The sequence below is a fragment of the Trifolium pratense genome, linkage group LG2, assembly GCF_020283565.1.
Source record: "Trifolium pratense cultivar HEN17-A07 linkage group LG2, ARS_RC_1.1, whole genome shotgun sequence".
NCBI classification, from domain to species: domain Eukaryota; kingdom Viridiplantae; phylum Streptophyta; class Magnoliopsida; order Fabales; family Fabaceae; genus Trifolium; species Trifolium pratense.
In genome coordinates, this window is record NC_060060.1 from 45399724 (window position 1) to 45543902 (window position 144179).

The following is a 144179-nucleotide window of genomic DNA, read 5'->3' on the forward strand; positions in this document are numbered from 1 at the left end:
TAATCGTCAAAGTTATGAATCGGCATACGTGAAACAGTCAACTATATCAATCAAATTTGTTTTTCTTTTTCTTTTCCGTAATTCAAACACACCTAGAAATTTCTCTTCTATGACCCTCACACACAATTGCACAAAGATATGTTATTGCTAAAGTTGTTGCATCTCGAATTTGACACCAGGTCAGTCCTCATGAATGCTACACCTCACCTATCGTATCTAATTTTATAACATTAGTATCAACTAATTAAACATCATGAATGCAAATGGTAGTTTAATTAGCATTAGCATAGTACTAATTAGGAGTTGAAAATGAAGCCGAGTTAATCAATTTGATCTTGATAGTACCTGGCAAATCAAGAATCACATGGTTACTTCTAAAAAATTAACAATATAAATTATTTAACCCTGCATAAGTATCATGTGTACTATAAAATAAATCATAATTAATATTGTACTTAGTTGTCTCACTTCATTACTAATATCCACATGATTCCGTAAAAAATATAAATTAATATTCACATGAAAAATGCCAGACAAGGCTAATTCAGACTACTCCATAGCTGACCTAGTAACCTATAACAATATTGGCCCTATCTGTCATCAATTGAATTTTAACAATAGACAAATCTTGCTTCTTGAAGCTTCTGCAAAAGAACAAATGATACAAAGTTTTTTTTTTTCTAGTAGTGCCTAGTGACTAGAAATTCCACCTTTAAGGTGGATAAGTGAGATGATCATGATATGAACTTCGTCCCCTACATATATAATGCAATGTCATGTCAATTGAGTTAAGCTCACGAGACATTTGCTAGTAAATCCTAATATGAATATAGTGGTTTATTGTGAATTAATTAATACCTTGTAAAATATTTAAAATTTTAACGATGTTATATATTGTTGTTTAGAATTTCACTTTTTCTTTTTACGCAAGAATTTCACTTTTGAAAGTGCATAAGTGAATATAAAATGTGATGCCCCTATCACGGAAGCTAAGTTCATTGAATTTTTTTTTTTACACAAGAATTTCATCTTTTATTTTCTTCTTTCAAATGATTCATTCTAAGTCGGGGCTCATTAACCATTTAACTCAATTACTTAGTTAATTGCAATTCTCTCTGCTCTCTTCGACTCCATTAGGCACACACATTGCATAGTTACGGGGTACGGTATCGGTACCCGATACAGGTACTGGTACGAAATACAACATTTTTAGAAAAAAAACTAAGATACGGGTACGTCTGTATAATTTTTTTAATATAATTATATAAATAAAATTTCATTGTTTAAATAAATAATTAAACATACAAAAAAATCATACTTTAAAAATAATTCAAATTCTTCGATTGACAACAAAACATCAAAATTAAACAACAATTTTCACAAAAAGAGCAACCTCTAGTTCAAGTACATCGAGTAAAAGATTAACAACTTCAAGAATATCAACATCATTTTAAGTCAAGTCAACTCTTTCAACATCATATTGGTCATTTTAAGCTTAATTTTAATTTTGGTCCCACTATTTTAAAATTTAACTATTTTTTATCTTCCTACCATATTTTTGAACTAAAAAATTGGTGATGTGAAATATTTTAAATAATGTGGTATGTGATCGAATGAATGAAAAATATCAACATCAATAAAATTGTACGAGAATTCCCCTTAAAATTTCATTTAAAGCATCACATTCTATGTAGTAGTTTGTTATTTTTGATAAAATGTTATTTTAATTTCTCTCTATAATTAATATCCTTAAATATTCATCATCACATTCGATGTACTTCTCTTTGCAAGGCAGGTTTTTTTTTGTATTAACCCTCTAGTTTTTAAGGGATGGGAGCTCCAGTAATATAGTGTTCGGACGTGAAATAAGTAAAGTCCAGTAAAAAAAATCAAACTCATGTTCTTTTGAATGATTCGTCCTAAGAAAACTTATTAATCACTTGAGTCTAATATGTTGATTTGCAAGCTAGAGGTTTTTTCTTTACTAACAGTAATATAACTAGATAGAAGCAATTTTTTCTAAAACACGGTAAGTGAAAAAAAAAATGGGGGTAAAGAAACAGATTGTTGGATTAAGATTTAGTAGGAATTAGCTTTGAGGAAAAGTTTGGTGGATTGTTGTATAATCAAAGGATGTCTCTTAATTACAATATAAGTCACCTCTCAATTGAAATTTAACAAGGTTTGGAAACTTCGTCTCTAACATCCTTTTGATTGAGATTTTTATGTTAAAACCTCACTTAAAAAGGAACAGAAGTACTGGTAATAAATATTACCATTTACTCTAAGAAATGGTGACATCTGTTTCAGATTCCATATAACTTCAAAAAGAACAATTGGGCTAAAGTATTGCATGAGAAACAATTCTTAAATAAATTTATTTACCCCGCGACTGAATTCTGAATTATTTGATTACTTTCTCTTGAGAAAAAGATGGTTAATATAAAAATAAAATAATTGCCCTTAATTCTAAAGGCAAGTTGCTTCGTTGCTTAATATAGTGATATTGTTGACACTAATGAGATAAAGGAAAAGATAAAAAACAGAAGTGGCATATCATTACTAAACTGGAGACCAAGACACATTTCCCTTTTCAATTACACCATGTGTTTGTCTTGTCTCTCTTCTTCAAAATCAAACCTCACTTAGTGGCATAGACATGTGGGGATAAATCATTGAACCAATGGGTTTAAAATTAAATTGGAAAAATAATTACTGAAATTGAATTATTTTCTCCTTGTCATTATTCATTTAGATTAATAAGATATAAAATGTCATAGTCAATGGTCCAAACAAAACTATGGTATAATATGTCAATGGTCCAAACAAAACTATGGTATAATAATATGGACTCGTTTTCAACAGTCTCAAAACCACTCGTCTAAGGGCCTGTTTGGTGCGCAGAATAGCATAGTGACAGGATATGATATAAAACAGGATAAGGATAAGATATGATAACAGCAGGATAACAGTTATACTCAGTTATCATATCTTATGTTTGATGCACACAAGATAACAAACATGATAACTATTATATTTTGTTTTTAATACATACTTGCTTATAATAATATGATAAGATATATAACATATTTAATTGACAAAATTACTCTTGTAAAACAATTGTTATTTTTTTAAAATTATTTTGTAATACTTTGAATTTTATAAATAAAAAATATAAATAAGTAATCAAATAACTTTATATAATTTAAAATAAAAATCATGAGAAAATAATCAAGTTTAATTTTTATATGAATCATGATCAAATAAATAACTCAATAATATATACATGTTAGATAAGCCAAATAAATATATGATATATCTCATACGTAAATAATAAAACTACTATTGCAAAAGAATTATATTTAATTTTTTATAAAATTTAAATTAATATCCCTATTTGTCAATTTTTTGATAATCATTTTACTTTAAAATATTGTAATTTTAGTAAAATTTTGATTTTTTAGAATATATAAATTACAAAATTACCCCTGTGAAAATTTTTCAAACTCTTCAAGACTTTTTACTTTCATCATCATTATACTGATTTTCTTCTTCTTCTTTACCTATCAAATATATTTTTTTGCAAAAAAATATTTTAACAAATTCTACATCTTTTTTACAAAGTTTTGATTAATTATAACGGCAAACAAATTTTTTTCGTCACCCATTCATCTGCTTCTATTTTCCATCAATGGTGGTGGTGGTGATAACCTTTTTATTGGTGATTAGAAACATATACGTAAAAATGTACCAAAAAAAAAAAGAAACATATACGTAAAAAAAAATGTAAGGTTTTTTTTTTTTTTTTTTTAAATCTTTGGATTCCCAAAAAAATATAATTTCTTTTATTAAAATTTATTGATTCTTTTAAAATTTTTCTAATATACCCCAATATATAAAGTGTTATGAAATCTTGATTGTAAAAAAGTTTTTTTGAAAAAATCTCTCAAAATCCATTCAAATCATGTGTTAAAAATCTTGATAGTAAAAAAGTCTTTATAATTTTTTTTTTTAAATCTCACAAAATAAATATAGTCCAACAAAATCTCATAAAATCATCAAAATTTTTTTTGCCAAAATTGTCTCATAAAATCTCAATCTAATACACTCTCCTTATATCATTCGCAGAAGCTACGCTTCAACTGGAATCGCTTTTACAGAACAAGAATCAATTTTGAAACAGACATCCAAACAACTTTCTAACAGATGTGAATAATGTTTGACACTAAAAACATGCGTTTTAGTCTCCCCAAGGCGGAACCAAACATACACTAAATTGAATTTGGGGCGAAAAACCCTAATTTGGTGAGGTTTACGCTGAAGCTCTGTGTTTTGTTGGTGTGAAAACTGAAAACACTGTTAAAATCTCACTTTTCTTATTACCTTCTTAAGGGAGGCGATTACCCTAAATTAAAAACTCGGTTTGTTTCGTCTCAAAACTCTGAGAGTTGATACACAGAGACATTCGATCAAATGTCGCTTTTAAGGTTCAGGTTTGGTTCTTCTTCTTCTTCTTCTTCTATTCCCACTTTTATTATTCCCTTCTTCTTAAGGAGATTATACTCTCACTCTACATTCATTCCCAATCATGATATTGCTGTTAAAAATGCTGTTTCCTCATTCCATTACATGCTCCGTAAGAATCCTACCCCATGCATTGTTCAATTTAACAAGATTTTAACTTCCCTTGTTAAGACTAAAAACCATTACACCACTGCTATTTCCCTTTATCGTCAAATGGAATTCAAGGGGATTACCCCTAACTTAATTACTTTCAATATATTGATAAACTGTTATTGTCACCTAAGTCATCAAATTACTTTTTCCTTTTCTGTATTGGGAAAGATTCTCAAGTTGGGTTATCAACCAGATACTATAACCTTCACCACTCTTATTAAAGGTCTATGTCTTAGTGGCCATGTTCAGAAAGCATTGCACTTTCATTACCATCTTCTGGCAAACGGATTTCAGTTGAATCATGTTAGTTATGGGACTTTGATTAATGGCTTGTGTAAAACGGGGGAAACTAGAGCCGCCCTACAAATGTTGAGACAAATTGAAGGGAAATTGGTCAACACCGACGTGGTAATGCATAACATAATCATTGATAGTTTGTGTAGAGATAAATTTGTAACCGATGCTTATGAGTTATATTCTGAAATGAGCACAAAGAGAATTTCTCCTAATGTTGTCACTTTCAATTCTCTAATCAATGGATTTTGTATTGTTGGTCAACTGAAAGAAGCATTTGCTTTGTTTGATGAAATGGTATTAAAAAACATCACCCCAGATGTATATACTTTTAGTACATTGATTGATGCATTTTGCAAGGAAGGAAATGTGAAACAAGCTAACAATGTGTTGGCTATGATGATGAAAGAAGGTATAAAACCAAATGTTGTTACTTATAATGCTTTAATGGACGTGTATTGCTTAGTTAATCAAGTGAACGATGCCCTAAATATATTCAACACTTTGGCCGATAAGGGAGTGACTCCTAATGTTCGGAGCTACAATATCATGATTAATGGATTATGCAAGATAAAAATGATGGATGAAGCCATGAATCTCTTTGAAGAAATGCAAAGCAAGAAGATTGAACCTAATACAGTAACTTACAGTACTCTTATCGATGGTTTGTTCAAATCGGGGAAAATCTCTCTTGCATTGGAGCTTGTTGATGAGATGCATGGTATAGGTCAACCTGCCGATGTAATCACGTACAATTCTTTATTACATGCTTTGTGCAAAAATCATCAACTTGACAAGGCAATTGGATTTGTTGATAAAATTAAAGGCGAAGGTATTCAGCCAAATGTTTGCACATACAATATACTAATTGATGGACTATGCAAAGGTGGAAGACTTAAGAACGCTCAAGTGATTTTTCAGGAGCTTTTGACTAAAGGCTATAATGTAACTGTTTGGACGTATAATGTTATGATAAATGGGCTTTGTAAGGAGGGCTTGTTTGATCAAGCACTTGCATTATTATCAAGAATGGAAGACAATGGTTGCATTCCTGATGTTGTAAGTTATGAAACGATTATTGATTCTCTCTTTCAAAAAGGTGAGAGAGATAGGGCAGATAAACTTGTACATGAAATGATTTCTAAAGGTCTCTACTATAAGAGTAAAACGCAGTAAGTTGTTTTGGGTAGGAGAGGAGGAATGAGGATAATGGTATCATTCCTGATGCCGTAACTTACGACTCAGTGCTATGTTGTAAGAGTGCATTTGGCTTCAGCCTGTTATGCTGAGATGATACTCCAAATTTCTGCAGGAGTCAAATATTTTAGGAGCAGGTTTTGATTTTTTGGAGACTAGGATTGACCATCCCCTTGGAAGCATTTTAGGGGCCTGTTTCGGTATCTTGTATTTTATACTACATTTTTATTTTTTTTGTACGCCTTGTGCTTTTTAATATATTCTTTTCAGCATTGAGAAAAAAAAAATAGCAAACTCGTGCAATTGTAGTTGTTATTGTGTTGGTTTATTGGTTATGCGATTTTTCTTTTCTTGTCCTACCTTTATGTTGTTTCCATTGTATTGAACCAACTTCTATTACCCTATATGAGCTTGAAATTTGCAGTGAAGACTTTACTACTTGTGAATTAACAACTTTTTTATGTTAGGTAGTGATATAAAGGTTCCTTTGTCCTTCCCTATTCACCTAGGCTTGAAGTTGAACATGTTAAATTAACTGATCTATATAATTTAATCTGTAAAAGTTATTTGTAATTGGTGATTTTTTGTCATTTATGATTTTTGTTGGTCACTGTTTGTGTGTGTTTTTTATTTATTTATATCAATGAGGGCTGAAGCCAGACTGTTTGTGTGATTTTTGTTATAGTTCTCTCTGTATTTGCATTCGTATTACATCAATGTCATTTAAGATTTAGAGTCTTGTCATTATATTTTCGTTAGGATTTAATGAATATGCGTTGACAGTGTATAGATTTTTCACACTCTTAATCTAAGCTCATTCCTTTTCTTTTTAAATTCTGTAATAGGGTAGGAAAGGTTCTGGAAAATATTCTGTTTGAATCAACAATTGCCATGGTTCTGGAGTATCCGCTTACTCTGTTACAGCTGTAAGGCCAATTAGAGTTCATTTGGATTAGCTTATTTTTGAGCTTATGCAATTTTTATGTATTATTATAAGTTTGTCAAGATAGTTTATGATAAATTAGTTTATAAAAATACAATTTTTACTAGTGTGAACTTATAAAATAGCATAAAACCTAATTTATATTACATAAGATGTTTGCATAAGCTCAAAAATAAGCTAATCCAAATGGGCCCTTAGTTCTTTTCCTTGTCTCAATGCTACCATTCCTCAGCGTGAGTAGAGTGTGTTAAGAGTAGGTCTGAAAATAATTTTATAAGTGGGTGTTAGGACTGTTCATGGTTCCATTCAGACAGAAAACTAAACCGAACCATAACAATGTTTCAGAAGAACCGAACCGAAATGCTATAGTCTTCTCCGAACCGAACTGAACTGGATTAATGGTTCGGTGAACCGGTTCTTAGTTTCGAACTGAACTAAACTGTTGTCATACAGTTTTTTCCCGAACCATTTTTTTGGGTGAACCGAACTGTGTTTAAGAAATCCTTATGTTGCTAGTAATAATATAACATCATATTTAAAGCTTTACCACAAGATGTATTCTGGCCTTCTATGATGCTTGAATTACATTTGGACTGTAACTCTATTCTATTTTAGTTGACTGAAAGTTTTTCATGCAAATGTTATCACAAAGCTGCCATATTCTGTGTTTTTGGTATGTTATGAAGACTTGTTCTCTCCATATGCAAGTTTTGGGTATGTTATGAAGACTGATTTACTAACTCTTCCTTTGTACAAACCGAATTTTCCAAGATCCGTGATTGACAATACTGATAATGAAAAGTAATAACCTGACTTACCTATGATGGCCTGTGGTTTGTTACTGGAACTTTCTGTCTTGAAGTTTATATGTGTCTACTTGGGATTGTTGACCTTCGTTCTGTTGTCATTGGCTTACCTAAAGATCTATGATCTATCCAGGGACATGGCTTCCATTAGAGTTTTTTACTTTGAGAAATGTGGTAAGATGTAGTTTGCTTACCAAATAATCAATAATTCTTACAAGGGGATTGAACCGAATGGGAGCTAAGAGCCCTCCCTCGTGCGTGGCCTTCACGCATCAATTCGGCTGCAAGTTGCTGCGTGGCCTTCACGCCCGCGTCGCCTCTCCTCAGGTCTCCTTCGTTCCCTTTTCGTTCTGTAAGCTTTTCGCGTTCTCCTTTTGGGTTCGTCTGGATTCGGCGGAAAGGTTTGTGCAGAAAACTTTCGATTTCTATCTCCTTTTCAATTTCCTTTTTGATCTCCTTTTCAATTTCCTTTTCGATTTCCTTTGTCTCCTTTTTGATATATATGGATGGGTTTGGGTTTCATTTTCATTCATGCGCTTTCTCTCTCTCTCTCTCTCTCTCTCTCTCTCTCTCTCTCTTTGTTGTTTGTTTTGGGGTTGTCTCAGATGGCTGGTAGGTTTGTCTCAGACTGGTTGCAAGGATTTGGGAGGTAACTGGTTATCTGAGTTCGTCTTGATTCCAAGGTTTATTTTCTTGCTTTATTTATTGATGATTTTTTATTTATTGTTCGGTTTTGGGATTGTGGTTGATTCATGTGTTTTCCTGTTGGCTTGATCATGATTTTGTTGTTCCATTTTTTGTACTATGCAGTGCCGGGAAGAACTTCTTGGCGTTTCAAGGTCAGGGTTACAAGGATTTGGGAGGTGACTGGTTATCTGAGGGAATGGTTCTTCTTGATGCTAAGGTTTGTTTCTTGTTTTATTGTTGATTTATGGTTTATTTATTGTTGATTTTTGTGTTTGTTTGTTATGCTGTGTTGTGTGGGATTTTTGTTATTCTTTTTGCTTTGTTGTGGTGGTGATTTCGTTTTTTACATATTGTTTGAGATTTTTGTTATTCGATCTTTTTTGTTTGTTGTGGTGATGATTTCGTTTTTCAAATTCTAGGGTGGAAAAATTCACACTACTGTTCGGAAGCAGCTGCTATACCTGTTTCAGAGGAAGTTGGAGGAAAGACTTGTCTATGTTTTGTTTGTGGTTGATGCCAAGGTGTGTATTGTTTTTACAATTTTTATCCTTATTTATTCTTTCTCCTTCTCATTAGATTTTGTGTGTTTTGGTTGTTTGGTCGTTTAATTGAAGGGTTTATTTGTGATTTTTATTTCTTTTGCAGGATTTGATTTTAATTCTTTGTTTCATTTCAAGGTTTGAATTTATTTCTTGTTTTATTTGTTATTCTATTTTGTATATTTTGTATCTTGTTTCTTTTTCATCTAACAATGGAGTTATTTCATTGATTTAAATCAAAATTTGATTCAACCCTTTGTTTAGTTACATGTTGTATTGTATTTGCTGTTTGTGAACTCAACGTGTTTGTTTTTTTTTATCACGATACATGATGTGGTTTCAGCACCAAGATTTGCTTCTATGTGTTTGTCATTAATGGATATTTTCCATTCGTTTTTGTGTATGTTGATTCTTTGCAGCTTCCATGGTTAAAGTTACACTATAGACCATCTGGTACCATTCTTGCTTTTGATTGTTTGCTCTAAATCTCCAGGTACGTCACGTCGTTTGGGTTATTCATTCATTCTTCAATCTGATAGAAAATCATGAAATTTATCAGAGTATTTATGTTTGTATTTCGTATACCTTGAACTTATGGGACCGAGTCTCGATGACGTCCTTTACTACTGTAGTGGCAAGTTTTCGCTAAAATCGGTTTTGATGTTGGCTGATCAGATGGTAATCATTCATTCATTTCATGACTTGTTACATATTTATAGCAGGAACACATATCATATAAGTGCTTATGTATATGCTATTTTTATAAAGAAAGATAAAATAAACTCAAACTGTTTTCATATAAGCTGTTTTCGACTGAAAACAGCTTGTGGACATGTAATAAGCTGTTTTCACAAGCTCTTCCAAATAGCCACAGAAATACTTATGTCAGTAGATAAACTAAAATAAGTTGATCCATACATAGAATAAGCCTTTTTTATTTCTCTGAATACAGCTTATGAGGATAGAGTTTCTACATTCGAAGGGATTACTGCACAACGATATCAAACCAGATAATTTCCTCATGGGTCTTGGGAAGAAAGCAACTCAGGTAGCTAGCTTAATTAGTATATTTTTTCCTATGTATAATTCCTCTTTATACTTCCAATTTTTAATATATGATAATTTATGAAATATGTTACCCTCGCAGGTTTGTATGATTGATTTTGGACTTTCAAAAGGATATATGGATCCTATCAGTTACAGGCATATCCCTTACAGGTATAAGAATTTTCTGTTTCAACTTTTCTGTTGCGAGTCTTTTCTCTTGATGAAAATTAAATTCATTTACATAATAACATGTTAATGAATTAAATTCATTTTGAATTTTGGATTCATTTTTAGTGTCTTATGCCTTAATGTTTTGTTTTACTTTGATAAATTCATCCAGAGAGAACAAAAACTTAACAGGAACAGCGTGTTCTGCAAGTTGCAATACTCATAAAGGAATTGGTGAGTACTTAAAGAATTTCGCCTTCTTTATATGTAACCAACAATTTTCTCTCTAAATTTTGGTTTTACTTCTTCAGAGCAAAGTCGCAGAGATGATTTGGAGTCTCTTGGCTATGTTCTTTTGTACTTTTTAAGAGGAAGACGTCTCACCCTAATGATTGTACTGTCACCACTTTTTGTGACTATCAGTTGCTCCGAGTTTCTTTAGGTAAATGTAGGGCTTAACTATATGGTTCTTGCATTTTAGCCTTCCTTGGCAGGGTCTGCAAGCTGCCACCAGAATGCAAAAATATGAAAAATTTTACGACATGAAGTTCTCAACTCGTGTTGAGGTATGCGCATCTTGTTTCCCCTTGTTACATACTCGCTCCGGAATTGAACATAAGTGAAAAAGTACATCTAAAATAGTTTCGTGACTACAAACTTCTTGTTCTTAGGTACTTTGCAAGTCATATCCCGTGGAGTTTGCGTCTTACTTTCATTATTGCCGCTCCTTGTCATTTGATCAACGACCAGATTATGGATATTTGAAGCGCCTGTTTCGTGAATTGTTCACTTCTAAAGGTATTAACTGAATGTTTATCATGCACAAGTAATGATTTGTTTAAGATGTCAATTTGCATAAACGTTGGTTGATTAATTTTGTCTGATTGCCATTAAATGTCATTGTATCATTGTTTGCATAGTTAAGATTAAAGCTGGTCCAAGTCCCGGGCAATTTGGTCTGTGAAGTTGATAATTCTCGATATCATTGGTCCTTCCGAGACAGTTTTATTGGACTAAATTGACTGTTCCAGAAGGTCTTCATACGGTCGAGGGTTTTAATTTCATTAATTTCAGAGACTGAAGTGTCTGATTCCTACAATTTCAAATACTAAACCGATACGTAATTCAATTCTTATATATACGTCATCTAATAATGCAATTGAATCTTGTTTGGCAGGATATGAGGCTGACTATTTATATGACTGGATGATTTTAAAATATCAGGAGATTCAACAGGGAAAGGAACATAATCTATCAATTGTGCGTGATTCCTTAATTTGCCGAGTTTGAATTTCCATTTTGAAAGTTTGTGAAGATTAGTAAACTTAGTTAGGATCATTGTATAAAGTGTACCTTACACTTATTGTAATCAACTTTTCTCATTGTATCAATTCGAAATAATCAATCTTTCTCTCAATTAGTTTTTCTCTTTGTTGAGCTCTATTATGCTTTGTGAATTTTTGTTTCTGCGTGTTGAAATTGTTATATGGAATCTTGTTTTGAGTACTAAACCTATTTTTCCTTGATCTAACAATTTCATGAAATTTTTTACAATGTTCATGCCATAACTTGACGGTTAAGATGCATCATAGAAACTACTGCATCTTACACTGGAGGTAAAACGATATAAGATAATGCATTATCTTATATTCACAAACTTTATTTTATTTTTTTATTTTGCTTTATACGAATAACGGGCTACATGTGTCCCATATGCGCTAGCCCGTATTTTAAAATGAATTTTATGATCGGGCAAAAAGCCATAAAAAATAATCGGGCTAATATTTTAAGGTTCAAACTCTATATATATTCGGGTTTGGCAAGACAACCAAACAAGTTAGTCCATTTTAACAGCTCTACCTCAAAAAACAAAAATTGTGTATTTTTTAAATAAGAAATTGTGTATTTTCTTTATTATAGTTGCAAAATAAATTATAGGCAATAATTATTAAAAAAATATTGTGTATTCTCTTTACTATGTGTCTCTTAAATATGATTAGTCAATAAGGATGAAAATTTGACCCATCCACAGTTGGCACCCGGAAAAAATACCCGCAATGGGTAGAGTAAAACCCGCATTTGGATACCAGCATTGGTATGAGTAATTACCCATAAAAATGAGCGGGTATGGGTGCAGGAATGTATATATCAATTTATTTTATATCCCACCACATACCCACATAATATATATCTATTTATTTTATTTATATTATTATATAATAATATATGTATATCAATTTTAAAAAATAAAACTCTATTAAACCTTATACATTTTTAATAAAAATGTTTATTTATAAGATAATGCAAACTCAATGTGAATATATCAACAAATATATGAATTTTAGCATGAGGTTGGTAATGATTTTGTTTATAATTTTCATTAGTCGACATTAAAATCTCTTAATTTTTTTTTAATTCTCTTAAAATTATGTGATATTTTATAATTGATCGATGAATTTTTCGTAAAAATGCGGGTAGCGGGTACGATATGGATACTTATGTACCCATAGGGTATGTGCACAGGTACAAAGGTTGTTACCCAAGCAGGTATGAGAATGGATACATGTATTTTTTCAACGCGCGGGTATGAGAATAAATATCATAATACTCTTACCATACCTTACCCATTGGCATCCCTAATAATCAAAATATTTATCATAAAATAATTATACATAAATATTTTCAATGATACATCATAATTTTAGTCTAAGTTTTAATCTCTCAAAATTCTTATCATTGATATTATAAAAATTTAATTTTAAATTTAATCCACCCGTAACAAAACTCTGATGTATTAAGAAAATATGAATGCATCTCTGACATACAATGAAATGATTCAATCCTTTAACTTAGATTTCAAAGAGTAGCAAACATATATACTTTGCTTAAATTTATTTTTCAATTTACACTTATAAAAACACGAACATAAATTCACTTTTAATTAAAATTACTTTTACAAAAATTAATTTAACCAAAATCTAGTTTAGTCATTTTGCCTTTATCTCACAAACAACACAACAATGAAATGAAAGTAAATAATTTAAGGGTTGATACCAGCTTAAAATACTTTTTTTTTATTTTTATAATCAATTGAAATGGGTTGAAACCCTAAATTGAAGAAGCTCCGTTTGTTGGTCTCAAAACTCTCTCTGATAGACATTCCTATCCTCAATCATCGCTCAAATGTCATTCTTAAGGTTCACCTTTCGATCTTCTTCTTCTTCTTCCATTTCTTACTTAAGGCGATTTTACTCTCACTCTCCATTTCATGTTAATAATGATGTTGATAATGCTGTTTCTTCATTCCATAGCATGCTTCGTATGAATCCAACCCCATCCATTGTTCAATTTGGCAAGATTTTAACTTATCTTGTTAAGACGAAACATTACCCCACTGCTATTTCACTTTCTAACCAATTGGAATTTAATGGAATTATGCCTGATATTGTTACTTTCAATATATTGAGCAGTTGTTACTGCCACGTCGGTCATATGACTTTTGCCTTTTCTCTATTGGCTAAGATTCTCAAGTTGGGTTATCAGCCTGATGTCATAACCTTAAATACTCTTATCAAAGGTCTGTGTTTCAACGGTAAGGTCAAGGAAGCACTGCATTTTCACGACCATGTGGTTGCACATGGATTTCACCTCAACCAAGTTAGCTACGGGACCTTGATCAATGGACTCTGTAAAATTGGAGAAACAAGGGCTGCCTTGCAAGTTCTAAGACAAATTGAAGGGAAATTGGTCAAACCTAATGTGGTAATATACACCACAATTATGGATAGTTTGTGTAAAGATAAGCTTTTGAGAGATGCTAAGGATTTATATTCTGAAATGATTGCAAAGAATATTTCTCCTAATGTTTTCACTTACACTTCTCTAATATATGGATTTTGCATTGTTGGTCAATTAAAAGAAGCAATTGGACTTTTAAATGAAATGTTTGTATTCAGAAAACTCAATGGAGATGTTTATATCTTTAATATATTGCTCGATGCTTTATGCAAGGAAGGAAATGTCAAAGAAGCTAAAAATGTGTTAGCTGTTATGGTGAAACAAGGTATCAAACCAGATGTTGTTACTTATACTTCATTACTAGATGGGTATTGCCTAGTTAATGAAGTCAACAAGGCCAAAGTTATATTCAACACTATGGTTCAAAGAGGAGTGATTCCTAATGTTTGTTGCTATACTGTCATGATTAATGGGTTGTGTAAGATTAAAATGATGGATGAAGCCATGAATCTTTTCAAAGAAATGCAAAACAAGAAGATTATTCCTGATACAGTGACTTACAATTCTCTTATTGATGGTTTGTGCAAATCAGGGAGAATCTCTCATGCTTGGGAGCTTCTTGATGAGATGCATGATAGAGGTCAACCTGCTGATGTAATCACTTACAATTCCTTATTACATGCTCTATGTAAAAACCATCATGTTGATAAGGCAATTGCATTGGTCAAGAAAATTAAAGACAAAGGCATTCAACCAGATATGTACACATACAATATACTCATGGATGGACTTTGCAAACAAGGGAGATTTCTGGACGCACAAGTGATTTTTAATGATCTTTTGATTAAAGGCTACAATGTTACAGTCTCCACATATAATATTATGATCCATGGTCTTTGTTCTGAGGGCTTGTTTGATGATGCTGAGTCCCTACTGTTAAAAATGGAAGACAATGGCTGTGTTCCTAATGCTATAACTTATGAAATAATTATCCGTGCTCTCTTTGAAAATGATGAGAATGATAAGGCATTGAAACTTTTACATGAAATGATTGGTAGTGGTCTAATGTAAGAGGAGAACCAGTTTGAGTAAAAGTTTCAATTGGTTCTAATGCAGGAATGGATATACACGAGCTCAGTATTTTGAGGATATGATACTTCTCAGTCCTCACTCAGCTTAAGGATTCTTGATTAGCATCAGCAAAGTCTTTTTTTAATCAACTTGTTGTTTTTCCTGTTCTACTATTGTTTCAATTAGTCCAATTTCCGTTGTAAATTTATACTTGTTGAACATCTGCTGTTCTTTCAATTTTCCCCATATTTTGCTTGTTTATTCTTCATTGAAACGACCAAGCTGTGCAAATCATATTTCATCGTCTCCCAGTCAAATGTACTAGTTATCTCACGAGTCATCAATGCTAAACATGTAAGTACTTGCTTTCATATATTGATTTGACACTTTATGTATTTGTATCTTTCTCTTTTGGATGAGCTCTTCCTTTTCTTTTACGTTTTGGGGGATTTATATCATTACTTTTTTGCCACTTCAGAACATAAATAATAATTTTGGAAGCTTCGGGGTATAAAAAGAATAAACACTAGGTTAACCTTTGGGCTAGCTTTACCTCTTTCAACTATTTATTGTATGTAAAATATGTTTTACAATTATTTCAATGTAACACATTGGATTCTATTGTGTTGCATTCTGTCGTGTTCACATGATTGTTGATGTTTCTACAGCTGCACGGATTATTTCTCGTGAATTCTGTTATATTCAGTAACTAATTGTTTTTCAATTACATTAGTTGCTAGTTACTTTAGTGATGTAACTAATAACACAACACTAGTTCTCTGTATCTAAACCTCAGAACATTAAATTTATAAATTGCAATTCAAATTATACTTGCTTCTCTCATTTCTATCTACTCTATTAATTTGGCCATCTCCTTACCGCCACACTCTGAACCATCACCTTCTGGTGGACATCAGTACTTAATCCACCAGCATGATCCTAATGCTGGCTGTGTAGTTAGACCCGCTTCTTCTCTTAGACGGAAACACATAAGCCGGGTGGCAAATACGGTTGGCATGATGATATGTTGATTGGTGCACATTTGTCTTTTAATAGACTTGGTGTATGTTCGAAATCACAACAGGAGACTTACGACCGCATGACAATTATGTAATTAATATGATTTATTTATTTTGTTGGTAGTTATATTTACAAAAGAAAAGGTGGACTACTCGATGGCCTCACTATAACTTTGATATTAATCACAATACATGTGTTGCTGTTATGATCATTTCGATATTATAATGACATTAATGGTTGATTCTTTTTGGCACAGTAATCCTTTATCTTTGCAATGTACTGTCAACCAGTTTCATGGTTGTTATCAGAATGTATCCAACTCGAGTATCATAAGCAGTGGTGGTGAAGTTAAAGCGTGTTGGTCTGTTGTTAAGCTTCAGAGGTATCGGTGTGAGTAGGTAGTTTTCTCGTCATAGTGGCAGACTATCTATGCAGGAAAAACGAGATTACAAAGGTGTTTTCTCATAGAGGAAAGTTTTGAGTGTTGGTGCTGAATTTCATCGAGTGGCAGTAGCAGCAAGGGTAAGTAGAGGCTTTTCGAAGGCAAGATGTGAAGGTATTGTGGGAGACAACTTGGATAGTGGGTTTTGAAACTTAGTAATTCCACAAGTGTTGTTACATTGATAGATTGGTTGATGAATTTTTAGTTTTGGATTTTGCAAGAGTGCATTTGGCTCCAGCCTATTATGCTGAGATAGATTGTTCTCTGTATTGCATTTGTATTACATCGATGTCATTTAAGATTTACAGTCTTGTCGTTATATTATAGTTAGGATTTAATGGATGTGTGTTGACAGTGTAATGTGTAAAGATTTTTCACACTCTTAATCTAAGCTCGTTACTTTTCTTTATAAACCTTTATAGGTAGGAAAGGTTTTGGAAAGCATTGTGTCTGAAATGTATTAGTTAGTTGAGTTTGCATAAGGTAGATGTACCTTGAAATTAAAATGGTAAGAGTGGTAGAAAATCATGAAATTTATCAGAGTATTTATGTTTGTATTTCGTATACCTTGAACTTATGGGACCGAGTCTCGATGACGTCCTTTACTACTGTAGTGGCAAGTTTTCGCTAAAATCGGTTTTGATGTTGGCTGATCAGATGGTAATCATTCATTCATTTCATGACTTGTTACATATTTATAGCAGGAACACATATCATATAAGTGCTTATGTATATGCTATTTTTATAAAGAAAGATAAAATAAACTCAAACTGTTTTCATATAAGCTGTTTTCGACTGAAAACAGCTTGTGGACATGTAATAAGCTGTTTTCACAAGCTCTTCCAAATAGCCACAGAAATACTTATGTCAGTAGATAAACTAAAATAAGTTGATCCATACATAGAATAAGCCTTTTTTATTTCTCTGAATACAGCTTACGAGGATAGAGTTTCTACATTCGAAGGGATTACTGCACAACGATATCAAACCAGATAATTTCCTCATGGGTCTTGGGAAGAAAGCAACTCAGGTAGCTAGCTTAATTAGTATATTTTTTCCTATGTATAATTCCTCTTTATACTTCCAATTTTTAATATATGATAATTTATGAAATATGTTACCCTCGCAGGTTTGTATGATTGATTTTGGACTTTCAAAAGGATATATGGATCCTATCAGTTACAGGCATATCCCTTACAGGTATAAGAATTTTCTGTTTCAACTTTTCTGTTGCGAGTCTTTTCTCTTGATGAAAATTAAATTCATTTACATAATAACATGTTAATGAATTAAATTCATTTTGAATTTTGGATTCATTTTTAGTGTCTTATGCCTTAATGTTTTGTTTTACTTTGATAAATTCATCCAGAGAGAACAAAAACTTAACAGGAACAGCGTGTTATGCAAGTTGCAATACTCATAAAGGAATTGGTGAGTACTTAAAGAATTTCGCCTTCTTTATATGTAACCAACAATTTTCTCTCTAAATTTTGGTTTTACTTCTTCAGAGCAAAGTCGCAGAGATGATTTGGAGTCTCTTGGCTATGTTCTTTTGTACTTTTTAAGAGGAAGACGTCTCACCCTAATGATTGTACTGTCACCACTTTTTGTGACTATCAGTTGCTCCGAGTTTCTTTAGGTAAATGTAGGGCTTAACTATATGGTTCTTGCATTTTAGCCTTCCTTGGCAGGGTCTGCAAGCTGCCACCAGAATGCAAAAATATGAAAAATTTTACGACATGAAGTTCTCAACTCGTGTTGAGGTATGCACATCTTGTTTCCCCTTGTTACATACTCGCTCCGGAATTGAACATAAGTGAAAAAGTACATCTAAAATAGTTTCGTGACTACAAACTTCTTGTTCTTAGGTACTTTGCAAGTCATATCCCGTGGAGTTTGCGTCTTACTTTCATTATTGCCGCTCCTTGTCATTTGATCAACGACCAAATTATGGATATTTGAAGCGCCTGTTTCGTGAATTGTTCACTTCTAAAGGTATTAACTGAATGTTTATCATGCACAAGTAATGACTTGTTTAAGATGTCAATTTGCATAAACGTTGGTTGATTAATTTTGTCTGATTGCCATTAAATGTCGTTGTATCATTGTTTGCATAGTTAAGATTAAAGCTGGTCCAAGTCCCGGGCAATTTGGTCTGTGGAGTTGATAATTCTCGATATCATTGGTCCTTCCGAGACAGTTTTATTGGACTAAATTGACTGTTCCAGAAGGTCTTCATACGGTCGAGGGTTTTAATTTCATTAATTTCAGAGACTGAAGTGTCTGATTCCTACAATTTCAAATACTAAACCGATACGTAATTCAATTCTTATATATACGTCATCTAATAATGCAATTGAATCTTGTTTGGCAGGATATGAGGCTGACTATTTATATGACTGGACGATTTTAAAATATCAGGAGATTCAACAGGGAAAGGAACATAATCTATCAATTGTGCGTGATTCCTTAATTTGCCGAGTTTGAATTTCCATTTTGAAAGTTTGTGAAGATTAGTAAACTTAGTTAGGATCATTGTATAAAGTGTACCTTACACTTATTGTAATCAACTTTTCTCATTGTATCAATTCGAAATAATCAATCTTTCTCTCAATTAGTTTTTCTCTTTGTTGAGCTCTATTATGCTTTGTGAATTTTTGTTTCTGCGTGTTGAAATTGTTATATGGAATCTTGTTTTGAGTACTAAACCTATTTTTCCTTGATCTAACAATTTCATGAAATTTTTTACAATGTTCATGCCATAACTTGAGGGTTAAGATGCATCATAAAAACTACTGCATCTTACACTGGAGGTAAAACGATATAAGATAATGCATTATCTTATATTCACAAACTTTATTTTTTTTTTATTTTGCTTTATACGAATAACGGGCTACATGTGTCCCATATGCGCTAGCCCGTATTTTAAACTGAATTTTATGATCGGGCAAAAAGCCATAAAAAATAATCGGGCTAATATTTTAAGGTTCAAACTCTATATATATTCGGGTTTGGCAAGACAACCAAACAAGTTAGTCCATTTTAACAGCTCTACCTCAAAAAACAAAAATTGTGTATTTTTTAAATAAGAAATTGTGTATTTTCTTTATTATAGTTGCAAAATAAATTATAGGCAATAATTATTAAAAAATATTGTGTATTCTCTTTACTACGTGTCTCTTAAATATGATTAGTCAATAAGGATGAAAATTTGACCCATCCACAGTGGGCACCCGGACAAAATACCCGCAACGGGTAGAGTAAAACCCGCATTTGGATACGAGCATTGGTATGAGTAATTACCCATAAAAATGAGCGAGTATGGGTGCAGGTATGTATATCAATTTATTTTATATCCCACCACATACCCACATAATATATATCTATTTATTTTATTTATATTATTATATAATAATATATGTATATCAATTTTAAAAAATAAAACTCTATTAAACCTTATCCATTTTTAATAAAAATGTTTATTTATAAGATAATGCAAACTCAATGTGAATATATCAACAAATATATGAATTTTAGCATGAGGTTGGTAATGATTTTGTTTATAATTTTCATTAGCCGACATTAAAATCGCTTAATTTTTTTTTAATTCTCTTAAAATTATGTGATATTTTATAATTGATCGATGAATTTTTCGTAAAAATGCGGGTAGCGGGTACGATATGGATACTTATGTACCCAAGCGGGTATGAGAATGGATACATGTATTTTTTCAACGTGCGGGTATGAGAATAAGTATCATAGTACTCTTACCATACCTTACCCATTGTCATCCCTAATAATCAAAATATTTATCATAAAATAATTATACAGAAATATTTTCAATGATACATCATAATTTTAATCTAAGTTTTAATCTCCCAAAATTCTTATCATTGATATTATAAAAATTTAATTTTAAATTTAATCCACCCGTGCGAAGCACGAGTAACACCCTAGTACAATAACAAAACTCTGATGTATAAAGAAAATATGAATGCATCTCTAACATACGATGGAATGATTCAATCCTTCAACTTAGATTTCAAAGAGTAGCAAACATATATACTTTGCTTAAATTTATTTTTCAATTTACACTTATAAAAACACGAACGTAAATTCACTTTTAATCAAAATTACTTTTACAAAAATTAATTTAACCAAAATCTAGTTTAGTCATTTTGCCTTTGATCTCACAAACAACACAACAATGAAATGAAAGTAAATAATTTAAGGGTGATACCAGCTTAAAATACTTTTTTTTTTGTACATCCAACTTAAAATACTCATTAATTAAGGAATTTAAAGATGGAATTTTACGTCAATTATTTTTTTTTTTTAATTTTTAGAAATTCAATTTTCAATGTGTTTATTGGACATTGAACATATATAGTTTAATATAATTTCAATTTTTTTATAATAGTCTAGTGACTAGGATTTTTTCTTTTCAAATGTGAATAAATGGAGTCTTCGATGTTCGAATTCAGTTAAATTTAACCGTGTATATATACTCTACATCATCGCTAAATTGAAGAAAACTAGTATCCGGACCCGTGCCAAGCACGGATAAAAAATATATTTATAAAAGAGTTAAAAGAAATTTTTCATCTCTATAAATATTTAAAATTTTACTTTTAGTCCCTGTATTCTTTTTAGCATATTTTAGTCCTTTAAATATTTTTTGTCATATTTTGTTTTTAAGTCAACTCATATGCACTCTTTGTATTTCTAAAATTGATAATCAATTGAAATGGGTTGAAACCCTAAATTGAAGAAGCTCCGTTTGTTGGTCTCAAAACTCTCTCTGATAGACATTCCTCTCCTCAATCATCGCTCAAATGTCATTCTTAAGGTTCACCTTTCGATCTTCTTCTTCTTCTTTTTTTGTTTCCTTCTTAAGGCGATTATACTCTCACTCTCCATTTCATGTTAATAATAATAATGCTGATGATGCTATTTCCTCATTCAACCGCATGCTTCGTATGAATCCAACCCCATCCATTGTTGAATTTTGCAAGATTTTAGCTTCCCTTGTTAAGATGAAACATTACCCCACTGCTATTTCACTTTCTCACCAATTGGAATTTAATGGAATTAGGCCAGATATTGTTACTTTCAACATCTTGATCAATTGTTACTGCCACGTTCCTCAAATGTCTTTTGCATTTTCTATATTAGCTAAGATTCTCAAGTTGGGTTATCAGCCCAATGTCATAACCTTAAATACTCTTATCAATGGTCTGTGTTTCAACGGTAAGGTCAAGGAAGCACTGCATTTTCACGACCATGTGATTGCACATGGATTTCACCTCAACCAAGTTAGCTACGGGACCTTGATCAATGGACTGTGTAAAATTGGAGAAACAAGGGCTGCCTTGCAAGTTCTAAGACAAATTGAAGGGAAATTGGTCAAACCTGATGCAATGATGTACACCACAATTATTGACAGTTTGTGTAAAGATAAGTTTATAAGAGATGCTTACGATTTATATTCTGAAATGATTGCAAAGAATATTTCTCCTGATGTTTTCACTTACACTTCTCTAATATATGGATTTTGCATTGTTGGTCAGTTGAAAGAAGCATTTGATTTGTTCCATGAAATGCCATTGAAAAACATCAACCCAGGTGTTTATACTTTTACTACACTGGTCGATGCTCTATGTAAAGAAGGAAAGGTGAAACAAGCTAAAAATGTGATAGCTGTGATGATGAAAGCAGGCGTGGAACCTAATGTTGCTACATACAGTTCATTAATGGATGGGTATTGCCTAATCAATGAAGTGAATAAGGCCAAAGTTATATTCAACACTATGGCCCAAAGACGAGTGATACCTAACGTTCATTGCTACACTGTGTTGATTAATGGGCTGTGTAAAATTAAAATGATGGATGAAGCCATAAATCTATTTAAAGAAATGCAAGACAAGAAGATTATTCCTAATACAGTGACTTACAATTCTCTTATTGATGGTTTGTGCAAATCAGGGAGAATCTCTCATGCTTGGGAGCTTCTTGTTGAGATGCAAGATAGGGGTCAACCTGCCAATGTAATCACTTACAATTCTTTATTACATGCTTTATGTAAAAACCATCATGTTGATAAGGCAATTGCATTGGTCAAGAAAATTAAAGACAAAGGCATTCAACCAGATATGCACACATACAATATACTCATGGATGGACTTTGCAAACAAGGGAGATTTCTGGACGCACAAGTGATTTTTAATGATCTTTTGATTAAAGGCTACAATGTTACAGTCCCCACATATAATATTATGATCCATGGTCTTTGTTCTGAGGGCTTGTTTGATGATGCTGAGTCCCTACTGTTAAAAATGGAAGACAATGGCTGTGTTCCTAATGCTATAACTTATGAAATAATTATCCGTGCTCTCTTTGAAAATGATGAGAATGATAAGGCATTGAAACTTTTACATGAAATGATTGGCAGTGGTCTAATGTAAGAGGAGAACCAGTTTGAGTAAAAGTTTCAATTGGTTCTAATGCAGGAATGGATATACACGAGCTCAGTATTTTGAGGATATGATACTTCTCAGTCCTCACTCAGCTTAAGGATTCTTGGTTAGCATCAGCAAAGTCTTTTTTTTAATCAACTTGTTGTTTTTCCTGTTCTACTATTGTTTCAATTAGTCCAATTTCCGTTGTAAATTTATACTTGTTGAACATCTGCTGTTCTTTCAATTTTCCCCATATTTTGCTTGTTTATTCTTCATTGATACGACCAAGCTGTGCAAATCATATTCCATCGTCTCCCAGTCAAATGTACTAGTTATCTCACGAGTCATCAATGCTAAACATGTAAGTACTTGCTTTCATATATTGATTTGACACTTTATGTTTTTGTATCTTTCTCTTTTGGATGAGCTCTTCCTTTTCTTTTACGTTTTGAGGGATTTATATCATTACTTTTTTGCCACTTCAGAACATAAATAATAATTTTGGAAGCTTCGGGGTATAAAAAGAATAAATACTAGGTTAACCTTTCGGCTAGCTTTACGTCTTTCAACTATTTAATGTATGTAAAATATGTTTTACAATTATTTCAATGTAACACGTTGGATTCTATTGTGTTGCATTCTGTCGTGTTCACATGATTGTTGATGTTTCTACAGCTGCACGGATTATTTCTCATAAATTCTGTTATATTCAGTAACTAATTGTTTTTCAATTACATTAGTTGCTAGTTACTTTAGTGATGTAACTAATAACACAACACTAGTTCTTTAAATTGGGTTTTTTGTAACCGATTTAAAATGTCTGATTTAAAATGTGTATTTTCCAGTAGTGAGTGCATTTGGCTTCAGCCTGTTATGCTGAGACGATACTGCAAATTTATGCAGGTGGCAAGCATTTTAGAACTTGATGATCTATCTAGTACCTACTGTGATTGTTTTGAAGTACATATTGTGTTTAATCTGGTTTGTTGCGCTCTATCGGACCACTCAAGTTACGCTCTAGATGTTCATTCCTGAGTGTGGGTGGAGTGTGTTAAGAGTCTCATGTTATATAATATAAGGTCTGAAAATAATTTTATAATTGGGCTAGGACTGTTCAGTTCAGATAGATAACTAAACCGAACCATAACAATGGTTCAGAAGAACTGAACCGAAATGCTATAGTCTTCCTCCGAACCGAACTGAACCGGATTAATGGTTCGGTGAACCAGTTCTTAATTTCGAACCGAACTGTTGTCATACAATTTTTTTTCCAAACCAAACTGTTATTTTTTGGGTGAACTGAACTGTGTTTAAGACGTCCTTATGTTGCTAGTAATAATGTAACATCATATTTAAAGCTTTACCACAAGATGTATTCTGGCCTTCTATGATTCTTGAATTTCATTTGGACTGTAACTCTATTCTATTTTAGCCGACTGTGAAGTTTATCATGCAAATATATTCACAAAGCTGCCATATTCTGTGAGCTCAGGTTCTCTCCATATGCAAGATAGGGGTATGTTTACTAACTCTTCCTTTGTTTCAGGCTCAAAGGGATGAAATAATACTATGTTATTTTAGAATATTTTCTGTCCCTAAATCTAAAAAAATGAGGTGAAAAATATCTGGTTAAAAGTCAATTTTTCTCCTTCTTTCGAATAGACACATCAAATGTCTTGAAGCTAGTTTTAGACCACATGAAGAGACCAATAATGCAAAGTTGTTAAACTGCTGTTATAGTGGCTCTATTGCGTAGCAGAATTTTAATTAATCACTATTGTTCTGCGTTTCGCTATTTAGTACGAAGTGTTGCAAATGCTGGCGTCACAGATTTTTAACAAACCGCTATTTTCCAAGACCCGCGATTGACAACACTGATAATGAAAAGTAATAACCTTACTTACCTATGATGGCCTGTGGTTTGTTACTGGAACTTTCTGTCTTAAAGTTTATATATGTCTACTTGGGAATGTTGGCCTTTCGTTCTGTTGTCATTGGCTTACCTAAAGATCTATCCAAGGACATGACTTCCATTAGAGTTTTTTACTCTGAGAAATGTGGTAATATGTAGTTTGTTTACGAAATAATACAATAACAATTACTCTGATGTATAAAGAAAATATGAATGCATCTCTGACATACGATGGAATGATTCAATCCTTCAACTTAGATTTCAAAGAGTAGCAAACATATATACTTTGCTTAAATTTATTTTTCAATTTACACTTATAAAAACACGAACATAAATTCACTTTTAATTAAAATTAATTTTACAAAAATTAATTTAACCAAAATCTAGTTTAGTCATTTTGCCTTTGATCTCACAAACAACACAACAATGAAATGAAAGTAAATAATTTAAGGGTGATACCAGCTTAAAATACTTTTTTTTTTGTACATCCAACTTAAAATACTCATTAATTAAGGAATTTAAAGATGGAATTTTACGTCAAAAAAAATATTTTTTAAATTTTTAGAAATTCAATTTTCAATGTGTTTATTGGACATTGAACATATATAGTTTAATATAATTTCAATTTTTTTTATCAAATAGTCTAGTGACTAGAATTTTTTCTTTTCAAATGTGAATAAATGGAGTGTTCGATGTTCGAATTTTATTATTAATGTCCCAACAAACTTGGTTATAATGACCAACCGTACTATCTAATTAATTTATTGTACACCTTTTTTTTTTTTTGACAAATACTGTACAGTTTTTCTAAAACATTTTAGTTTTGTAAAATTGTACTACCTTCATCCCTAAATATAAATTTTCATGCAAAAATTTCTTGTGCTTTTTTATAAACTCTCTTTGAACTTCTTTTTTTAATAATGGAATTTTAGGGTGAGGGGATAATGTCCCGGTCAAAGTTAGGAAAGAAGATCTCAGGCTCAAAGAATTAATGCTTACAAAAATATTACATTTACCTCCCTCTAAAACCACTAGTAGGGCTTGAAATAAGAACCTCTCGAATTCAAGACCTATCTTTTTACTGTTAGACTAAGGCTCGGTTTGACAAAAATAGCGGATAACAGATAAGTTAGCTTATAGTTGATGACTGATAGCTTATAGCTGATGATAAGCTAACTGAAGTGTTTGGTAAAATTAGTGGTTCAACTGACTTATAAACATAAAAGACATTATTAATTTAAATAAAATCTCTTATTAAATTTTATTCTTTGAAATTTTATTTTTAATTTATTTTCAATTTCAATTATTATACTTTATAAAAAAATAAATTAAACTTTTAGGTTTTTATACCAAATACCAAAACCAAAATTGCTATAAAAAAGAAGGGTGACGCGATGAATTGATGCAAGTATTTATAACAAATAGGTTTACCTACATATTTGGCCCATTACGTTTATTTTATGTTTCAAATTAGTCTTTTCAGTCAATTTTGTCACATGTGGTAGCCAATTTGTATATGTGGATAGACACATGACACTTTGACACACTGACACGAGTATTGTTCAAACGGTGTTAGTGACAAAACTAACCGAAATGACTAACTTGAAACATAAAATAAACGTAAAAGACGAAATTGATACCTAAAATAAACGTAAGAGATCAAATGTGTTGTTAAGCCTAACAAATATATACTGTAAAGGATAAATTAAAAGTATTAAAATAATGGATAGATATTAGCATAATAGAAATAGGTCGAACCACAAATCCTATCTCAAATGGTGAAAATACCGAAATTGCTAGCCTTGGCCATCATGACCGAGGTTCGAACCCCGGTCACACTACTTCCTATGAGTTTTTAATGGATTTATCATTTCTTATATCAAAAAAGAAAAAGAAAAGAAATAGGTAGAACAAAATAACCTTATTTTGTTTAAAACTGTATTTAATTTAACCAGTCTCTAAACAGTGTATACTCCATTCCAATTGAAAATGAAACCCTAAATTGAAGCTCCGTTTGTTCCTCTCCATCATCGCTCAAATGTCATTCTTAAGGTTCACCTTTCGATCTTCTTCTTCTTCTTCTTCTTCTTCCATTTCTTACTTAAGGCGATTTTACTCTCACTCTCCATTTCATGTTAATAATGATGTTGATAATGCTGTTTCTTCATTCCATAGCATGCTTCGTATGAATCCAACCCCATCCATTGTTGAATTTTGCAAGATTTTAACTTCCCTTGTTAAGATGAAACATTATCCCACTGCTATTTCCCTTTCTAACCAATTACAATTCAATGGAATTATGCCTGATATTGTTACTTTCAATATATTGATCAATTGTTACTGCCACCTTCGTCAAATGTCTTTTGCCTTTTCTCTATTGGCTAAGATTCTCAAGTTGGGTTATCAGCCTGATGTCATAACTTTAACGACTCTTATCAAAGGTTTGTGTTTTAACGGTAAGGTGAAGGAAGCACTGCATTTTCACGACCATGTGGATGCACATGGATTTCACCTCGACCATGTTAGCTACGGGACCTTGATCAATGGATTGTGTAAAAATGGAGAAACAAGGGCTGCCTTGCAAGTTCTAAGACGAATTGAAGGGAAATTGGTCAAGCCTACTGTGGTAATATACAACACAATTATTGATAGTTTGTGTAAAGATAAGCTTTTAATAGATGCTAAGGATTTATATTCTGAAATGATTGCAAAGAATATTTCTCCTGATGTTTTCACTTACACTTCTCTAATATATGGATTTTGCATTGTTGGTCAATTGAAAGAAGCATTTGATTTGTTCCATGAAATGCCATTGAAAAACATCAACCCAAGTGTTTATACTTTTACTACACTGGTCGATGCTCTATGTAAAGAAGGAAAGGTGAAACAAGCTAAAAATGTGATAGCTGTGATGATGAAAGCAGGCGTGGAACCTGATGTTGCTACATACAGTTCATTAATGGATGGGTATTGCCTAATCAATGAAGTGAATAAGGCCAAAGTTATATTCAACAGTATGGCCCAAAGAGGAGTGATGCCCGATGTTAATGGCTATAATGTCGTGATTAATGGGCTGTGTAAAATTAAAATGATGGATGAAGCCATGAATCTCTTCAAAGAAATGCAAAACAAGAAGATTATTCCTGATACAGTAACTTACAGTTCTCTTATTGATGGTTTGTGCAAATCAGGGAGAATCTCTCATGCTTGGGAGCTTCTTGTTGAGATGCAAGATAGGGGTCAACCTGCCAATGTAATCACTTACAATTCTTTATTACATGCTTTATGTAAAAACCATCATGTTGATAAGGCAATTGCATTGGTCAAGAAAATTAAAGACAAAGGCATTCAACCAGATATGCACACATACAATATACTCATGGATGGACTTTGCAAACAAGGGAGATTTCTGGACGCACAAGTGATTTTTAATGATCTTTTGATTAAAGGCTATAAGGTAACAGTTTGGACATATAATATTATGATCAATGGTCTTTGTCTAGAGGGCTTGCTTGATGAAGCTGAGGCCCTGCTGTCAAAAATGGAAGACAATGGATGCATTCCTGATGTTGTAACTTATGAAACAATTATTCACTCATTCTTTGAAAATGATAAGAATGAAATGGCAGAGAAACTTCTACGTGAAATGATTGCTAAAGGTCTATTCTAAGAGAAAGACTAGTTAAGATGATTTCTTGCAACTTATTAGGCTACTTTGAATTTTGATGACAATGGTCTAATCTTTGTTATTCGTTTAAATATTTACTTAATAGTTACATATACAAAGGATGATCGACCACACAATGATCAACATAAAAACACATGAAATCAAATAAAAACTATGTTGATTTTGCTATTATAATGATACAATTGGTTGATGTTATTTTATTCTTGACATTTCTTCCATTATCAAAGTTTTTAAATTTTTTTGGGTGTATAAATGATATTTGGACTCACTTAATGTCTCACTTTTTTTCTTGTTACACTTAGGGTGCGTTTGATTTGCTAAAAAAACAGGGGACTGGACAGGACAACTTTTGTTGTACTCTGTTTGATTTGAAATTTGTTATGGGACTGGACAAATTAGATAGCAAGGGACATGACAAAAACAAGATTTTTTGTCCCTCACTAAACCACGGGACAACTTTTTGTCCACAGTATAAATATAAAAAATACGAAAATACCCATTTTATTTTCGAATATAAAAATATTATCGTCCTATATCTTTCCGGTACAGGTTTGTCCTGCCCTGTATTATCTTGTTCTGTACTGTTCTGTCCAGTTCTTGCTGTTTTACGAATCAAACGCACCCTTAATGTCTCACTTTTACATTTATATTCTCAAAACTATATAATAACAAAGGAAATGAAAAGAATTGAAACGGAGAAGATACTAACCAGGATAAAACTACAACATAAAAGGTAAAAATAAAGGTAACTTGGTTTTTTTTGACAAAAAATAAAAGGTAACTTATGCATTGAAAATATAATATTTCATTTTCAATTAAATTTAACAAGTCTCTAAACAGTGTGTACTCCATTCCAATTGAAAATGAAACCCTAAATTGAAGCTTCGTTTGTTCCTCTCCATCATCGCTCAAATGTCATTCTTAAGGTTCACCTTTCGATCTTCTTCTTCTTCTTCGTCTCCCATTTCTTACTTAAGGCGATTTTACTCTCACTCTCCATTTCATGTTAATAACAATGTTGATAATGCTGTTTCTTCATTCCATAGCATGCTTCGTATGAATCCAACCCCATCCATCGTACAATTTAACAAGATTTTAACTTATCTTGTTAAGACGAAACATTACCCCACTGCTATTTCCCTTTCTAACCAATTACAATTCAATGGAATTATGCCTAATGTTGTTACTTTCAATATATTGATCAATTGTTACTGCCACCTTCGTCAAATGTCTTTTGCCTTTTCTATATTAGCTAAGATTCTCAAGTTGGGTTATCAGCCCAATGTCATAACCTTAAATACTCTTATCAAAGGTCTGTGTTTCAACGATAAGGTGAAAGAAGCTCTGCATTTTCACGACCATGTGCTTGCACATGGATTTCACCTCGATCAAGTTAGCTACGGGACCTTGATCAATGGACTCTGTAAAATTGGGGAAACAAGAGCCGCCTTGCAAGTTCTAAGACAAATTGAAGGGAAATTGGTCAAGCCTAATGTGGTAATATACACCACAATTATTGACAGCCTGTGTAAAGATAAGCTTATAAGAGATGCTTACGATTTATATTCTGAAATGATTGCAAAGAATATTTCTCCTAATGTTTTCACTTACACTTCTCTAATATATGGATTTTGCATTGTTGGTCAATTGAAAGAAGCATTTGGACTTTTAAATGAAATGTTTGTATTCAGAAAACTCAATGGAGATGTTTATATCTTTAATATATTGCTCGATGCTTTATGCAAGGAAGGAAATGTCAAAGAAGCTAAAAATGTGTTAGCTGTTATGGTGAAACAAGGTATCAAACCAGATGTTGTTACTTATACTTCATTACTAGATGGGTATTGCCTAATCAATGAAGTGAATAAGGCCAAAGTTATATTCAACAGTATGGCCCAAAGAGGAGTGATGCCCGATGTTAATGGCTATAATGTCGTGATTAATGGGCTGTGTAAAATTAAAATGATGGATGAAGCCATGAATCTCTTCAAAGAAATGCAAAACAAGAAGATTATTCCTGATACAGTAACTTACAGTTCTCTTATTGATGGTTTGTGCAAATCAGGGAGAATCTCTCATGCTTGGGAGCTTCTTGTTGAGATGCAAGATAGGGGTCAACCTGCCAATGTAATCACTTACAATTCTTTATTACATGCTTTATGTAAAAACCATCATGTTGATAAGGCAATTGCATTGGTCAAGAAAATTAAAGACAAAGGCATTCAACCAGATATGCACACATACAATATACTCATGAATGGACTTTGCAAGGAAGGGAGATTTCTGGACGCACAAGTGATTTTTCATGATCTTTTGATTAAAGGCTATAATGTAACAGTCTGGACATATAATATTATGATCAATGGTCTTTGTAAAGAGGGTTTGTTTGATGATGCTGAGTCCCTACTGTTAAAAATGGAAGACAATGGCTGTGTTCCTAATGCTATAACTTATGAAATAATTATCTGTGTTCTCTTTGAAAATGATGAGAATGATAAGGCCTTGAAACTTTTACATGAAATGATTGCCAGTGGTCTAATGTAAGAGGAGAACCAGTTTGAGTAAAAGTTTCAATTGGTTCTAATGCAGGAATGGATATACACGAGCTCAGTATTTTGAGGATATGATACTTCTCAGTCCTCACTCAGCTTAAGGATTCTTGGTTAGCATCAGCCAAGTCTTTTTTTAATCAACTTGTTGTTTTTCCTGTTCTACTATTGTTTCAATTAGTCCAATTTCCGTTGTAAATTTATACTTGTTGAACATCTGCTGTTCTTTCAATTTTCCCCGTATTTTGCTTGTTTATTCTTCATTGAAACGACCAAGCTGTGCAAATCATATTTCATCGTCTCCCAGTCAAATGTACTAGTTATCTCACGAGTCATCAATGCTAAACATGTAAGTACTTGCTTTCATATATTGATTTGACACTTTATGTATTTGTATCTTTCTCTTTTGGATGAGCTCTTCCTTTTCTTTTACGTTTTGGGGGATTTATATCATTACTTTTTTGCCACTTCAGAACATAAATAATAATTTTGGAAGCTTCGGGGTATAAAAAGAATAAACACTAGGTTAACCTTTCGGCTAGCTTTACCTCTTTCAACTATTTAATGTATGTAAAATATGTTTTACAATTATTTCAATGTAACACATTGGATTCTATTGTGTTGCATTCTGTCGTGTTCACATGATTGTTGATGTTTCTACAGCTGCACGGATTATTTCTCGTGAATTCTGTTATATTCAGTAACTAATTGTTTTTCAATTACATTAGTTGCTAGTTACTTTAGTGATGTAACTAATAACACAACACTAGTTCTCTGTATCTAAACCTCAGAACATTAAATTTATAAATTGCAATTCAAATTATACTTGCTTCTCTCATTTCTATCTACTCAATTAATTTGGCCATCTCCTTACCGCCACACTCTGAACCATCACCTTCTGGTGGACATCAGTACTTAATCCACCAGCATGATCCTAATGCTGGCTGTGTAGTTAGACCCGCTTCTTCTCTTAGACGGAAACACATAAGCCGGGTGGCAAATACGGTTGGCATGATGATATGTTGATTGGTGCACATTTGTCTTTTAATAGACTTGGTGTATGTTCGAAATCACAACAGGAGACTTACGACCGCATGACAATTATGTAATTAATATGATTTATTTATTTTGTTGGTATTTATATTTACAAAAGAAAAGGTGGACTACTCGATGGCCTCACTATAACTTTGATATTAATCACAATACATGTGTTGCTGTTATGATCATTTCGATATTATAATGACATTAATGGTTGATTCTTTTTGGCACAGTAATCCTTTATCTTTGCAATGTACTGTCAACCAGTTTCATGGTTGTTATCAGAATGTATCCAACTCGAGTATCATAAGCAGTGGTGGTGAAGTTAAAGCGTGTTGGTCTGTTGTTAAGCTTCAGAGGTATCGGTGTGAGTAGGTAGTTTTCTCGTCATAGTGGCAGACTATCTATGCAGGAAAAACGAGATTACAAAGGTGTTTTCTCATAGAGGAAAGTTTTGAGTGTTGGTGCTGAATTTCATCGAGTGGCAGTAGCAGCAAGGGTAGAGGCTTTTCGAAGGCAAGATGTGAAGGTATTGTGGGAGACAACTTGGATAGTGGGTTTTGAAACTTAGTAATTCCACAAGTGTTGGTACATTGATAGATTGGTTGATGAATTTTTAGTTTTGGATTTTGCAAGAGTGCATTTGGCTCCAGTTATGCTGAGATAGATTGTTCTCTGTATTGCATTTGTATTACATCGATGTCATTTAAGATTTACAGTCTTGTCGTTATATTATAGTTAGGATTTAATGGATGTGTGTTGACAGTGTAATGTGTAAAGATTTTTCACACTCTTAATCTAAGCTCGTTACTTTTCTTTATAAACCTTTATAGGTAGGAAAGGTTTTGGAAAGCATTGTGTCTGAAATGTATTAGTTAGTTGAGTTTGCATAGGGTAGATGTACCTTGAAATTAAAATGGTAAGAGTGGGAGCTGGCAAATTCAGTTGAGAGAATTGAGTTCAACATTGTGTCTGTTCTAAGGCGTGTCGCTTAGAAATTGGGTCAAAGACTATATAAAAAAGTTGAAAATAGAAATGAATTTCATTTAAGAGTCTTCACAATGTGTCAGTTAGAAGAGGAGGATACTACTAATTTGTTCATTGAATGTCAGTTAGAATTCTCATCAGTTTTGCATAATTTTTTCTTGTATGTTTTTTTGGACTGCCTTGCTGCAAAGCAGAAAGTAGGTACGAGTTTGACAGGTTTTGGTAATATGAAGAGTCTGGCTGTCTAGAAATTAGATGCAATTTGTAGAGAAAAAAAATAATATTAAACTTGCATCCAAATTGGAAACGGCATGGATACGGGCTATCAATCTAATATGAGTTTTGAATGGGGTTTGTCATGTTCCCTCTCACCCTGCAGGGTTCTTGGGATATCAATCTAATTATAGGTCAATTATGATAATTAACAGAGGTGATGATAACTTCTGACAGATGGACCAGCTTGTTTTCAAAGGACATATGGAAGGAGAATATAAGCTAGCATGATTTGATGTTACTACTTATGGTTGTTGGTTGTGCTATAGATTGTTTATGCCTTGCCTTTCTTGTCGTATTTGTGATCTTTGGCTGGTGTTTGTCATCCATGATACAGTTCAAGAAACATTGGTATGTGATACGTTGTCCTGTGTTAGACTTGTATAGATTGGTGTTGTTGAGTTTGGTACAAGTTTTTGTGTCACTGTCATGGGTCTGTTACAATTTCTTATTTTTGTGTTATATTGAATCTGGTATAGGGTGCATGACTCATTGTACTAGCTTAATATTTTTTTATAGGAATTTTATCAACCTTCTCACAATTTAATAGAGGAATTTTATCCGTAGAGAAGATTTCTTAACTGTATTTCACAAACTGTAAGGCTTCAATTGATATTAGTAAGAAAGAAATTGCTCTGCAGCTTTGGCCAGCAAATTTTTGGATCTGTTTGAATTTACGAATTTGACTTAACTATGAAAAAATTGAATGTATTATTGAAATGTCAAGTATCAAAGTGTCTTCACAAGTATCATTCTTTTATACCTTTGTTCAAATCATTTGAAAGTTTGTTCCTGAATGTTTCAGATTCTGAAATTCAGGATTTAGTACCTACCTAAGGGGGAACCTTATTTTTTGGTTCAAGCAGTATCACTAACTTTGACCATTATGTATTTAGCAGAAATGACAGAGCTTGGATTACTTAAAAATAGAATCTTGGCCACCGTTTGTGCAAAGAAAAAAAGTTACATTACATTATAAATCACTTAGATTTGATTCACTAGTGAGGGCTTTAAGTACAATGCATGAGGTACTAAATTCGATGTCATTGGCTACTGTGAAAAAAAAATGGTTACATTATGTTATAGTTTTTAGGGTTAAATAAGTTTTTGTTCCCTATAAATATCTCGAATTTTGTTTTTAGTCCCTATAAAAAATTTCAGCAACTCTTGGTTCTTCAAATATTTTCTATCACAACTTTTGGTTCATACTTTTAATTAAACTTTTGTGTACTTTCACATTTTTCAATGGTTTTATGTATTCATGTTTATAATATTATAAGAACTCCTCCCACAAAAATTTAGAATTTTTTAACGTATGATGAATTATTTATGAATTTTTATGCGAAAAAAACTAAAAAATAATATTTAATTCCTCCCTTGTTAAGAAAATTTAAACTTTTGCATGAGAGATTCATATAATTTATTAAACACGACCGTAGAAAAAAGAATTAAATTAAGTGATATAAATGAGTTGACCGAAAAACATGGACCAAAAATAATGATAGAAAATATTTGAGTGACAAAGTGTTTTTGACCAACCCACAAGAAGGGCGATAACCTCTTAGATCGGCGGATGTTATGGTGTATGGGTGGGTAGGCAGAAAGTATGCATCGGTGGATTTGACTGGAGTTTCTCCACTTGTTGGATTAAGAGCTGAGACTTTTACTGTGGGACAGACACCCCTCAAAGTTGCTTAATGTAAAGTGACCAAACATGAGAAAATATGTTCTGACAATGAATATGCTTTTATACCACTTTTGGCTTCCTCTCACCAGAGGTTGTGAGTCTTCTGGAAGAGTTCAAAATGTTATGAATAACAATGTTGTGTCCCCTAGAGCTATGAATGTTGTTTTTAAGAAAATTGGTTTTGTCATTAAAAAAATGTTAGCGACATAGCTTGTTGCCCGTATGTAATTACCCAATATTTATTTATTCAACTTTAATTATATGGATCGAAAACAAAATTTAGGATATTTATATGGATGTTTAACCCTAGTTTTTACAAACAAAACTCAAATGAAAATAAATGTAAAGGGTAAAATGTGTGTTTTGGTCCTTGTAATGTTAATGAATTTGGGTATTAGTCCCTAAACAAATTTCTTTCAATTTGCCCATGTAATTTCAAATTATTTTCGTTTTAGTCATTAATGTGGCTATGTCACACAAAAACGTTGACATAGTCATAATCTTGTTTCACACATATTAAGAAATTTGTTATAGATAAGGGGCGGGTTCGTCACTTAGTTTGGTTGACAACCACTTGAAATATATGAAAATACATGAATAATACTATCTTCAAAGGAGCCATCCCAGACGCGTCGTCTCTATTAGAGGATATTAAGCTTTTTTCATGGCTATGGTTTTCTTGTCATTATGGCCGTAATGCTTGTATTTCATTTCCTAGTTGGTGTTTAGACCCGGTGTCTTGTATTCAAAGTTCTTGACTTTTTGATGTCAATTGTAAGGGTTTGAGTACCCCTTGTACTCCCTTATAATAATACTCTTTGTTTATAAAAAAATTGTTATTTTTACTAAAGTATCCCTTATAATACATTAAATTTGCATCGAGACTTATAGTAATGTCAAAAAGTGGAACAACTAATTAGGGGTACTTTTGGAATGATAGCATTTAGTAAACTTACTTTTGGTAACTTTTGCTTATATTTGAGGCCAAACTAATTTGTTGACTTTTGCTTATAAATAAAATCGGAGACGGTATATCCAAAATAATTACACATGAATGAAAGGTAGGCGGACAACAAGCTGCGCCCCACTAAACTTTTTTACCTTGCCACCACTACCATTTGAAAACTCATCTCACCTTCTTCAAATAGGGATGGCAACAGGTAGGGTCGGGTGCGAGTTTTACCCTTCCCAAACCCGCTCCCAAAACCATCACTCGAACTCAAAGGCTGTTCGGGTGACAAAACAAAACTCACACCCACACCCACACCTGTTGGGTTCAGATTTTTCTACCAAATCCGAACCCGCAACAAGAACATGCAAAATTAATTACTTGCCCGATCCCGACTCGAACTCGGCCCAAATTCATTGACCTTTTCCCTTTTCATGACAAGATTCCAACATTCAAATATTTTTTTCAACAAAAAACTATAAAATTGTAAATAAAATGTTGTACAACAAATTGAAGCTATGTACTAGAAAATTTATAAAAGTTACAAATTTTATATAAAACATAGAATATTTATACACTTATATATACATAGGGATAATAAGTAATTTAACATCTAACCAGGTGTGATTACGAGTTTCGGGTGCAGGTTTAAATAATCTCAAACCCGAACTTATAGTATGTGGTCCAAATTTAAATGCACATACTGGACACGGGAGAGGATCTGCTCCCTGATATGAGTAATGATAGCCTTGCACTAATAAGAGATTATCGTCGTAATAAAAAATATCGATTCATAGGGACTAATGAGAAACAAAGTAAAATTTTATGGAACAAGAGATAAGATTAGGGCCAAGCATTGGACAAATTTGATTGGGTTTTGGGTCAAAAATTGCTAAACCCTTCTTTTTTACTATACAAAAATTGCTAAACCCTTAAAAACTGCATCATCTGATTCATCTTGATTTGGACCCAATCCAACCGTCTACATCTCTAGTTTGTTTGGGTGTCGGGTCATACGGGTGACCGATAGAGCAAATCAGTTTTAACGAGTTAAATTAAAACTTTGGTACTACATTTAAAATTTCATTGATCAATAAAATTTCATTTTTCAAATAATTTAACACCTAGACAAGACAAAGATAGAAAAACTAGATAAACAAGGTGCAATTAGGGGTAGAGCTGTCAAAAATGGCTCGGACTGATGGGCCTGCCGATTAGCCCACGGGCTTGGACGGATCAGACCTAAAAAAACCTAGCCCAATTGAAACCGGGCCTTTTTGGCCCATGCCCATGTAGCCCAAATGAAAATTGGGCTGGGCCGGGCTAGCCCAGTGGGCTTCGGGACGACACGTTAACAAAAAATTTATGTCATTTTTGTAAAAATAATATCGATTAAAACATAAAAAATTATCATCTAATTGAAAATTTATTATGAAAAATATAGTTAAATGTGTAAACATAATAAAAAGGATCATATTTACCTAAAACTCTTTAGAAAACTTAGTTTATAATTTATTAATTTGATTTTATTTCTTTTATAAGAATCAAACTTGAGTTTAATTGATATTTAGTGCTGATGTAAAAATTATTTACATTTGCATAAAATTATATTTCAATAAAATTGATAATTATGAGGAACTAATACATCAAAATCATGTAAAAAAAGATCGAATAAATGAGAAAAAATAAAATAAAATGGGTCGGGCCAGACCCATTAGCCCACGTGGCCCACACAGGCTGGCCAGACTCATAAATGTGTAGCACAATAATATCCGGGCCGAGCCAGGCTAGCCCATATTGTCTGGCCCACTGGTCGGGGCAGCCTATTTGACAGCTCTAATTAGGGGTGACAATTTTTTTAAATACTTTTTTTTTTTATAATTTAAATACTAAATATTAAAAATTGTTAATTTTTTCAGATTAAAATTAAAATTTCAAAATAGGGAAATTGAACCCTAATTTTCATTTAACCCCAAATTTCTATTTCTATTTCTATTCATTCATTCTCTTTATTCATAGCATTCTCTTCCGCCAACTATTCCCTAAGAATCGCGTTCTCAATAATTTGGCTTAAAAGGTTAGTTTCCATTTATACTGAAGTTTGCATTGCAGATCATGTTTCTTTGTGTTGTTAAATTGGAAAATGCATTCATTCATGGTTTTGTTTCTTAGCTCAAATTGTTCTTGGTTTTTGTTGTTTGAAGGGTTTTGTATTGCGGTGTTGCGAATCTCTCTCTAACACATAAGATCATCAACAATGTCGTTCTCACTCTCAAGGTTAGCTTTACTTCGTTCTAATAATAATATCACAACTTCCACTTTCCTTCATTCCTTCTCATCTAAATCTCGATTCACTCACAATGATATTGATAATGATGTTGATAATGCTGTTTCTTCATTCCATAGCATGCTTCGTATGAATCCAACCCCATCCATTGTTGAATTTTGCAAGATTTTAACTTCCCTTGTTAAGATGAAACATTATCCCACTGCTATTTCCCTTTCTAACCAATTACAATTCAATGGAATTATGCCTGATATTGTTACTTTCAGTATATTGATCAATTGTTACTGCCACGTCGGTCATATGACTTTTGCCTTTTCTCTATTGGCTAAGATTCTCAAGTTGGGTTATCAGCCCAATGTCATAACTTTAACGACTCTTATCAAAGGTTTGTGTTTTAACGGTAAGGTGAAGGAAGCACTGCATTTTCACGACCATGTGGTTGCACATGGATTTCACCTCAACCAAGTTTGCTACGGGACCTTGATCAATGGACTGTGTAAAAATGGAGAAACAAGGGCTGCCTTGCAAGTTCTAAGACGAATCGAAGGGAAATTGGTCAAGCCTGATGCAGTAATGTACAACACAATTATTGATAGTTTGTGTAAAGATAAGCTTTTAATAGATGCTAAGGATTTATATTCTGAAATGATTGTAAAGGGCATTTCTCCTGATGTTATTACTTACACTTCTCTGATATATGGATTTTGCATAGTTGGTCAATTAAAAGAAGCAATTGGACTTTTAAATGAAATGTTTGTATTCAGAAAACTCAATGGAGATGTTTATATCTTTAATATATTGCTCGATGCTTTATGCAAGGAAGGAAATGTCAAAGAAGCTAAAAATGTGTTAGCTGTTATGGTGAAACAAGGTATCAAACCAGATGTTGTTACTTATACTTCATTACTAGATGGGTATTGCCTAGTTAATGAAGTCAACAAGGCCAAAGTTATATTCAACACTATGGTTCAAAGAGGAGTGATTCCTAATGTTCGTTGCTATAATGTCATGATTAATGGGTTGTGTAAGATTAAAATGATGGATGAAGCCATGAACCTCTTAAAAGAAATGCAAAACAAGAAGCTTATTCCTGATGCAGTAACCTACAATTCTCTTATTGATGGTTTGTGCAAATCAGGGAGAATCTCTCATGCTTGGGAGCTTCTTGATGAGATGCAAGATAGGGGTCAACCTGCCAATGTGATCACTTACAGTTCTTTATTACATGCTTTATGTAAAAACCATTATGTTGATAAGGCAATTGCATTGGTCAAGAAAATTAAAGACAAAGGCATTCAACCAGATATGCACACATACAATATACTCATGGATGGACTTTGCAAGGAAGGGAGATTTCTGGACGCACAAGTGATTTTTCATGATCTTTTGATTAAAGGCTATAATGTAACAGTCTGGACATATAATATTATGATCAATGGTCTTTGTAAAGAGGGTTTGTTTGATGATGCTGAGTCCCTACTGTTAAAAATGGAAGACAATGGCTGTGTTCCTAATGCTATAACTTATGAAATAATTATCCGTGCTCTCTTTGAAAATGATGAGAATGATAAGGCCTTGAAACTTTTACATGAAATGATTGCCAGTGGTCGTCTAATGTAAGAGGAGAACCAGTTTGAGTAAAAGTTTCAATTGGTTCTAATGCAGGAATGGATATACACGAGCTCAGTATTTTGAGGATATGATACTTCTCAGTCCTCACTCAGCTTAAGGATTCTTGGTTAGCATCAGCCAAGTCTTTTTTTAATCAACTTGTTTTTCCTGTTCTACTATTGTTTCAATTAGTCCAATTTCCGTTGTAAATTTATACTTGTTGAACATCTGCTGTTCTTTCAATTTTCCCCATATTTTGCTTGTTTATTCTTCATTGAAACGACCAAGCTGTGCAAATCATATTCCATCGTCTCCCAGTCAAATGTACTAGTTATCTCACGAGCCATCAATGCTAAACATGTAAGTACTTGCTTTCATGTAAGTACTTGTTAACATGTGGGCACAAGTTAGCATTTATAAATTGTAGAAAAATAGAAAATATAAGGGTCATGTTAACTTGTGCCCTAAGGGGAATGATTTGTTAGTGATTAGTTTTTACAATTGTAGAAACATTTATGCACACCCCTAGTTGCCATCATAAGATTGAATTTGGCTGATTGGTAAAGCAGCGCATTTGGTGATTATAGTGTCCCGAGTTCGATTATTCGGCTTAACTACACATTTGGTCCTTTTTTAGATTTCAATTTGGTCTCTTACGTTTAAAAAGTATCAATTTGGTTCCTTACGTTTATTTTAAGTTTCAAGTTAGTCCTTTCCGTCAATTTTGTCACACGTGCCAGTCAATTTGCATATGTGGAGTGACACGTGGCACTTGGACACACTGACGCGTATACTGTTCAAACGGTGTTAGTGGCAAAACTAACGGAAATGACTAACTTGAAACCTAAAATAAACGTAAGGGACAAAATTGATACTTTTTAAACGTAAGAGACCAAATTAAAACCTAAAATAAACGTAAGGGACCAAAATGTGTAGTTAAGCCTATAAATTTTCAACATATGTAATATTAGAGAAATCAAATTGTGGGATTCATAGTGATGTTATAATAAGTACAAAAGTTTCAATTGGTTCTAATGCAGGAATGGATATACACGAGCTCAGTATTTTGAGGATATGATACTTCTCAGTCCTCACTCAGCTTAAGGATTCAAATTGTAGCATCAGCCAAGTCTTTTTTTAATCAACTTGTTGTTTTTCCTGTTCTACTATTGTTTCAATTAGTCCAATTTCCGTTGTAAATTTATGCTTGTTGAACATCTGCTGTTCTTTCAATTTTCCCCATATTTTGCTTGTTTATTCTTCATTGAAACGACCAAGCTGTGCAAATCATATTCCATCGTCTCCCAGTCAAATGTACTAGTTATCTCACGAGTCATCAATGCTAAACATGTAAGTACTTGCTTTCATATATTGATTTGACACTTTATGTATTTGTATCTTTCTCTTTTGGATGAGCTCTTCCTTTTCTTTTACGTTTTGGGGGATTTATATCATTACTTTTTTGCCACTTCAGAACATAAATAATAATTTTGGAAGCTTCGGGGTATAAAAAGAATAAACACTAGGTTAACCTTTCGGCTAGCTTTACCTCTTTCAACTATTTAATGTATGTAAAATATGTTTTACAATTATTTCAATGTAACACATTGGATTCTATTGTGTTGCATTCTGTCGTGTTCACATGATTGTTGATGTTTCTACAGCTGCACGGATTATTTCTCGTGAATTCTGTTATATTCAGTAACTAATTGTTTTTCAATTACATTAGTTGCTAGTTACTTTAGTGATGTAACTAATAACACAACACTAGTTCTCTGTATCTAAACCTCAGAACATTAAATTTATAAATTGCAATTCAAATTATACTTGCTTCTCTCATTTCTATCTACTCAATTAATTTGGCCATCTCCTTACCGCCACACTCTGAACCATCACCTTCTGGTGGACATCAGTACTTAATCCACCAGCATGATCCTAATGCTGGCTGTGTAGTTAGACCCGCTTCTTCTCTTAGACGGAAACACATAAGCCGGGTGGCAAATACGGTTGGCATGATGATATGTTGATTGGTGCACATTTGTCTTTTAATAGACTTGGTGTATGTTCGAAATCACAACAGGAGACTTACGACCGCATGACAATTATGTAATTAATATGATTTATTTATTTTGTTGGTAGTTATATCTACAAAAGAAAAGGTGGACTACTCGATGGCCTCACTATAACTTTGATATTAATCACAATACATGTGTTGCTGTTATGATCATTTCGATATTATAATGACATTAATGGTCGATTCTTTTTGGCACAGTAATCCTTTATCTTTGCAATGTACTGTCAACCAGTTTCATGGTTGTTATCAGAATGTATCCAACTCGAGTATCATAAGCAGTGGTGGTGAAGTTAAAGCGTGTTGGTCTGTTGTTAAGCTTCAGAGGTATCGGTGTGAGTAGGTAGTTTTCTCGTCATGGTGGCAGACTATCTATGCAGGAAAAACGAGATTACAAAGGTGTTTTCTCATAGAGGAAAGTTTTGAGTGTTGGTGCTGAATTTCATCGAGTGGCAGTAGCAGCAAGGGTTAGTAGAGGCTTTTCGAAGGCAAGATGTGAAGGTATTGTGGGAGACAACTTGGATAGTGTGTTTTGAAACTTAGTAATTCCACAAGTGTTGGTACATTGATAGATTGGTTGATGAATTTTTAGTTTTGGATTTTGCAAGAGTGCATTTGGCTCCAGCCTGTTATGCTGAGATAGATTGTTCTCTGTATTGCATTTGTATTACATCGATGTCATTTAAGATTTACAGTCTTGTCGTTATATTATAGTTAGGATTTAATGGATGTGTGTTGACAGTGTAATGTGTAAAGATTTTTCACACTCTTAATCTAAGCTCGTTACTTTTCTTTATAAACCTTTATAGGTAGGAAAGGTTTTGGAAAGCATTGTGTCTGAAATGTATTAGTTAGTTGAGTTTGCATAGGGTAGATGTACCTTGAAATTAAAAAGGTAAGAGTGGGAGCTGGCAAATTCAGTTGAGAGAATTGAGTTCAACATTGTGTCTGTTCTAAGGCGTGTCGCTTAGAAATTGGGTCAAAGACTATATAAAAAAGTTGAAAATAGAAATGAATTTCATTTAAGAGTCTTCACAATGTGTCAGTTAGAAGAGGAGGATACTACTAATTTGTTCATTGAATGTCAGTTAGAATTCTCATCAGTTTTGCATAATTTTTTCTTGTATGTTTTTTTGGACTGCCTTGCTGCAAAGCAGAAAGTAGGTACGAGTTTGACAGGTTTTGGTAATATGAACAGTCTGGCTGTCTAGAAATTAGATGCAATTTGTAGAGAAAAAAAATAATATTAAACTTGCATCCAAATTGGAAACGGCATGGATACGGGCTATCAATCTAATATGAGTTTTGAATGGGGTTTGTCATGTTCCCTCTCACCCTGCAGGGTTCTTGGGATATCAATCTAATTATAGGTCAATTATGATAATTAACAGAGGTGATGATAACTTCTGACAGATGGACCAGCTTGTTTTCAAAGGACATATGGAAGGAGAATATAAGCTAGCATGATTTGATGTTACTACTTATGGTTGTTGGTTGTGCTATAGTTTGTTTATGCCTTGTCTTTCTTGTCGTATTTGTGATCTTTGGCTGGTGTTTGTCATCCGTGATACAGTTCAAGAAACATTGGTATGTGATACGTTGTCCTGTGTTAGACTTGTATAGATTTGTGTTGTTGAGTTTGGTACAAGTTTTTGTGTCACTGTCATGGGTCTGTTACAATTTCTTATTTTTGTGCTATATTGAATCTGGTATAGGGTGCATGACTCATTGTACTAGCTTAATATTTTTTTATAGGAATTTTATCAACCTTCTCACAATTTAATAGAGGAATTTTATCCGTAGAGAAGATTTGGATCCAATCCAACCGTCTAAATCTCTAGTTTGTTTGGATGTCGGGTCATACGGGTGACCGATAGAGCAAATCAGTTTTAACGAGTTAAATTAAAACTTTGTTACTGCATTTAAAATTTCATTGATCAATAAATTTTCATTTTTCAAATAATTTAACACCTAGACAAGACAAAAATAGAAAAACTAGATAAAAAAGGTGCAATTAGGGGTAGAGCTGTCAAAAATGGGTCGGGCTGATGGGCCGACCGATTAGCCCACGGGCTTGGGCGGATCAGGCCTCAAAAAACCTAGCCCATTTGAAACCGCTCCTTTTTGGCCCATTCCCATGTAGCCCAATGGGCTTCGGGACGGCCCGTTAACAAAAAATTTATGTCATTTTTGTAAAAATAATATCAATTAAAACATAAAAAATTATCATCTAATTGAAAATTTATTATGAAAAATATAGTTAAATGTGTAAACATAATAAAAAGGATCATATTTACCTAAAACTCTTTAAAAAACTTAGTTTATAATTTATTAATTTGATTTTATTTCTTTTATAAGAATCAAACTTGAGTTTAATTGATATTTAATACTGATGTAAAAATTATTTACACTTGCATAAAATTATATTTCAATAAAATTGATAATTATGAGGAACTAATACATCAAAATCATGTAAAAAAATATCAAATAAATGAGAAAAAATAAAATAAAATGGGTCGGGCCAGACCCATTAGCCCACGTGGCCCACATGGGCTGGCCGGACTCATAAATGTGTAGCGCAATAATATCCGGATCGGGCCAGGCTAGCCCATATATTGTCTGGCCCACTGAGCCGGGGCAGCCTATTTGACAGCTCTAATTAGGGGTGACAATTTTTTTAAATACTTTTTTTTTTTATAATTTAAATACTAAATATTAAAAATTGTTAATTTTAAAATTTCAAAATAGGGAAATTGATCCCTAATTTTCATTTAACCCCAAATTTCAATTTCTATTTCTATTCATTCATTCTCTTTATTCATAGCATTCTCTTCCGCCAACTATTCCCTAAGAATCGCGTTCTCAATAATTTGGCTTAAAAGGTTAGTTTCCATTTATACTGAAGTTTGCATTGCAGATCATGTTTCTTTGTGTTGTTAAATTGGAAAATGCATTCATTCATGGTTTTGTTTCTTAGCTCAAATTGTTCTTGGTTTTTGTTGTTTGAAGGGTTTTGTATTGCGGTGTTGCGAATCTCTCTCTAACACATAAGATCATCAACAATGTCGTTCTCACTCTCACTCTCAAGGTTAGCTTTACTTCGTTCTAATAATAATATCACAACTTCCACTTTCCTTCATTCCTTCTCATCTAAATCTCGATTCACTCACAATGATATTGATAATGATGTTGATAATGCTGTTTCTTCATTCCATAGCATGCTTCGTATGAATCCAACCCCATCCATTGTACAATTTGCCAAGATTTTAACTTATCTTGTTAAGACAGACACCCATTTCTCAACTGTTATTTCACTTTCTCGCCAAATGGAATTCAATGGAATTAAGCCAACTATTGTTACTTTCAATATTTTGATCAATTCTTATTGTCACTTGCGTCAAATCAATTTTGCATTTTCTATATTTGCCAAGATTCTCAAGATCGGTTATCAGCCGAGTACCATAACCTTAAATACACTTGTTAAAGGTCTATGTCTTAGCGGTAAGATTAAGGAAGCTCTGCACTTTCATGACCATGTGATTGCGCTTGGATTTGAGTTGAATCAAGTTAGTTATAGAATATTGATCAATGGGTTATGTAAAACCGGAGAAACAAGAGCAGCCTTGCCGTTGTTGAGACGAATTGAAGGAAAATTGATCAAGATCGATGAGAAAATGTATAGCATAATAATAGATAGTTTGTGCAAAAATAAATTTGTAAAAGATGCCTATGCGTTATATTCTGAAATGATTGCAAAGAAAATTTCTCCCGATGTTGTCACTTTCAGTACCCTAATCTATGGATTTTGTGTTGTTGGTCAATTGAAAGAAGCATTTGGTTTGTTCCATGAAATGGTATTGAAAAACATCAACCCAAATGTTTATACTTTTAATATATTGGTTGATGCATTCTGCAAGGAAGGAAAGATGAAAGAAGCTATGAATTTGTTGGCTATGATGACAAAAGAAGGTATACAATTGAATGTTGTTAGTTATAATACTTTAATGGATGGGTATTGCTTACTTAATCAAGTGAACAAGGCCAAAGATATATTCTATTCTCTAGCTCAAAGGGGAGTGACTCCTGATGTTTGTTCCTATAATGTCATGATTAACGGGCTATGTAAAATTAAAAGGATGGATGAAGCCATAAATCTATTTCAAGAAATGCAAAACAAGAAGATTATTCCTGATAGAGTAACTTACAGTTCTCTTATTGATGGTTTGTGCAAATCAGGGAGAATCTCTCATGCTTGGGAGCTTCTTGAAGAGATGCACGATAGAGGTCAACCTGCCAATATAATCACTTACACTTCTTTATTGCACGCTTTATGTAAAAACCATCATGTTGACAAGGCAATTGCATTGGTCAAGAATATTAAAGACAAAGGCATTCAACCAGATATCCACACATACACTACACTTATCGATGGACTATGCAAAGCAGGAAGACTTAAGAATGCACAGCAGATTTTTCAAGATCTTTTGAATAAAGGCTACAATATAACAGTTTGGACATATAATACTATGATCAATGGTCTTTGTTTGGAGGGCTTATTTGATGAAGCTATGTTCTTGATGTCAAAAATGGAAGACAGTGGTTACAGTCCTAATGCTATAACTTACCAAATAATTATTTATGCTCTCTTTGAGAATGATGAGAATGATAAAGCAGAGAAACTTCTACGTGAAATGATTGCTAGAGGTTTATTGAAATAGAAACTAATGAGTTTTGCATATTTTATCTGTTATGGTAAGGATTTTTTTCATTCATTGGTCACTCTGAATATTTATTCTGTAGAAAGTAGTATTGTTTTTTTGAGTGTTGTGTATTTCTTATGGTAGATGTATATTAATTGGATGACAGCCAATAGTAAATGGTTTGTCTTTAGGTCCATTTAGTAAGAAGGATTTTAATTTAAAAGGTTTGTAAGGACTAATTTGACCGCAAGTGATAACTCACTTTTTTTGACGATTTTAGGCCTTTGATAGGATTGTTACCTATTAATATGGTGGTCAATCTTACTTTGCGTCATTAAAAGTAGATTATTAAGTCATTATTAAGTGATTGAGCTAAACACACCATGTGCTATATTTTGTGGATTTCACGTTATTTTGATGTGAGTTTAGCTTGGTGACATTTAGTGTCATGACAGTCCTGTGAGAGCCTAAATGCAAAGATTTTTGTGCCTTCATATGACGAGCAAAGTCAGGACACCCGAGTTCATACAATCGAGAAATACAGGCAGTCATGGTGCAATCAAAGCATGAGCTAGCCGAATTGATAAGATCAAATGGTGTCTGTTAATGACATGCCAGGCCGCGACACCCATGCGCTAACAGTGTACTATCATAGTACAAACAAAGGAATATGATTTATCCTTTGAGTTACTCTTGGAGGACAAGTAGGGTTAGCCCAAATCCAAAGAGCTGCTATATAAGAATTCATAAACTCTAAAGTTAAGTGGTTGGAAACCCTTAGAAGAAAGATTTGGTAGCCTCCATCTCCAACTTTTTAGTTTTGTCCCAAAACTTTGGTCCTTTTAAACAATTAATGATACTTTACCATATTTTTTTTTTGTTGACAAAGATACTTTACCATTTATATACCCTTACAAAAACTAAATCATTCATTAATGGACTTTCTTCTTAATAAAATAAGGGTAAACATGACTTAACTTATTAATCTTTATTATTTCTTAATCCGCGTTCAAAACTCTAAAATGACCAAAGTTTTGGGACAAAGAGTGTAATAACTCGTACATTAACTAAAACATATATGCCTTATGTCATAGATCAAGTATATCAATCTCTAAATTAAAATCAAAATATATATAATGCAAACATAAAAAAGTATAAATAAATAAAAAACAATACACTATTTAATATATACTCCCGTAATAGAAACTCAAAATAAATAGTAGCATATATAAAGACATATGCATAATAGTAGTATTACATTTTAAATATATAAGCAAACACACCAAATCATACTTTCATGATGATAGCAACATCTACCTGGACAAAAATTAAAATAAAGTATTTGTTAGATCAACCAATGTAAATTAGTATATCTACAAAACAAAAGATTTTATAGATATTCAAAGCATATGAATTAAACCTACTGCTGCAAATATGTTGAATGCAAGTAATTATGGGAGGAAACAAAAATAGTTAAAATGATGAACTATTACCTAATATCATGTGCAAGCACGTTAAAAAAGAACAAAATGAAAAAATAAGAAAGTTGAAGTGGTGAATGTGAATGGAAGATAAAAAAAAAGCATAGGTAAAGAAGAAAATCAATTCTTTCCAAATGACTCGGGTGGTGGAAAGAATTGAAAAAGAAACAAAGAAATAGAAAAATATTTATAATGTCCGCCGGAAAGATAGGTGCTTATATGAAATTAAATTTGTACAACTTTTCATCGCTTAAAAAAAAAACTTTTCATTGGAAACCATTAGATTTCTTGGTAATTAAATTGGGCATATGAAAATGATAATGGTGTATGAATAGATATGAAATGAAAAGACATATGAATGCTTGAGATTAAACGTGGTATATGACAAATCATTAGAAGTAATGTGACATGTGGCTAAATAAAAAAAAAATTACAATTGTTAATTTTTTTATTATTTATTTTTTAAAGAAAATGATTTAAAAGCATTGGTTAATACAATTAGGGTTAAGATTATTGGTATGAGAACTATTTAGGATTTATATATATATATCACTTGACTCATATTCGATATTTAGGATTTGTTATGCCCTGTATGATTTTTATCATATTCGATATTTGAGTATGAGTTAAGCTGGTTTATCTTTGCTCAAACAAGTTTCAAATTAATATAAATGTCAAATTCGATAATGTAGTAATTTTTTGGTAAGAGATAATGAAGACGTACTCCAATAAATTTCAAATTAATATATTTGCTCCTATTGTTTCAATTACCCGTGCGATGCACGGGTTTTATGCGTTGTTTTATACTATAACATAAAAAATTATTGCATGGGTTTTATGCGTTGTTTTATACTATAACATAAAAAAAATTATTTGTATAGGTAGTAAATCTAAAATTGAAAAATAAGTATTATCAAAATAATAGTAACAATATAGAAGTTATCTAAATGTGATATAGATATTAAATATGTGTTTATACATTTAAAAAAAATTATTTATACACTACATTTGAAGTCATCTTGGTATATTCTTCATTAACATTGGTTAGCAATATTTTAATTCATTCTTTAAAATATCTCTAGAAATACCAACATATAATTGATCATTGAAAAACAATTGATGTTGGAACATAAAAAGTTTTTTTTTATTATAAATTTCATTTGAGGATTCTGAGTTGGATAAACTACTTCATTATCAAATCGGTCATTTATATTTATTTGAAACATATTGAGGCAAAGATAAACCAACTTAACCGCGTACTCAAAATTGAATATGATAAAAATCATGAACAACATACAAACCATCAGTAAATTTTATTTTATCTATTTTTTTTTATTAACACTTCAAATTGATTTTTATTTGGATCAACCAAAAGATAATGTGACGATGAATTTGCGTACCAAAATCATCAGTAAATAGTCTTGACAATCGACCAACTAATTATATACACAAAGATTGAACAAAAGATTATTAGCAAAAGCATTACCTATTATGAACCAAAAATAGTAAAATACACAAAAGAATAAAATGAAGAAAAAAAAATTAAAATGAATAGTAACTCAAAAGAATAATAATAATAATAATAATAAATAATAATAATAATAATGATAACATTTAGTACCACACATTAAATGAATGTAAGTGGGTGATATGGCTAAATGAAAGGTTTTCATTGGTTTAAGTGGGTGATGTGGATTAGGATTTAGATAGTCAATTGGACAACTATCTAGGATTTATATATATATATATATATATATATATATATATATGACCCCTTAAAATTTTACCCCTTGAGTTTCTAGTTAATTACAAATATACCATTCTACATTACCCTTTCTTAGCTTTCATAAAATATTTGTCTGTCATTACTACCATTGATTTCTATTTTACTTACTCTTAAGCTTCAAATCTTAATTTAAAGTACTAAAACAATTATTAGGTACTAATTAGTTATTTTAATTTTTCTGGGATATTACAAAAAAGTTACAAAAATATGTTATTTTGCACATGTTTGTTTCTGTGCTGAACAAACTTATAAGGGTGTTTATTAACTGATCTAGTTTTTTTTTTTTGAACAAGTATTAACTGATCTAGTTGAGTTCAAGAGAAAGTAAGGCTTCATAATGGTCCATTAAAGACATATCCGTCAGTCGTTGGAAAAAGAAAAAAAAGTAAGGCTTCATAATGGTCCCTTAAAGAAAAAAAGTTTTGGATTGGTCCCTTAAAGACATATCCGTCAGTCGTTTTGGTCCCTTCCGTCCATTTTTTCCAAAGAAACGTTAACTATTAATAGATGAACCAATATACATTATGGTCTACCGTAGACCTCAATAAAATTTAAAATTTTAACCATTTGATTATTTTGTCAAAATCTTAACCATCGAATCATGTAAAGTATATGGTATCTAAGAGCCGGCCAACCACACCTAACTTTTTCTCCTTTTATTTTCATCTTCTTCCTTATTCTTCTTCATCACCATAGAAGAACTAGTGCCAAAAACCAATAACAAAAAGCAAACGTTTTTCACAATCACCAACCTGCATATTCACATGGTGAGCTTCATCTTCACCATCACCCCCTACTTTTGAATCTCTTCAAAATCTTCAATACCCAGAACTCAAAATCCCTCAATTCATCAACCCTTTTGATTTGATAATTTAGGGTGAATGAAACTTTGATTTTTAAAGCCAACAAAACCATGAAATTAAAAACCACAAACATCAAATCTGGATAAATCTAACATGCTTGGTGACTGAAGCTTTGATTTTTAAAACTATCAAAACCACGGAATTAAAAACCACAAAGATCACATCTGTATGAATCTAATTAATAAACTTGGTGGGAGTGGTTATGTTTTAGATCTAGAACTTGATTTCCTTTTTCCTTGAAGTGAAGAGAAAAAAAATGAATTTAAGATTTTTGCAATTTTGGATTAATTTTTTAGAAATTCTGGGTTTAAAGGATGAAGTTATGAAGAACATGATGAAGGAGTTATGAAGGAATGAGGAAGAAGATGAAGAAATAGAAATAAAAACTAGTTGGTGATGGTGCACTGTTAGTTCCGGTGGACATGCAAAATCTAATGGTTTCTTTCTTTTCAAAAAGATCTGATGGTTAAGATTAAAAAAATTATTGAGGTATATGGTGGACCACCTATAATGTTGGTCCACCTAATACATTTGGGGTTGATAAATTAACGGAAAGGACTAATTTGAAAAACAGTGACATCTTTAAGGGACCTAAGCGAAACTTTTATTCAATAAGGGACTAATGTGAAACCAAAAATTTCTTTAAGGGACCAAAATACTAATTAAGCCATATTAATATTAGGAATAAAGGTCTATCTTGCAGCTTTGGCTAGCTAGCTTTAGGACCTGATTATGCAGAAAATGGACCTAATGGCCAGAAGATACACTTGAAAGAAAGTGAACTAGAGGAATCTAATTGATCTAGAGGATTAGATGTTTTTTCGCCCGATCCCCTGCCTTTTTTTTTCTACCCCTAAATTTCTGTTTTTGTCCTTGGGGGTACTTCGGCTTGTACGAACCTAATTTTTTTGTCATGCTAAAAAATTTCGGTTAATAAAAACCGAAATTTTGTGTTCCAAATTTTGTGTTTCGTCTGCGTTCCAGATTTCCTGCATAAATTCAGCATCAGACCCTCAACTTCCACAATTTATTTGAAATACTAAACGATGTCCGATTTGAGTAAACATCCACTCGTTGGAAAGCATAGGGTGTCAAGATTACAAATATAATTTTTGTTTTGAGGGTTAACTATTCAATTGGTTCAGTTTAAGCAAATAATGGGTACTGGTACAGAAATAGGGCAGAAACTTTTCTCAAACTTGTAGATAGATTTTCTCATACTATACTTAATGAAATTTAACAATTCCGGTGTCAATCCTGTAGTAAATTTTGTCTTCTTTACACTAGATTAAAAATCATTAACATACGACTTATATTTAGAGAGATATGCTAAATTTACCACATATAGCTCTACACGAATTTTCACATAAATCTTTCTTCTTTTCTTAACACTGATGTTATTTCGGTTTATATAAACCGGAATTATTTTTCCATGTTTAAAAATTTCGGGTTGTAGAAACCGAAATAAGTTGGCCAAATTTTTTCAAAATACGAAGGGCAAAATAGAATTTTAGGGGGTATAAAAAAAACCCTGGGGTCGGGAGAGAAAACGTCATAGGATTATACATCGCCTAGACTAGAAAGAAAATGAACTTGAAAGGACCTTTATGCCACCTCTTCAGAATAGACTTACCTAACAGTACAACCAATAGAAAAAATAATGATCATTGCTTCAGCAGGCACCTCAAAATATAGAAATAACAATAAGATCATCTCATTATAGTCCAACACAAAACATAGAAGTTGGTTGCTATACCATTGTTGAAAAATAAACCAAATTGTGAAAGGAGACAAAATGCATGCTTCCTTTGGTTAAGGGAAAACAAAGCATAGCATTTAACATTCCTTCAAATATTTTGACATTTGATTATAATAATGTCATTTAGGTCTGCTAACTGCTAAGTATATTATTATTATACAGCTGTTTAATGTCTAAATTATTGAAGTATATATCTAACAAGGAGCATCTGTAACAGCCCGATAAAATCGTCAGCCCGATAAGATCGTAAGGTGGCAGTGTCAGGATCGTCTAAAAGAGGGGGCCGACTGGTACAACTTTAACATCAGCATAATAAAAAAATAGAATAATGCTCAAAACACACTTTTTAACACACACATTTAAATATACTCTTTTATTGGTTGAAATTCATAGGAGTCCCATATAAATTTTATGACCGTTATAAATTTTAACCGATTAAAAAAGATTATCTTGGAATGTTTAAAGAGTGTCAAACTTTCTGAAAATATAGAAAATAAGGAGAATGAATTCTCTCAATTACTCGAGAGAAATAGTAGCATCTTAGTCATCGATGTATGAGGAGAGACCGGAGAAAAAGAGGAAAAGGTGAATTAAACTGCACGTTGAGAAGCATTTCCGTTTGGGTCAGTTTAACCAGCTACTGCTGTCGAAGCCAGCCGTCACCTGACCACCGTCATCAGCTCCGACAACAGCTTCTACCTCGGCTCCGACCACCACAATCAAGTTCTCACCACTTTTACCTCCATGTATGTGCTGCAAATTAAAAGAAAACATTAGAATTCCATTGTACTTTGCGTTTTTGTTTTTCTGAAGGGTTTGCATTTTGTTGTTCCGAAACCCTAACAAGTAACAACATAATAATAGATCAACCAACCAACAATGTTGTCCATGTCGTTCTCACTCTCAAGGTTAGTTTTACTTCGTTCTCATGTCACAACTTCCACTTTCCTTCATTCTCGATTCATTCCATTCTCAGTATGAATCCAACCCCATCCATTGTACAATTTTGCAAGATTTTAACTTCCCTTGTTAAGATGAAACATTACCCCACTGCTATTTCACTTTCTAACCAATTACAATTCAATGGAATTATGCCTAATGTTGTTACTTTCAATATATTGATCAATTGTTACTGCCACGTCGGTCATATGACTTTTGCCTTTTCTATATTGGCTAAGATTCTCAAGTTGGGTTATCAGCCTGATGTCATAACCTTAAATACTCTTATCAAAGGTCTGTGTTTCAACGATAAGGTGAAAGAAGCTCTGCATTTTCACGACCATGTGCTTGCACATGGATTTCACCTCGATCAAGTTAGCTACGGGACCTTGATCAATGGACTCTGTAAAATTGGAGAAACAAGGGCTGCCTTGCAAGTTCTAAGACGAATCGAAGGGAAATTGGTCAAACCTGATGTGGTAATATACAGCACAATTATTGATAGTTTGTGTAAAGATAAGCTTTTAATAGATGCTAAGCATTTATATTCTGAAATGATTGTAAAGGGCATTTCTCCTGATGTTATTACTTACACTTCTCTGATATATGGATTTTGCATAGTTGGTCAATTAAAAGAAGCAATTGGACTTTTAAATGAAATGTTTGTATTCAGAAAACTCAATGGAGATGTTTATATCTTTAGTATATTGCTCGATGCTTTATGCAAGGAAGGAAATGTCAAAGAAGCTAAAAATGTGTTAGCTGTTATGGTGAAACAAGGTATCAAACCAAATGTTGTTACTTATACTTCATTTCTAGATGGGTATTGCCTAGTTAATGAAGTCAACAAGGCCAAAGTTATATTCAACACCATGGTTCAAAGAGGAGTGATTCCTAATGTTTGTTGCTATAATGTCATGATTAATGGGTTGTGTAAGATTAAAATGATGGATGAAGCCATGAACCTCTTAAAAGAAATGCAAAACAAGAAGCTTATTCCTGATGCAGTAACCTACAATTCTCTTATTGATGGTTTGTGCAAATCAGGGAGAATCTCTCATGCTTGGGAGCTTCTTGATGAGATGCAAGATAGGGGTCAACCTGCCAATGTAATCACTTACAATTCTTTATTACATGCTTTATGTAAAAACCATCATGTTGATAAGGCAATTGCATTGGTCAAGAAAATTAAAGACAAAGGCATTCAACCAGATATACACACATACAATATACTCATGGATGGACTTTGCAAACAAGGGAGATTTCTGGACGCACAAGTGATTTTTCATGATCTTTTGATTAAAGGCTACAATGTAAATGTTTGGACATATACTATTATGATCAATGGTCTTTGTTTAGAGGGCTTATTTGATGAAGCTATCGTCTTGATGTCAAAAATGGAAGACAATGGTTGTATTCCTAATGCTATAACTTATGAAACCATTATTTATGCTCTCTTTGAGAAGGATGAGAATGATAAAGCAGAGAAACTTCTATGTGAAATGATTGCTAGAGGTTTATTGTAAGAGAAATACTACTTAAGATGATTTCATTTTACTTATTATGTGTTTTTAGGTTCAGTTTGATGGTATAATGCTACAATTGGTTGATGTTTTTTATTCTTGACATAATTATATTTTTCTTTCCAATTGCAATGTATTTCCTGTTATTGTTTCGCACTTTGGAAGAGTTGGAAACATAAGAAAAATGTGTTTGCTTGATATGAGTTATCTACCTTTATAAATGAATTAATAAAGGAATGAGAATTATTTAGTGTAGTCATATTTTATTTGTTACTTTATATATGAATCATGAATCATGATCACGTGTTATGTTATAATTAACATTCTGAATGTTGTAACTGTTGAAATAATTTCTTGTGTTCTTAAAAAGAATTAGAATGATAGCTTTTGAAGCACCTCAGTTCCATATTATATTTCATTTATGTTGTTGAATTTGTATTACTAGTTCGTAAATTAACTTCAACATACCTGCCTTATGTTGTTGAACTTAATTATATTCAATCGGTTAAAGCTTTGTTGAGAGGTCAAATAAGAATTTAGGGTGAGACTGTAATTCCTTTGTATAACTACATCCTATATCAGGTTTACATTTAGCTCAGTTTCAATGATATAGTATGATGATAACGAAACTGTGCCCTTGTGGAATAGACTAGATTCCATACATCTAAACTTTCAACTCATGGCGCGTCTGCAATGGTAGCTGTTGAATTGAATTGGCTTCTCGCAAAGGTTGGCATAGAATGCGACTCCATTCTAGTCGTCAAGGCCTTCTCCAATCCAGACTTGGTGCCTTGGAATCTCAAAAACCCCTTGGGCACCTGTATCTTCTTAACACGACAGATGAGCTTATTAGTCTCTACATATTCAGCTACAATATCCTTACGATCTACACGCAGAACTCCTTTAGCTCAAATAGCATGGTAGATTTCAGTCACAACAATCTGAATTTTACTTTGTCAATCGAAGGTACAATTGAAAAGCTATGAGTGATTAATGTTTAAAAAGATGTGAGTGTATTTATTTAGCTAGCAAAATGTTCAGCTACTTCATAGATTTGCTTCAAACAGTAGAGAACTTCTACTGATGATCCAGATTGAAGGATTCATGGATTTTCAGGTATTGTTTCTTCGTGTATTAGTTGTTTCAATTGAGAACTGAAAAAGGATCCCAAATAAATTCAGAAGAATGAAAGAAAATTATATTGATAATTGATTGTCCTGGATCATTTTTTCTTCTTTCAATTTTGTAATTGGTATATTAATGTACAGTAGATGAGTATATAAGCACATTTAGGAGTGGAATCGCTGAGGAGGTGTTGTGTTAGACTTGTATATCATAAGTCATTCATAACTACACTATACAACTAACAAAATCATTGTCTGCTCCTTTCAGTGTAAAACCTTTACTTCCCATATCATGTTATAAAATGGTCTTTTCTTTCAAGTTCGTGGCAATAGTCTTTTCTTTACGATTATCGGTACAAAAAGAGTGGTTAATACACCGAACATTATATTAGAATCAGATTCTAGAAATACTTTAATTCTTCAATCTTGCAGTAAAGCTCATATTGTGTATGCTTTGCATTATTTTGTCTGGTGCTTGTTTTCTATTTTCTTCTTTCTATCATGAAGCAGGTGATGTAGAGGAGTGCTCATACATAATGTGTATAATGCTCAAATAGTAAGAAATTGTATCCTGTATGAATGTGGTGTTCTGTTATGTTGAAATCAGATTTTGCATAGGTTATGTTATAGTTTTTAGGGTTAAATAAGTTTTTGTTCCCTATAAATATCTCGAATTTTGTTTTTAGTCCCTATAAAAAATTTCACCAACTTTTGGTTCTTCAAATATTTTCTATCACTTCATACTTTTAATTAAACTTTTGTGTACTTTCACATTTTTCAATGATTTTATGTATTCATGTTTATAATATTATAAGAACTCCTCCCACAAAAATTTAGAATTTTTTAACGTATGATGAATTATTTATGAATTTTTATGCGAAAAAAACTGAAAAGTAATATTTAATTCCTCCCTTGTTAACAAAATTTAAACTTTTGCAAGAGAGATTCATATAATGTATTAAACATGACCGTAGAAAAAAGAATTAAATTAAGTGATATAAATGAGTTGACCGAAAAACATGGACCAAAAATAATGACAGAAAATATTTGAGTGACAAAGTGTTTTTGACCAAACCACAAGAAGGGCGATAACCTCTTAGATCGGCAGATGTTATGGTGTATGGATGGGTAGGCGGAAAGCATGCATCGGTGGATTTGACTGGAGTTTCGCCACTTGTTGGATTGAGAGTTGAGACTTTTAATGTGGGATAGACAACCCTCAAAGTTGCTTAAAGTAAAGTGACCAAACATGAGAAAATATGTTCTGACAATAAATATGCTTTTATACCACTTTTGGCTTCCTCTCACCAGAGGTTGTGAGTCTTCTGCGAGAGTTCAAAATGTTATGTGAATAACAATGTTGTGTCCCCTAGAGCTATGAATGTTGTTTTTAAGAAAATTGGTTTTGTCATTAAAAAAATGTTAGCGACATAGCTTGTTGCCCGTTTGTAATTACCCAATATTTATTTATTCAACTTTATTTATATGGATCGAAAACAAAATTTAGGATATTTATATGGACCAAAAACATGTTTAACCCTAGTTTTTACAAACAAAACTCAAATGAAAATAAATGTAAAGGGTAAAATGTGTTTTAGGTCCTTGTAATGTTAATGAATTTGGATATTAGTCCCTAAACAAATTTCTTTCAATTTGCCCATGTAATTTCAATTTATTTTCGTTTTAGTCATTAATGTGGCTATGTCACACAAAAACGTTGACATAATCATAATCTTGTTTCACACATATTAAGAAATTTGTTATAGATAAGGGGCGGGTTCGTCACTTAGTTTGGTTGACAACCACTTGAAATATATGGAAATACATGAATAATACTATCTTCAAAGGAGCCATCCCGGACGCGTCGTCTCTATTAGAGGATATTAAGCTTTTTTCATGGCTATGGTTTTCTTGTCATTATGGCCGTAATGCTTGTATTTCATTTCCTAGTTGGTGTTTAGACCCGGTGTCTTGTATTCAAAGTTCTTGACTTTTTGATGTCAATTGTAAGGGTTTGAGTACCCCTTGTACTCCCTTATAATAATACTCTTTGTTTATAAAAAAATTGTTATTTTTACTAAAGTATCCCTTATAATACATTAAATTTGCATCGAGACTTGTAGTAATGTCAAAAAGTGGAACAACTAATTATGGGTACTTTTGGAATGATAGCATTTAGTAAACTTACTTTTGCTTATATTTGAGGCCAAACTATTTTGTTGACTTTTGCTTATAAATAAAGTCGGAGACGGTATATCCAAAATAATTACACATGAATGAAAGTTAGGCGGACAACAAGTTGCGCGCCGCTAAACTTTTTTACCTTGCCACCACTAGAATTTGAAAACTCATCTCACCTTCTTCAAATAGGGATGGCAACAGGTAGGGTCGGGTGCGGGTTTTACCCTTCCCAAACCCGCTTCCAAAACCACAACCCGAACTCTAAGGCTGTTCGGGTGGCAAAACAAAACTCACACCCACACCTGTTGGGTTCGAATTTTTCTACCCAAATCCGAACCCGCAACAAGAACACGCAAAATTAATTACTTGCCCGATCCCGACTCGAACTCGGCCCAAATTCATTGACCTTTTCCCTTTTCATGACAAGATTCCAACATTCAAATATTTTTTTGCAACAAAAAAACTATAAAATTGTAAATAAAATGCTGTACAACAAATTGAAGCTATGTACTAATTTTTTTTATAAAAGTTACAAACTTTGTATAAAACATAGAATATTTATACACTTATATATACATAGGGATAATAAGTAATTTAACATCGTGATTACGGGTTTCGGGTGCAAGTTTGAATAATCTCAAACTCGAACTCATAGTATCTGGTGTCACTCAAACTCATAGTATGTGGTCCAAATTTAAATGCACATACTGGACACGGGAGAGGATCTGCTCCCTAATATGAGTAATGATAGCCTGTCACTAATAAGAGATTATCGTCGTAATAAAAAATATCGATTCATAGGGACTAATGAGAAACAAAGTAAAATTTTATAGAACAAGAGATAAAATTAGGGTCGAGCATTGGACGAATTTGATTGGGTTTTGGGTCAAAAATTGTTAAACCCTTTTTTTTTTACTATACAAAAATTGCTAAACTCTTAAAAACTGCATCATCTTAATTTGGATCCAATCCAACCGTCTACATCTCTAGTTTGTTTGGGTGCCGGGTCATACGGGTGACCGATAGAGCAAATCAGTTTTAACGAGTCAAATTAAAACTTTGTTACTGCATTTAAAATTTCATTGATCAATAAATTTTCATTTTTCAAATAATTTAACACCTAGACAAGACAAAGATAGAAAAACTAGATAAACAAGGTGCAATTAGGGGTAGAGCTGTCAAAAATGGGTCGGGTTGATGGACCGACCGATTAGGCCACGGGTTTGGGCGGATCAGGCCTAAAAAAACCTAGCCCAATTGAAACCGGGCATTTTTGGGCCATGCCCACGTAGCCCAAATGAAAATTGGGCTGGGCCGGGCTAGCCCAGTGGGCTTCGGGACGACCCGTTAACAAAAAATTTATGTCATTTTTGTAAAAATAATATCGATTAAAACATAAAAAATTATCATCTAATTGAAAATTTATTATGAAAAATATAGTTAAATGTGTAAACATAATTGAAATTCCTGGCACACAGTGGACAGGTGTTGCTCAAGGTGTAGCAACACTTGTCTGTTGTAGACAGATGTTGTTACCGGTGCGCCAACACTTGTCTATAAACAGAGCAAATAACATAAAACAATACAAACAGTAAAGTAAATAACACACAAGAGTTGTTAACCCAGTTCAGCCTAAAGCCTACTCTGGGGGATACCAATCCAGGAATGAAGTCCACTATCAGCAGTATTACTTCGAAGCTAAACTCACCCGTTTACAACTTCTCACTTAATCACTACCCAATGACCCTTCTACCTAGGAACTCCTAGATATGAGACCCCGTCCCAATTCCCACCTTAGCAACACAGACAGCGCTGCTATTCAATTCCACGATCACAACAGGTGGAGACACACTCCTAAGAAACTAGGATTCACTCTTGCTTAAAAGCTTGCGAGTAAACCACACAACACAATAGAACAATCTCCGTACTTCAAAGCTTAGGAGAAGTTCACACTTACAACTCAATAACACTCAGGTCCTAAGCTTGCATCAATGAGACACAAGAAAGGCTCACAATTAACACTCTAAAATCCCTAAAAGCACACGCTTTGTAAGACTCGATTTTAGATGCTTGAAACCATATGCTTGCCTTCGTATTTATAGTAGTAGAATGACTTGGGCTTCAAGACAAAATTAGGGCTTCTAGAATTGCGGCAGCAGTGATATATTTTTGAAAACAATAGTTATATTTTTGAAACCGCAAAAATATATTTTCCAAAAATATAATTCCTTTGGAAAATAAAACTAGGGTTTAGCTGCCTCATGAAACACATTAAACACGTGTGCCTTCCTCTGTAAGAAACCTTGTAACAATTCTTCAAACAGATCTTCAAAAGATTGAGTAGAAATTTAAACCCGCTAGCTGGCGCGCACGATACAGAGTCAGGTGTTGTTCCAAAGTGTCCCAACATTTGTCACAACACTTGGGATCAGCACATTTGTCTCAACACTTGGCTAAAATATGTTTTTGCAAAATGTAGCCAATATACAAAAACCCAACAATCTCCCCCTTTGGCAAATTTTGGCTAAAACAATATTAGACCAGTATATAGAGAGATACAGTATTACCTTTCCTTCGAGTCAACATGATCACACAACTAGGAAATAGAGTAACACAAAATAAAACTACTTCCAAGAGAGGTAAGTAGCATCAGAGGCAATGCAACAGCGGAATAATAAAACAACTAGCCTCATGGAACAACACAAGGGAGAAATAAACTCCCAATAGTAGATGCTAAGAAGTAGGAGAAATAAACCCCTAATAGTTTAACGCGCATCCATTCATCATAAGAACATCAGGGAAAAATAAATTCCCATAAACATCTGAGAAAAATAAATTCTCAGTCATAATAGATAGTGGACTCATTAGTCAGGTGCCATAACACTTGGCACAACATTTGTCATCAAATGTATTTGTCATCAAATGTATTCAGGCGATCAAGAGATAATATCACTCACACTCCCCCTGAATTCATGCATACACTCATCAGATAGAGAAAGAATATTCACTACTCCCCCTCAGTACATGCATATTACTCACACTCCCCCTCAATACGAGCATACGAACAATTCATGCAAACACAGTCACCAGATGTGAGAACATCTGTCCACACGTCCACACACACACACACTACTCCCCCTTTTTAGCCACAATTTAGACAAACATCATGCATAGGAAATAGAAGTGTCAGGGTGCAATTATTACAGACCATAGAGCACACACAGGTGCTAGAAATCCAGGGCCTTGCCCATAAAAGGAACAACAAAGAAACACCAAAAGTACATCAGAAACAAATAAGAAAACATCAGAACTATATTGAAGAACTTTTATCAGAGTCCTCCATCACATCCTCAGTGCCATCATCAGAGCCACTAGTTCCTTCACCTTCTTGTCCATCAGGCTCACCCTCAACAGTCTCAGCAGCCTCCTCAGCCTTTAGTGCCTCAATCACACGATCAATTTTCAATTTTCTAGCCTCAAGGGCTCTGCTAGTCTCAGTAAGATCAGCAATCATCTGCTTCCTTGAAAGTACACCAGCTTGGACAGATGTGCCAACACCTGCTGCAGCATTTGTCCCATCCAGCAGCCTCTGCTCAATAATCAACACCCCTTTCCTTTTGCAAGGAACATCAGTACTTCTTAGTATATCTGGGTGTTGCTCAAGGATGATATTACATAGCAGAGTAGGGAGAGCAACTGGCTTCTCAACAGCATAAGTCAGGGCATGACTTAAGGTTTCTTGAAAGAAATAAGATCCATAATCAAATTTGGCCTTGGTACCCACAGCATATATGAAATTTCCTAATCCTCTGGCTACATCACCTGAATGGGTTGTAGGGACCCAATTGTGTGCAGCTATCCTATTCAAAACAGCATAAAATGGAGAGAGAGAGAAGTTGCAGCCAATTTTGCCTTGCTTGGCCATACCTTAATCCTGCCACCTGTGAGGACCTTGCAGACCTCATTGTCTGTGACTTTTAGAGGAGCCACTTCTTCAGAATCCCTTTGCAAATATTGGTTGATCACAGTTGGAGAGAATTGAACACACTTTCCTCGAACAAAAACCTGCCTATATTCAGGACTTGCTGGATCATTACAGTTGTCAGCAACATTTATCAAAAACTCTTTGACAAGCCTGTCATAGCACTTGTCCAAACCCACAACAGTTTTCATCAAACCAGCATACTCAAGAGCTTCAACAACATTTGGACATTCAAGAATATCATTCTTTAAATTCCTCTCCAGAGCTAACCTCCTATGATATACAAATTTCCATCTTGCAGACCCATTTTCTAGATGGAACGAGACATTATCTAAAGGAGCATAGGGAACAGTTTGAGGAACCTTCTTCCTTCCTATACTCTTCCTAGATGTGCTGCCAGATGCAGCAACATCTGTCTCTGGCTCAAACTCAGAATCACTTATTGGTGGAGCTTTCCTTTTCCTAGTCTCAGTTCTAGGAACCACCTTACTTACAGGTTTTGGAGGTCCATATAGGGGCTTTTTACCAGTAACTTTTTCAGCCCTAGATGGTTTGGGTGTTTGGACAGGTGTGTTAGTAGCCTCTACAGCTTTACCAGCCCTACTTCTAGTCCTCCTAGCCACACTAGCCTCAGTATTTGTAGGAACAGCCTTATCACACACAGTGGTTTCATTTACAATTACAACATCAGGATCTTCATTGACAACCTTGTTAGGAACAGTCTCTTTATCAGCATCCATAGGTTGGGGACTCTCATCAGACTCAGAATAGTCTACCAGATTTTCTTGTGCCAAAGATGTGGGAACATCTGGCACCACATTTGGCGCAGCGCCATGTGTTGCAACACTTGGCGCAACATGAGTCTCAGGAGCAGTTTTCTTAATGGACTCATCAGCAACATCATTATTGGTCTCAGTAGAAGCACCAATATTATCATCAACAGCAACAGGGGAGTTAGGAACACTTTTCCCCAAATTTCCAGACATCTCAGGGGTCTCTACACTTAGGGTTTCACCAGGATTTGGAACATTAAGGTTTTGATTAAGAGAATTCTTACCAGATGCGTCAACATTAACCTCTGCAGCTTTTACGACAGGAGTAGCAACACCACTTGATGGAAGTGGATCAACATGCAGTTCAGACATTGTAAAACTTCTTCTTGATTCAGACTTCGATTTCTTGCTCTTACGCTTTGAAACTTTAATCGAAGCGGAGGGAGATGAAGGATTTGCACTTGTTCGAGATGATTTATCCTTCTTTGCAACAGATTTTCTCCTTATCGTTGGACTTGTGGCAGGTATGGTGTTGAGAGGAATAGCATTTATCGCCACTTGTGGTGACGGAACATCTTCATTCTTCGTTGGTGAGGATTTTCCAGAATCAGACATGATTATTGAGTAAGATTTTCTGAGAAATGTAAAGATTAGAGAAATGTTGATGAGGAAGATAGAGAGTTTTTGAGCGTGAGAGAGAGAATAGATGAAAAGTAATGATTGTGGTTGATGGAGGTTGTGGGAAGTTGAATGAAAACTTCCTTGATTAGCGTGTAACTTTAAGTGATGAGAGGTAGTTACACGCATTACATACTGTAACTGCTATTTGTCTTCAAAAAGGCAAATTCCAAGTTTGCCTCTTAAATTTTCAAATTGGCTTGCGTCCAACGCCTTAGTAAAAATGTCTGCTAATTGTTCTTCCGATGCAATGTGCTCAAGTGTAACAATTTTTTCTTCTACAAGCTCTCTTATAAAATGATGACGTATGTCAATGTGCTTAGTCCTACTATGTTGAATAGGATTTTTAGAAATGTTTATAGCACTAAGATTGTCACAGTAGAGTGTCATGACATCTTGCTCCACACTATACTCTTTCAACATTTGTCTCATCCATAACAATTGAGAGCAACTACTCCCAGCTGCTATATATTCTGCCTCAGCTGTTGATAGAGACACACTATTCTGTTTCTTACTAAACCAGGATACTAGATTGTTTCCCAAGAAGAAACATGCACCAGAGGTGCTCTTTCTATCATCAGCACTTCCAGCCCAATCTGCATCACAATATCCAATTAAGGTAGAATCATTACCATGAGAGTATAAAATTCCATAGCCACATGTTCCATTGACATATTTGAAGATCCTCTTTACTTGAGTCAGATGACTCATCTTGGGTTCAGATTGATATCTTGCACAAACACCAACTGCAAACATGATATCAGGCCTGCTAGCTGTGAGATATAACAAGCTCCCAATCATACTTCTATAGAGACTTTGATCCACATCAACCCCTTTCTCATCTTTGGTAAGCTTCAAGTGTGTAGGTGCAGGCGTCCTTTTGTGACTACCACCTTCCATTCCAAATTTCTTCACAATGTTTCTTGCATATTTTTCTTGAGAGATAAATATAGTGTCTTCCATTTGTTTGACCTGAAGACCTAAAAAATAAGTTAGCTCACCTACAAGGCTCATTTCAAATTCAGATTGCATTTGATGCACAAAATGTTCCACCATTTGTCGCGACATTCCACCAAATACAATATCATCCACATATATCTGAGCTATCATTAGCTTCCCTTTCTCTTCTCTTACAAATAGGGTTTTATCATTACCACCCTTCTTGTATCCATGGCTGACAAGGAATTCAGTCAGTCTTTCATACCATGCTCTAGGGGCTTGTTTCAATCCATAGAGTGCTTTCTTTAGTTTGTAGACATGGTTAGGAAAGCTTGGATCTACAAACCCTTTTGGTTGTTCAACATATACCTCTTCATTTAGATAGCCATTTAGGAATGCACTTTTTACATCCATTTGATATAGCTTGAATTTTAAAATGCATGCCACCGCCAAGAGTAATCTTATGGACTCCAAGCGAGCAACTAGAGCAAAAGTTTCATCAAAGTCTACTCCTTCTATCTGGGTGTATCCTTGTGCTACAAGTCTGGCTTTATTTCTAGTAATGTCACCATTTTCATCAGTTTTGTTCTTGTACACCCACTTTGTACCAATAACATTTATACCATCTGGTCTAGGTACTAGATCCCATACCTCACTTCTTTTGAACTGAGTTAGTTCATCCTGCATAGCATTGATCCAGTATTCATCAGTCAAAGCTTCTCTAACATTCTTTGGTTCTATCTTTGATATGAAACATGAGTTGGAGATTGCTTCTTTTGATCTTCTTGTTGCAATTCCTTGATTTGGATTTCCAATGACAAGTTCAAGAGGATGATTCTTCTGTGTTCTGGTAGATGGTCCCTTGTTTGGTCTAGGAACCTCTGTAGTAGATTCAGAATGTTGATCAGGTTCAGGTTCAGTTTGATCATCATCAGGTGTTGGGACAGGTGTTATGACATCTGTCTCTTCAGCTGGATCTGCACTTGTTGTATCACTATCATCAACAACAACATTAATTGATTCCATCATAGTTCTTGTTCTGGAGTTAAAAACCCTGTAGGCTCTGCTGTTGGTTGAGTAACCTAAAAATATCCCCTCATCACTTTTGGGGTCCAATTTTCTCCTAGGTTCTCTATCTGCCAAAATATAACATTTTGACCCAAACACATGGAAATACTTCACAGTAGGCTTCCTATTCTTCCATAGTTCATACAGTGTTGTAGCAGTACCTTTTCTTAATGTTACTCTATTGTGAATGTAACATGCTGTATTCATGGCTTCAGCCCAGAACTTGTAAGGAACATTTTTGGCATGCAACATTACTCTAGCAGATTCCTGTAAGGTTCTATTCTTTCTTTCAACCACACCATTTTGTTGAGGTGTAATTGGTGAAGAAAATTCATGAATTATTCCTTCAGCAGCACAAAAATCAGCAAATTTAGAGTTTTCAAACTCCTTACCATGGTCACTTCTGATTCTTACAATACCACAGTCTTTCTCTTTTTGAAGTTGTACACAAAGATTTTTGAATTCTTCAAAAGTCTCAGATTTTTCCCTAATGAAATTTACCCAAGTATATCTAGAGAAGTCATCAACAATAGCAAGAACATATTTCTTACCTCCAAGACTCTCAACTTGTATGGGCCCCATCAGATCCATATGTAGTAACTCAAGAACTCTAGAGGTGGACAAGTGTTGCAACTTTTGGTGCGACACTTTGGTTTGCTTCCCAATCTGACATTCACCACAGATATTGCCTTCCTGTATCTGTAAGCTTGGTAGTCCTCTGACAGCTTCTTCTGATATGACTCTCTTCATGCTCTTCAGGTTAAGGTGTCCTAATTTTTTATGCCACAGCTTAACCTCTTCATTTTTAGTTAAGAGACATGTAGATACATTAGCTTCTTCAAGAGGGATCCACAAGTAGCAGTTGTCTTTTGATCTAACACCCCTCATAAGGATGTCTCCTTCATTGTTGCTGACCAGACATTCATTTTTTGTAAAGTTGACTTTCATGCCTTGATCACATAGTTGGCTTATACTGATTAGATTGGCAGTTAGTCCTTTTACAAGGAGTACATTTTCAAGTTTTGGTAGACCATGGTCAATCAGTCTTCCAATACCTTTGATTTCCCCCTTTGCTCCATCTCCAAATGTCACAAAACTTGTGGCATAGGATTTTACCTCTTTCAAATACTTTTCAACACCAGTCATGTGTCTGGAACACCCACTATCAAAGTACCAGTCTTCTTTTGATGAGGCTCTGAGTGACGTATGGGCAATCAGACTTTTCCCACTGCTTTCAGCTGTATACTCCTTGGTATTGATTGTATCATCTTTTTGCTTCCATTCCATCCTTGTTTTAGTAATGGATGGATCAGACTCTTGTGGACTTTCACTTGGATACCCATACAATTTGTAGCAGTAAGGCCTTATGTGCCCCTTTCTTCCACAGTGATGACATCTCCATGAGTGGTACCTGCTTCTTGGTCTAGGTATAAACCTAGGTCTCTGCCATCTTTGCTGATGTGGTGCCACATGTGGCAACACTTGTCTCTGCTGTCTAGGAGACAGGTGTGACGACATCCTGTCATGCATTTTTGGAGACGGTTGTTTACTTATCTCAGGCATATATTTCCCTTCTTTGTTGTAATCCATAATCCTATTAAAATTTTTGTATTCATACCCAATGCCTGTTTTGGATCTACTAGGAGCATGCAAATTTCCAGGATTTCATCTAGATCACTTCCTTTGAATAGCCTAAGAACATGCTTCTTTAAATTCTCAAGATGAGAGTTTAATTCAGTTACCTCTTCATTCAGATGGGCTATCTCAGTCAGTTGTTTGATCTTGTCAGCTTCTAAGTTGATGATAGTTGCCTTCTGTTCTTCAATGATCTTTAAACTATCTTCCCATTTAGTACTAAATTCAGAGATTCTTGACAGATTAGCAGCTCTCTCAGTTTGCAACTTAGTGATTGTTTCTTTTTGCTCTTCAGAGACTCTGCAGACTTCTGCACTCTTTAGACACAACTTTTTATATGATTCAGCAAGTTCATCAAAGGTTAATTCTTCTTCACATGATTCAGTGTCAGATGTGCAAACACTTGTCAATACATGTATAACTTTTGCAGTATCGGCTTCTCCTTCAGAATCTTCATCTGACCAAGTTACAGTTAACCCCTTCTTTTGTTTCTTCAGAAAGGTTCCACATTCACTTCTAATGTGACCAAACCCCTCACATTCATGGCATTGAACACTTTTATTTGGAGCTGATTTTTCATCTGTTACAGGTTTTCTGAAATTCCTGTAAGTGTTGCGACCAATGTCAGCTGCACCTGTCTTAGAGCGTTTGTCCATTCTCTTTAGCAACTTATTAAATTGTTTTCCCAAAAGAACCATTGCATCAGAGATGCTTTGTTCAGACTCTGTGTCACTCAGTTGATCTTCTTCCTCAGCATTTGAAACAAAAGCAATACTTTTGTTTTTCTTATCCATCTTTTCATTTGTAGCTACCTCATAGGTTTGTAGTGAACCAACCAGTTCATCTAGCTTCATATCTGTGATATCCTTTGCTTCTTCTATAGCTGTGACTTTCATGTCAAACTTCTTAGGTAGAGACCTGAGCATTTTTCTTACCAGCTTTTCTTCAGGTATCTTTTCACCCAAGGCATCAAATTGATTGTCAAAATCAAGTATGGTCATGTGAAAATCCTGAATGGTTTCATCATCATTCATTCTAAGATTCTCAAACTTAGTTGTTAGGAGTTGTAGCTTAGACAGCTTCACTTTAGAGGTACCTTCATGAACAGTCTCAAGAATTGTCCAAGCTTCCTTAGCACAGACACATTTTTTGATGAGTCTGAATATGTGCTTGTCAACACCATTATATAGTGCATATAGTGCTTTTGAGTTTGCAAGAGCAAGCTCATCCTCTTCTTTGGACCATTCTTCAGCAGATTTCAACTCAAGAGTTGGTTTACCATCTTTGTCCATCTTCACAGGTGGAGTCCATCCTCTCAGAATTGCCTTCCATGTCTTGCTATCAATTTGTTTTAGGAAGGCCATCATGCGAGACTTCCAATAGTCATAGTTTGAAGCGCCAACCAAAAGAGGTGGTCTGGTAACAAAACCTCCTTCTTTGTCCATCCTTGCCAGAAACGATTTCCCTGGAGCTCACCCTAAAATTCAGAACAGGGTGCCTGCTCTGATGCCAATTGAAATTCCTGGCACACAGTGGACAGGTGTTGCTCAAGGTGTAGCAACACTTGTCTGTTGTAGACAGATGTTGTTACCGGTGCGCCAACACTTGTCTATAAACAGAGCAAATAACATAAAACAATACAAACAGTAAAGTAAATAACACACAAGAGTTGTTAACCCAGTTCAGCCTAAAGCCTACTCTGGGGGATACCAATCCAGGAATGAAGTCCACTATCAGCAGTATTACTTCGAAGCTAAACTCACCCGTTTACAACTTCTCACTTAATCACTACCCAATGACCCTTCTACCTAGGAACTCCTAGATATGAGACCCCGTCCCAATTCCCACCTTAGCAACACAGACAGCGCTGCTATTCAATTCCACGATCACAACAGGTGGAGACACACTCCTAAGAAACTAGGATTCACTCTTGCTTAAAAGCTTGCGAGTAAACCACACAACACAATAGAACAATCTCCGTACTTCAAAGCTTAGGAGAAGTTCACACTTACAACTCAATAACACTCAGGTCCTAAGCTTGCATCAATGAGACACAAGAAAGGCTCACAATTAACACTCTAAAATCCCTAAAAGCACACGCTTTGTAAGACTCGATTTTAGATGCTTGAAACCATATGCTTGCCTTCGTATTTATAGTAGTAGAATGACTTGGGCTTCAAGACAAAATTAGGGCTTCTAGAATTGCGGCAGCAATGATATATTTTTGAAAACAATAGTTATATTTTTGAAACCGCAAAAATATATTTTCCAAAAATATAATTCCTTTGGAAAATAAAACTAGGGTTTAGCTGCCTCATGAAACACATTAAACACGTGTGCCTTCCTCTGTAAGAAACCTTGTAACAATTCTTCAAACAGATCTTCAAAAGATTGAGTAGAAATTTAAACCCGCTAGCTGGCGCGCACGATACAGAGTCAGGTGTTGTTCCAAAGTGTCCCAACATTTGTCACAACACTTGGGATCAGCACATTTGTCTCAACACTTGGCTAAAATATGTTTTTGCAAAATGTAGCCAATATACAAAAACCCAACAATAATAAAAAGGATCATATTTACCTAAAACTCTTTAAAAAACTTAGTTTATAATTTATTAATTTGATTTTATTTCTTTTATAAGAATCAAACTTGAGTTTAATTGATATTTAGTGCTGATGTAAAAATTATTTACACTTGCATAAAATTATATTTCAATAAAATTGATAATTATGAGGAACTAATACATCAAAATCATGTAAAAAAAGATCGAATAAATGAGAAAAAATAAAATAAAATGGGTCGGGCCAGACCCATTAGCCCACGTGGCCCACACGGGCTGGCCAGACTCATAAATGTGTAGCGCAATAATATCCGGACCGGGCCAGGCTAGCCCATATATTGTCTGGCCCACTGGGCCGGGGCAGCCTATTTGACAGCTCTAATTAGGGGTGACAATTTTTTTAAATACTTTTTTTTTTTATAATTTAAATACTAAATATTAAAAATTGTTAATTTTAAAATTTCAAAATAGGGAAATTGATCCCTAATTTTCATTTAACCCCAAATTTCAATTTCTATTTCTATTCATTCATTCTCTTTATTCATAGCATTCTCTTCCGCCAACTATTCCCTAAGAATCGCGTTCTCAATAATTTGGCTTAAAAGGTTAGTTTCCATTTATACTGAAGTTTGCATTGCAGATCATGTTTCTTTGTGTTGTTAAATTGGAAAATGCATTCATTCATGGTTTTGTTTCTTAGCTCAAATTGTTCTTGGTTTTTGTTGTTTGAAGGGTTTTGTATTGCGGTGTTGCGAATCTCTCTCTAACACATAAGATCATCAACAATGTCGTTCTCACTCTCACTCTCAAGGTTAGCTTTACTTCGTTCTAATAATAATATCACAACTTCCACTTTCCTTCATTCCTTCTCATCTAAATCTCGATTCACTCACAATGATATTGATAATGATGTTGATAATGCTGTTTCTTCATTCCATAGCATGCTTCGTATGAATCCAACCCCATCCATTGTACAATTTGCCAAGATTTTAACTTATCTTGTTAAGACAGACACCCATTTCTCAACTGTTATTTCACTTTCTCGCCAAATGGAATTCAATGGAATTAAGCCAACTATTGTTACTTTCAATATTTTGATCAATTCTTATTGTCACTTGCGTCAAATCAATTTTGCATTTTCTATATTTGCCAAGATTCTCAAGATCGGTTATCAGCCGAGTACCATAACCTTAAATACACTTGTTAAAGGTCTATGTCTTAGCGGTAAGATTAAGGAAGCTCTGCACTTTCATGACCATGTGATTGCGCTTGGATTTGAGTTGAATCAAGTTAGTTATAGAATATTGATCAATGGGTTATGTAAAACCGGAGAAACAAGAGCAGCCTTGCAGTTGTTGAGACGAATTGAAGGAAAATTGATCAAGATCGATGAGAAAATGTATAGCATAATAATAGATAGTTTGTGCAAAAATAAATTTGTAAAAGATGCCTATGCGTTATATTCTGAAATGATTGCAAAGAAAATTTCTCCCGATGTTGTCACTTTCAGTACCCTAATCTATGGATTTTGTGTTGTTGGTCAATTGAAAGAAGCATTTGGTTTGTTCCATGAAATGGTATTGAAAAACATCAACCCAAATGTTTATACTTTTAATATATTGGTTGATGCATTCTGCAAGGAAGGAAAGATGAAAGAAGCTATGAATTTGTTGGCTATGATGACAAAAGAAGGTATACAATTGAATATTGTTAGTTATAATACTTTAATGGTTGGGTATTGCTTACTTAATCAAGTGAACAAGGCCAAAGATATATTCTATTCTCTAGCTCAAAGGGGAGTGACTCCTGATGTTTGTTCCTATAATGTCATGATTAACGGGCTATGTAAAATTAAAAGGATGGATGAAGCCATAAATCTATTTCAAGAAATGCAAAACAAGAAGATTATTCCTGATAGAGTAACTTACAGTTCTCTTATTGATGGTTTGTGCAAATCAGGGAGAATCTCTCATGCTTGGGAGCTTCTTGAAGAGATGCACGATAGAGGTCAACCTGCCAATATAATCACTTACAATTCTTTATTACATGCTTTATGTAAAAACCATCATGTTGATAAGGCAATTGCATTGGTCAAGAAAATTAAAGACAAAGGCATTCAACCAGATATGCACACATACAATATACTCATGGATGGACTTTGCAAACAAGGGAGATTTCTGAACGCACAAGTGATTTTTCATGATCTTTTGATTAAAGGCTACAATGTAAATGTTTGGACATATACTATTATGATCAATGGTCTTTGTTTAGAGGGCTTATTTGATGAAGCTATCGTCTTGATGTCAAAAATGGAAGACAATGGTTGTATTCCTAATGCTATAACTTATGAAACCATTATTTATGCTCTCTTTGAGAAGGATGAGAATGATAAAGCAGAGAAACTTCTATGTGAAATGATTGCTAGAGGTTTATTGTAAGAGAAATACTACTTAAGATGATTTCATTTTACTTATTATGTGTTTTTAGGTTCAGTTTGATGGTATAATGCTACAATTGGTTGATGTTTTTTATTCTTGACATAATTATATTTTTCTTTCCAATTGCAATGTATTTCCTGTTATTGTTTCGCACTTTGGAAGAGTTGGAAACATAAGAAAAATGTGTTTGCTTGATATGAGTTATCTACCTTTATAAATGAATAAATAAAGGAATGAGAATTATTTAGTGTAGTCATATTTTATTTGTTACTTTATATATGAATCATGAATCATGATCATGTGTTATGTTATAATTAACATTCTGAATGTTGTAACTGTTGAAATAATTTCTTGTGTTCTTAAAAAGAATTAGAATGATAGCTTTTGAAGCACCTCAGTTCCATATTATATTTCATTTATGTTGTTGAATTTGTATTACTAGTTCGTAAATTAACTTCAACATACCTGCCTTATGTTGTTGAACTTAATTATATTCAATCGGTTAAAGCTTTGTTGAGAGGTCAAATAAGAATTTAGGGTGAGACTGTAATTCCTTTGTATAACTACATCCTATATCAGGTTTACATTTAGCTCAGTTTCAATGATATAGTATGATGATAACGAAACTGTGCCCTTGTGGAATAGACTAGATTCCATACATCTAAACTTTCAACTCATGGCGCGTCTGCAATGGTAGCTGTTGAATTGAATTGGCTTCTCGCAAAGGTTGGCATAGAATGCGACTCCATTCTAGTCGTCAAGGCCTTCTCCAATCCAGACTTGGTGCCTTGGAATCTCAAAAACCCCTTGGGCACCTGTATCTTCTTAACACGACAGATGAGCTTATTAGTCTCTACATATTCAGCTACAATATCCTTACGATCTACACGCAGAACTCCTTTAGCTCAAATAGCATGGTAGATTTCAGTCACAACAATCTGAATTTTACTTTGTCAATCGAAGGTACAATTGAAAAGCTATGAGTGATTAATGTTTAAAAAGATGTGAGTGTATTTATTTAGCTAGCAAAATGTTCAACTACTTCATAGATTTGCTTCAAACAGTAGAGAACTTCTACTGATGATCCAGATTGAAGGATTCATGGATTTTCAGGTATTGTTTCTTCGTGTATTAGTTGTTTCAATTGAGAACTGAAAAAGGATCCCAAATAAATTCAGAAGAATGAAAGAAAATTATATTGATAATTGATTGTCCTGGATCATTTTTTCTTCTTTCAATTTTGTAATTGGTATATTAATGTACAGTAGATGAGTATATAAGCACATTTAGGAGTGGAATCGCCGAGGAGGTGTTGTGTTAGACTTGTATATCATAAGTCATTCATAACTACACTATACAACTAAACAAAAAGAGTGGTTAATACACCGAACATTATATTAGAATCAGATTCTAGAAATACTTTATTGTGGTTAAAAAGGAGTAATTGGTTCCATCCTCCAATCTTGCAGTAAAGCTCATATTGTGTATGCTTTGCATTATTTTGTCTGGTGCTTGTTTTCTATTTTCTTCTTTCTATCATGAAGCAGGTGTTGTAGAGGAGTGCTCATACATAATGTGTATAATGCTCAAATAGTAAGAAATTGTATCCTGCATGAATGTGGTGTTCTGTTATGTTGAAATCAGATTTTGCATAGGTTACATTATGTTATAGTTTTTAGGGTTAAATAAGTTTTTGTTCCCTATAAATATCTCGAATTTTGTTTTTAGTCCCTATAAAAAATTTCACCAACTTTTGGTTCTTCAAATATTTTCTATCACTTCATACTTTTAATTAAACTTTTGTGTACTTTCACATTTTTCAATGATTTTATGTATTCATGTTTATAATATTATAAGAACTCCTCCCACAAAAATTTAGAATTTTTTAACGTATGATGAATTATTTATGAATTTTTATGCGAAAAAAACTGAAAAGTAATATTTAATTCCTCCCTTGTTAAGAAAATTTAAACTTTTGCAAGAGAGATTCATATAATGTATTAAACATGACCGTAGAAAAAAGAATTAAATTAAGTGATATAAATGAGTTGACCGAAAAACATGGACCAAAAATAATGACAGAAAATATTTGAGTGACAAAGTGTTTTTGACCAAACCACAAGAAGGGCGATAACCTCTTAGATCGGCAGATGTTATGGTGTATGGATGGGTAGACGGAAAGCATGCATCGGTGGATTTGATTGGAGTTTCGCCACTTGTTGGATTGAGAGTTGAGACTTTTACTGTGGGATAGACAACCCTCAAAGTTGCTTAAAGTAAAGTGACCAAACATGAGAAAATATGTTCTGACAATAAATATGCTTTTATACCACTTTTGGCTTCCTCTCACCAGAGGTTGTGAGTCTTCTGCAAGAGTTCAAAAGGTTATGTGAATAACAATGTTGTGTCCCCTAGAGCTATGAATGTTGTTTTTAAGAAAATTGGTTTTGTCATTAAAAAAATGTTAGCGACATTAGCTTGTTGCCCGTTTGTAATTACCCAATATTTATTTATTCAACTTTATTTATATGGATTAGCGACATTCGCATGTTATTCCCAGTCCAGGTGGCAGAGAGGATTATTGCAACACCTCTCATTGGGTCAGTTTATGTGGATAAAATGGTTTGGGAGGAGGAACGAAATGGGTGTTACTCTGTCAAATCCGGGTACAAGCTTGCTATGAAGTGTATTTTCCGTAATGATAAATACCATGTGAACGGCAATTGGAAAGAAATATGGAAAGCGCATGCTCCACATAAAGCGCGTCATCTTCTTTGGCGGTTATGTAGGGGATGTATTCCAACGAGGCGTCGGTTATTAGAACGTCATGTTGATTGTGATGTTCATTGTCCATTATGTGAAGATGAGGTAGAAGATGATGTACACGCTTTTTTCACCTGCACTTCTGCTCAATCTAGTTGGCAAGCAGCTGGACTATCAGCTGTCTTGGGTTCCGCAGCTTGTCAGCAAGGTAGTGCGGCAGATAGAATGTTTGCCTTGTGTCGGAATGAGGATTACGCTATTATAGGTAGAGTGGCTATGTTGTTATGGAGTATATGGCATAACCGGAATGATAAAATTTGGAACGATAATGTTAGAAGCCCAATCCAAGTTGGCCGGACTGCGTTTGATCAGTGGAACGAGTGGATTGCCGTCCATAAATTGCGAGGTAACGATGATCATGATGTCCCGCTTGCCAGCACCATTCGGTGGGAAAAGCCTCGTATAGGATGGTTAAAGTGCAATGTAGATGCAGCATTTTTTGTCGGTGAAGGTAGGACCGCAATGGGTGCTTGTTTTCGTAATAATTCTGGTGAGTTTATGGCTGGAATTACGCAGTGGCAACAAATGACTTTATCAACAGAGGAGGGTGAAGCATGAGCACTATTGCAAGCTATGAATGAAGCTAAGAATAGAGGTTTTGAAAGCGTCCAGTTTGAAAGTGACTCTCAAGTGTTGGTTGATGCTATTCGTACCAAACGGCGAGGCAATTCAGAGTTTCTTTCAATCGTTAATGAAATTATTCTTGTTATGTTATCATGTGTGAACTTTGAAGTTAAGTTTATTAGGAGACAAGTGAATTCGGTTGCTCACACTTTAGCTAGGGCGGCCAATTCCTGGACTAGTTTCCATAGATTTGAGATTATTCCTTCATGTATTGAGCTTTTGATAATTAATGAAATGCAGTAAGTTTGTTTGGTTCAAAAAAAACTTTATTTATATGGATTGAAAACAAAATTTAGGATATTTATATGGACCAAAAACATGTTTAACCCTAAGTTTTACAAACAAAACTCAAATGAAAATAAATGTAAAGGGTAAAATGTGTTTTTGGTCCTTGTAATGTTAAGTTGTGGAAGAGATATTTTTAAAAATTCGCAGGACGAGCTAGAAAATATGAGGTAAACGAAAATAAATTCTCTAAGAATCAACCTAGACACCCATATTGTTGTGGTGCATTTTTCATCTTGAGAAGATTAGCCGAATGGAAGCCACGGGAGAGGAAACAAAATATGATAAATATGAGTGTGTGTGTGTGTAAAAATACAAGTTTAACAATAAACACTACATCCAGTGATAAAAAATTTGCGTAATATAAATAAAATTTTCGATTTAAATTTTATTGATTTGAATGTAACTAAAAAAACACACACAAATAACTAAAAAAAAAAATTGCCTACCACACATGTAAGAAACCCAAGATACTTCACCTAAAAAAAAAAACCAAGAGACAACAACATCATAAATGAGTTTTCAACAGCCAAATCGATTCTTGTGAAAAATCAGAAAGTGAGATAAACATAGATATAACACTAGGGCCACGTTTTACGGATACATTAAAAAAACATTGCATTAGATCTCATTTATCATACAACAAAGTAAAATATTTGACGCACCTTCAAGATATTAATTCGATCTAGTAGACCACGTACAAGCAGCTGAGATTGTTGGCTTTGATTGAAGGTTGAGAGAAGATGGGGCCAGCTTCGATCTAGTGTTTAGAGTATGGCAGCTGAGGGTAATGAGAAAGGGGTTGAGTGACTTCTAAAAATGAAAGGACTAAATCTTTTTAGGGTATTGTCACCTTTTTATTAACGAATATTAATAAATAAAAAACGAATATATATATATATATATATATATATATATATATATATATATATATATATATATATATATATATATATATATATATATATATATATATGGGGGCTGCTAACTTAGACCCAGTTGGGTCTAAGTTAGCAAGGTGCACCTTTTCAGTTGGACCAAAATACCCATTCTTTTTAATTAATTAACCAAATTACCATCAATGGACGCGGATCCAGTGTCGCGCGCGTACCGCAGTACCATGGTTACAGGCTGTTGATTTCCATCAGACAGCCAAGATCTGATCTCATCAAGACTGTCTGATCAATCAGACAGCCCAGATCATCCGAATCCATCAGATTCCAGCGCGTGCATCACACTGGATTACACCCTGGAGAGAGAAGAATCTACTTTTTAAAAGCAAGACACGTGTCGCTGTCTGATTGGCTGGGCGTGATTTTTTTCCATTTAATATTTTGAACTCAATTATTTCGTTGTAAATTAATTTTTTATTTATTTTTTTTATACCAAAATTCATAATTTTTTTTTCTCTACAAATAGAGACTTGGTTTGTTTGATTTGGACACAGAAAAAAAAACCCAATTTTTCACTACCTTAATCTCATTTTTCACTACCTTACATCAACTCACTGAAACCATTCTACCAGCAAAATGGTTTCAGATTACAACTCTCTGAAACCATTGTACCAGATAAATGGTTTCAGAAGTAAACACAATTAATAAATTACTCACTGAAACCATTCTACCAGTAAAATGGTTTCAGAATACAACTATGTGCAACCATTCTACAAGCTAAATGGTTTCAGAAGCAAATAACTAATAATCAACTTACTGAAACCATTCTACCAGCAAAATGGTTTCAGATTACAACTCTCTGAAACCATTGTACCAGATAAATGGTTTCAGAAGCAAACACAATTAATAAATTACTCATTGAAACCATTCTACCAGTAAAATGGTTTCAGAATATAACTATGTGCAACCATTCTACCAGTAAAATGGTTTCAGAAGCAAACATTAGTTTTTAATTACCGTTTTATCTCATTTAATTAACTAAAAATAGTTTCAGGTCTCCAAAAATTTCATAAAATATACCAAAAGTTCCAGAATATTATCTACTATTTTCCTGGTATAATGGTTTCAGTGAGTTAGTTGAGTGGTGCGTGTTAAATTACAACACACAAGTAACGTATTTAGTACACAAAAAATGAGATTAAGGTAGTGAAAAATTACGTTTTTTTTTCGGTGTCCAAATCAAATGAACCAAGTCTCTATTTGTAGACAAAAAAAAATTATGAATTTTGGTATAAAAATAAAAAAATAAAAAATTAATTTACAACGAAATAATTGAGTTCAAAGTATTAAATGAACAAAAATCACGCCCAGCCAACCATTGTGTGACACGTGCCTACTTTTAAAAAGCAAATTTTTCTCTCTCCAGGTTGTAATCCAGTGTGGCGCAGGCGCTGGAATCTGATGGATCAGGATGATCTGGGCTGTCTGATTGATCAGACAGTCTTGATGAGATCAGATCTTGGCTGTCTGATGGAAATCAACGGTCTGTAACCATGGTCCTTCGGTACGCGCGCGACACTGGATCTGCGTCTACTAATGTGTATTTTGGTTAATTAATTAAAAAGAATGGGTATTTTGGTCCAATTGAAAAGGTACACCTTGCTAACTTAGACCTAACTAGGGTCTAAGTTAGAAAACCCCTATATATATATATATTAAAAAAATAAAAATTGGAATGAAAATAGCCGAGCTCGTGAAAAAAGGTTTAAAATGTCTATGTTGGACTAACGGTAGGAACAAAATGTTAAAAACTGAATTTTTTTAGAGTATACAAACATCTTACTTTTTCTTATAGGAACAAAAAGTTAAAAACATGTTAATTTTAAAATGTCTACGTGGCATTGGTTTAACAAAGTATACAAATTTTAACTTTTCAATTTTAGTCCTATAAGAAAAAGTAACATGTTTGTATACTCTATAACAAATACAGTTTTTAACTTTTTATTCCTACCACTAGTTCAACCAATGTCACATAGACATTTTAAACCTTTTTTTACGGGAGCTTGACTGTTTTCATTCCAATTTTTATATTTTAAATATATATATATATATATATATATATATATATATATATATATTTGTTTTTTATTTATTAATATTCGTTAATAAAAAGGTGGAATACCCTAAAAAGATTTAGTCCTTTAATTTCAGAAGTCACTCAACCCCTTTCTCATTACCCTTCGCTGCCGAACTCTAAACCCTAGATCAAAGCTGGCCCCACATCTTCTCTCAGCCATCAATCAAAGCCAACAATATCTCCCTTGTTTGTACGTGGTCTGTTAGATCGAATTAATATCTCGAAGGTGCGTCAAATATTTTACTTTGTTGTATATATGATAAATGAGATCTAATGCAATGTTTTTTTTAATGTATCCAACCCCTTGTGTTATATCTATGTTTATCTCACTTTCTGATTTTTCACGGGAATCATTTTTGGTTGTTGAAAACTCATTTATGATGTTGTTGTCTCTTGGTTTTTTTTTGGTGAAGTATCTTGGGTTTCTTACATGTGTGGTAGGTTGGTTTATGTTTGTCGCATGACTCAATTTTTTTTATTTTTTTTTAGTTATTTGGGTGTGTTTTTTTAGTTACATTCAAATCAATAAAATTTAAATCTAAAATTTTATGTATTAATGGTTTAATACTTGGGTGCGGTGTTTATTGTTAAACTTGTATTTTTTTGGAATAATAATTACAAGGCCTTTGAGACTCCCCCCAAGTATATAATATACCCTCTCATATTTATCATATTTTGTTTCTTTTCTCGCGGCCTCAAGATGAAAAATGAGCCACAACAATATCGGTGTCTAGGTTGATTCTTGGAGAATATATTTTCGCTTCCCTTATATTTTCTAGTTCATCCTACGAGTTTTTAAAAATATCTCTTTCACAACTTAACTTACGAACATAGTTTGCATTATCGCCTCACCCTCATGAAGCATGAGGGCACAACTGTTATATTTTTATAAAGTTCGTTATTTATAGTGTGAACTATGTTTGCAAGTTAAGTTGCAGACTATATGTTTTCAAAATTTGCATATTTACAATATTCACTACTTAAATGCGAAGGGGATAAAATTAAAATGAAAGGGGCGTGAATTTAACACTTACAATATTCGCATTGAATGGATATAATGTTATGATATCATACCATTTTAATATTTATTTTGGGTCTAACTGAATCCATACCTCTATAACACATGAGATTTTCATTCGATCAAGGTATAATTGTCGATACTCAATTATTGTAGTGCAGTTATCTTTTATTCTTACTCATGTCGTTGTTGCCCGTGTTACTAATGTGAAGGATGACCCACTTGCAAGCCGACGAAAAACAAACTCCGGAACCGAAGCAATCAGACATCCACCGCGCGAGCATTAACATGCCTCTCTAGCCAGATGGGCTGATGACCGGAAAATAAACATACCCATCAAAAAGTGTTAAGCAATAGCACAAACACTTTAGATTGAATGCGTGTTTGATGTGTGACATGTGTCAGTGTCCTACACCAACATGTCACCAACACACTCTACATTCAATTATTATCAGTGTCGACGTGTCATATATGAGCTTTATAGGTGTTAAGTGAAATTACAAAGTTGCATATATACCTGCAGGGTCATCAGATGGTACGACAGACATTGGGACGGCAAGAGATTCAGAGAGCCTCTTGAGAGTTGTAACCCATCTATGAGCACCATATACGATGCCGGAGTTAACCATTGGACCGGTGGACAGCACTCTCATCATATTGAGAATGATCCACCCATATGTAATCTGCAACATTTTTTAAATTAGCTTCAGTCAATTTTGTTTATTACCTATGATACACATTTCAAAAGAGCTCTGTTGAAAAGATTGAGTAGAAAGTACAAAATGAAACAAATTTCAAAAGAATACACAACATAGTTATATATTATATAAGCAATTGTATTGTAAGTTTTTGTGCACGTACAAAATACTACTAAGATGCCAAACCAAACAGAAACATTAAAACTATGTAAACTTTGAAGTTATCATATTAAAATAGAACTTTGGATGATTCAAAACTATCAAGTTCTTTTCAAAAAAAAAAAAAAAAAAAACTATCAAGTATCCTCTGCATTAATTAAAATGTAAAATGCTTAAACCATTTAATTTAAAAAAAAATTTTAAAAATGGATTTATTGATTGTTGTGCATATATATATACTAGTATCTCATTTGATTTATTGCTGATTGAAGAAATTAAGGAAAATAATGATATTCAGTGATATAGCTAGCTAGCTAGGGTTAGTTATTTAAAAAGGTGGAACAAAGATTTGATTCATAATGAAAGTTCAAGATACATGTTTGTCTCCGCAAGTGTGCGGGTGTGAGAAAGATAAGTAGTTTTGTGAGAAAAGAGTGTCATGTGTCGTGAAGTCATAAATAATAATCAAGCAAATTAATACAATGAAGATCAGAAACATATATACCAGTTGCATAGATCCATTTCTGGTTCCATCAATTCCATTAGATAGATATTACATCCTGTTAGGAAGCTCTTTTGGGCCTAGATTGATTGGGCTTGGCCCAACATTGTAAGCCTATATAAGGCAACCTTTGCTAATGAATAAACAATGGATCATTGATTACCTAACAAGTGGTATCAGCTAAGCCTTGATCCAAGATCTTCATTTTTTTTCCCGCGCGCGCCAACCGTTTCTTTCAACGGAAACTGCAGTTTTCCGGCATCTGTTACGGCGGTTTGTTAGGAAGTTACGGTGGTTGTTAACCGGCTTCTTCATCTTTTTTGCTCGCATTCATCATCATTCAGCTCAATTCTTTCGTTCCCTTTGAATCACGATGGCAGAAAACTCCAATTTTGCTCAACCATCCATCCCTAAGTTCGATGGTTATTATGAACATTGGGCTATGCTCATGGAGAATCTTCTCCGATCAAAGGAATACTGGACAATGATTGAACATGGAGTACTTGCAGCTCCGGTGAATGCGACGGTAGAACAACAACGGCTTGCAGATGCAAGCAAGCTTATGGATTTGAAGGTAAAGAACTATCTTTTCCAATCTATTGATCGAACAATTTTGGAAACCATATTGGAACGTGACACTGCAAAGAACATTTGGGATGCAATGAGACGCAAGTATCAAGGTTCAAACAAGGTGAAACGTGCGCAATTGCAATCCCTAAGACGTGAATTTGAGATTCTTGAGATGGAAGAAACTGAATCTGTCACTGAATTCTTTGCAAGAACTCTCAAGATTGCAAATAACATGACTGCACATGGTGAAAGAATGGAGCAAGTGACAGTTGTTGAAAAGATTCTCAGATCAATGACTGAGAAATTCAACTATGTAGTGTGCTCAATCACTGAATCCAATGATGTAACTACTATGTCCATAGATGAGTTACAAAGCAGTCTCCTTGTTCATGAGAAGCTTATGAAAGGCAAGAAAAGTCATGGTGTCACAGCCGGAGAGGAGCAAGCTCTCAAGGTATCCAATGCTGGTAGAGGGAGGGGTCGTGGCTCTTCATCCAGAGGGAGAGGGAGAGGAAGTCAGAATAAAGAACATGTAGAATGCTTCAAGTGTCACAAATTGGGACACTACAAGAATGAATGCCCTGATTGGGATACAAATGCAAACTATGCTGAGTTTGGTAGCAAAGAAGAAATGTTACTAATGGCTTTCTCTGGTATGGATACTGACTGCAAGCATGTGGCTTGGTATCTTGATAGTGGCTGCAGCAATCATATGGTTGGCAACAAAGATTGGCTGTTTGAATTTGATGAAAGCTTCAGAGAATCAGTGAAGCTTGGGAATGACTCAAAGATGGCTGTAATGGGCAAAGGTAATGTGAAATTGGATATGGAAGGAAAAATAATAGTGATTACTGATGTGTATTATTTGCCTGGCTTAAGCAATAATCTGCTTAGTATAGGGCAATTACAGCAAAAGAGTATCACTATTATCTTTAAAAACAATATGTGTCAATTGTTTCATGAAGAGAAGGGATTGATCATTAGCACTACTATGACTGCAAATAGAATGTACATCATCTATGCACCTGTGATAATTCCAAATTGTCTGCAAATAACAAAAGAGGAAGAAGCTGATCTATGGCACAAAAGATATGCACATCTCAGCCATAGAGGGTTGAAAGTATTGACTGGAAAGAAGATGGTTAGAGGCTTGCCTGAATTCAAAGATAGTGAAGACAAATGTGGTGATTGCTTGTCAGGGAAGCAACACAGAAATAGTATTCCACAGCAGGCAAATTGGAGAGCTTCTGAGAAATTAGAGCTTGTGCATTCAGATATCTGTGGTCCCTTAAACCCTAAGTCCAATGGAGGGAACAGGTATTTTATCACTTTCACTGATGATCTCACTAGAAAAACCTGGACTTACTTTATGCAAGAAAAATCTTCTGCTTTAGAACTGTTTCAAAGGTTTAAATCCCTAGTTGAAAAGGAATCTGGATGCTTGATTAAGTGTCTTAGAACTGATAGGGGTGGTGAATTCACATCTGCTATGTTCAATGATTTCTGTAGTTCTCAGGGTATAAAAAGACAATTGACAGCTGCTTACACTCCACAACAAAATGGAGTTTCAGAAAGGAAAAATAGAACACTATTGAATATGGTGAGAAGTATGTTATCTTGCAGAGAAGTGCCTAAAAGATTCTGGCCAAAAGCAGTCAATTGGGCCACTCATGTCATGAACAGGTGTCCTACTTTTGCTGTAAAAAACATCACACCAGAAGAAGCATGGAGTGGACACAAACCATCAGTGAAGTACTTCAGAATATTTGGGTGTGTGGCTCATGTGCACATTCCAGATGCTCAGAGAAAGAAGCTGGACAAGAAAAGCATCAGATGTATTCATCTTGGTGTTAGTGAAGAGTCCAAGGCCTACAAGCTCTATGATCCAAAAGAAAGGAAGATAATTGTCAGTAGGGATGTGGTGTTTGAAGAAAATAAAAGCTGGAACTGGGATAAAAAGGCTGAAAGTTCAAGGAACATTCAGTATGGAAGTGATAATGATGATGATAATGTTGATATTGCAGCAGGCAATGAAGGTGTTAATCATGATGAGGCTAACATTGACAATGAAAATGTCAATGGAAATCTTGACAGTGACATGGACTTAGAAAATACAAGTGATGAATCACTTTCACCCAGGCAAAGAAGACCTCCAGGATATCTCAGTGATTATGTGACCAGAACAGAAGAACTAGACAGCATTGACCAGCTACAAAACCTTGCAATAGCTATGTTCAGCACAAGTGAGGATCCAGAAACATATGAAGATGCAGCAAAATTAAAAGTTTGGAGAGAAGCAATGGAATCAGAAATCAGCTCAATTGAATCAAATGATACTTGGGAGTTGACCACCCTTCCTAAGGGAGCAAAAGCAATAGGTGTTAAGTGGATATTCAAAACCAAGTTTAATGAAAATGGCAAGATAGAGAAGTACAAAGCCAGACTAGTTGCAAAGGGATATTCACAAAAATATGGTGTTGACTATGGTGAAGTCTATGCACCTGTTGCTAGATGGGACACTATAAGAACAATTCTTTGCTTAGCTGCTCATGAACAATGGCTTGTGCTGCAACTTGATGTCAAGAGTGCTTTCCTTCATGGTGAGCTAATGGAGGATGTGTATGTGATGCAGCCACTGGGATATCAGAAAGGAAGGAGTGATGAAGTGTACAAGCTTAAAAAGGCTTTGTATGGCTTAAAGCAAGCTCCCAGAGCTTGGTATAGCAAGATAGAATCTCACTTCATAACAGAAAAGTTTGAAAAATGCAGTCATGAAGCTACCTTGTTTGTCAAGCAAGGCAGTAATCAGAAGTTTTTGATAGTTAGCATATATGTGGATGATCTTATCTACACTGGTAATGATGCTTTAATGATGAATGAATTCAAAGCTTCAATGAAAGAGAAATTTGCAATGACAGACCTTGGGAAAATGAAGTATTTCTTAGGAGTTGAAGTAAGTCAGAGTGAACAAGGAATCTTCATTTATCAGCATAAGTATAGTGCTGAGATTCTGAAAAGGTTTGGAATGATGGACTGCAACAAGGTATGTAGCCCAATTGTCACTGGATGCAAGCTAGTGAAGGATGAAAATGGGAAAGCTACTGATGCTACTACATACAAACAGATGATTGGATGCTTGATGTATCTACTAGCCACTAGACCAGACATGACCTTTGCTGTGTGTTTGGCTGCTAGATACATGGAAAGACCAACTGAAATGCATGTTGCAGTGGTGAAAAGAATAATGAGGTACTTGAAAGGAACAATGAAGTTTGGTATTTTGTACAAATGTAAGAACAGCACTGGATTAACTATGCAAGGTTGGAGTGATTCAGATTATGCTGGAGATTATGATGACAGGAAAAGCACCTCAGGTTATGTGTTTACATTAGGGGATAGTGCAATTTGCTGGTCCTCAAAAAAGCAACCTATTGTTACTCTATCAACAACTGAGGCTGAGTATGTTGCTGCAGCCTCATGTGCTTGTCAATGTTTGTGGTTAAGAAATGTTTTGGATCACCTGCACATTGAGCAAGTTGGCAGCATTAATGTTAACTGTGATAATAGTTCCACTATCAAGTTGTCTAAAAATCCCATTATGCATGGAAGGAGCAAACACATTGATGTGAGATTCCACTTTCTGAGGGATCTAAGCAGAGATGGTGTGATTGAATTGAAGTTTTGCAGGTCACAAGAGCAGCTGGCAGATATCATGACCAAGCCCCTCAAGCTTGATAGCTTTTGCAAATTAAGGGAGGGAATTGGCATGTGTGAATTTTCAAAATTGAGTTAAGGATTGGTGTGGCCTGCATGTGTTAGTTGTGTGAGTTTGCTTGGCTTGCAGCTGGATTATAGCTGCAATTGCTTGTTTCTGATGGAATTGCTGGTTTGCTTGACTGTGTTGGCTTGCAGCAGGGTTCGTGTGCTTGGCTTGTTATTGCACTGCTTGTGCTCATAGGCGCGCCTGCAACCTATGCCTGCAACTTGTGTCAAGCCTACAAGCTGTTGACTGCAACCTTGTTACTTAGTTCTTTGCAATGTATTTTTTGTGTTCAGTTTTATTGTAATGTTTGAATTTTGTTTTAGAAGGTTTAAGTTGATCAAGTTTGTAATGATCAAGCTTAAGGGAGGGTATGTTAGGAAGCTCTTTTGGGCCTAGATTGATTGGGCTTGGCCCAACATTGTAAGCCTATATAAGGCAACCTTTGCTAATGAATAAACAATGGATCATTGATTACCTAACACATCCAATCCAATGTTTCAGCTTCAGCAATCATCATAGTAGAAAACATCTCCCCCAATCGATTCTATATATTCACACAAACAAACAATCACGTCAATCATAAATCATAATTTAAAATAAATCTCAAAAATAATTAGTTAAACTTAATATAAAATCAAGACAGTTAAATTCCATACCGCACAATCTTTTTTGTAGCTTCAGTTACAAATCCATTTGGTTTCGGAGTATTAAAAGGAGAACGAATCTTTTCATACTCGTCGCGGTTAAGCATTTCCTTCCCACTCTCTGGACTCTTGATCCAGAGATGGGAATCTGGTTCTGCCAACTTGATGAGTTGATCCATAGCAGCTGAAGCAAGATCTATAAGCTTAGATCTCTCCTTCTCGGTATCATTTCCGATCATTTCAGAATTTGGTGCAGTTTCCATCTCCCATCGGCATTGAGGTTGCTTGTTGTGCATCTGATTTTCCATAGCTTCCTTCTTCACACTGTTCTCAGCTCGCAGCAGCTTCTTTGTTTTTGCGGTGGGAATGGGATATGTTTTATTTTTTTGGTGATTTATCTTAGTATTTATTAACAAAAACTAGGGTTTAATGTCATAAAATACAATTTATATTTTATAATAATATTATTTTTTTGACAAAAAAATAAAAAAATTCTATAAAAAAAAAAATAAATTAAATGTTTGATTTTGATCGGATTTTTTTCTAAGCAATCGCAATAGTTTTTTTTTTTTGCTAAGCAAGTTGTCTTTACTGATTCATGAGCAATAGTTGTCAATAAGGAGGGTTGAATTCGATTTGGGAATTTAGATTCCTAAACAGTTTTTATTTATTCCTTTATTTCAAAATATTATAATTTATTTATTTTCATATTTTTAAAACTAAATAGTTGAAATAAAATGAAAGATTGAGGATGTGGATAATATTTTTGTCAAATGTGCAATGCCAAATTATTAATAAGTTTGACACATAAGTAAAAATAACACTAAATTTGAAGTGGGGGACTAAAATCCTTAAAAATTTGAGTTCATATTTTCTGGAGGAACTTTTTATGATGTTCTAAACATATCTGCGAAAAGTTTATTTAAAAATACACGTTGACTTAACAGTAAGGACTAAAAATGAATGCATGATAATATTTTTGGGGACTAAAAATTAATTAAAAATTAAACAAAGATTAAACTTAAAAGATCATCATTTTGTAGGGATCAAAAATATATTTAACACTTAAATAAATGGATCTGAGTTTCAACTTTCAATTTGAAAATAAGAATTTTTGTAATAATTCTATCAAACTCATGAGAAAAGTGTACAATGTAAAAACTTTATTATGGCTTATTGTACACCTACATGCCTTGTCTAAGCTAGCCTCCGGTTTTTTTTTAATAAGCAAAAATTGAATTATAATGAGTACAAGGTGCACTCAATCCTTACAATTCAAACGAAAATCATTAGATGCTATCAATGCAAACTAACGGATCGTTACACCAATCAGAAAATTTTGTGTGTTTGTTTTCTGGCAGTAAAAGATTTTCAAAATCCATAACATTCCCTTTAATCATCTCAGAGTTATCAATCTCTATTGGTTCAGGATATTTCAAAACTAGATCTTCCTGAATATGATGAGGATAATTGGTTAGCTTGTCAACATCGGCATTCTTAAAGCATTTAACCAAGTCCTCAACTTTTCTTGTCAGCTTCTTTTTGAATATCTTCCTGATACAGTCCTTCCAATCCATATAGAATTCAAGAATTATTTACTTATAAGAACAAACAACATAGTCTTTCTTCTTTTATTATTTTCAGTGTTGATGGCGGCAGTGTATTTAACGTGGTTGTGGAGGTGAAGAATCCGTATTGATGTCCACTTTTTGTATGTTTACATTAGTAAACAATGATGAAAATGGTTAAGGAAAACAGGCAACAATCACTTTTTGCCGGCCATTCAAAAAAAAAAAAAACTCAACAACCACAGTTTGCAAAGTTCTTGCAAATTTCAGATCTCCACAACTGTGATTGAGAGGGGATTACAACCACTTGATATCAGAATTGACTTCATAATTAATCAGATTACGCTGTCAAATGAACCAAATACGGTGGTAAAAAAAAAAAATTCTTGCAAACTCAACAAACAAATAAACCATAATAATAATCCGAAAAGGTTGTGTTTCAATGAATTTAGAAACTTGTGATCACAAAAAATTCATAATGATAGTTTTTTTTTAAAATTTAAATAGTGATAAACTATCACATTTGAAGTATAAAAATAAAATTTATAGATTTTGTCAAAAAGATAAATTTGTTTTTTATAATTCTTACTCAAAATCAATTTTTGTTAATTGAAAATCTAGGGAAACTTTCTCCATATTCGTCCTTACATTTAAATCTTAAATATATGCATTTATTTATTTTGAAAAGTCGGAATCCGGTAGGATCACATACATCTATAAATCAATTATGACAATTTCATAATTATAGCAAGTCATCGGCATACTAATAAAACATACATTTAAAACAAAATATAATGTTACATGATTTTACCAAACTTTCTGTCAATATAACAGTTTTTTCCAATATAAATAGCTTATATGTTCGGGCCCTGTCCTCTTTTTGTAACAAAAAAAAAAAAGCTTATATGTTCTTCCACAACGAGAACCGCAGGCTTTTAGGAGGAAAAATGAAAAAGGAAAATGTGGGCTTTGAAAATGGTTTGAAGCGCCTATTCCATTTAAAAAATTCACATTTATAATTTAAAAAAAAAATCATTTTATAAAAATAAAATCACTTTTAACTTCAAAATGAAAAGTTAATCCTAATAGCTTTTTTAGAATCTATTTGTTTTTAAAACTATTGTTCAAATTTTGTTTTTTTTAAAACTAAGAAACCTAAGTGTAGAAGCTTCGAATGTTATGAAAATAATTTTTATGATAGTAAACAAAAGGAATGTAGCTTTAAATTTTTTAAAAAGAAAAACTCGAGAAAAAAACCTCTAGATTTTTTCAATTTTTTTTTTAACCTAAAACTTTCTTCCATCAAAATAAGTTTTAACTTTTAACCACAATTTAATTAACCAAACGCAACAGCAGCACTCCTAAGCGATTTACTTTTATATTTTGTACAGAAAAAATCTTAACCAAGGCAGCAAGGCTTAGAATATAGGGTGGTTTTGGTTTAACTTTAAAACAAGTTTTTTTTTTTAAATGATTTTTATGATTACTTAATTACATATAGTAAAAGTTATTTCAAATTTATCTTTTTATAAATTAAAAGAGTGATTTTGACATTCAATAACAATTAGTAAAAAATGATTTTTATAAATTAAAAAATTTATCATAATAAAAATCTTATTTTTTTTTTTAAAAAAAAGCTATCATAAAAAATGATTTTTATTGAAAAGCTATTTAAAAAAAAAAGCTATCACAAAAAATGTTTTTATAAATTAAAAATGATCTTGACATATAGTAAAAAATGATTTTTATAAATTAAAAAATTTATCTTAATAAAAATCTTATTTTTTTTTTTAAAAAAAAAAACTATCATAAAAAATGATTTTATTGAAAAGCTATTTAAAATAGATTCTTTTTTAGCGATTTTTAAAAAATGATGAAATGCGTAAATTGACATTTTAAGAGAAGCTATTGAAAATAATGTTTCTGTTGAAGTTTTATAAAAAAATTATTCGTTAAATTTAACAAAAGAACAACACACTATAAAAATCATTTTTAAGAAAAGCTAATAAAAAATATAAAATATAATCATGCATTCAAGAAGATAAACAACCAGCATCAAATTCATGCAATGAAGGTGAGACAAATCTGAAATCTATCATCATGCAAAAAATTCACATAAAGTAAAATCCAAAAAATTTCCTCACAAAAGAAACCCTTATTTAAGTCTCAGCCTTTGCCAACTTTTGATATCAAATTCTTCATCATGCAACTCCAAGAGCGTTCTTGATCTTCTGAATAGTGCATGAGATGATTTCATTAACGGTAACAATTGATTCATTTGTCAGCTTGCTTGATTGACGGCTGCTGATCAGCAACATTTGTAATCCAACCGTGAGCAAGCATCCGATGTTGCCACCGCTGCCACTGCTGCCACTACCGTCACTTCTGACCATTGTTTTGTTACTTGAATTGCCATCTGGAAGAATTGAAAAGCCGGAAGGCAAAACCGGAATAAATGAAGCATCTTCACCATTACTCATCACCATGTTGTAGGATTGCATACTAATCGGAGAATATATGACCATTGCGCCAGAGCTATCGATCCATGAATCTTGTAGATATAGAAAGTTGCTCTTGTTTCCTTTACCAGCCTAAACATAAACAAAAAAAAAAAAAAATCCAAATGTAAAGTGATAATTTTCTTTTAATGCACAATTAATATAAACATCCAAGTTAATTAAGTTACATTTTGGACATTTGTGGACGGGTGTGAGATTTGAGAGGTGTAAATAGTAATCTAAATAAACACTAAGCATTTGAAATGGTTGGCTCATAAACATAAGGGGAAAATGAGCACTTACAGCAGCACCAATGATAGAAACTGAATCTCCAAATTGTCCTTTAGGAATGCGGACTATCTCCTCCATTGATTCGCTGTTGGACAAACCATCCCACCGACCTCTCATTCGTGCATCACGGAGGAAATAAAACATCTTTTGCCGTGACACCGGCATCCAAACAGAAGTTGAAGCACGATTGCACGATTTTCACCAGAGGCATCCTGAATTAACCGGGACATGATTCTCCTGTCGTTGTTGGCCATGTTACTAATGTGAAGGATGTCCCACTTGCAAGCTGACGAAGGACAAATTCCGGACATGAAGCTATCAGACATCCGCTGCGCGAGCATTAAAAAGCCACTCTTGCCAGATGGGCTTATAGCTGGAAAAGAAACATGCCCATCAAAAAGTGTTAAGCTATAGCACAAACACTTTAGATTGAAGGCGTATTTGATGTGTGACATGTGTTAGTGTCCAACACCAACATGTCACCAACACATTCTACATTCAATTATTATCAGTGTCGACGTGTCATACCTGCAGGGTAATCAGATGGTACGGTAAACATTGGGATGGCAAGAGATTCACAATGCCTCTTGAGAGTTGCAACCCATCTATGAGCACCAAATGCGATGCCGGAGTTAACCAATGGACGGTAGATTTGGTGGACAGCACTCTCATCATATTGAGAATGATCCACCCAAGTTATCTGCAACAATTTTTAAATTAGCTTCAGTCAATTTTGTTTATTACATAAATTAGATAAACTATAGTTTATACTTGATGACAATAACAGAAATGTTAAAACCTATGATACACATTTCAAAAGTGCTTCAAATTACAAGATTGAGCAGAAAGTACACAACATAGTTATATAAGCAAAGCTTCAAATTACTAATTAAGATGCCAAACCAAACAGAAACAAAGCTTCAAATTACTATTAAAACTATGTAAACTTTGAAGTTATCATATTAAAATAGAACTTTGGATAATACAAAATCAACTAGACAGTATCTTGTGCATTAATTAGTAGCTAGCTAGCTAGATTGGTTATTTAAAAAGGTGGAACAAAGATTTGATTCAAAATGAAAATTCAAGATACATGAGAATCAATACTCAGTAGTATAAAAACATATTTAAATCATAGGAAAATTAATGTGTAAAATTTGTATATAGATAAGCAGTTACCTGGCAACCATAAGGCATATCCTCCAAAATACATCCAGACGGAAGCCTCTTACAGCTCAAGTTAGGGTTTCCATTGGGACCATCACGATAAAAGTCGATCGGAACATCAACAACAGCCCACTTATTACCACTACGTCGGTTTGTCTCTCGTAGAAAACTCTAACAACAGGTTGGAAAAGTAAATAAAAAAAATAATGTTTACGATCTCTAATAATATGAATAAACTGAGATAAATCATGTTGTACTATGTTGAAGTTGTCAACAACTGTTCTAGAATTGACCTAGAATATGACATTATCAAGACCACGGTTACCATCCAATCCACTTGATAGCTTGTAAAAACCATACGACGAAATGGCAAGAGATTTTGTTTTAATCGAAATTTGAGTTGTACTCTCGAATATTACAAATACCGAAACCTGCTCTTTTATTCATAAAAGCTAAATCCGAAAATATAAGTAAAAGTTGATCAATCAAAGTGAATGTATTTGATCAAATTTTTTAATTAAATACATCCAGTTTTTTTTGACTAATTTTTGCTTATATTTTGGGACGGAGGGGGTACATTTTAATTTTTCATTGGTGGCTTCTTCCGCATAGGTTCTGTTTGGTAAAAAAATAACGGATAGCTTGTAAGCTAGTTTTTAGTTGTGAATAAGCTAGCTAATTGAATTTGTAGTGATTAGTAAAATTAGAGGTTGAACTAGCTTATAAGTATGAAATTAATGGCATAAAAATGATATATTTGATTAATATTTAATTTTTTTCAAGTAAGATAATAGGGGTAAAAGCAGGGGCGGAGCCCTTCATGGGCTGGACAGGGCCATGGCCCGCCCCAGAATTTTTAAATTTTTTTTCATAGGTATACTTTTTAGGGCGGTTATAAACCCCCGCTAAATAGTCTGTGTAGTTGGTTATATTTTGTTTTGCGGGGGTTTCAAACCATAAAATCCAGTATTTTTTACAGGTTTGTATTTTGCGGGGTTTCAAACCCCCGCTAATGTTACGTCCCAGAATTCAAATGATTCAAATATACTTTTTAATTTATTTTTTTAAGCATCCATTCTAATGTTTTATTGTTTAATAATTTATAGATGTCTTAAAATGTGTAATTTATTTTGTCGAAGTATTCAAGTATATTTTTTTGGAGAAAAAAGTACTCAAATTTTTATTTAAATTAGAGTTTGTGCATAAAAATTCATGTTTGATCAATCTTTTATTAAAAAAATTTAAATTTTTGTTAGAGAGATGCATATAATATTATAAACATAAATACAAAAACTAATTAAAAAGTATGAAGTTTACACGTTTGACATAAAATATATTTCATAATATATTTTTAAAATTTATTTAGGGTCTGTTTGGTAAAAATAAGCTATAAGCTAGTTGATAGCTGATAAGCTAGCTGATAGCTGAAAAGCTAGCTTATAGCTGATAGCTGAAAAGCTAGCTTATTGAAATTAAAGTGTTTGGTAAAATTAGCTTTTAAAGTGGTTATTAAATATAAAATTACATAATTGATAGTGGGTAGTTTATTTTTTAGAGTGGGTAGTTATTAAATTAAAGGGTAAAAATGGAATAAAGTGTAAAAAGCTGTAAGCTATAAGCTCAAATGCTACTTGAAATAGCATCTGAAAAAAACCTATAAGCTAGTACAAAAAGCTTGTTACCAAACACCTCTAATTTTTTGAAACAAGCTTATAAGCTCATATAATAAGCTATAAGCTAGCTTATTTGTGTTACCAAACAGAGCCTTAATAAACATGTTAATGGTCTACCTTTTGACTATTTTTGAGATATTCATACTAGACAGACTCTCAATATGATATGTCTTTTTTTTTAGTAATTTTTTTTGCATATTCGATTTATATTTGTAGCGGCCCGCCCCAATTTTTTGGGCTAGCTCCGCCATTGGGTAAAAGTGGAAGAAAAAAATGATAAGCTATAAGGTCATAAGCTACTTGAAATAGCGTTTGAAAAATAAGCTATAAACTCTTTTTTTAAAACTGTTATCAAACAAAGCTTTTAACTTATAAGCTACTATAAGATAGCTTATTTAGGGATTGGTTATTATACATAAGCTATCCTTATGCACCATGCATAAGTTACTTAGTGCACCCCCCAAATTACTTGTGCACCCCCAAATTACTAGCACACCCCCAAATTTCTCATGCACCCCCCAAATTACTTGTGCACCCCCAAATTTCTCATGCACCCCCAAATTTCTCGCACACCCCCAATATGACTTTTGCCCCCCAATTTTATTTTTTTGGTCCCCTCCACATTTCTAGCCTAAACCATTTTGTTGTGGGAATGGTTTCAGAGATATGCACTCCAAAACCATTAAGTGTATAAGATGGTTTTAGAGTACAACCCTATAATTAGAATACAAACAATAATTGTGATTTGAAACCATTTAACCAACATAATGGTTTCCAGAATTTTTAAAACCATATAAACACACATAAAACCATTTTACAATACAAATGGTTTCAGTGTATAACTATCTGAAACCATTTAACCAACATAATGGTTTCCAGAATTTTTAAAACCATAAAAACACACATAAAACCATTTTACAATACAAATGGTTTCAGTGTATAACTATCTGAAACCATTTAACCAGCATAATGGTTTCCAGAATTTTTGAAACCATAAAAACACACATAAAACCATTTTACAATACAAATGGTTTTAGTGTATAACTATCTGAAACCATTTAACTGGTTTTAAATAATGATTATAATTGTACCAAAAAAAAACAATTATGATTCTAATTATAGGTTGTACTTCAAAACCATCTTATGCACTTAATGGTTTTGGAGTGTATATTTTTGAAACCATTCCCACAGCAAAATGGTTTAGGCTTGAAATATGGGGGGTTAAAAAAAAATTGGGCGCACAAGTCATCTGGGGGTGCGTGAAAAATTTTGGGGGGTGCGCTAGAAATTTGGGGGGTGAGCGAGAAATTGGGGGTGCATGAGAAATTTGGGTGGTGCACGAGAAATTTGGGGGTGCGCGAGTAATTTGGGGGGTACGTGAGAAATTTGGGGGGTGTGAGATTATGTGTGAGTGTGTGAGTTGAGATTGACTAGGATTATTACATGTGGATTATTACACTTATGTATAATAACTTCTCCCGCTTATTTATCTTCCCAAGTCACCGTTTGCTTAGCTACCTGTAGCATCCGTCAATGTCGCCACCAAGTTTGCCCATTTGCATTAATTGAGAAACGTTGCACGTAAATATATCGATGTTACATCTTCATTTACCTCTTTCCAACTGCATAGATTATAATTATCTTAAAATTATTTTGTAATCGTTGAATTACTCACAAACATAATGCCACATATTGAGCTCTGAGGGAAGTGGAACCAACATAAAGAAAGGGAGGGAACTACGCATGAGGAATGTCGCGAAGAGAGGGTTTTCAATCTTTGATCACCAATTTTTTGAACCCAAAACGACACTTAGAATAATAGTATATAAAAAAATTATTCAAATTTTGAGGGATGACGTGGCGCTCGTACTGACTCCCGTTATATATGTTTTGCCCTGGGTTACAAAAGTTAGTGGAATCCCTGTGCACAATCAAGACTTCTCCATTTTTTCTAGTGCAAGCTTCGATGTCTCAACCTAGGGTGTGCATGATTATGGCTTTCCAACATCTTGTAGACGACCTTCCATGGTCAGTTTCGAACTCTAGCTCCAATAAATTCATCGTTGCATCTACTCATCAATATAATGCGAAAACCCTACAAAATGCGTGTGATATCCCTCGAAAAAAATCTCCCAAAATCTTGCTTAAAGGGAAAGCATACACTAGTACAAAATGGGGATTTCACGTCGGGCAAAAACCACTTTTCACGTCGGTTTCGGACCCGACATAAAGACTATCGTCGTTGTAAGTCTGGGGATTCTACGTCGGTTCGGTTTTTAACCGAAGTGGTATCCTGATTTTTCAATTAATTTTTATTAAAATTAATGGTGATTCTAAGTTGGTTTTATGTTACTACCCGAAGTGAAAAGTGTGGATTTCACGTCTGTTTTTTATTACAACCGACGTGGAATCTATTACTTTTTTGTGAATTCCATGAACAACCTTATAACTTTCCATCTTGAACCATCTGTTGAAGGCGCGGTTCTAATTTTGAATGGACAGTTACACTTTTTCGATGAAGGTGACATGAAACTTTTTAAAGAGTCATATTTTCCACCTTTATCACACCCTAAAACCAACTTGCAATTTCTACCTCTTATTTCTTTTTTTTTATCTGACCGAGTAATGATAATACTGACTATATTGGCATCTCCAACATTTCGAGCCCATGTAAGAACAACATCTGGTGTAGCAAATTTTTAATCAGTTGTAAAAACATCTGTAGTATCTACCAATATTTGACTTGTATTGTCGATTTGAGCCATATCAGTTAAAAAAAAAAGAGAGAAAAATAAAATTAGCAAAACTGCTACAAGCCTATACCGGAACACTTTTTCGTTCTTGTTCAACACACCGGAACACGTATGTAATTACCAGAACACTTTTTTGTATACCGGAGCACTTTTTGTATACCAGGACACTTTTTTGTATACCGGGACACGGTATACAACACAATCGATTTTGCAAATTATAAAACCGGAACGATTTTAAAAAGTGTTCCGGTAAGAAACTAGAAATTTAAGTAAACTGGAACACTTTGAAAAAGAATTCCGGTAAAGTTAACAAACCTGAAAAAAAAACGTACCGGAACACTAGGTGTGATCTCACTCTACCGGAAAAGTTGCAAAATGACAAAGTGAAAAATAATAAAATATACTTAAATTTGATAAGGGTAGAATGAGAATATTGGAAAATATGTTGGGTAGATGGAAGATGTTGGGGTAAAAAAAAAATCAGGAAGAGAATCTGCTCCCATTTTTCTTATATTCAAACACACTTTAGCCTCACAAAAGTAAAACATTTTGTGTATATTTGGTTATACAATGATAAAAAATAATGTCTTTTACGCCGGCCTAAATTTGTGTTTTTGAATTTTATTCTTTCTTCACAGAGATTAAGTCTTTTAATTTTTCTTTCTTTTGTTGTGATATCGTTGTCTGAGTGCGGCGTTGTGTTGTTAGTCGTCATTGGTACGGCGTTTGATTTCCCGTCTTGTTGCGGTATTCGTTTAGTTTGTATTTGAAAGATCAACTTCAATCAATTGCAGATTCAATCAATAATTTGCGCATCGTTACAGATCCGGAAGCATGGACATTCCGGTGACTTTAAATTTATCATGTTATTTGTAGGCATTATGCCGTTGTATGCTATTAACTTGGATGGTGCGAGTTTGTTCGCAGATTTATCCTTTTTATAGGCATTATCGTTATTTTATGTAAAAAAATGATAAAAAATAATTTTCAATAACTAATCGGTTAAAAGTAGTTCAAATGTTAATTTGTCATTGTATCCATTTACATAAAATTGAATTGAAAAATAAATTTAAATATAAAAGTCACACATATAATTAAAATCTACAAATTCAAACTTTAAAGGTAATTTGTAGAGAAAAAAAAAATATTTAACTTGCATCCAAATTGGAAACGGCATGGATACGGGCTATGAATCTAATATGAGTTTTGAATGGGGTTTGTCATGTTCCCTCTCACCCTGCAGGGTTCTTGGGATATCAATCTAATTATAGGTCAATTATGATAATTAACAGAGGTGATGATAACTTCTGACAGATGGACCAGCTTGTTTTCAAAGGACATATGGAAGGAGAATATAAGCTAGCATGATTTGATGTTACTACTTTTGGTTGTTGGTTGTGCTATAGTTTGTTTATGCCTTGCCTTTCTTGTCGTATTTGTGATCTTTGGGTGGTGTTTGTCATCCGTGATACAGTTCAAGAAACATTGGTATGTGATACGTTGTCCTGTGTTAGACTTGTATAGATTGGTGTTGTTGAGTTTGGTACAAGTTTTTGTGTCACTGTCATGGGTCTGTTACAATTTCTTATTTTTGTGCTATATTGAATCTGGTATAGGGTGCATGACTCATTGTACTAGCTTAATATTTTTTTATAGGAATTTTATCAACCTTCTCACAATTTAATAGAGGAATTTTATCCGTAGAGAAGATTTCTTAACTGTATTTCACAAACTGTAAGGCATCAATTGATATTAGTAAGAAAGAAATTGCTCTGCAGCTTTGGCCAGCAAATTTTTGGATCTGTTTGAATTTACGAATTTGACTTAACTAAGAAAAAATTGAATGTATTATTGAAATGTCAAGTATCAAAGTGTCTTCACAAGTAGCATTCTTTTATACCTTTGTTCAAATCATTTGAAAGTTTGTTCCTGAATGTTTCAGATTCTGAAATTCAGGATTTAGTACCTACCTAAGGGGGAACCTTATTTTTTGGTTCAAGCAGTATCACTAACTTTGACCATATGTATTTAGCATAAATGACCGAGCTTGGATTACTTAAAAATAGAATTTGGCCACCGTTTGTGCAAAGAAAAAAAGTTACATTATAAATCTTAGATTTGATTTACTGGTGAGGGCTTTAAGTACAATGCATGAGGTACTAAATTCGATCTCATTGGCTACTGTGAAAAAAAAGGTTACATTATGTTATAGTTTTTAGGGTTAAATAAGTTTTTGTTCCCTATAAATATCTCGAATTTTATTTTTAGTCCCTATAAAAAATTTCAGCAACTTTTGGTTCTTCAATTATTTTCTATCACTTCATACTTTTAATTAAACTTTTGTGTACTTTCACATTTTTCAATGATTTTATGTATTCATGTTTATAATATTATAAGAACTCCTCCCACAAAAATTTAGAATTTTTTAACGTATGATGAATTATTTATGAATTTTTATTTGAAAAAAACTGAAAAGTAATATTTAATTCCTCCCTTGTTAAGAAAATTTAAACTTTTGCAAGAGAGATTCATATAATGTATTAAACATGACCGTAGAAAAAAGAATTAAATTAAGTGATATAAATGAGTTGACCGAAAAACATGGACCAAAAATAATGACAGAAAATATTTGAGTGACAAAGTGTTTTTGACCAAACCACAAGAAGGGCGATAACCTCTTAGATCGGCAGATGTTATGGTGTATGGATGGGTAGGCGGAAAGCATGCATCGGTGGATTTGACTGGAGTTTCGCCACTTGTTGGATTGAGAGTTGAGACTTTTACTGTGGGACAGACAACCCTCAAAGTTGCTTAAAGAAAAGTGACCAAACATGAGAAAATATGTTCTGACAATAAATATGCTTTTATACCACTTTTGGCTTCCTCTCACCAGAGGTTGTGAGTCTTCTGCAAGAGTTCAAAAGGTTATGTGAATAACAATGTTGTGTCCCCTAGAGCTATGAATGTTGTTTTTAAGAAAATTGGTTTTGTCATTAAAAAAATATTAGCGACATAGCTTGTTGCCCGTTTGTAATTACCCAATATTTATTTATTCAACTTTAATTATATGGATCGAAAACAAAATTTAGGATATTTATATGGACCAAAAACATGTTTAACCCTAGTTTTTACAAACAAAACTCAAATGAAAATAAATGTAAAGGGTAAAATGTGTTTTTGGTCCTTGTAATGTTAATGAATTTGGGTATTAGTCCCTAAACAAATTTCTTTCAATTTGCCCATGTAATTTCAAATTATTTTCGTTTTAGTCATTAATGTGGCTATGTCACACAAAAACGTTGACATAATCATAATCTTGTTTCACACATATTAAGAAATTTGTTATAGATAAGGGGCGGGTTCGTCACTTAGTTTGGTTGACAACCACTTGAAATATATGGAAATACATGAATAATACTATCTTCAAAGGAGCCATCCCGGACGCGTCGTCTCTATTAGAGGATATTAAGCTTTTTTCTTGGCTATGGTTTTCTTATGGCCGTAATGCTTGTATTTCATTTCCTAGTTGGTGTTTAGACCCGGTGTCTTGTATTCAAAGTTCTTGACTTTTTGATGTCAATTGTAAGGGTTTGAGTACCCCTTGTACTCCCTTATAATAATACTCTTTGTTTATAAAAAAATTGTTATTTTTACTAAAGTATCCCTTATAATACATTAAATTTGCATCGAGACTTGTAGTAATGTCAAAAAGTGGAACAACTAATTATGGGTACTTTTGGAATGATAGCATTTAGTAAACTTACTTTTGCTTATATTTGAGGCCAAACTATTTTGTTGACTTTTGCTTATAAATAAAGTCGGAGACGGTATATCCAAAATAATTACACATGAATGAAAGGTAGGCGGACAACAAGTTGCGCGCCGCTAAACTTTTTTACCTTGCCACCACTACAATTTGAAAACTCATCTCACCTTCTTCAAATAGGGATGGCAACAGGTAGGGTCGGGTGCGGGTTTTACCCTTCCCAAACCCGCTTCCAAAACCACAACTCGAACTCTAAGGCTGTTCGGGTGGCAAAACAAAACTCACACCCACACCTGTTGGGTTCGAATTTTTCTACCCAAATCCGAACCCGCAGCAAGAACACGCAAAATTAATTACTTGCCCGATCCCGACTTGAACTCGGCCCAAATTCATTGACCTTTTCCCTTTTCATGACAAGATTCCAACATTCAAATATTTTTTTGCAACAAAAAAACTATAAAATTGTAAATAAAATGCTGTACAACAAATTGAAGCTATGTACTAATTTTTTTTATAAAAGTTACAAACTTTGTATAAAACATAGAATATTTATACACTTATATATACATAGGGATAATAAGTAATTTAACATCGTGATTACGGGTTTCGGGTGCAAGTTTGAATAATCTCAAACCCGAACTCATAGTATCTGGTGTCACTCAAACTCATAGTATGTGGTCCAAATTTAAATGCACATACTGGACACGGGAGAGGATCTGCTCCCTAATATGAGTAATGATAGCCTGTCACTAATAAGAGATTATCGTCGTAATAAAAAATATCGATTCATAGGGACTAATGAGAAACAAAGTAAAATTTTATAGAACAAGAGATAAAATTAGGGCCGAGCATTGGACGAATTTGATTGGGTTTTGGGTCAAAAATTGTTAAACCCTTTTTTTTTACTATACAAAAATTGCTAAACTCTTAAAAACCGCATCATCTTAATTTGGATCCAATCCAACCGTCTACATCTCTAGTTTGTTTGGGTGCCGGGTCATACGGGTGACCGATAGAGCAAATCAGTTTTAACGAGTTAAATTAAAACTTTGTTACTGCATTTAAAATTTCATTGATCAATAAATTTTCATTTTTCAAATAATTTAACACCTAGACAAGACAAAGATAGAAAAACTAGATAAACAAGGTGCAATTAGGGGTAGAGCTGTCAAAAATGGGTCGGGTTGATGGACCGACCGATTAGGCCACGGGTTTGGGCGGATCATGCCTAAAAAAACCTAGCCCAATTGAAACCGGACATTTTTGGCCCATGCCCACGTAGCCCAAATGAAAATTGGGCTGGGCCGGGATAGCCCAGTGGGCTTCGGGACGACCCGTTAACAAAAAATTTATGTCATTTTTGTAAAAATAATATCGATTAAAACATAAAAAATTATCATCTAATTGAAAATTTATTATGAAAAATATAGTTAAATGTGTAAACATAATAAAAAGGATCATATTTACCTAAAACTCTTTGAAAAACTTAGTTTATAATTTATTAATTTGATTTTATTTCTTTTATAAGAATCAAACTTGAGTTTAATTGATATTTAGTGCTGATGTAAAAATTATTTACACTTGCATAAAATTATATTTCAATAAAATTGATAATTATGAGGAACTAATACATCAAAATCATGTAAAAAAAGATCGAATAAATGAGAAAAAATAAAATAAAATGGGTCGGGCCAGACCCATTAGCCCACGTGGCCCACACGGGTTGGCCGGACTCATAAATGTGTAGCGCAATAATATCTGTGCCGGGCCAGGCTAGCCCATATATTGTCTGGCCCACTGGGCCGGGGCAGCCTATTTGACAGCTCTAATTAGGGGTGACAATTTTTTTAAATACTTTTTTTTTTATAATTTAAATACTAAATATTAAAAATTGTTAATTTTTTCAGATTAAAATTAAAATTTCAAAATAGGGAAATTGAACCCTAATTTTCATTTAACCCCAAATTTCTATTTCTATTCATTCATTCTCTTTATTCATAGCATTCTCTTCCGCCAACTATTCCCTAAGAATCGCGTTCTCAATAATTTGGCTTAAAAGGTTAGTTTCCATTTATACTGAAATTTGCATTGCTGATCATGTTTCTTTGTGTTGTTAAATTGGAAAATGCATTCATTCATGGTTTTGTTTCTTAGCTCAAATTGTTCTTGGTTTTTGTTGTTTGAAGGGTTTTGTATTGCGGTGTTGCGAATCTCTCTCTAACACATAAGATCATCAACAATGTCGTTCTCGCTCTCACTCTCAAGGTTACCTTTACTTCGTTCTAATAATAATATCACAACTTCCACTTTCCTTCATTCCTTCTCATCTAAATCTCGATTCACTCACAATGATATTGATAATGATGTTGATAATGCTGTTTCTTCATTCCATAGCATGCTTCGTATGAATCCAACCCCATCCATTGTACAATTTGCCAAGATTTTAACTTATCTTGTTAAGACAGACACCCATTTCTCAACTGTTATTTCACTTTCTCGCCAAATGGAATTCAATGGAATTAAGCCAACTATTGTTACTTTCAATATTTTGATCAATTCTTATTGTCACTTGCGTCAAATCAATTTTGCATTTTCTATATTTGCCAAGATTCTCAAGATCGGTTATCAGCCGAGTACCATAACCTTAAATACACTTGTTAAAGGTCTATGTCTTAGCGGTAAGATTAAGGAAGCTCTGCACTTTCATGACCATGTGATTGCGCTTGGATTTGAGTTGAATCAAGTTAGTTATAGAATATTGATCAATGGGTTATGTAAAACCGGAGAAACAAGAGCAGCCTTGCAGTTGTTGAGACGAATTGAAGGAAAATTGATCAAGATCGATGAGAAAATGTATAACATAATAATAGATAGTTTGTGCAAAAATAAATTTGTAAAAGATGCCTATGCGTTATATTCTGAAATGATTGCAAAGAAAATTTCTCCCGATGTTGTCACTTTCAGTACCCTAATCTATGGATTTTGTGTTGTTGGTCAATTGAAAGAAGCATTTGGTTTGTTCCATGAAATGGTATTGAAAAACATCAACCCAAATGTTTATACTTTTAATATATTGGTTGATGCATTCTGCAAGGAAGGAAAGATGAAAGAAGCTATGAATTTGTTGGCTATGATGACAAAAGAAGGTATACAATTGAATATTGTTAGTTATAATACTTTAATGGATGGGTATTGCTTACTTAATCAAGTGAACAAGGCCAAAGATATATTCTATTCTCTAGCTCAAAGGGGAGTGACTCCTAATGTTTGTTCCTATAATGTCATGATTAACGGGCTATGTAAAATTAAAAGGATGGATGAAGCCATAAATCTATTTCAAGAAATGCAAAACAAGAAGATTATTCCTGATAGAGTAACTTACAGTTCTCTTATTGATGGTTTGTGCAAATCAGGGAGAATCTCTCATGCTTGGGAGCTTCTTGAAGAGATGCACGATAGAGGTCAACCTGCCAATATAATCACTTACACTTCTTTATTGCATGCTTTATGTAAAAACCATCATGTTGACAAGGCAATTGCATTGGTCAAGAAAATTAAAAACCAGGGTATTCAACCTGATATATACACATACAATATACTTATTGATGGACTATGTAAACATGGAAGACTTAAGAATGCACAAGTGATTTTTCAGGATCTTTTGATTAAAGGCTACAATGTAAATGTTTGGACATATACTATTATGATCAATGGTCTTTGTTTAGAGGGCTTATTTGATGAAGCTATCGTCTTGATGTCAAAAATGGAAGACAATGGTTGTATTCCTAATGCTATAACTTATGAAACCATTATTTATGCTCTCTTTGAGAAGGATGAGAATGATAAAGCAGAGAAACTTCAATGTGAAATGATTGCTAGAGGTTTATTGTAAGAGAAATACTACTTAAGATGATTTCATTTTAGTTATTATGTGTTTTTAGGTTCAGTTTGATGGTATAATGCTACAATTGGTTGATGTTTTTTATTCTTGACATAATTATATTTTTCTTTCCAATTGCAATGTATTTCCTGTTATTGTTTCGCACTTTGGAAGAGTTGGAAACATAAGAAAAATGTGTTTGCTTGATATGAGTTATCTACCTTTATAAATGAATAAATAAAGGAATGAGAATTATTTAGTGTAGTGTAGTCATATTTTATTTGTTACTTTATATATGAATCATGAATCATGATCATGTGTTATGTTATAATTAACATTCTGAATGTTGTAACTGTTGAAATAATTTCTTGTGTTCTTAAAAAGAATTAGAATGATAGCTTTTGAAGCACCTCAGTTCCATATTATATTTCATTTATGTTGTTGAATTTGTATTACTAGTTCGTAAATTAACTTCAACATACCTGCCTTATGTTGTTGAACTTAATTATATTCAATCGGTTAAAGCTTTGTTGAGAGGTCAAATAAGAATTTAGGGTGAGACTGTAATTCCTTTGTATAACTACATCCTATATCAGGTTTACATTTAGCTCAGTTTCAATGATAGTATGATGATAACGAAACTGTGCCCTTGTGGAATAGACTAGATTCCATACATCTAAACTTTCAACTCATGGCGCGTCTGCAATGGTAGCTGTTGAATTGAATTGGCTTCTCGCAAAGGTTGGCATAGAATGCGACTCCATTCTAGTCGTCAAGGCCTTCTCCAATCCAGACTTGGTGCCTTGGAATCTCAAAAACCCCTTGGGCACCTGTATCTTCTTAACACGACAGATGAGCTTATTAGTCTCTACATATTCAGCTACAATATCCTTACGATCTACATGCAGAACTCCTTTAGCTCAAATAGCATGGTAGATTTCAGTCACAACAATCTGAATTTTACTTTGTCAATCGAAGGTACAATTGAAAAGCTATGAGTGATTAATGTTTAAAAAGATGTGAGTGTATTTATTTAGCTAGCAAAATGTTCAGCTACTTCATAGATTTGCTTCAAACAGTAGAGAACTTCTACTGATGATCCAGATTGAAGGATTCATTGATTCGCTGTTGGACAAACCATCCCACCGACCTCTCATTCGTGCATCACGGAGGAAATAAAACATCTTTTGCCGTGACACCGGCATCCAAACAGAAGTTGAAGCACTTAGCACGATTGCACGATTTTCACCAGAGGCATCCTGAATTAACCGGGACATGATTCTCCTGTCGTTGTTGGCCATGTTACTAATGTGAAGGATGTCCCACTTGCAAGCTGACGAAGGACAAATTCCGGACATGAAGCTATCAGACATCCGCTGCGCGAGCATTAAAAAGCCACTCTTGCCAGATGGGCTTATAGCTGGAAAAGAAACATGCCCATCAAAAAGTGTTAAGCTATAGCACAAACACTTTAGATTGAAGGCGTATTTGATGTGTGACATGTGTTAGTGTCCAACACCAACATGTCACCAACACATTCTACATTCAATTATTATCAGTGTTGACGTGTCATACCTGCAGGGTAATCAGATGGTACGGTAAACATTGGGATGGCAAGAGATTCACAATGCCTCTTGAGAGTTGCAACCCATCTATGAGCACCAAATGCGATGCCGGAGTTAACCAATGGACGGTAGATTTGGTGGACAGCACTCTCATCATATTGAGAATGATCCACCCAAGTTATCTGCAACAATTTTTAAATTAGCTTCAGTCAATTTTGTTTATTACATAAATTAGATAAACTATAGTTTATACTTGATGACAATAACAGAAATGTTAAAACCTATGATACACATTTCAAAAGTGCTTCAAATTACAAGATTGAGCAGAAAGTACACAACATAGTTATATAAGCAAAGCTTCAAATTACTAATTAAGATGCCAAACCAAACAGAAACAAAGCTTCAAATTACTATTAAAACTATGTAAACTTTGAAGTTATCATATTAAAATAGAACTTTGGATAATACAAAATCAACTAGACAGTATCTTGTGCATTAATTAGTAGCTAGCTAGCTAGATTGGTTATTTAAAAAGGTGGAACAAAGATTTGATTCAAAATGAAAATTCAAGATACATGAGAATCAATACTCAGTAGTATAAAAACATATTTAAATCATAGGAAAATTAATGTGTAAAATTTGTATATAGATAAGCAGTTACCTGGCAACCATAAGGCATATCCTCCAAAATACATCCAGACGGAAGCCTCTTACAGCTCAAGTTAGGGTTTCCATTGGGACCATCACGATAAAAGTCGATCGGAACATCAACAACAGCCCACTTATTACCACTACGTCGGTTTGTCTCTCGTAGAAAACTCTAACAACAGGTTGGAAAAGTAAATAAAAAAAATAATGTTTACGATCTCTAATAATATGAATAAACTGAGATAAATCATGTTGTACTATGTTGAAGTTGTCAACAACTGTTCTAGAATTGACCTAGAATATGACATTATCAAGACCACGGTTACCATCCAATCCACTTGATAGCTTGTAAAAACCATACGACGAAATGGCAAGAGATTTTGTTTTAATCGAAATTTGAGTTGTACTCTCGAATATTACAAATACCGAAACCTGCTCTTTTATTCATAAAAGCTAAATCCGAAAATATAAGTAAAAGTTGATCAATCAAAGTGAATGTATTTGATCAAATTTTTTAATTAAATACATCCAGTTTTTTTTGACTAATTTTTGCTTATATTTTGGGACGGAGGGGGTACATTTTAATTTTTCATTGGTGGCTTCTTCCGTATAGGTTCTGTTTGGTAAAAAAATAACGGATAGCTTGTAAGCTAGTTTTTAGTTGTGAATAAGCTAGCTAATTGAATTTGTAGTGATTAGTAAAATTAGAGGTTGAACTAGCTTATAAGTATGAAATTAATGGCATAAAAATGATATATTTGATTAATATTTAATTTTTTTCAAGTAAGATAATAGGGGTAAAAGCAGGGGCGGAGCCCTTCATGGGCTGGACAGGGCCATGGCCCGCCCCAGAATTTTTAAATTTTTTTTCATAGGTATACTTTTTAGGGCGGTTATAAACCCCCGCTAAATAGTCTGTGTAGTTGGTTATATTTTGTTTTGCGGGGGTTTCAAACCATAAAATCCAGTATTTTTTACAGGTTTGTATTTTGCGGGGTTTCAAACCCCCGCTAATGTTACGTCCCAGAATTCAAATGATTCAAATATACTTTTTAATTTATTTTTTTAAGCATCCATTCTAATGTTTTATTGTTTAATAATTTATAGATGTCTTAAAATGTGTAATTTATTTTGTCGAAGTATTCAAGTATATTTTTTTGGAGAAAAAAGTACTCAAATTTTTATTTAAATTAGAGTTTGTGCATAAAAATTCATGTTTGATCAATCTTTTATTAAAAAAATTTAAATTTTTGTTAGAGAGATGCATATAATATTATAAACATAAATACAAAAACTAATTAAAAAGTATGAAGTTTACACGTTTGACATAAAATATATTTCATAATATATTTTTAAAATTTATTTAGGGTCTGTTTGGTAAAAATAAGCTATAAGCTAGTTGATAGCTGATAAGCTAGCTGATAGCTGAAAAGCTAGCTTATAGCTGATAGCTGAAAAGCTAGCTTATTGAAATTAAAGTGTTTGGTAAAATTAGCTTTTAAAGTGGTTATTAAATATAAAATTACATAATTGATAGTGGGTAGTTTATTTTTTAGAGTGGGTAGTTATTAAATTAAAGGGTAAAAATGGAATAAAGTGTAAAAAGCTGTAAGCTATAAGCTCAAATGCTACTTGAAATAGCATCTGAAAAAAACCTATAAGCTAGTACAAAAAGCTTGTTACCAAACACCTCTAATTTTTTGAAACAAGCTTATAAGCTCATATAATAAGCTATAAGCTAGCTTATTTGTGTTACCAAACAGAGCCTTAATAAACATGTTAATGGTCTACCTTTTGACTATTTTTGAGATATTCATACTAGACAGACTCTCAATATGATATGTCTTTTTTTTTAGTAATTTTTTTTGCATATTCGATTTATATTTGTAGCGGCCCGCCCCAATTTTTTGGGCTAGCTCCGCCACTGGGTAAAAGTGGAAGAAAAAAATGATAAGCTATAAGGTCATAAGCTACTTGAAATAGCGTTTGAAAAATAAGCTATAAACTCTTTTTTTAAAACTGTTATCAAACAAAGCTTTTAACTTATAAACTACTATAAGATAGCTTATTTATCTTCCCAAGTCACCGTTTGCTTAGCTACCTGTAGCATCCGTCAATGTCGCCACCAAGTTTGCCCATTTGCATTAATTGAGAAACGTTGCACGTAAATATATCGATGTTACATCTTCATTTACCTCTTTCCAACTGCATAGATTATAATTATCTTAAAATTATTTTGTAATCGTTGAATTACTCACAAACATAATGCCACATATTGAGCTCTGAGGGAAGCGGAACCAACATAAAGAAAGGGAGGGAACTACGCATGAGGAATGTCGCGAAGAGAGGGTTTTCAATCTTTGATCACCAATTTTTTGAACCCAAAACGACACTTAGAATAATAGTATATAAAAAAATTATTCAAATTTTGAGGGATGACGTGGCGCTCGTACTGACTCCCGTTATATATGTTTTGCCCTGGGTTACAAAAGTTAGTGGAATCCCTGTGCACGATCAAGACTTCTCCATTTTTTCTAGTGCAAGCTTCGATGTCTCAACCTAGGGTGTGCATGATTATGGCTTTCCAACATCATGTAGACGACCTTCCATGGTCAGTTTCGAACTCTAGCTCCAATAAATTCATCGTTGCATCTACTCATCAATATAATGCGAAAACCCTACAAAATGCGTGTGATATCCCTCGAAAAAAATCTCCCAAAATCTTGCTTAAAGGGAAAGCATACACTAGTACAAAATGGGGATTTCACGTCGGGCAAAAACCACTTTTCACGTCGGTTTCGGACCCGACATAAAGACTATCGTCGTTGTAAGTCTGGGGATTCTACGTCGGTTCGGTTTTTAACCGAAGTGGTATCCTGATTTTTCAATTAATTTTTATTAAAATTAATGGTGATTCTAAGTTGGTTTTATGTTACTACCCGAAGTGAAAAGTGTGGATTTCACGTCTGTTTTTTATTACAACCGACGTGGAATCTATTACTTTTTTGTGAATTCCATGAACAACCTTATAACTTTCCATCTTGAACCATCTGTTGAAGGCGCGGTTCTAATTTTGAATGGACAGTTACACTTTTTCGATGAAGGTGACATGAAACTTTTTAAAGAGTCATATTTTCCACCTTTATCACACCCTAAAACCAACTTGCAATTTCTACCTCTTATTTCGTTTTTTTTATCTGACCGAGTAATGATAATACTGACTATATTGGCATCTCCAACATTTCGAGCCCATGTAAGAACAACATCTGGTGTAGCAAATTTTTAATCAGTTGTAAAAACATCTGTAGTATCTACCAATATTTGACTTGTATTGTCGATTTGAGCCATATCAGTTAAAAAAAAAAAAAAGAGAGAAAAATAAAATTAGCAAAACTGCTACAAGCCTATACCGGAACACTTTTTCGTTCTTGTTCAACACACCGGAACACGTATGTAATTACCGGAACACTTTTTTGTATACCGGAGCACTTTTTGTATACCGGGACACTTTTTTGTATACCGGGACACGGTATACAACACAATCGATTTTGCAAATTATAAAACCGGAACGATTTTAAAAAGTGTTCCGGTAAGAAACTAGAAATTTAAGTAAACTGGAACACTTTGAAAAAGAATTCCGGTAAAGTTAACAAACCTGAAAAAAAAACGTACCGGAACACTAGGTGTGATCTCACTCTACCGGAAAAGTTACAAAATGACAAAGTGAAAAATAATAAAATATACTTAAATTTGATAAGGGTAGAATGAGAATATTGGAAAATATGTTGGGTAGATGGAAGATGTTGGGGTAAAAAAAAAATCAGGAAGAGAATCTGCTCCCATTTTTCTTATATTCAAACACACTTTAGCCTCACAAAAGTAAAACATTTTGTGTATATTTGGTTATACAATGATAAAAAATAATGTCTTTTACGCCGGCCTAAATTTGTGTTTTTGAATTTTATTCTTTCTTCACAGAGATTAAGTCTTTTAATTTTTCTTTCTTTTGTTGTGATATCGTTGTCTGAGTGCGGCGTTGTGTTGTTAGTCGTCATTGGTACGGCGTTTGATTTCCCGTCTTGTTGCGGTATTCGTTTAGTTTGTATTTGAAAGATCAACTTCAATCAATTGCAGATTCAATCAATAATTTGCGCATCGTTACAGATCCGGAAGCATGGACATTCCGGTGACTTTAAATTTATCATGTTATTTGTAGGCATTATGCCGTTGTATGCTATTAACTTGGATGGTGCGAGTTTGTTCGCAGATTTATCCTTTTTATAGGCATTATCGTTATTTTATGTAAAAAAATGATAAAAAATAATTTTCAATAACTAATCGGTTAAAAGTAGTTCAAATGTTAATTTGTCATTGTATCCATTTACATAAAATTGAATTGAAAAATAAATTTAAATATAAAAGTCACACATATAATTAAAATCTACAAATTCAAACTTTAAAGGTAAATTCAATTTTAATTGACATATCAAACTCTTTTAACTTTTTTCTAACTTAACCAAAGTTCTAGAATAAGTTGAACATACAATAATATAATGTTAAAACTTTTAACAAAAATTTACCGTCTATTTAAACGGCGCCGTCTACGGTGCGCACCCTTGATAGGCCGCGCACGGTGCGCATGCAAAAAAAACCGGATATTTCGGGAATATTCCATCACCGCATGTTTTTGTAAATTTAATAATAGTTACACTATTACAGGGTTAATGTCGGTATTTGACTTCAATCTCAACTTTACCTTTCCAAAAATAACATGAAAAATTAGCAACAATTCTCACTGAAACTTGCAATTGCAATCGTTCGTTGAAGATCGACCGCAGAACAATGAATAACCAAGTTCGTGGTGAGGTCGTTGGTGACGCTGATGGTGCTGTTAGTGGCGAAGTTCGTGGTGAAGTCGTTGGTGACGCTGATGGTGCTGTTAGTGGCGAAGTTCGTGGTGAAGTCGTTGGTGACGCTGATGGTGCTGTTAGTGGCGAAGTTCGTGGTGAAGTCGTTGGTGACGCTGATGGTGCTGTTAGTGGCGAAGTTCGTGGTGCCGTCGACGGTGGTGTTGCTGGTGTCAGTTCAGCGCGCGATGAAGTAATGGATGCTTACTTTGTAAGTGCTAGTATGTATTTGTGCTTTTAACCGATAGTATATATTTGTTGTATTTTATATTGATGTAGTCATTTATTTATTTTTTAGCAAGCATTGAACGAGTTAACACAAGAGAATCCTTCTTATAGAGAACATTGTAGAGGTGATGAGGATAATATTGGAGACAATGACATTGGGTTTGATGCAGAAGATGACAATGCTGGTCACTCTGCAGATCATGATTATAATGATTATAATGATTATGAGGAAGATGATGAAAGCTTGGGGGGTGAACTTGACGGTGATGAAAGTTATTCTGATACCAACAATGAGTGGGAACATTTGGATGAAAGTGGGAACACGGTTGCCAACGATTTGGATGAAAATTCAGATACCGACAATGAGTGGACACATTTGGATGAAAATGCAGAGCAATTAGTCATAATTGATGGTGAGGAGGATGTTGTAAAGATTGATATGTTTAACTTGCACAATGAAGACGTTTCTAAGTTGCGATTTGGTAATTTGGAAGTTGCATACAAATTTTACTGTTGGTTTGCAAAGATGAACGGTTTTGCTGTTCGCAAAGGGCAAGATGTTAGAAATAAAGATGGAGTTCTTGTTCAAAAAACATTCGTTTGTAACCTAGAAGGCTACAGGAAAGACCGTCGCGATTTAACTGAAGTGACGCGCAAGCGTGGTCCGAAACACGAAACCAGGTGTGGTTGCAGTGCAAGACTTCGAGTGCATATTGATATAATTTCGGGTCTCTGGTACATTACTATTTTCAGTTTTGAGCACAATCATTATATGTTGACGGAGAAGCACTGTGGGCTATTGGCAGCACATAGGAAACTTACAAAATCAGATCAGATTCAAATTAAGAACTATGGTCAAGCTGGGATAAAGGTTGCTCAAATGATCGGTGCGTTTGCCAATGCTGCGGGAGGGTATGATAAGGTAGGGTTTTTGAAGAAGGATTTGCACAATCAAATTCAAAGACAAAGAAAAGAAACGTCTTCTGATGCTAAAGGTGCTGTTAAGTACCTTCTAGGTCTTAGGACTAAAGATCCATTGATGTTCGTTGCACACACGGTCGATGCTTGTGGTAGGTTGCAAAGCTTATTTTGGTGTGATGGAGAAAGCCAAAAGAATTATGAGGTTTTTGGTGATGTGTTGGCATTCGATGCTACATATAACAAAAATAAATACAGGTGCCCGTTTGTTGTATTTTCCGGTGTCAACCACCATAATCAGACAATTATCTTTGCCACTGCTGTAGTTTCTAATGAGGTTGAAGGCACATATGTGTGGTTGTTGGAGCAATTTTTGCTTGCGATGAAAGGCAAGGCCCCTGTTTCTGTAATAACAGACGGTGATGTAGCTATGAGGAATGCAATAAGGAGAGTATGTCCTAATAGTTATCATAGGTTATGTGCTTGGCATCTTCTTCGAAATGCCATGTCTAACATTGGTAACCTAGAGTTCATTCCATACTTGAAAAAATGCATGCTTGGCGATAACGATGTTTGGAAATTTGAGAAACTGTGGAATGAAATGATAGATAAGTTTGGGCTTCAAGACAACAGTTGGATCAAAGAATTGTACCAGAAAAAGAAGATGTGGTCAACAGCCCATATTAGGGGGCATTTTTTTGCAGGAATACGAACGACGTCGCGGTGTGAAGCATTTCACAGTCACATGGGTCAGTTTGTCCACTCAAAGATGAATATGACTGATTTTGTGAAGCAGTTTAATAGATGTGTATGTTATTTTCGCTTCAGGGAGGTGGAGGCGGATTTTCATTCACAATATGGAAATGCTGTCTTGCAGACCCCTCTAAGGTCACTCGAGAGGTCTGCATCAAAACAATTCACACATGAGATTTTCTGCTTGGTACGTTCTGTACTAAAAAAGGTTTCCCTGATATCATTATGTGACACTCAAGAGATGGCATCCTTTTCAATTTATTCTGTGACGAAGTATCAAGACGAAGGACATGTTTGGCGTGTATCTCACAGTCCATCAAACAATGAATTTAAATGTTCTTGTCTTAGAATGGAATCAATTGGAATTCCTTATGAACACATCGTGGCAATTATGGTATATCTTGATACTGTTGAATTCCCGACTAATCTTGTGTTGAATCGATGGTCTAAATTTGCAAAGGACTCAATTCGTGGTAATGTTAACGATGGTTCACATTACTGGGATTCACATTTGGTTCCGAGACATGCCAATTTGGTGCATCTTAGCAAGGAAGTTTCCGATTTGGCTTACAAGGATGTTGATGATTATAAAAACTATTTGGATTATCTAACCAATGAAATCACGAGGCTTAAATCAAAGTACGTTGGTGATAACGGTCCTGTGAATTTAAATGGTCCGGTCGAAGTTGATAACATATTGAACCCTTCCTGTGCAAGAAGCAAAGGCGGTGGACCCAGTTCCAACAACACTACAGCTGGGAGAAGCAGGCGTCCAGGAACATGTGGCGGATGCTCCCAAGTTGGACACAACATAAGATCTTGTCCTAACCTGGCTGAAGATGGAGAATTTCCTGCAGCCAGTTCTGTTCAATCAATGTCTGTACGGTTAAGCGGCAACAATTACGAAGGCTACGTCAACACCAGATAGGAGCTCTCTGGATGCAATCTTGTAGGTAATGTGTGTAACTACTATTCCGTGTTGGGTTACCGTTTTGTTATTTATAATTGTTCCTTCCTGTTTGTTAGCACTTGCCGGTTGTTATACATTAGTGTAATTTGTTACCGTGCCGATGCACGGGATTAATTAACAATACTAGTTAGTTAATGAATTTCAACACGCTTATTCGACCGGTAGTAAGAATGATTAATTTTTGTTAGAAATCATTAAAAATTCATAGTTGTTACAGACACATTATGCATAACCATAAATAAATAAACTTCCAAATAAGACCAACTAATTATAAGTTAACAAACACAATGGCCCTATGTCAGATTTCATAACAAAGGCATAAAGATGAGATTAATCATCAACAGAGTATATCATAACTTATACTTCTCTTGAGTGGAGGTCTTGTACATAATCATACATATCATGCCCAACATATTGGTATATCCTTTAGGTTCTTTTTGGGGGTCGCCTTTTTTTGGATCACTTAGCTATAAAATCCTATCCAAACTTGAAAAAGTACTAATACAAATCATTAATAATAAATCATAACTACTACAGTTGCCCGACCTAAAAAAGTACTAATACGATAAGATAATCGTCAATATTTAATCATTAATACCAATCAAACAAAACCACGTCTACGATATTCACCGCAATCATGCGAATCTGCCAAATCCATCTCAACAACCTTAATATCAAAGACAATCTTAAATTCCTTTCCTCCAGATCGCTGTCCGATTCTAACGCAATTTTCAAAAATATACGGTGAAACATAATTAGCTAAATCATTACTTATGGGTAAATTTGCCAACCTTTGAAACAAACCGACAGAAAATAATTGCACATTTTTAGTGACAATGAAAAGAGGAAGGCCGAACTTGTATTTATATATTGGGGATACAATAAAATCACTTTCAGTTGGTATAGGTTGGAGTCCAGACAGAGGTTGAACATAAAGTTTATAGAACCCTTGAACATGAAGCTCTATTGTTACTAATTTTTCATGAAAACATTTGTCTGATACTGGTATAGTGGTTTCTGCCATCATTGTGTGGGTATAGGTTTTGCTAGGGATTTTAAGCTTCGATAGATCTAAACGATGAAGTGGATTTGGGTTTGGGGAGTTATTTGAGCTAGATGCCATTGATTGAAACTGAAAATGATAATAAAACCAACCTGGCTATTTTTCACAAGTTTGTTTCTTGCGTATCATCTCAAGTGTGGATAGGAAGCCATTTTATAGGTAATATAAACCAATATTTACTGTTGTTACATCCTGTAGCTGTACAGTTAAAATATGTGTTGGAAATATGTAGTATACTTATTACTTTCTCGAAAAGGAACTAAATCAGGAGACAGGGAATCTTACTATTAGCCATATGTAGTATACAAAAACCTCATAAAATGTGACAATTCATTTCCTGACAAGATTCCCGTTAATACCCTTTTAGTTGTATTAGATTTAATGAATGTAATATATTCTGGCTATGCATCAATATGGAAAGGAAATTTTAAATTGTTTATATATTAGCTCACACAAAATAATGGGCCTATAAAAGTGTTAGTGGCCCATCCAAAAACTCACCCATACCAGGTCTACATCCACACCCAAAATAATGGGTCTCAAAAATTAATGCTAGTACCATTAAACATGAAGTGCCCATCATACTATATATATAGTGTACACAAAATAATGGGCCTATAAAAGTCTTAGTGGCCCATCCAAAAACTCACCCATACCAGGTCTACATTGTTGGAGTAAGCCCTAAGAGCCAATCTATTTTCATAGTATTTGCTTTAGGAGTTTGAATATAAATATGGCATTTCTTTATTATATTTGTAAGGTTGCAAAATAATGAAGTCCCTAGAATAGAAAGTCCGTTTAATAATTAAGTGTGACTTAATCATGAGATAATATTAAACATAAGGACACTATTCTTAAAGTATCCGTAGTCGAGCTTTAAGGTAAAGGGGATAACCTTAAAGCATAAAGACTATTATGAAGATAGACTGATGATCACATCTCATGGATCATGGGATAAGGAGTTATCAAGTCTTGACGTAGGTATGAATATTAGGAGTAATATTTATACTGGATTGACCCGATATGAGAGTACTACATGCAAAGTTATGCAAAGTGTCATAAGTTACTCTCATGGTGATAATGGTGTAAACCGCCCTTAGACCTGAAACCACTTTGTACCCTAGATGTGGAGTCAAGTACTTTGTTGCTGATCTAACGTTGTCCGTAACAGGATAATCATAAAGGCAGTTGATGGGTACTTCACAAAGCATGCTGAGGGACAGTAGTGACCTAGATGGAATTTGCCAATCCTGCATAACAGGATAAATGTCATGGGCCCAATATTGAACTGGACAAAGATGACACCAAGTATGTTTTGTGTTCAATATAGACATAAAGGGCAAAGGGGTAATTATACACACTGATATTATCACAAGAGGTTATGTTTAGATCACATGTTAATTTCTCGTAACTTGAGTAGCAGTGATGTGTTGCTAGATACCGCTCACTGTTTATTGTAATAAATAGTGATTTATTATAATTGTCAATGTTACGGAAACCTACAGGGTCACACACATAAGAACAATCTAGTGAGATTGGAACACCGTAAGGTACGGTGCACCTTGGAGAAATAAGGAAATATGATAAGGGTATTATGGTAATTAAAATGAGCATTACATCATATGGTATGATGTAGCAAGAAGGGGGTGCAAATATGTACTAGACATATTTACATGAGAATGGCGCCCACTATAGCCCATTTAGTTAAAAGGGCTTTAGTGTAATTTTGCCATGGCAAGTGGTTCTATAAATAGAACCCTTGTGGTAAGGAGAAATAGTTACACACTTTTGTTACTCATTCTCATGAGCCTTTGTTCTCTCCTCTCTTGAGAAACCCTAATCACCTTTCTAGAGTTTTTGTGAAAAACCCTAATCCTTATTTTGTGCCTCCTTTCTCCTAACCCTTCAAACCATTGGAGCTAGCACTCCATTGAAGGTTGTTGTTCGTGTGGACTGGCTAGAGGCGTTATACCTTTAACGCTTGTGATCAAATTCGTTGGTGACTTGGTGGTGACCTTGTTCGTGACGGTTCGAGGTTCTTGTTCGTGACCTTGTTCGTGATTCGAAGTGTTCGATAGCCGTTCGTGATTTAAAGGGAGTTTTCGAACCAAAAGGTAAAACTCTAAACACAATTCATGACCATTCGTAAGGATCACAAAAGGAAAATTTTAAAATTCCGCTGCTTTTATCGTATCAATTTTCCTTCAGTGGTATCAGAGCCACTTACGAAACCATGAATTGATGTTTGTTTAAATTCATGAATTCAGTTTTAATATGATTAAAACAGTTAATAAAAGATTATAATCGAGTAATTAAAATTTGACGGTTGTTTGTGTATAAATTGGATGATTAACATTGAAACGGCTCCGGAATCCGACACTTGTATGGTGGAGCATGCGATATGTTGATTGTCCTAAGGTTACACGAACAAGAACGGTCAATACTTACATGTGATGTAAGTTTTGTGTATGAATTGGGTAATTAACATTGAAACGGCTTCGGAATCCGACACTTGTATGGTGAAGCATGCGATATGTTAATTGTCCTAAGGTTACACAATCAAGAACGGCCATAAACTTATATATGATATAAATAACCGTAATGCAAAATGGTGTATGTGATATACCGTTAGTAATTTCGTTAAAATTATTATGAAAGTTATTCAATTAAAGCGAGCCGTGTTCATTTGTTTCGGAATCCGACATTTGTATGGTGAAACAATGACATGTTGATCAATTGGATTGAATTTGGTCATAAGGAATTTTGACGGCATGAAAGGGTTGCACAAATGTTGTGTCATTAAAATTAGGATTTGCAAAACGTATCAAGTGTTGATGCGAAAAGTAGATGATAAATATATTTAATTTTGAAATCGTTTCAAAATTCTAGAAATATCTTTTAAAATTGTTTTAAAAGATAATATCATCAATTTTGGAAATATTTTATTCAAAAGGGTTTTGATTAAATAATTTTCCATATTTGACAAATATATTTAATTATGAAATCGTTTCAAATCTCTAGAAATATCTTTTAAAATTGTTTTAAAAGATAATATTACCAATTTTGGAAATATTTTATTCAAAAAGGTTTTGATTAAATAATTTTCCATATTTGGAGAATTGTCAAAAGATTTAATTCTACTTTAAAATAATGTTATTTATTTTAGCAAATTTTGATTCGAAATATTTAATTGTGAATTAAATATTTGAATCAAACTTACCTGATTTGATCAATCGCCGGATTTAATTAATTATGAGACTTTAATAATAATAAAGTTTGTTTGTTATTATTATATTTGATGATCGGTTATGGCCTTAGTTTATTTATTTTATTGCATTTGGTTTTTAAATACGGCCTGCGTGTCGTGCCTTATCTCTATTCTCTATATTCTCTTCTCATCCACTCCCTCGTATGTAAAACGAGTATTCTTTTATATTATTATGTAATATTATGAAGAAGAAGAACAATGGAGGTCAACCTTGGAGATCATGCTTGGAGAAGTATAGATCGTTTTAGGTTAGATTAGGTTCTCTCATTGGCTTGGGAGAACAAATGCGCTATGGGCCATAACTGTTTCATTTTATTTATTTATGTATGTTGATGCATGTGAGTGACGATTTATATGATAAATAAGCCGGTGAGATCAAATTAAATAAAATCCCTCAAGAGACACATAAGAGATTAATAAAGAAAATGTAGGTTCGCCCACCGCAGAGTGCATTCTCTTTAATAATAAAATATGTGAATATTAAGTTTACGCTTTCCAAGCTTTAGAACTCATCAAGACTAGTATCGAACTATGTAGGTTCGCCCACCGCGAAGTGCATACTCTATATTGGTAAGGTGCGATGGGATAATTGTAATATCCAACTTCTAAAGTAAGGGTCAAACTTAACTTAACAAATATAATGAGATTACATGAGTTTAAGAAGCAATGGTTGGGAATAATTCATAAGATGAATTAGAATAAGGAGTTATTCACCCAATTGATATATTCAAGAATTGTATGAGATACAATTGGAAGGAGTTCCTACCTAAATAACTAAGTCTTGTGTAATCCGCCCACCGCGGACTTAAGACAAGGTGAAATATGGATCTCGACCCACTAGAAAGTCTTCCAACGGGATTTTCCGAATCAAATGATGAGGGTCATTTGTTTTGAGTAAAATAGTGGGAGCGTATTTAATTAAAGACCAAATTAAATATGATTTAGTCATAATATCTTACATATCTTTGTAATTAGAATTTCGAAATACAATACATATTAAGTTGTCCTTATGAAGGACAAGATTTTCAGAAAGGAGTTTCTGTATTGGTACAAATTGAGAATTGTTCTCAAATGCGAGAAAACTATAAGTCTTGAACTATAAACTGTGAACAACCTACCATAACTAGATTGGAAAAGGGATACTTGTTAGAAGCATCAAGTTGACGTCTAGATATAGAATATATAATAAATGATGTGATCATTTAATCTCAAGTAAGATCCTTTTGAAAGAACTTTAGAGTATGATAAATTTCTCAATGGATCAAAAAGTTGGTCATAGGATCAATCTAACAAATTATAATGGAATAGATATAGACAAAATTGTTTTGAATATCTACCGGAATTTGTTGAGTTGAATGAGAATTAATTTGCACTATCAAAGATTTGAGATATAATATAAATAAGATTTATATTCCTCTTATTTGAATAGTACAAAATGGTTGTCAAAGTAGAACGGCTATGGTTAGACCATTAAATAAAAATGACGTAAATAGTTCTTGGAAGAGTCAAACCAAAAGTATGAAGTGAGACTTCAATAATGCACATATTGTTATAGAAAGTCAAAATTTCTATTTCTACATCAAAAGTATATGATACAAGATGTTGAATCTCAATTTTTTGAAAATAGAGATGCTTAAAGAATTAGAACATTGGCTATAATTTTAAGTCAACCCATATCTAGAATGAAAATTGTTTCATTGATAATGAGAGCTTATGCAATGACTTAAAATCGAGTTTGAAATGGAACACAATAATTGTTATCGAATTCCATCTAGTAATAGAAGTAGCAATTGTATATCTTGTATTGACAACATATGAATTGTAGCCTTAAATGATAAGACAAGTAATGGTCCTATCATTTAAGCAAAGTTTTCTATACTATTACTCCAAGTCAAGTAATGGACTAGGGTTCCATGGTCTTGATAGGGTTATCTATAACAATTGTGATAAGAGCCAAATATGATTTGGACCTTAAATATATCAAGAGCATTGTTGTTTAGTACAAATATTCGATGTGTCAATAAAATAACGCATGACCTATTTGAACAATATACATGAGATGTATGTCGACCACTAAACATATTTTGTATATTGAGTTTATTTTACTTCATTAACATTGATGATTAAAATCATTAGATGTTGGTAGGTGTATGACACCAATTAGAAATCTTTGAATTTGTCAAAGAAATTCAACAATGAAGAAAATATAACTCGACAAAAGTATTTAAGTTATATGAATGAGTCATATCAGTAAATACTTAATTAAAAGACTATAATAACTATTTTATCACATCATGTTTGACATGATTTAAGGATAGTTTAATTATATATTGACTCTTTCTATAAATCTCTTTACTTATAATTAATCTTCACCCACAATTAGTTCTCTTTTAAAATGATCATAAAGACACCATATGCGATATGGAGGTAAGAGTACCAAGTTTGTCTTTGTGAGAATTTTGGATTAAAATTTATTAGATAAATCTAATTCCAAATGAATGAATGAATAAGTGGAAATATCCTAAAGAAAGGGATATTGGTCCTATATCACTCTTAAGGACAAAAGGTTGTTTTGTTGCTAGGTTTGAAACATTCCTCTAGTGGGAGTGTGTCTCTAAAAGAGACAGTGGGAGTGATATAGAACTTGAATAAATTCAAGTACCACAAAACATATTTATTTAAAAGGGAATGCAAACCGGTTCCTCAAGGTTGTTGAAGAACCATTGTTTTAAAGTTGCACAAATCCAAGATAAGTCTAACATATCACATATGGCTACAAGGTATGGTTTTATCATGACTCAGCAATGTGATATGATTCTCATGGAAGATGAGTCTTTGACTTTCTAAAAGGTCGTAAGACGATCTAGATTATGAGAAGTGGCTAAATGCCATGAAATCTCATACAGAATCCATATACACTAACCTTATGTAGATAATGGTTATGTCTTCAAGATGAGTAAGACTCATACGATGAAAGTGAGTATTCTTTTTGAACACTGATATGGATGGTATTAAGAATACCTTATAATATTTGATTGCTTCTGCTAAATGTTGTACTACATGTTTTGGTAGATGGATAACAAAGTTGCATTCCTTAATTGGAATGACCTCATATATATGCGTTGGACATATACGTAAGGGTTTTGTTGATCCAAATGATGCTAGAAAGGTATATAACTTGTAGCTATCTAATTTTGATTAGATAGAGTTCTCAGAAAATTAAATTATTGTTTGTTCCTTTTATGAAGTTTTATGAAAACAAATTAACAAGGACAAACCTATCTAACTTTGATTAGATCGAATAAATTTGAATATTTGTTCCTTTTGAAAGTTTTGTGGAAAACAAATGAAGGACAAATATAAATCTTGTGCATACAAAGTTTTAGTGGGAGTGATAATATCTGATATCATATTAATCATCAAGACATTTTTCTTATACATGTGAGACATGACTAGGAAAATAACTCTTGATGAAACACTTAGGCAAGAATTCCTAATGAGTTAGGAATAACCTATGTACCAAAATTGAAATTAGTGTTTGACACTAACTTACCTTCAAGAATATCCCTAAGGACCTTAAAGGAACTAAGGCCTATTTCTTGAAATAGATAGGTATGGGAAGGATCATTATAAGGAAGTTATAATGAAGGAAGTTTCCATACCAATGTATTGTATATCATGGCTGAATACAAGCATTGAAAGCTATAAGATAAGCTTCGTAATATGTTTGTTTCAGTTAAATAAGTTGAGTATTTAAGATTGGATCGTTTGGCTCATGATTGAGCTAAAGATATGTTTCCGGTGTTACAAGTCACATTAATCACATTAGTGATGGTAATAGTTTAATCTTGCAAGAACACTTGAAAATAGATCTCACCGACGATTCATGAATATACTTAGACACTTATATATTTCGATAGAGATCAAAATAGAACGTTGGAAGATACGTAAGATACCAACATAGGAAATAGTTCCTTATCCACTAACAAAGCCTCTTGCGCAGTTGAAGCGTGATGGGCATACTAAGTCTATAGGTATTAAGAGAAACCTAGATTGGCTTTAGTGCTAGTGGGAGATTGTTGGAGTAAGCCCTAAGAGCCAATCTATTTTCATAGTATTTGCTTTAGGAGTTTGAATATAAATATGGCATTTCTTTATTATATTTGTAAGGTTGCAAAATAATGAAGTCCCTAGAATAGAAAGTCCGTTTAATAATTAAGTGTGACTTAATCATGAGATAATATTAAACATAAGGACACTATTCTTAAAGTATTCGTAGTCGAGCTTTAAGGTAAAGGGGATAACCTTAAAGCATAAAGACTATTATGAAGATAGACTGATGATCACATCTCATGGATCATGGGATAAGGAGTTATCAAGTCTTGACGTAGGTATGAATATTAGGAGTAATATTTATACTGGATTGACCCGCTATGAGAGTACTACATGCAAAGTTATGCAAAGTGTCATAAGTTACTCTCATGGTGATAATGGTGTAAACCGCCCTTAGACCTGAAACCACTTTGTACCCTAGATGTGGAGTCAAGTACTTTGTTGCTGATCTAACGTTGTCCGTAACAGGATAATCATAAAGGCAGTTGATGGGTACTTCACAAAGCATGCTGAGGGACAGTAGTGACCTAGATGGAATTTGCCAATCCTGCATAACAGGATAAATGTCATGGGCCCAATATTGAACTGGACAAAGATGACACCAAGTATGTTTTGTGTTCAATATAGACATAAAGGGCAAAGGGGTAATTATACACACTGATATTATCACAAGAGGTTATGTTTAGATCACATGTTAATTTCTCGTAACTTGAGTAGCAGTGATGTGTTGCTAGATACCGCTCACTGTTTATTGTAATAAATAGTGATTTATTATAATTGTCAATGTTACGGAAACCTACAGGGTCACACACATAAGAACAATCTAGTGAGATTGGAACACCGTAAGGTACGGTGCACCTTGGAGAAATAAGGAAATATGATAAGGGTATTATGGTAATTAAAATGAGCATTACATCATATGGTATGATGTAGCAAGAAGGGGGTGCAAATATGTACTAGACATATTTACATGAGAATGGCGCCCACTATAGCCCATTTAGTTAAAAGGGCTTTAGTGTAATTTTGCCATGGCAAGTGGTTCTATAAATAGAACCCTTGTGGTAAGGAGAAATAGTTACACACTTTTGTTACTCATTCTCATGAGCCTTTGTTCTCTCCTCTCTTGAGAAACCCTAATCACCTTTCTAGAGTTTTTGTGAAAAACCCTAATCCTTATTTTGTGCCTCCTTTCTCCTAACCCTTCAAACCATTGGAGCTAGCACTCCATTGAAGGTTGTTGTTCGTGTGGACTGGCTAGAGGCGTTATACCTTTAACGCTTGTGATCAAATTCGTTGGTGACTTGGTGGTGACCTTGTTCGTGACGGTTCGAGGTTCTTGTTCGTGACCTTGTTCGTGATTCGAAGTGTTCGATAGCCGTTCGTGATTTAAAGGGAGTTTTCGAACCAAAAGGTAAAACTCTAAACACAATTCATGACCATTCGTAAGGATCACAAAAGGAAAATTTTAAAATTCCGCTGCTTTTATCGTATCAATTTTCCTTCATACATCCACATCCAAACTAATGGGTCTCAAAAATTAATGCTAGTACCATACATGAAGTGCCCATCATACTATATATATAGTGCACACAAAATAATGGGCCTATAAAAGTCTTAGTGGCCCGTCCAAAATAATGCTAGTACCATTAAACATGAAGTGCCCTTCAAAATACCATACATAATTACTTTTGCTTCCCACATACCCCTCGTCCTCGTCACTGATCATCTTCTGCAGTTACTTGATGCCAATACATCCTCGCCCGTTGTATCAAACTGTTGCTAACCTCATTGTGGTTGCCAAGCAAGACTCTCATTGTCACAATCATTCTGGTCACATTCTCATCCAGCTAGCATAACACGTTATTTGGTTAGTAATTAAATAACAAGTTCAGGAACAAGTATTTGACAACGCACATTTATTTTAATTCATTATCAGTTTGAATGTGTTTGTTTGTGGAACCAAATAAGAACATTCAGATAGGAACCACATAGCTGTGTTTGACTGTGTTTGCTTGACCTTACTATAATTTTGAGTTTAAGTTTATGGGCGGCATGAAAAACAAATTATATCAAACGCAAATGTGTACTTATTAAAACTGATAACTGACTTTAATTCGTGTGTTGTAAATGCAGCATGGTATACAGGTAGTTAACGTGTGTTAATCCATGGCACCATGTTGTTGCAAAGCGTATCTTACAGAGGAATTGGATTGTACTACTTGTTCATACTCAAAGGCATATCATGGTAAACCATAATGATATCAAATGCATATGTTATTCCACGTTCTGAATTAAAGTTTGGTTTTTCAAAACATAACAACTTTACAAGAGAAAGATAATTTACCAATCCAATTGCGTTGCTCGTAAAACTGTTTTGCATATTGAGCCACTCCACAACCCATAGTCCAGAAGCATCACTACATTTTGAACATATAACATTAACACCATAATTATACCAATTTCATTATAATTTTGTACATTTACTGACTAAATACCTGTTCCCAAGGTTAGGCACACCTCTAGCCTCCACGATGTCCCACCTCCCAAAATCTGCCAGTCCACAGAAGGTATAGTAATCGGGATATACTTTGTCAATCAGTTTGGAAAGTGCCTTGCTCTAAACAAAGAAAATATGAAGGTTACACATGTATCTTACATAATCCATATAAAATTTCTGTTAGGTGTTGTGACTATTATGCGAATACATACGATGGTTCTTATGGTTCTCTGTCTCTCGTCAATGACATCGTCTCTAAGGTGTGTGTCAAAGTGAAAGATCTTTCCATGTTCGATAGATACCACCATAAGATAAAAATGACCGCGCGCATCTTCAATGGGCACGTAGATCTACACCAATTGTAAACAAATATGTTATATTTGGATACTATTAGTAGTGTTACTTGATTAGGGTGTATTGCAGGGACAGTTCAATATGTATTCATACCAGATTCAGGCGATCAAACTTAGGCAACCAATCTTTTCCGTAATAGCCGTGCAACTTGTCAATTGTGTCATCCTCAACAACATCATCCTGTAATCAATTTGGAGTTTATTATGACATCAGCTATGTATTTATGTAATTCCTTTATAACATGGCCTTGGATAAAATATGAAATATATTTGATATACCGCAAATGAAGGTGGGAGACACCACAGTGTCTTACAAAATGTGTTCTGCTGCGTCCATGTAACCCTCAACGCCATCATGAGGATTATCTAGTAATGTTGACACAAACAGATATATGTCAATGGATGGAGTTCTAAATAAACCCCCAAGCAACACAGACACATATATGAATAAGGCATGTGCCAATCACGAAACTAAACAAGTATTTAAATGCATTTCAGCCCAAATCGATAAAAACAATTGCTAAACACACACCCTGCATAGCTCAAACACAGTGTATTGGCAAATACCATACAAAAAAAGGCTAAAGTTGTATAACAAACACATAGCACAACACAATTAATGCCTTAAGCGTCAAACATTACAATAATACACATAATCATTTAATACACTGTTTACATTGACGCTCTTTTCATCAATATTACCTCCCTTGACACCAACATTCCGGGAAGCATACACTCGAACTCACATCTTGCAAATACTGTTTTGCCCTTCCTGAATACAATATCCCTGCACACAGACCACCAATGTTATGTTACATTACAGCAACAAAACATATATCGATATTTATTCAAAAATTTACAAGTTATATCAATTACATCACTCACTTGACATCAAAGTCATTCTGGAATACATAGGCACATATCCTGACTTCCACATTGTCCAATTTCATGTCCACGGTTGTCTTAAATGGACACTTGAAAATCTGTTAAATATCAGTAACATATATAGTGTCATTGCATTGAAAAAAATTTGTAAACTGGATGATCAAGACATAATTCATATATGATAACCTTTGGAATAATCAGTCCAACGCCATTTCTGAAAGCTTGTGTTTTTCCGACAGCTACAACACCCTTAGCTCTCCCAACAGGGGAACGACGTTTGACGCCGTTTGCCCCAGCAGTTGCGGCTTGCTTGCCCCGTCCATTGCCAGGCAAAGGTGGTGCTGAGCATTCACCAGGTGTGAAACTCAGTTTTCTAGGCATCGCCGTTGTACTCCTCAGTGTTGTGCCCTTCATCAATAATGATGCAAATTACTATCTACATGCTTATTTACATTCATTACTTAATCATGCAAGTGTTTTCATGCAAATGTTTTTTACCTTGTCGTTGACACGTCTCCGATAATCACTGTTGAATGCTTCGTAAGTTTGATGATCATCGACAGCTTTTGCGATAGCATCCTCTTCCACTGCATTTGAAAAATACCCCACGCGTTTTTTCGCCCTCTTGGGTTGTGTCTCGGCGCGAACAAAAGTTTCTCTACTAATTGTTCTTTTCTTTGCTTTGACTGTTGCATCAGCTATTTCCTTAGACAAGGAGATTGTACCAAAGTTTTTTAGTCTCGCCATCTCCTTGTCGATTTCAACCTCGTTATCGACACCGGTTCTTTGTAAAACAGATGTTTTCTTCAGCTTTTTCCCGTTATCCCCCAGCTCAGGAGAGTAATCAGAGCTGCTGTGGACGTCACCATCGTCCCTCCCCTTAGCCGGCGATCTCACAACGGGTTTTGAAAGTTCTTTCACATAGCGCTTTATCATGTCGGTGTTACACAGATCCATGCTATCTAAACGGATGTTGAGGTTCTAAAATAATGAAATGATTTTCTTAGTTCTTTTTCGATGCAACATATTTACTTATAAAGACATAAAAATGGATTGAACGAAAACACACAAAAATGATTTACTTTGTTCTTTTTGGATGCTACGTATTTACTTATAAAACACACATAAATGGATTCAACGAAAACAACTTTTGATAAACATATTTGTACCTCAATGGCGTCCATTATGTCCCTCAGAGTGACTTCCGTTGAAGATCCAGCATGTCCAGCATCTTGAATGACATGAGCCCCACGCTCATGAACCACCTGTAACAAAAGTTTATTAAAATTATTTTTACTTGTGATATTTCAGTAAACACGACCTTGATTAATCACTAGAACCCTTGATTCAATCACTAGAACTTTTGATTTAATTACTAGAACTTATTATACAGCCATTACATTGTCATCCATGGGTCCAGTTGAGGAGATATGCATGATCGAGACATTACCATCGTTTTGAGGGTGGATGCTACACAAACACATTTTTCTTCATTAATAACATGGAATATAGATAAAGTTATCAACTTTAAATCGTGTAAATGAAAGTTAAAGTTGGTTATGAATTTACGAATTGCTTCCTCTTGCAGGGCTGGAGACCAGAATGTGATTGTTGTTGAGATCCATTGTTGGAGGACGGAACAAAGAAAAGCTACTGGAAACGATATAGTATTATGGTTTGCTCTGGTCCTTCTTTTGTGTTATAAAGTCAAGTAGCCTTTTTCACTACTACGTACGCCTTGCTTAATTAAGTATGCAATTGAAAGCATTATATCAATCAAAACTAACACTCACATTTAATGCACCTATACCCGCCCTATACCCAACTCACCCCACACATGATTACACAATTTAGTCAAATCTTTTATTTTGATCTATTGTTGCCTCCGACTCCGTCCCTAATTATAAGACTTTGTTGCTAATTTTCAATGATTAAATAACCAAATTGTAACTTCTTAGATTTAGTATATCGGTTTGTTTTATCAAATTTTATAGTTGAATAATAAAATTCGACTACGGTGTGAAGGCAAAATCAGTCTCGCACCGGTAGACAACAAAAAATTTAACAGCCAGATTTAATCAATGGATGAGATGTAGCTTATTGCAGTATGCTTTCCCAAATTGAATTGCTCCGTAAATTTCATTGATCAATGGGATCAATATGTAGGTCATATAGATAACATTTAAATTGCATTAGACTGTTAACTTAAAAAATGACCATCAAAAGAGCAACGATTATTTTTGTAGACGGGTTCTTATAAAAATTACCAATTAAAGAGTTGATTATTATATGCTCTAATTTTTAAATCCGGGTGGCACTAACATTTGACTTAAATAAACATTTCTTTTTTTTGCTATGTGATTCTTGATGATGACTTCCGACCTAACAAAAAGTCTAAAAAATATGGCAAAGCAGGAGTTGAACACACAACATGGCATAATGAAATCCCACTACCACGCACTACCATCTGATCCAACACTCCTTTATCTCCAAGTTTTGGCGTTGCGAGCTATATATTTGGAAATTTATTAACAAAAACTCAAAATGTTATTGTTTAAAAAAATAACAAACACTTAATAATATCAATAACAAACTACTTTTGCGTAATCATCGTTACGATTATTGGGTTTATTGGATTCATTTAGTTATCGGAAAAACGTGTCTTTCCATACTTGTTGATATCAGTAAAAAGCTTCTTTGGTACATGTGTAATAATTACTTCCACACTGCAAAATCATTGCTTATTTGTCCGAAATATATCATTTTTACGCGACATTCCTTACTTAAGCTTTTTTTTTACAATTGATTCGGGAATCAAAAGGAAAAAAAAAATCATTTTTTCCATACAACCTACTTTTGCTTAATCATCGTTACGGTTATTGTAATTATTTGATTCATTTAGCGTATCGGAGAAACGTGTCTTTCCATACTTGTTGAAATAATAAAATACTAGCTTATATTTCACAGACCAATCCAACTATTTGGATTCAAATTTACTCAAAACATAAAACATAAAAAATGCATTTTTTTTTAATAGGCTCCGTCGGCTAAATGAGCCTCGCACGGTACGCGAGTAAAAAAAAAACCGGATCTTCAGGAATATTCTTTTGACATCTGGATTTAAAATATAAAATTGATTAATTTCATTGTTCCACTATCTGAGGGGTATTATTGGAAATTTATATCAATTAATTATTACTTTTTAATTTTGAATACACAGTTAGACAGGAAAAAATACAACATTAGTGTAGTGTTTTATGTCAATTTATTATTTCCCATTTCCTTTATTTGAATTAAATTATTTCCCATCATTATTCATATTAATATCACTATTTTTATTAACAAAATTAACTACTACTACTACTATTATTATTATTATTACTAGGGGTAAACCCGTGCGTTGCACGGGTTCGATTAAAATACATAATTAAAATATTTTTATAAATTAAAAATAATAATTGTGATAAGTATAATCACATATTCGATTAAAATATATTGTTAAATATTTTTTACGATACGGTTATATTTAATATTATATATGTGTAAAAACAAAAAAAGTTGTTCAGAATTAAAATAATTTTTATTGAAATGATGTATCATATTTTATTTTAATTGTGTCATCGTATAAAATCTTAGTTTTCATTATATGAGTTGCAATTTTAGTCACAAATCACTTTGCTTTTTTATTTCTAATGTATCACTTATTTATTTATTTTCAATAAGAGTTGGAGGTCATACATACTTATACTTGGTGAAAATATTGTTCATGAGTAATGTTGAACTAAGAAGTATGGTGGTTTTGACATTTTTTATCACGTGATCTCGTATTCTGAAAATTACCTATCAAATAACAACGTTATTGCTTACCCATTTCTATACAATTTAAGATGCCAAATAACTTATCAACTTACCTCCCTCTCGTTCTCTTGAAGTTTTTTATCAATTATTCACTTGGTGAAATTTTATCCAGATTTTATTAGTCTCAATTTTTTTTGTCTATTGTTTGTTTTTTTTTTCTATTGGGGTTTTCTCCGCTCATTTTGCTTTCAATTTTTTTATTTAATAATTTTTATTCGGATTTTCAATTTAATTTAGTAGTGCTTATTAGAATGCAGTACTCTTTTTTTTATAGATGATTTGTTTTTTTTCTTTCATTTCATGGGTTTGATTAAAACACACATTTAAAATACTTTTTATCAATAAAAATAATAATTATGATAAGTATAATCATATATAATTAAATGATTGTTAATATTTTAAATATAGTAACATGGTTATATTTAATATAAATCTATATTAAAAATAAGAAGGTTATTTAAAAAAAAAAGATTTTGTTTAATATTAACCTACATAGTAGATTTGTGTATATTAAGGACAACTAATATAATTTTTAGTGAATATCTGTTAATATTCATAAGTTTGAAGAGGTGAATTATATTTTATTCTAATAGTGTAATAGTATGAGAACTTAATTTTCTTTTTATGCATCGTGGTAGTATAGTCGCAACTTGCTTTGCTTTTTTACTTTTTTTTTTCTTACCGTTGTTTTTTTACTTTTGTATGTTAGAGGTAGTCATGCTTGCCTTGTGCTGATATATTGACTTTGTTGAGCTGAGTTTTATTTATTATTATTCATTATATATATATATATATATATATATATATATAGTGTTTACTACAAAAGGAATCACATATTGAGTTTTTGTTAATTAGTTTTGCTCGATGTGTGTGAAAATTGGCAATATAATTGTTTGAGTTTGTTTTCTTCCAGCTTTTATCGAAAAAATAAAAAGGTGCGTAATTTTATAATATTCTTTTGAATCTTTCTTTCCATTTCTCTTATTTACTATATCACATAAATAATTTGAAACAATGATGCAAATACTCCGTATGGACATGTGAAAGTTGTTTTCTCTTGATCTGTCGGGTCTACAGCTATTTGATTGTAGAAAGAGTAGTCGTCTAAGAAGCAATAAAAGGCTTGACCAGCCAACCTCTCTAACATTTGATCCATATAAGGTAAATGAAAGTGATACTTCCTTGTTGCTTGATTCAACCTCCTGTAGTCTATGCATATGCGCCACCCAGTAACTGTAATTTACAAATTTTTTAATAATTTATTATCGTTATAAGAAACTTGATTTTCTCGTACACTTATTTTTCTTATTGTAACTAATTTACAAATGAAGGTGGATTTGTGGTTTTATTTTCACGATTACTTAAAAAGACAAATTTAATTGAATATAATAATTGCTTTATCACAAAGAATAAGTAATATCAAAATTAAAATGATGTTTTTTTTGTTACAATTAAAATGATGGTTTTGTTGTTTTAATAATTTTAGTGATATTTTCCTTGAAAAAATAAGCAATATTGTTGTAGGATAGTAAGTAAAAATATGGTATTATGAATAATAACATATATAGTGGAAATGCACTCAAAGATATATACTTACATAAATTGTCACTTTTCATAGACTTCTTGAGCATCAAAGATGCAACAATGACAAAAATAGAGGTCTCTCTTTTATTCTCTTATCCTAATTCACATGAAAAAATTGTCAAATCTACGTTAAGAAATAGAAAAAATTAAGAAAAAAGTTAGAAAAGCAGGCTAACAAACATTATATTATATCAATAAAAATAAGGATTTCTAAAATTTTCACACAAAGTAAGAGTAACATAATTAATAAGTTGTTATATATATAGAAACTAATAAATTGTGAAAAAGATGAAGAACCTATTGAAGAGCATCTATCCAAAAGTTGGTTGGAGAAAAATGATGATGAAAACTCAAATTTGCACTACAAACATTTAGCATTTGTGCACAAAATCATATATTTATACACACAATGGTTAGGAATGGGAAAAGATGAAGGTTCAAAGGATTGAATGATAAATTTATTTGTCATAGTTAAGGAATAAGAGTTAAGGAATATGAAAGAATGGTAGTTTAAAAGTTGGTATGACAAAGTTATTTTTTTTAAAATAATAGCACAATAATAATTAATTAATAAACAATATAACTAAAGTATTTTCTTCATAAAATTTATTTATTTTGTGAAGTATGAAAATTTTTTTAGTAGTAATTTTTTTTATTTGGTTTATTTATTTAAAGTAAATTTTTGCAAAGTGCAAATTATATTTATGCATGCGTAGTTTATATTTTATGTTTGGTAGTGTAAAATATGAAAGAGCATATATCTATTCATTTTTTCTTTTATAATTTGATTTTTTTTTTGTCTTTTTTTCATTATTACTATTATTTATGTTATATGTTACACTTGCTACTAATTTAAATTACTTGTCACTTGAACTTCACATGTATAATTATCAACATCAATATAGCATTTTTTTTTTGTTCTTTGCAAAAAAAATATTGGGAGCCATTATTATTGTAACATATAGATAATTACTTTGGAGGATGAATGGACATACAAAATAAATTATGGGACAAATTTTAAATAGATATGAGAGCTCTCTAAAGCATGCCACATCATCACAATGAAGGCCTAGGAGCAATTCAACCTTCCTTTTACTAGTAAAAGATTATTATTATTATTATTATTAAACGAATTATTCTGAAATTAGCCGTATGTCTTATCTATCCGAATTATTATTATTATTATTATTATTATTATTATTATTATTATTATTATTATTATTATTGTCAAAAAAAACTATTTGTTCACTGATGACATGTTTGTTTATTTTGAATTGAACCAGTTAACATTAAGCAGAGCAGTGATGGAGTTCAAAGGCGAGTTCAAATGTGACCAGATGATTGTATCCTGTTTGGTTGTGTCATTGGCTCCAATTACTCATGCTATTACACAACAGACAATGCACTGTACTTACGGGGAAGACCGAAACGTCTTAATCTGTCAACAGCTTTTCCTTTCGTTTACTGTTCATTTGCTTTTCAGGCTCACTGTTCCTTTGATTTGAAGCTTGTACTCTCCAAACCAACTTCAATTAATAAACCATTAAACCTAAACCACATATATGCTCAGAGGAATGAAAAAGGCCACCCATACCGTCAATTTGGATAGGGATGTAGATCCCATGTAGTCCGATAACGTTTCATGGATGAAGTCAGTTGCTTATGTACCATTTGATTGAAATCAGATGATCACGATTTAACATTATTAAAAATTGTATTAAACCATTCGATTTGATCTAATGGATGTGATGCACCTGCATTGCATTATAGTATGTGTGTAAAACGTTACTTCCTCCCTAGAAAATAATCTATCCGTTTTGACTGGGAATGGATTCTCTCAAGTGTGATTTACACTTGAGAGAATAAAGTGTAATCTAACACCATCTAAATTCATTTTCTCTAAATTTTTATATGTTTCTCTCTCTTGATCAATGTAACAAACCACACATTATTCTCTCAAGTGTAAATTACACTTGAGAGAATCCATTCCCGTTTTGACTATATATTTTCACCGGACACAATTATAAGCAAAAACTACTTTTTAGGTGTATTGAACATGTACTCCTTCCGTCCCAAAATATAAGCAAAAGTGGATCAACAACAGTGAATGTATTCGGACTAAATTTTAAACCAAATTCATCAACTTTTGTTGACCTATTTTTGCTTATATTTTGGAACAGAGGGAGTAATGTATTTGATCAATAATATCATATTTTTATAATTTTTACAATTAAAAACGGAAATGGATTCCCTGCAGTCAGTTTTTGACTGCAGGTTAATCTTAGCCATCCAAATTAATGTTTTTTTAATTCAAAAAAAATACTTCAAAAAAAAAAAATTGAAAATAAATCTAAGGGTTCCCATGTACTGACTGCATGACTGCAGCATGCTTTGACTGCATGGTATCCAGGTCCATTAAAAACTTAGTGTATGTTTGGCTTATGTGTTTGCTTTTGATTATTTTTGTATTATAGATAATCAACTTATAATAATCTTTATGTCCTAAAATTAGGAGAATGAATTCTCTCAATTTTTTTCGGGGAAAATAATTGAGAGAATTCATTGATTTCTTATGATAGACAAAAGAAAAGGAGAAAAAATGTAAATTAAAAGGTAAAAATTGATCCAAAATATATGTAATTGACGAAAATAAAATTGACATAATCCATTGTGATCGGCTTGACTATTGTACTTCATTGACACATTTTGATTCAACCTCTTTTCAGTACTGAATAATAATGTTGATATCCTCTGAAACTTAGTCGCAAACCCACTCGGTCGTAGTAAAATTATAGTCGGCTTTATTTAAATATGATACTTACAAATTTAATCATATATTTTATATATCTTAATATCTTATAAATAATATTTTTATTAACGATGTAATAATTTGTATTTAAACAGTTTGGTACCAAGGTCAGCTGACAATTAAATGTTTGTTGACCTTTATGTAATTTTAATGGAATTAGCTGCCGATGGAATATATCTCTGTCGTTACCCACAGGCCACAAGCATATCCTCCTATACGACATTTATTCACTACGATGAACAACAGCAGTAGCAGTTTTAAGTTCGTAACCAAACTGTGGAAAAATAAGGTAAGCAAACTTTTTCAAACATATTTTATCAATTCCTATATTGCGCCCAATATTTATCCTATAATTATAGACTTTGATCATACAATCGTTTCCCAGGCTTACATCATTATCCCTGCATCAGTTTATCAAAAATGGAAGGAAGAGTTTACACAAATATGTGAAATTCATGGTCCTGGTGGAAATGTGTTTCCTTGTTCAATAACGCAAGCTTCACAAGGCAAAGCAAAAATTAACACCAACCTCACAACCATTAGAGAAGTCTATCGAATCACAAAGCCTGTAGACATCAGATTTGATTTTATAAAGTTCGTATTTTTGAGTTTTTCATTTGGTCTGAAAAGAAATAAGCATCGAAATTCAAGGATAAATCGTCGTGATCCAAACAAGGTTACAACATCTACTCTTTCAAAACCAGCAAAAGCAATTGACACCGGTCTTATATGGGGATCAGATATACCCCTATGGGAGTCAACTATTTCAAAATCAACGGCCAGAGGGGGTCAACCACTCGTAAGCTAAACTCCAAACTCGTTATTAGTTTTATTCAGCTTAGATTTCAATCTAAATTTTTTGATATTCCTGCGATTCTCCATTGAAATTCCTGGCACACAGTGGACAGGTGTTGCTCAAGGTGTAGCAACACTTGTCTGTTGTAGACAGATGTTGTTACTGGTGCGCCAACACTTGTCTATAAACAGAGCAAATAACATAAAACAATACAAACAGTAAAGTAAATAACACACGAGAGTTGTTAACCCAGTTCAGCCTAAAGCCTACTCTGGGGGATACCAATCCAGGAATGAAGTCCACTATCAGCAGTATTACTTCGAAGCTAAACTCACCCGTTTACAACTTCTCACTTAATCACTACCCAATGACCCTTCTACCTAGGAACTCCTAGATATGAGACCCCGTCCCAATTCCCACCTTAGCAACACAGACAGCGCTGCTATTCAATTCCACAAACACACCAGGTGGAGACACACTCCTAAGAAACTAGGATTCACTCTGGCTTAAAAGCTTGCGAGTAAACCACACAACACAATAGAACAATCTCCGTACTTCAAAGCTTAGGAGAAGTTCACACTTTCAACTCAATAACACTCAGGTCCTAAGCTTGCATCAATGAGACACAAGAAAGGCTCACAATTAACACTCTAAAATCCCTAAAACACACGCTTTGTAAGAACACGATTTTAGATGCTTGAAACCATATGCTTGCCTTCGTATTTATAGTAGTAGAACGACTTGGGCTTCAAGACAAAATTAGGGCTTCTAGAATTGCGGCAGCAGTGATATATTTTTGAAAACAATAGTTATATTTTTGAAACCGCAAAAATATATTTTCCAAAAATATAATTCTTTTGGAAAATAAAACTAGGGTTTAGCTGCCTCATGAAACACATTAAACACGTGCGCCTTCCTCTGTAAGAAACCTTGAACAAATTCTTCAAACAGATCTTCAGAAGATTGCGTAGAAAATAATAACATCCAGCTGGCGCGCGCAGAACAGAGTCAGGTGTTGTTCCAAAGTGTCACAACATTTGTCACAACACTTGGGGTCAGCACACTTGTCTCAACACTTGGCTAAAATATGTTTTTGCAAAATGTAGCCAATACAAAAACCCAACAATCTCCCCCTTTGGCAAATTTTGGCTAAAACAATATTAGACCAGTATATAGAGAGATACAGTATTACCTTTCCTTCGAGTCAACATGATCACACAACTAGGAAAGAAAGTAACACACAATAAAAACTATTTCCAAGATAGTCAAGTAGCATCAGAGGCAATGCAACAGCGGAATAGAAACAACTAGCCTCATGGAACAACACAAGGGAGAAATAAACTCCCAATAGTAGATGCTTAGAAGTAGGAGCAATAAACTCCTAATAGTTACACGCGCATTTCTTCAACATAAGAACAACAGGAAAAATAAATTCCCATAAGCATCTGAGAAAAATAAATTCTCAGTCATAGTAGATAGTGGACTCAATAGTCAGGTACCATAACACTTGGCACAACATTTGTCATCAAATACATTCAGGCGATCAAGAGATAATTTCACTCACACTCCCCCTGAATTCATGCATACACACACCAGATAGAGAAAGAATATTTACTACTCCCCCTCAGTACATGCATATTACTCACACTCCCCCTTAATACGAGTATACGAACATTTCAAGCAAAAACAGTCATCAGTCACCAGATGTGAGAACATCTGACCACACACTTGTCACACACACACACTACTCCCCCTTTTTAGCCACAATTTAGACAAACATCAGGAATAGGAAATCATAGTGTACCAGAGCATAGAGAATATCAGTGTGCAGTTATTACAGACCATAGAGCACACACAGGTGCTAGAAATTCAGGGCCTTGCCCAAAAAGGAACAACAAAAGAAACACCAAAAGTACATCAGTAATATCATAAGAAAAACATCAGAAATTATATTGAAGAACTTTCATCAGAGTCCTCCATCACATCCTCAGAACCATCCTCAGACTCACTAGCCTCTTTTCCTTCTTGTCCATCTGGCTCACCCTCAGCCATTTCAGCAGCTTCCTCAGCCTTGAGTGCCTCAATCACACGGTCTATTTTCAGCTTCCTGGCCTCAAGTGCTCTGCTGGTCTCAGTCAAGTCTGCAATCATCTGCTTCCTAGAGAGTACACCAGCCTGGACAGATGTGCCAACACCTGCTGCAACATTTGTCCCATCCAGCAGCCTCTGCGCAATTACCAACACCCCTTTCCTTTTGCAAGGAACATCAGAACTTCTCAAAATATCTGGGTGTTGCTCTAGTATTATATTGCATAGCAGAGTGGGAAGAGCAACTGGTTTCTCAACAGCATATGTTAAAGCATGGCTCAAAGTTTCTTGAAAGAAATAAGCTCCATAGTCAAAATTAGCCTTGGTACCCACAGCATAAATGAACTTGCCCAATCCTCTTGCAATATCACCTGAGTGAGTGGTTGGTACCCAATTATGGGCAGCAATCCTATTTAAAACAGCATAGAATGGTGAGAGGGAAGTTGCAGACAGCTTTGCCTTGCTTGGCCACACTTTAATTTTTCCACCAGTGAGGACCTTGCAGATTTCATTATCTGTGGCTTTTAGAGGAGCCACTTCATCAGAACTTCTTTGGAGATATTGGTTTATCACAATAGGGGAGAATTGAACACACTTTCCACGAACAAACACTTGCCTGTATTCAGGACTTGCTGGATCATTACAATCTGCAGCTACATTAATCAAAAATTCTTTGACAAGCCTGTCATAGCACTTGTCCAAACCCACAACAGTTTTCATCAAACCAGCATACTCAAGAGCTTCAACAATACTTGGACATTCAAGAATATCATTCTTCAAATTCCTTTCTAGAGCTAACCTTCTATGATACACAAATTTCCATCTTGCAGATCCATTCTCCAGATGGAATGAGACATTATCTAAAGGAGCATAGGGAACAGTTTGAGGAACCTTCTTCCTTCCTATACTCTTTCTAGATGTGCTGCCAGATGCAGCAACATCTGTCTCAGGTTCAAAATCAGAATCACTTGTTGGAGGAGCTTTTCTTTTCTTGGTCTCTGACCTAGGGACCACTTTACTGACAGGTTTTGGAGGTCCATACACAGGCTTTTTACCAGTAGCCTTTCCAGCCTTAGAGGGTTTGGGTGTTTGGACAGGTGTACTAGCAGTCTCTACACCTTTATTAACCCTACTTCTAGTCCTCCTAGCCACACTAGCCTCAGAGTTTGTAGGGACAGCCTTATCACTGGCAGTAGTTTCATTAACAAGTATAACCTCTGGATTATCATTCACAGCTTTATCAGGAACAGTTTCTTTATCAGTAGCCTTAGGTGGGGGACTCTCATCTGACTCAGAATAGTCAACCAAATTTTCCTGTGCCAAAGATGTGGTAACATCTGGCACCACATTTGGCGTAGCGCCATGTGTTGCAGCACTTGGCATAACATGTGTCTCAATGTCAATTTTTGTGGGCGACTCAGTAGAGGCATCAACATTAGTCTCAGTAACAGCATCAACATCAGCATTAACAGCAATAGGGGAGTTAGGAGTACTTTTCCCCAAATTATCAGTTACAGTAGGTTTCTCTATACCTAGGTTTTTGACAGAATTTGGAACATCAGAGTTTGGATTAGGTGGATTCTTACCAGATGTATCAACATTGTCCTTTGTAGCAGCAACGACTGGAGTGGGAGCATCACTAGACGGTAACGGATCAACATGCAGTTCAGACATGGTATAGGACTTACTCGATTCCGTTCGCGATTTTTTGCTCTTCTTCTTTGATTTCTTAATTGAAGAGGAGGGAGATGAAGGATTCGCTCGTGATGACCGTTCCTTCTTCGCAACTGACTTTCTTCGCATCTTTGGACTTGTGGAAGGTATGGTGGTGAGAGGAACAGCATCGATTACCACCTTTTGTAGTGATGGAGTAGCATCTGTCTTTGTTGGTGAAGATTTGGCGGAGTTAGACATGATTTGGAATTGAAATTTTCTGAGAAGAGGAGAAGTCAGAGAAATGTTGATGAGGAAGATAGAGAGTTTTTGAGCGTGAGAGAGAGAATAGATGAAAAGTAATGATTGTGGTTGATGGAGGTTGTGGGAAGTTGAATGAGAACTTCCTTGATTAGCGTGTAACTTAAAGTGATGAGAGGTAGTTACACGCATTGCATGCTGTAACTGCTATTTGTCTTCAAAAAGGCAAATTCCAAGTTTGCCTCTTAAATTTTCAAATTGACTTGCATCCAACGCCTTAGTAAAAATGTCTGCTAATTGTTCTTCCGATGCAATGTGCTCAAGTGTAACAATTTTTTCTTCTACAAGCTCTCTTATAAAATGATGACGTATGTCAATGTGCTTAGTCCTACTATGTTGAATAGGATTTTTAGAAATGTTTATAGCACTAAGATTGTCACAGTAGAGTGTCATGACATCTTGCTCCACACTATACTCTTTCAACATTTGTCTCATCCATAACAATTGAGAGCAACTACTTCCAGCTGATATATATTCTGCCTCAGCTGTTGATAGAGACACACTATTTTGCTTCTTACTAAACCAAGATACTAGATTGTTTCCCAAGAAGAAACAGGCACCAGAGGTGCTCTTTCTATCATCAGCACTTCCAGCCCAATCTGCATCACAATATCCAATTAATGTAGAATCATTACCATGAGTGTATAGAATTCCATAGCCACATGTTCCATTGACATATTTGAAGATCCTCTTTACTTGAGTCAGATGACTCATCTTGGGTTCAGATTGGTATCTAGCACAAACACCAACTGCAAACATGATATCAGGCCTGCTAGCTGTGAGATATAGTAAGCTCCCAATCATACTTCTGTAGAGACTTTGATCCACATCAACCCCTTTCTCATCTTTGGTAAGCTTCAAATGTGTAGGTGCAGGTGTCCTTTTGTGACTACCACCCTCCATTCCAAATTTCTTCACAATGTTTCTTGCATATTTTTCTTGAGAGATAAATATGGTGTCTTCCATTTGTTTGACCTGAAGACCTAAAAAATAAGTTAGCTCACCTACAAGACTCATTTCAAATTCAGATTGCATTTGATGCACAAAGTGTTCCACCATTTGTCGCGACATTCCACCAAATACAATATCATCCACATATATCTGAGCTATCATTAGCTTCCCTTTCTCTTCTCTTACAAACAAGGTTTTATCATTACCACCCTTCTTGTATCCATGGCTGACAAGGAATTCAGTCAATCTTTCATACCATGCTCTAGGGGCTTGTTTCAATCCATAGAGTGCTTTCTTTAGTTTGTAAACATGGTTAGGAAAGCTTGGATCTACAAACCCTTTTGGTTGCTCAACATATACCTCTTCATTTAGATAGCCATTTAGGAATGCACTTTTTACATCCATTTGATATAGCTTGAATTTCAAAATGCATGCCACAGCCAAGAGTAATCTTATGGATTCCAAGCGAGCAACTGGAGCAAAAGTCTCATCAAAATCTACTCCTTCTATCTGTGTGTATCCTTGTGCTACAAGTCTGGCTTTATTTCTAGTAATATCACCATTTTCATCAGTTTTGTTCTTGTACACCCACTTTGTACCAATAACATTTATACCATCTGGTCTAGGTACTAGATCCCATACCTCACTTCTTTTGAACTGAGTTAGTTCCTCCTGCATAGCATTGATCCAGTATTCATCAGTCAAAGCTTCTTTAACATTCTTTGGTTCAATCTTTGATATGAAACATGAATTGGAGATTGCTTCTTTTGATCTTCTTGTTGCAATTCCTTGATTTGGATTTCCAATGACAAGTTCCAGAGGATGATTCTTCTGTGTTCTAGTAGATGGTCCCTTGTTTGGTCTAGGAACCTCTGTAGTAGACTCAGAATGTTGATCAGGTTCAGGTTCAGTTTGATCATCATCAGGTGTTGGGACAGGTGTTATGACATCTGTCTCTTCAGCTGGATCTGCACTTGTTGTATCACTGTCATCAACAACAACATTAATTGATTCCATCATAGTTCTTGTTCTGGAGTTAAAAACCCTGTACGCTCTGCTGTTGGTTGAGTAACCTAAAAATATCCCCTCATCACTTTTGGGATCCAATTTTCTCCTAGGTTCTCTATCTGCCAAAATATAACATTTTGACCCAAACACATGGAAGTACTTCACAGTAGGCTTCCTATTCTTCCATAGTTCATACAATGTTGTAGCAGTACCTTTCCTTAATGTTACTCTATTGTGAATGTAACATGCTGTATTCATGGCTTCAGCCCAGAACTTGTAAGGGACATTTTTGGCATGCAACATTACTCTAGCAGATTCCTGTAAGGTTCTATTCTTTCTTTCAACCACACCATTTTGTTGAGGTGTAATTGGTGAAGAGAATTCATGAATTATTCCTTCAGCAGCACAAAAATCAGCAAATTTAGAGTTTTCAAATTCCTTACCATGGTCACTTCTGATTCTTACAATACCACAGTCTTTCTCTTTTTGAAGTTGTACACAAAGATTTTTGAATTCTTCAAAAGTCTCAGATTTTTCCCTAATGAAATTCACCCAAGTATACCTAGAGAAATCATCAACAATAACAAGAACATATTTCTTACCTCCAAGACTCTCAACTTGTATGGGCCCCATCAGATCCATATGTAGTAACTCAAGAACTCTAGAGGTGGACAAGTGTTGCAACTTTTGGTGCGACACTTTGGTTTGCTTCCCAATCTGACATTCACCACAGATATTGCCTTCCTGTATCTGTAAGATTGGTAGTCCTCTGACAGCTTCTTCTGATATGACTCTCTTCATGCTCTTCAGGTTAAGGTGTCCTAATTTTTGATGCCACAGCTTAACCTCTTCATTTTTAGTTAAGAGACATGTAGATACATTACCTTCTTCAAGAGGGATCCATAAGTAGCAGTTGTCTTTTGATCTAACACCCCTCATAAGGATGTCTCCTTCATTATTGCTGACCAGACATTCATTTTTTGTAAAGTTGACTTTCATGCCTTGATCACATAGTTGGCTTATACTGATTAGATTGGCAGTTAGTCCTTTTACAAGGAGAACATTTTCAAGTTTTGGTAGACTATGGTCAATCAGTCTTCCAATACCTTTGATTTCCCCCTTTGCTCCATCTCCAAATGTCACAAAACTTGTGGCATAGGATTTTACTTCCTTTAAATATTTTTCAACACCAATCATGTGTCTAGAACAACCACTATCAAAGTACCAATCTTCTTTTGATGAGGCTCTGAGAGACGTATGGGCAATCAAACTTTTCCCACTGCTTTCAGCTGTATACTCCTTGGTATTGATTGCATCATCTTTTTGCTTCCATTCCATCCTTGTTTTAGTAATGGATGGATCAGACTCTTGAGGAACTTCACTTGGATAACCATACAATTTGTAGCAGTAAGGCCTTATGTGTCCCTTTCTTCCACAGTGGTGACATCTCCATGAGTGGTACCTGCTTCTAGGTCTAGGTATAAATCTAGGTCTCTGCCATCTTTGCTGATGTGGTGCCACATGTGGTGACACTTGTCTCTGCTGTCTAGGAGCCAGGTGTGGCGACATCCTGTCATGCATTTTTGGAGAAGGTTGTTTACTTGTCTCAGGCATATATTTCCCTTCTTTGTTGTAATCCATAATCCTATTAACATTTTTGTATTCATACCCAATGCCTGTTTTGGATCTACTAGGAGCAGGCAGAGTTTCCAGGATTTCATCTAGATCACTTCCTTTGAATAGCCTAAGAACATGCTTCTTTAAATTCTCAAGATGAGAGTTTAGTTCAGTTACCTCTTCATTCAGATGGGCTATCTCAGTCAGTTGTTTGATCTTGTCAGCTTCTAAGTTGATGATAGTTGCCTTCTGTTGCTCAATGATCTTTAAACTATCTTCCCATTTAGTACCAAATTCAGAGATTCTTGACAAATTAGCAGCTTTCTCAGTTTGCAACTTAGTGATTGTCTCTTTTTGCTCTTCAGAGACTCTGCAGACTTCTGCACTCTTCAGACACAGCTTTTTATATGATTCAGCAAGCTCATCAAAGGTTAGTTCTTCTTCACATGATTCAGTGTCAGATGTGCAAACACTTGTCAATACATGTATAGCTTTTGCAGTATCGGCTTCTCCTTCAGAATCTTCATCTGACCAAGTTACAGTTAACCCCTTCTTTTGTTTCTTCAGAAAGGTTCCACATTCACTTCTGATGTGACCAAACCCCTCACATTCATGGCATTGAACACCTTTATTTGGAGCTGATTTCTCATCTGTTACAGGTTTTCTGAAATTCCTGTAAGTGTTGCGACCAATGTCAGCTGCACCTGTCTTAGAGCGTTTGTCCATTCTCTTTAGCACCTTATTAAATTGTTTTCCCAAAAGAACCATTGCATCAGAGATGCTTTGTTCAGATTCTGTGTCACTCAGTTGATCTTCTTCCTCAGCATTTGAAACAAAAGCAATATTTTTGTTTTTCTTATCCATCTTTTCATTTGTGGCTACCTCATAGGTTAGTAGTGAACCAACCAGTTCATCTAGCTTCATATCTGTGATATCCTTTGCTTCTTCTATAGCTGTGACTTTCATGTCAAACTTCTTAGGTAGAGACCTGAGCATTTTTCTTACCAGCTTTTCTTCAGGTATCTTTTCACCCAAGGCATCAAATTGA

The 144179-nt window shown here is 33.8% G+C and overlaps 14 protein-coding genes across 25 annotated transcripts; 13 read left to right on the forward strand and 1 right to left on the reverse strand.

Annotated features, from left to right (window-relative positions):
* Positions 1-4265: 4265 nt before the first annotated feature.
* On the forward strand, positions 4266-6742 carry LOC123910983 (putative pentatricopeptide repeat-containing protein At1g12700, mitochondrial). The gene has a single exon (XM_045962282.1). The coding sequence runs from the start codon at positions 4474-4476 to the stop codon at positions 6145-6147; it is 1674 nt and encodes a 557-aa protein (XP_045818238.1). The 5' UTR covers positions 4266-4473; the 3' UTR covers positions 6148-6742.
* An 83-nt stretch (positions 6743-6825) lies between these two features.
* LOC123910993 lies at positions 6826-11775 on the forward strand. 11 transcript variants are annotated; one of them, XM_045962295.1, is made up of 8 exons: positions 6826-8600; positions 8738-8821; positions 10140-10191; positions 10291-10361; positions 10531-10592; positions 10670-10924; positions 11030-11156; positions 11536-11775. In XM_045962295.1, the coding sequence occupies exons 1-6, from the start codon at positions 8149-8151 to the stop codon at positions 10798-10800; spliced, it is 852 nt and encodes a 283-aa protein (XP_045818251.1). In that variant the 5' UTR covers positions 6826-8148; the 3' UTR covers positions 10801-10924; positions 11030-11156; positions 11536-11775. The 11 variants fall into 11 exon arrangements, with proteins under 11 accessions (XP_045818251.1, XP_045818252.1, XP_045818262.1 ...); XM_045962296.1 differs by having other exon boundaries at positions 7163-8566; positions 8728-8821; XM_045962303.1 differs by lacking the exons at positions 10140-10191; positions 10670-10924; positions 11030-11156; positions 11536-11775 and adding exons at positions 9024-9125; positions 9250-9281; positions 9563-9636 and having other exon boundaries at positions 7432-8600; positions 8728-8821; positions 10531-10549.
* A 1665-nt stretch (positions 11776-13440) lies between these two features.
* Positions 13441-17042, forward strand: LOC123910991 (pentatricopeptide repeat-containing protein At1g12300, mitochondrial-like). Its single transcript, XM_045962293.1, has 2 exons — positions 13441-15521; positions 16444-17042. The coding sequence occupies exon 1, from the start codon at positions 13542-13544 to the stop codon at positions 15165-15167; it is 1626 nt and encodes a 541-aa protein (XP_045818249.1). The 5' UTR covers positions 13441-13541; the 3' UTR covers positions 15168-15521; positions 16444-17042.
* Positions 16421-19243, forward strand: LOC123904785 (casein kinase 1-like protein 3). The gene is made up of 9 exons (XM_045954405.1): positions 16421-16569; positions 17160-17289; positions 17564-17659; positions 17759-17829; positions 17999-18060; positions 18138-18198; positions 18305-18392; positions 18498-18624; positions 19004-19243. The coding sequence occupies exons 1-9, from the start codon at positions 16421-16423 to the stop codon at positions 19114-19116; spliced, it is 897 nt and encodes a 298-aa protein (XP_045810361.1). The 3' UTR covers positions 19117-19243.
* Positions 19244-21325: 2082 nt separating this feature from the next.
* LOC123910990 (pentatricopeptide repeat-containing protein At1g62910-like) lies at positions 21326-25013 on the forward strand. Its single transcript, XM_045962292.1, has 2 exons — positions 21326-23448; positions 23991-25013. The coding sequence occupies exon 1, from the start codon at positions 21465-21467 to the stop codon at positions 23091-23093; it is 1629 nt and encodes a 542-aa protein (XP_045818248.1). The 5' UTR covers positions 21326-21464; the 3' UTR covers positions 23094-23448; positions 23991-25013.
* Positions 25014-27037: 2024 nt separating this feature from the next.
* LOC123910989 (pentatricopeptide repeat-containing protein At1g62910-like) lies at positions 27038-28669 on the forward strand. The gene has a single exon (XM_045962289.1). The coding sequence runs from the start codon at positions 27038-27040 to the stop codon at positions 28667-28669; it is 1632 nt and encodes a 543-aa protein (XP_045818245.1).
* Positions 28670-29532: 863 nt separating this feature from the next.
* On the forward strand, positions 29533-33098 carry LOC123910988 (pentatricopeptide repeat-containing protein At1g12300, mitochondrial-like). The gene is made up of 2 exons (XM_045962288.1): positions 29533-31585; positions 32508-33098. The coding sequence occupies exon 1, from the start codon at positions 29600-29602 to the stop codon at positions 31229-31231; it is 1632 nt and encodes a 543-aa protein (XP_045818244.1). The 5' UTR covers positions 29533-29599; the 3' UTR covers positions 31232-31585; positions 32508-33098.
* A 5036-nt stretch (positions 33099-38134) lies between these two features.
* Positions 38135-42939, forward strand: LOC123910987 (pentatricopeptide repeat-containing protein At1g12300, mitochondrial-like). 2 transcript variants are annotated; one of them, XM_045962287.1, is made up of 4 exons: positions 38135-38247; positions 38375-40428; positions 41109-41418; positions 42341-42939. In XM_045962287.1, the coding sequence occupies exon 2, from the start codon at positions 38428-38430 to the stop codon at positions 40075-40077; it is 1650 nt and encodes a 549-aa protein (XP_045818243.1). In that variant the 5' UTR covers positions 38135-38247; positions 38375-38427; the 3' UTR covers positions 40078-40428; positions 41109-41418; positions 42341-42939. The 2 variants fall into 2 exon arrangements, with proteins under 2 accessions (XP_045818243.1, XP_045818242.1); XM_045962286.1 differs by having other exon boundaries at positions 38161-38247; positions 38375-40195.
* Positions 42940-44934: 1995 nt separating this feature from the next.
* Positions 44935-47218, forward strand: LOC123910984 (putative pentatricopeptide repeat-containing protein At1g12700, mitochondrial). Its single transcript, XM_045962283.1, has 2 exons — positions 44935-45021; positions 45149-47218. Exon 2 carries the CDS (start codon positions 45202-45204, stop codon positions 46855-46857), a length of 1656 nt encoding a protein of 551 aa, XP_045818239.1. The 5' UTR covers positions 44935-45021; positions 45149-45201; the 3' UTR covers positions 46858-47218.
* Positions 47219-53626: 6408 nt separating this feature from the next.
* On the forward strand, positions 53627-55388 carry LOC123910992 (pentatricopeptide repeat-containing protein At1g62670, mitochondrial-like). Its single transcript, XM_045962294.1, has one exon. It carries the CDS (start codon positions 53706-53708, stop codon positions 55191-55193), a length of 1488 nt encoding a protein of 495 aa, XP_045818250.1. The 5' UTR covers positions 53627-53705; the 3' UTR covers positions 55194-55388.
* A 15232-nt stretch (positions 55389-70620) lies between these two features.
* Positions 70621-72761, forward strand: LOC123910986 (putative pentatricopeptide repeat-containing protein At1g12700, mitochondrial). Its single transcript, XM_045962285.1, has 2 exons — positions 70621-70733; positions 70861-72761. Exon 2 carries the CDS (start codon positions 70914-70916, stop codon positions 72564-72566), a length of 1653 nt encoding a protein of 550 aa, XP_045818241.1. The 5' UTR covers positions 70621-70733; positions 70861-70913; the 3' UTR covers positions 72567-72761.
* Positions 72762-75113: 2352 nt separating this feature from the next.
* Positions 75114-75947, forward strand: LOC123904786. Its single transcript, XM_045954406.1, has one exon. The coding sequence runs from the start codon at positions 75114-75116 to the stop codon at positions 75945-75947; it is 834 nt and encodes a 277-aa protein (XP_045810362.1).
* Positions 75948-90451: 14504 nt separating this feature from the next.
* LOC123904787 (homeobox-leucine zipper protein ROC5-like) lies at positions 90452-106850 on the reverse strand. Its single transcript, XM_045954407.1, has 6 exons — positions 106818-106850; positions 106505-106663; positions 105854-106025; positions 105451-105698; positions 91052-91171; positions 90452-90841 (listed from the first exon to the last, which is right to left on the reverse strand). Exons 1-6 carry the CDS (start codon positions 106848-106850, stop codon positions 90452-90454), a joined length of 1122 nt encoding a protein of 373 aa, XP_045810363.1.
* Positions 102371-104485, forward strand: LOC123910985 (putative pentatricopeptide repeat-containing protein At1g12700, mitochondrial). The gene is made up of 2 exons (XM_045962284.1): positions 102371-102457; positions 102585-104485. The coding sequence occupies exon 2, from the start codon at positions 102638-102640 to the stop codon at positions 104288-104290; it is 1653 nt and encodes a 550-aa protein (XP_045818240.1). The 5' UTR covers positions 102371-102457; positions 102585-102637; the 3' UTR covers positions 104291-104485.
* Positions 106851-144179: the final 37329 nt, after the last annotated feature.

Bases quoted from the DNA above. Each gene is read 5' to 3' on its own strand.
- LOC123910993 (XM_045962295.1), top strand. From the start codon at position 8,149: ATGGGAGCTAAGAGCCCTCCCTCGTGCGTGGCCTTCACGCATCAATTC. The intron at 8,822-10,139 runs GTTTGTTTCTTG...ATTACTGCACAA, and splicing joins TGGTTCTTCTTGATGCTAAG to CGATATCAAACCAGATAATT. The intron at 10,192-10,290 runs GTAGCTAGCTTA...TTACCCTCGCAG, and splicing joins TTGGGAAGAAAGCAACTCAG to GTTTGTATGATTGATTTTGG.
- LOC123910985 (XM_045962284.1), top strand. From the start codon at position 102,638: ATGTCGTTCTCGCTCTCACTCTCAAGGTTACCTTTACTTCGTTCTAAT.
- LOC123910984 (XM_045962283.1), top strand. From the start codon at position 45,202: ATGTCGTTCTCACTCTCACTCTCAAGGTTAGCTTTACTTCGTTCTAAT.
- LOC123910983 (XM_045962282.1), top strand. From the start codon at position 4,474: ATGTCGCTTTTAAGGTTCAGGTTTGGTTCTTCTTCTTCTTCTTCTTCT.
- LOC123910986 (XM_045962285.1), top strand. From the start codon at position 70,914: ATGTCGTTCTCACTCTCACTCTCAAGGTTAGCTTTACTTCGTTCTAAT.
- LOC123910987 (XM_045962287.1), top strand. From the start codon at position 38,428: ATGTCGTTCTCACTCTCAAGGTTAGCTTTACTTCGTTCTAATAATAAT.
- LOC123910990 (XM_045962292.1), top strand. From the start codon at position 21,465: ATGTCATTCTTAAGGTTCACCTTTCGATCTTCTTCTTCTTCTTTTTTT.
- LOC123910989 (XM_045962289.1), top strand. From the start codon at position 27,038: ATGTCATTCTTAAGGTTCACCTTTCGATCTTCTTCTTCTTCTTCTTCT.
- LOC123910991 (XM_045962293.1), top strand. From the start codon at position 13,542: ATGTCATTCTTAAGGTTCACCTTTCGATCTTCTTCTTCTTCTTCCATT.
- LOC123910992 (XM_045962294.1), top strand. From the start codon at position 53,706: ATGAATCCAACCCCATCCATTGTACAATTTTGCAAGATTTTAACTTCC.
- LOC123910988 (XM_045962288.1), top strand. From the start codon at position 29,600: ATGTCATTCTTAAGGTTCACCTTTCGATCTTCTTCTTCTTCTTCGTCT.
- LOC123904786 (XM_045954406.1), top strand. From the start codon at position 75,114: ATGTTATTCCCAGTCCAGGTGGCAGAGAGGATTATTGCAACACCTCTC.
- LOC123904785 (XM_045954405.1), top strand. From the start codon at position 16,421: ATGGTTGATTCTTTTTGGCACAGTAATCCTTTATCTTTGCAATGTACT. The intron at 18,199-18,304 runs AAGACGTCTCAC...GTTCTTGCATTT, and splicing joins CTTTTGTACTTTTTAAGAGG to TAGCCTTCCTTGGCAGGGTC. The intron at 18,625-19,003 runs GTATTAACTGAA...CTTGTTTGGCAG, and splicing joins TGAATTGTTCACTTCTAAAG to GATATGAGGCTGACTATTTA.
- LOC123904787 (XM_045954407.1), bottom strand. From the start codon at position 106,850: ATGGTTTTTACAAGCTATCAAGTGGATTGGATG. The intron at 105,699-105,853 runs GTATGACACGTC...TTTCTTTTCCAG, and splicing joins ACCATCTGATTACCCTGCAG to CTATAAGCCCATCTGGCAAG. The intron at 91,172-105,450 runs CTCCGTGATGCA...ATGTTTTATTTC, and splicing joins GGCAAAAGATGTTTTATTTC to CTCCGTGATGCACGAATGAG.